General features: G+C 32.3%; 10 protein-coding genes and 1 long non-coding RNA gene across 29 annotated transcripts; 6 read left to right on the top strand and 5 right to left on the bottom strand.

Annotated features, from left to right (window-relative positions):
* Positions 1 to 3,622: 3,622 nt before the first annotated feature.
* LOC134253572 (homeobox even-skipped homolog protein 1-like) lies at positions 3,623 to 9,177 on the bottom strand. Its single transcript, XM_062736099.1, has 3 exons — positions 8,647 to 9,177; positions 4,647 to 4,804; positions 3,623 to 4,530 (listed from the first exon to the last, which is right to left on the bottom strand). Exons 1-3 carry the CDS (start codon positions 8,846 to 8,848, stop codon positions 3,949 to 3,951), a joined length of 942 nt encoding a protein of 313 aa, XP_062592083.1. The 5' UTR covers positions 8,849 to 9,177; the 3' UTR covers positions 3,623 to 3,948.
* Positions 9,178 to 22,620: 13,443 nt separating this feature from the next.
* LOC134253544 (uncharacterized) lies at positions 22,621 to 32,694 on the bottom strand. 3 transcript variants are annotated; one of them, XM_062736067.1, is made up of 8 exons: positions 32,503 to 32,694; positions 32,032 to 32,100; positions 31,908 to 31,922; positions 31,516 to 31,641; positions 31,352 to 31,381; positions 27,249 to 27,406; positions 26,913 to 27,081; positions 22,621 to 26,647 (listed from the first exon to the last, which is right to left on the bottom strand). In XM_062736067.1, the coding sequence occupies exons 1-8, from the start codon at positions 32,669 to 32,671 to the stop codon at positions 22,749 to 22,751; spliced, it is 4,635 nt and encodes a 1,544-aa protein (XP_062592051.1). In that variant the 5' UTR covers positions 32,672 to 32,694; the 3' UTR covers positions 22,621 to 22,748. The 3 variants fall into 3 exon arrangements, with proteins under 3 accessions (XP_062592051.1, XP_062592052.1, XP_062592053.1); XM_062736068.1 differs by having other exon boundaries at positions 26,913 to 27,078; XM_062736069.1 differs by having other exon boundaries at positions 32,032 to 32,091.
* Positions 32,695 to 33,440: 746 nt separating this feature from the next.
* Positions 33,441 to 36,744, bottom strand: LOC134253599 (uncharacterized). 2 transcript variants are annotated; one of them, XM_062736155.1, is made up of 9 exons: positions 36,687 to 36,744; positions 36,476 to 36,569; positions 36,087 to 36,141; positions 35,088 to 35,135; positions 34,701 to 34,787; positions 34,556 to 34,606; positions 33,867 to 33,929; positions 33,662 to 33,751; positions 33,441 to 33,523 (listed from the first exon to the last, which is right to left on the bottom strand). In XM_062736155.1, the coding sequence occupies exons 3-9, from the start codon at positions 36,138 to 36,140 to the stop codon at positions 33,464 to 33,466; spliced, it is 453 nt and encodes a 150-aa protein (XP_062592139.1). In that variant the 5' UTR covers position 36,141; positions 36,476 to 36,569; positions 36,687 to 36,744; the 3' UTR covers positions 33,441 to 33,463. The 2 variants fall into 2 exon arrangements, with proteins under 2 accessions (XP_062592139.1, XP_062592138.1); XM_062736154.1 differs by having other exon boundaries at positions 36,087 to 36,146; positions 36,480 to 36,569.
* A 16,268-nt stretch (positions 36,745 to 53,012) lies between these two features.
* Positions 53,013 to 54,050, top strand: LOC134253605 (protein HEXIM1-like). The gene has a single exon (XM_062736161.1). The coding sequence runs from the start codon at positions 53,119 to 53,121 to the stop codon at positions 53,983 to 53,985; it is 867 nt and encodes a 288-aa protein (XP_062592145.1). The 5' UTR covers positions 53,013 to 53,118; the 3' UTR covers positions 53,986 to 54,050.
* Positions 54,051 to 58,083: 4,033 nt separating this feature from the next.
* LOC134253547 (programmed cell death 6-interacting protein-like) lies at positions 58,084 to 72,335 on the bottom strand. 6 transcript variants are annotated; one of them, XR_009989146.1, is made up of 20 exons: positions 72,111 to 72,334; positions 70,982 to 71,036; positions 70,521 to 70,590; positions 70,196 to 70,323; positions 69,787 to 69,940; positions 69,398 to 69,507; positions 68,981 to 69,097; positions 68,175 to 68,400; positions 67,488 to 67,611; positions 67,074 to 67,251; positions 66,471 to 66,692; positions 65,401 to 65,560; positions 64,786 to 64,934; positions 64,324 to 64,458; positions 63,760 to 63,928; positions 62,568 to 62,771; positions 62,019 to 62,072; positions 59,753 to 59,812; positions 59,065 to 59,398; positions 58,084 to 58,979 (listed from the first exon to the last, which is right to left on the bottom strand). XR_009989146.1 is itself a non-coding variant. In XM_062736073.1 (20 exons), the coding sequence occupies exons 1-19, from the start codon at positions 72,311 to 72,313 to the stop codon at positions 59,139 to 59,141; spliced, it is 2,778 nt and encodes a 925-aa protein (XP_062592057.1). In that variant the 5' UTR covers positions 72,314 to 72,334; the 3' UTR covers positions 58,084 to 59,046; positions 59,111 to 59,138. The 6 variants fall into 6 exon arrangements, 5 of the variants coding, with proteins under 5 accessions (XP_062592057.1, XP_062592055.1, XP_062592059.1 ...); XM_062736073.1 differs by having other exon boundaries at positions 58,084 to 59,046; positions 59,111 to 59,398; XM_062736071.1 differs by having other exon boundaries at positions 58,084 to 59,398.
* Positions 72,336 to 74,807: 2,472 nt separating this feature from the next.
* LOC134253603 (cyclin-dependent kinase 6-like) lies at positions 74,808 to 89,298 on the top strand. 2 transcript variants are annotated; one of them, XM_062736158.1, is made up of 8 exons: positions 74,808 to 74,937; positions 77,245 to 77,552; positions 81,227 to 81,362; positions 83,089 to 83,256; positions 83,522 to 83,631; positions 83,840 to 83,890; positions 85,397 to 85,532; positions 85,762 to 89,298. In XM_062736158.1, exons 2-8 carry the CDS (start codon positions 77,323 to 77,325, stop codon positions 85,924 to 85,926), a joined length of 996 nt encoding a protein of 331 aa, XP_062592142.1. In that variant the 5' UTR covers positions 74,808 to 74,937; positions 77,245 to 77,322; the 3' UTR covers positions 85,927 to 89,298. The 2 variants fall into 2 exon arrangements, with proteins under 2 accessions (XP_062592142.1, XP_062592143.1); XM_062736159.1 differs by lacking the exon at positions 74,808 to 74,937 and adding an exon at positions 75,052 to 75,207.
* Positions 89,299 to 94,079: 4,781 nt separating this feature from the next.
* Positions 94,080 to 99,467, bottom strand: LOC134253581 (monocarboxylate transporter 12-like). Of its 3 annotated transcripts, XM_062736107.1 has the most exons (6): positions 99,341 to 99,467; positions 99,083 to 99,168; positions 96,157 to 96,300; positions 95,797 to 95,943; positions 94,835 to 95,665; positions 94,080 to 94,469 (listed from the first exon to the last, which is right to left on the bottom strand). In XM_062736107.1, the coding sequence occupies exons 2-6, from the start codon at positions 99,129 to 99,131 to the stop codon at positions 94,294 to 94,296; spliced, it is 1,347 nt and encodes a 448-aa protein (XP_062592091.1). In that variant the 5' UTR covers positions 99,132 to 99,168; positions 99,341 to 99,467; the 3' UTR covers positions 94,080 to 94,293. The 3 variants fall into 3 exon arrangements, with proteins under 3 accessions (XP_062592091.1, XP_062592092.1, XP_062592093.1); XM_062736108.1 differs by lacking the exons at positions 99,083 to 99,168; positions 99,341 to 99,467 and adding an exon at positions 97,009 to 97,125; XM_062736109.1 differs by lacking the exons at positions 99,083 to 99,168; positions 99,341 to 99,467 and adding an exon at positions 96,690 to 96,755.
* Positions 99,468 to 99,546: 79 nt separating this feature from the next.
* Positions 99,547 to 108,077, top strand: LOC134253583 (perlucin-like protein). 4 transcript variants are annotated; one of them, XM_062736119.1, is made up of 7 exons: positions 99,547 to 99,634; positions 101,341 to 101,435; positions 101,523 to 101,601; positions 101,843 to 101,922; positions 102,077 to 102,161; positions 102,988 to 103,197; positions 108,007 to 108,077. In XM_062736119.1, exons 2-7 carry the CDS (start codon positions 101,367 to 101,369, stop codon positions 108,069 to 108,071), a joined length of 588 nt encoding a protein of 195 aa, XP_062592103.1. In that variant the 5' UTR covers positions 99,547 to 99,634; positions 101,341 to 101,366; the 3' UTR covers positions 108,072 to 108,077. The 4 variants fall into 4 exon arrangements, with proteins under 4 accessions (XP_062592103.1, XP_062592099.1, XP_062592101.1 ...); XM_062736115.1 differs by lacking the exon at positions 99,547 to 99,634 and having other exon boundaries at positions 101,201 to 101,435; XM_062736117.1 differs by lacking the exons at positions 99,547 to 99,634; positions 108,007 to 108,077 and adding an exon at positions 107,021 to 107,096 and having other exon boundaries at positions 101,202 to 101,435.
* A 421-nt stretch (positions 108,078 to 108,498) lies between these two features.
* On the top strand, positions 108,499 to 116,627 carry LOC134253584 (snaclec 5-like). 2 transcript variants are annotated; one of them, XM_062736121.1, is made up of 6 exons: positions 108,499 to 108,666; positions 108,739 to 108,808; positions 115,378 to 115,457; positions 115,591 to 115,675; positions 115,899 to 116,114; positions 116,542 to 116,615. In XM_062736121.1, the coding sequence occupies exons 1-6, from the start codon at positions 108,499 to 108,501 to the stop codon at positions 116,553 to 116,555; spliced, it is 633 nt and encodes a 210-aa protein (XP_062592105.1). In that variant the 3' UTR covers positions 116,556 to 116,615. The 2 variants fall into 2 exon arrangements, with proteins under 2 accessions (XP_062592105.1, XP_062592104.1); XM_062736120.1 differs by lacking the exons at positions 108,499 to 108,666; positions 108,739 to 108,808 and adding exons at positions 114,760 to 114,983; positions 115,073 to 115,151 and having other exon boundaries at positions 116,542 to 116,627.
* Positions 116,628 to 121,584: 4,957 nt separating this feature from the next.
* LOC134253577 (uncharacterized) lies at positions 121,585 to 123,481 on the top strand. The gene is made up of 5 exons (XR_009989149.1): positions 121,585 to 121,908; positions 121,984 to 122,122; positions 122,257 to 122,336; positions 122,420 to 122,504; positions 122,921 to 123,481. It is a non-coding gene; the product is annotated as an uncharacterized LOC134253577 (long non-coding RNA).
* A 6,451-nt stretch (positions 123,482 to 129,932) lies between these two features.
* Positions 129,933 to 134,923, top strand: LOC134253582 (uncharacterized). Of its 4 annotated transcripts, none has more exons than XM_062736113.1 (5): positions 129,933 to 130,287; positions 130,470 to 130,610; positions 131,526 to 131,675; positions 132,775 to 132,865; positions 133,579 to 134,923. In XM_062736113.1, exons 1-5 carry the CDS (start codon positions 130,215 to 130,217, stop codon positions 134,096 to 134,098), a joined length of 975 nt encoding a protein of 324 aa, XP_062592097.1. In that variant the 5' UTR covers positions 129,933 to 130,214; the 3' UTR covers positions 134,099 to 134,923. The 4 variants fall into 4 exon arrangements, with proteins under 4 accessions (XP_062592097.1, XP_062592096.1, XP_062592095.1 ...); XM_062736112.1 differs by having other exon boundaries at positions 129,934 to 130,287; positions 130,473 to 130,610; positions 131,526 to 131,690; XM_062736111.1 differs by having other exon boundaries at positions 129,934 to 130,287; positions 131,526 to 131,690.
* The last annotated feature ends 9,256 nt before the right edge of the window (positions 134,924 to 144,179 follow it).

The following is a 144,179-nucleotide window of genomic DNA, read 5'->3' as shown; positions in this document are numbered from 1 at the left end:
TTTACATTTTACCACCCAAAACCAAAATTTTTGATTTTAGGCAAGTGTATACATTGAACATTTATATCATATATATTTTATTATATAAAATTTTTTTCATTCTAAGTCTAACGCATATTAATATTTTTAATATAACTGATCATCATTATTTTTCATATGAGTATCACGAGAATCCTATATTTACATGCATAAACCATACACAGTCAGCATTTCGCTTGAAACATGATTAAGAGGTTTAAGTAACCCTACCCCGGTATGTTTGGGGACACTTGATCGGGGGCGTTTTTGTTCTGGGTAATTTGCACCTGATGACAGAATCGATGATTTCTGATGTTTCTCTTCGTTCTCAGTGACCTTTCTTAGGACTTACTACAAAAAAATCCAATTTTTCTGGAATTGAGTTTAAGAAATTTTAAAATTTCAAATTTGAAATGCAATTTTTCTGGGATAAATTTTAAAGAAAATAAAAAATTCAAATTTCAAATGCGCTAAATCAGTGAGCAGTTCTTGTTCTTAGAATATCTTTCCTCCTAAGTTTCGCATTTCCATATCAGACATTTTGCCTCACAAACATTCTTCGCGGAAATAAATGAATTATATAAATGAAGAGAGAATTAACAGAGGTTACTGGGGTGTATTCGCAATATCATCAACGTCATCAAATTTCCAGATATCGGACGAAGATCAAAAATTATCAATCTGATCAGAATTTACCGTCTCTAATTATGAAAAATTATTCACATCTGTGCAGGATTGCAAACAGTCCTCTTTGTATAAATATTACTTTTTTAACTGTTATGTGTATATCACGTTTAAAGACGATTTGACATCCGACGAAGGCGTAGAGGCTTAAATGATATTGTTCACGCAAGCAGTGCTAATCGCTAACTTTTCCTGACAGTATTTGGTTGCCCTTAATGTGTTTTGATATAGGCTCTTCGTGATTTATGGCTTAAAACATACAAACTGGATAGAATTAATACCTTTTTATAAAATAAACTCTGCTGGAGGAAAGAAATGATTTCCAACTCTAAATGTATTTATTTCTTTACGTAAGGTATAAGATACAGTAATTCTCAGTAGATGAAATGGATTCTGCCACGTAAAATTAAAATTCTTTTTCTACGGTTTATCTTTAAAAAAGATTAGTATGCCATACGAACTCGTTAGTTTTTACAAAAGCTCAGATGAACTGGAGATTTAAAACGGGGGATGTGATATCCTTCGCAATTAGACAACAATAAAAAGTAATTATTCAACTAATTATCCATAAAAAGGAATGGACCGAATTTCTTCAGTTACCCCTCACCTGGACAAAGATTTTCGTTGTTTTCGTGGCGTACCAAACTTTTGCTTCGAAACTGAAACCATTTCCTTCAAGAACTCGGTAAATAATCTGATCTCGAATCTGATATCACACCACAGCAAAGGAGAAAAGATGAAAAGACTGGCCAATGATAACTGATAATTTGTTTAATTTCTGATAAATCATTGATTTTTCTTTTGTAATTAGTTCCTTAAATTGTTGTTGCAAAAATGAGTCCTTCCTGACCCTACATTCCTTCTGATAGCTCTGAATTTTCTCTTTAATTTTAAATAAGATATGTGGGTTATAAAATGAAAGTTTAAATTTGATGTACATTTTATTTTTATCAACTTTTTTTTTATTTCAGAAATAACAAGGGCACCGCAAAGTGGGGCATCCCATCGCTAAGAGTATATCTGTATAAATTAAGGAGTATTCGACATCGATTCCGATATAAATTAAATCACTTCCGTTTCACACTGGATTAAATTAACTCACCCACCAACTAACAAACACATGATTGCGTTACTATATCCTCTCTAACTCCATTGCGAGGGGATAATAAAAAAAATTAAATGACATTTGAAAAGTATTGTTGGAAATAAAGGTATCAAATGAGTGCAAGTATACTGGATATTTTTATATTATAAATTATGACATGAGAGACTTTTCTGTTATAAGTACACACGATGAAAATTGATGATTTGAATTTATTTACAAGGTCATTTGAAAATTTTTACTTAAAAGATTTCTATTTAAACAACAGGAACATGATCCCGGATTTTTTCCCATGAAAAAACAAACCACGGATCGATATTTTAAGTTTATCAAAAGTTATAATCACAAACGTTCACAACCATTGGACCTTGATGAAACGAGCGAAGCTTTTTATGGAATAATGGTATACCCAACTAAACATCAAATTAAAAGATCATCATAAGAAAAGTTTCAATTTTTCACAGACTTGTAATAGCCACTAATGGTTATAACTTAATTTCATTCTTGTTCATTTACACGAAACTTTAAACTTTTAAAAGTTTAATGCACTTTCCCTCCGGGGTCCAATCATATCGTTATTATTTTTCTTTGTAAAGCAACAGTGCAGGTAAATCTGCTGTGTGTTACTTAAAAGTTTATTTTGAACTTTTTTATATACTCTTTCATCATTTAAGGAAATATTTTATCTTTTTCATCGTTAATCTTAAAATAACTTTCATGCATGCATTTTCTTTTACTTCTTGCTCATGCAACGGGTTTTACCAGAATTCAAATAAAATTGGTTATATATTATATCTTTATTTTTATTTTTTCCATTTTAAAAAGAAATAAAAAATTCTAAATCTGTCCCTGGCAACTGTTATTGACTATAATTTCTCCTTCCAATGCTTCATTTATTTTTATTTTTAAAACTGATTTGTCGGAATTTTGGCGTTATCTACACGTCTTCTACACTTGGTTCGTTGGTTCATAGTTCATACATGTATGTTGCTGCAGAACTGTAGTGTTATGGTTTTGTATTTGATTCTTTGACCATGGTGAAAGACATATATAAAACTATGACGCTACAGTTCTGGAGCTATAGGTTCCTATAATGCTATAACAGTGTAGAGCTTTCAGGAAAATAAGTCTCATTCCAGTTGCAGGATGCCGTACTCAACAGAAGTATTACTTAGTACTGTCATTTACTGATTTTTATTTGACGTGTACTTAAAATACTTTTCATATAAAAGTCAATAAATGACTGCACCGTCCACCTTATGAATTTTACAGAGATTTTCCTTCCAAATTTAAGAATGGAATAAAATTTTCAGCTTCTTTATCACCGTGTGTAACCCATTATTTTTAATTAAGTGTAAAGTTCAGAAATCAAGTGTTTTGTACTCCGATATAGGAATAAATTCAGAAAATTGTTTTTCTTCCCTACATTACGCATGGCAGTGATGAAATTTAAACACTAATAGAAGAAGCGCATGCGAACAAACAATTTTCTTTTCCTCCAGTTTACATGCACAATCAGACATTCAAGAAAGCGAAATATAATCCTTTCCTGGGTAAAAATGCTGTGGTTGGTTTAAAAACCCTAATAACTCTATATTTTTTTCCTTTGTACTTTTTAAAACAAAAAGATCTTTCAGATTATTTCACTTCATTTTTTTTATCTTATTACGTAATGGGTTATTTATTTGCATAACTATATACATTGTAGTTTGGCATGACAAATTTTTCCGTCAGACAGGATCGCCTGATTTTCTAGTCATTGTTTTTTCCTTTTTTTAAATTTAGCAATATGCATACTTGAATATAACAAATGCAATGTTTTTCATTTAAATCGTTTAATAACAATTTCATCTGTTAAAACAACATTCCAAATATATAAATACAACAAAGCATCACGTGACAAATTCTAATTTTTGTGTCTGCTGCAACGAGGCGTCACCAAGGACTACCTACTAAAGGAAGGTAATATTTACATGGATTTGCTAAAAGATCATTGGCAATATAAAACGTACATTAATCATGAGTATTCAAATTGCTCTCTTTCATTCTTATCATTTATAGACCATTTATTCGTTATTAAGTTTCTCTCATTCTCTCACGCACCCGACATTCAAACTATAAAATGTCCATCAGTTCATGTGACCTCATGACCTTTCTAGGTCAGCCTTTTGTAGAAGAGAATGTTGCGCCGAACTCAGTGGAGAGGTGCGAAGTGGAGATGACGTAAATGGTGGGGGTGGAAAGAGACCCGACATCGGCGAGGAAATGGAGGAGGTGGAGAGTCCAAGAGACACGGGAGGCGTGCACGTGCACGGTTTTCCAGAAGATGCACCACAAACAGCGGGATTGTGTTCCATCCATGGGAAATGCATTCTGGGTGGAATGTGGAGTCCTGTGGGTGGGGATGAGATCTGAGGGAGAGCGTCTAAGCCTGGGAGGCGGTGGAGTGGACTACTGCTGTGTGCGAGGGAGTTCAGCATATCGAGTCGAGACGGCAGAGGGCTGGGGACTGATAGTGGAGTAAAGGCTGAACCAGCGGATGAAGGAAGTCCGTGAAGCCCCAGGGAGGGGTAGGGGAGGGAAGTAGCACTAGGGACTCCATATGGGTAGGAGGCAGCGGCAGCGGCAAGATAAGCGTACAGCTGGGGATCTGGGGGGATTCCATAGGGCCAGGTCAAGGCCATTCTTTGGCGTTTGTCCTTCATACGGCGATTTTGGAACCAGACCTGATAAATAAATAAAAATTAAGTTTCTTTTTCACATATTTTTTTTTTCCAATAAAAAGCGTGCAGTTGTAAACTTTTATTCAGATAAATTATTTGAAATTATGTTAAGTATTTACCTTTATTGTGCTTTCAGAAAGGTTGAGCTGAGCGGCAAGTTCGCATCTCTTTGGGCGAGAGACGTAATTCTCCTTTAAGAATTCCTTCTCTAATCTGTTGAGCTGTTCTTTGGAGAAAGCTGTCCTGTAGCGGCGAATGTCCCTTTCTTGTGCGCTCTCTATAAAAGATAATAACATCTGGTTATTACTTCAATTGATACTTTGGTGGTTAATGCAAGTGCAATTCTAGACACGGATTAATTGTCAATTTAGCCGGCCTAAACAGGGTCTATAAAATCGTTTTCATTCAAACTTAAGTATTATTACCAGAGCAGCATAGAATTTGTGCGCGTGCATTCGCGCGCAATATTTCCCTCATTTGATTTATGACTTGGAACGAATAGAATTATATTATCGATGGAACTCTTTGATTTTCGAAATTGGAAATCGTTTACATCGCTGAGCTATTGATGGTTGCAGGTGTGTTTCAATGGGGTTTCTGAAGCCCGCGGCGTTTATTTTGTTTCATTTTATGTTCCCCTCCCCCAATAAGGTTGATTCGGTTCTCAGATTGTCCCTGTCTTGTATATAAATATCTTTTGAAAGATGACGAACAAATAGATTATTACTGTGTCCGAAAACCCCCTCAAAGTAAATTATCATTTGCTTAGAGAGTTAATGCCATGAAAAAGCTAATGTATGGTTATTGTTCACTTACACGTTTCACTACTTCTCTTCAAGTTTTACTGAAACACATTAAAATTGCACTTCAAAGAAATTGGGAAAGGTTTAACACACACTAGAAATATTTCCTTAAATAAAATTAAATGATTTCCCCCAACAACATCTAAAATGTTTCTCGTTTATTAAAGGTTTTGTTGGAATTTTACCAGTAGCTGAGCTGGGGTCTTTTACGGTCAATTTTAATCCTTAACTTTTGATTTCATCTCAGACCATGTTTTTAGATAACAATGCTTTCTATTTCATTTTTACAAAAAATAATTCCCGAGGTTAAAATACTTTTGATGAGTATTAAAATGTGTTAATTAGCAGACGAGATTAAGTCACGTGTTCGTACCTCAAGGAAGCAGACGTTGCGATCATAAAACAGTACCGCAGAAAATGAAGAAAAGAGCAATTAACAAAACCCCTCGGACATGGAACACAAGTGAACTGCAATAATTGAATTATTCCTATCCTCTTTGATCTGTCTAATTACCTTAGCATAAACAAATAGTTGTAATTCTATTATTGTTTGATAATTATTTGCAATGGAAATGAGATGCAATCCATCATGCACTGATTGGAGTCGATCATAAAAATGTAATATCTACTATTGCGGACTTTTTTATCCGTTTTATTTAAAAATTCAGATTAATGCAAAACGCCAACGATGTTTTGATAAATTTTATTTCGGGTTTATTTATTTTGCCAACGGTTAAAAGAAATTATGTTTTTTGTTTGAAAATATGAAAGTAAATCATGACACAGCAAGATTTTGTGTATATTTCATTTCAGCTCGAAATAGCGCGCGCTTTTTAGATTAGCTACTCGTAATCTTTTCTCGGTCGCGTGCGAATTGCCGTTATTGTAAGAAAAAGCAGTCAATTTATTTGTTTGCAAAGAAAATATTTATACATTTATTGTTCGGAATAATTGTCAAGCCGCGGTTTGTTTACGAATAAAGTCGTTTAAATAACACCTAATAAGACAATTCGAAAAAAACAAATTAGCTCTAAAAACCAATATTTTTCTTAGATAAGACTACTATGGTCTTTAATTTTGGCGATTGGACCTAACAAGAAGACGGCAAAATTAAGACCAGCGCAAAACTCCAAGGGAGATATAATCTACTTTTATAGTGAAAATGGACGTGCGATAATGAAAAGAATTAGTCAAAATAAAACTTATGGCCTCTAGGAGATGAGGAATGAGATTAGATAAATAAAACATACCCCATTTCAATTTGGTTTTAGTAGTTCAACTGGGGTTTGATCTATTTTGTAAAATTACTACCGCTAAATTACCTTTCCAAAGGATGAAAGGAGCGCATGAAAAGATTACCTAAACGAATTATTGCTCCATAAAAGGACTGTATGCGATTAAAGGAGCATTCTGGTAACAAATGAAATGTCCCTGTCTATTTTTCTATGCTGAGAGGAGGGAAAAAAATAACCGATTGATGCGCAAAGTCAACGTCTTGAGAATGTTTATTAACATGTGTAAATTCCCATATAAAACATGCAATTGCAAAGATCCTCTTGATAGGTTAATTCGCAGAGGTTGAAAAAAAAATTAGAGAAAGTTTCATTGTACGAGTTAATTTCTTTTCATCGCTCAACACATCAACTTAGATGAACAGATTAACCCTCGGAATCCCTCGCTTTGCTAGCGACTGATTGCCAAATCATCATACATCAAAGACGGCCATCTAAATGGAATTTCTAAAACCTCAAGTATATTTAGTCAAATGAAAAACATTTTATAGCTTACCGTTTTATACGACATTAAACTTGAAATACTTTATCAGATTTTCAAGGACAAAAAAAACGCCATTACGAGCGGCTATCTTGAAAGTAGAGAGAAATGTTGCAAAACCTGATTGGTAACAATTTTCTGTTTGTCCATTCTAGTTTATACGCAGGTGAAAATGGTGCTAACAAGTCTTATTTGATTTACAAAATAGATAAAGTTGATGTTGTATTTAAAAATGAGATAATACTGTTATTTAAACTTTTCGGGGTTTTTTTATTATTATTATTACCGGTATTATTAGTATTTATAACTGTTACGTATTTTTTTTAATTTCACATTAAATACATTTTCTAACATAGTATTTCTTATTGCTAATATTACTGTTTATGAATTTTAATTTCTTTTCTTTTTTCTAAAATATTAATCATCAGCTTTTAAAAATCAGGCATGTGCAAATTTTATACGCTTATTTTTTTATTTTAAAAAAATGTGTTTATTGAATGTGCATGCATACTACCTGCTTGTGTGAAATAAGCTAAGTGGTTTATTATATTTAAGCGTTCAATTGCATCAACAAATAAGGAACTCTATATACGCGATTGTCTTAAATGTAAAATGTCCATTAGCTAATTGAGCGAGAAATTATTATGTAAAGTAAAAAGGATGTGAAATTAAAAGAAATGGGTAACCAAATACAATGCTTGATTCATGCTAAAATTCATTTTAAGGAAGAAATCACCAACCAGAAAATAATTCACATCCTTCTTCAAGTTAAACAAGGTCGGAATTTTATTTACACAATTTGTCATGACTTAAATATGTATGTAACAAGGAACGATAAATGATTTCTTTTTATTCTTATTTAACATCCCATGAAGTAAAATATCAAATTTTTAATAAAAAGATTGAACTTTGAAATTTGTAATTAAAATAATTTTTAAGCTCATTAAAGATTTATGTTGTACGTGTATATTAAATACAAATGAACAAAAATGCTATAATATATCATAGTTTATGGTTTAGCTTTGTAAATTCTTCTAGTCATAAAGCAACATTAATTTTCAAAAAAAGACATTAAAATGCTTGAAGTAATGAATAGCACCTCTATAATTTGAAAATAATTAGATACAAATCTTAGTTGATAATAATAAGACTTTTTAAATGTGAGACAACTACCAATGTGACCATTTTGTACGAACATTAAAGTATTAATAAGACTATATTTTAAAATAAATAGACCCTGATATATGGCGGCTAGAGACTTAGGTCATGTCATGAATTAATGTACACTAAAATAGATCTACTAATTAATTTTAATAGCTGACTAAATATTAATAATCCAATTTGCATCAAATGGTTATCAATATGTCATTCAAGGTTAAAAATATTTTTTTTTTCAAAGAAATAATGAATGACACATAAGTTTCAAGTAATAAGAATTCACCTTTAAAGGAAGATATAAAATATAATGGAACTGAATGTTCTTATTCGAGATTAAGAAAGTGAAAAACAATGAAGGATAGAGAGAATTTGAGAGAAAACTCACCTTTCCATTTTCCTGAGAATCTTTTGTCAGGTGTGTCAACCCCGGAACTGGAATCGGAGCATTCGGATCGGGGAGATTCCGGGAAATTCTCTAAGGACTTCTCCAGCTTTGTACTGTCGTCCGACATATTCTTCAGGTTTTCCTCTGTTCCCGAGGAATCACTCAGGCTCTGGTTAGGGGATGAAGGCAGTGATCCTTGCATGATGAAATTTTTGGTTTTTGCAATAAAAATTTGTCAAATCTCTCAAAATCTGCTAGTCCACAAATAGAATAATTTCACAAAAACAAGAGTCTCTGATTGCTATTCTCTCGGATTATCAGATACCAGCAGACTATAATATGCACATTAATGTCACCAAAAGAATTGGAGCTAGGAGTTTGGGATAGTTAGTTCCTTTCTCAATGAGGCGAGTCTTGACTCTGATCTTAATGTTCCATGATGACTCTCTTATAGACAGCATTTTCCCAGGTAATCAACCGTGAAAACCTAAACATATTCATTGATAGAGTAATTACCTCCATAAATCAAAGAGAAAACCTGTGAAAAATGGCCCATTTGGACTGTCAATTGCGCATCGATAACAAGATAAAGGCGGAGTCTCGTGCGCGCTTGACTGCGCGGGGCGGAGTTTAGTCAAAACGCCTTCACTGATTGGCTGATATGAAAATCCCGCTATTACACGTCAATGATATGGTTATCAATGAGTTTTTCTTTTATCTCAAAGAAAAACAAATTTGTTATCTAATTCTATAATGCCATAAACCACAATATCAAAAAATAACATTTTATTAAATTAATTTATTACATATGATAAATTATCTACAATTAACAAGAAAAGTGGTCCCCCTACGAAAACCGGAATTTCAAGAATACCATACGCAAAAATCGATGATTAAAGTAAATATTGCCGAATTTACAGACTTTCAGTGCAGTTTATGACTTAAACGCTTTTGAAGTTTTAATCTTCATTTAGAATTTCATCCATTGATAGGCATTTGAATCACACAGGTTTATAAGATCAGTGAAAAGAGGCGATCATTAATACACAGAACAGCAATAAAATTATTACACTTCAAAAGTCTCCCTAAACACTATTATGGTACTGCATACGTTTGATGTTCAATGGTTAAAGCTATAATTCTAAAGAGGCGGAAATTTTTATGAAACTTTGTAGCTCGCGTCCAATTTTCTATCTTTAAAAATTTATTGTCGAAATGTGAAGGCATGCGTAGATTTTTTTCTCTCTCTCTTTTTCTCTAAGTTTTGTTTTCTTGATTTCATCTTTGATAAATAAAAATAAAATGATTCATAAGAATTACCACACAATATTTAATTCTAATAACATTTTAATTTTATTTGAAATAATTAAATTTTACTTCATTTGCATAATGAATGATAAAGAGTGGTTTTAATTCTGAAAATGTTTATCAAGTGTAGGCGAGAATAAAATTCAAGATTTGATTTATCTCATCCAAAAACTATAAAATTCTATCTATCTAAATAGCACTTCTATATATTTTTAGTAAATCTATCATGGCCATACTTTTAAAAGAGATCATATTTATAAGATTCTACAAGACTCTCAATTTTCTTTATATAGGAAAACTACAAGTGCAATACAGGAGGCATGAACTAAAGAATTATATTTTCTTTGAGGAAAAATAAAAATTGCATTCTTTTGGTTAGAAGTTTTTTTTTTTAAATTGCATGGCTTTTGTAAAATTTCCCAGAAATTAATTCTAAAATATGTCAATTTCTATTCTTAAAATAATTCATATGAAAACTTTACTCCAATATCAAAATTGGTTGCTATTTACACGACGTGTGAATTTCGAGGCTCCTCTATTTTTTGAAAAATTCCCACCTTGAATAATTGTTATTGTAACAACTTAGGCTACCCAATTCATAACAATCGGCTAAGGTGCAATTATTTACACTGATTTAGCGGTCTAACTTCAAACAAACTCCCAATATTGCGTGAAATTGTTCAGGTAGATCAAAAATTAGTACTGGTAGGTTAAATTCTTTTTATTTCTTAATTATATATCTACGGGGCTTAGCGCCTTGGTTGATTCCGAGCTTTGGGAATTAATAGAATCTAAATCAACTTTCCCCAACACATTGACGAAGTTTTTATGATAATTAGTAGAAATAACTTGAATGTCTCTTTTAGAAAGCCGATTTACGATGGATATATTTGTAAGCAGAGAAGATGTCCCATTGTGATCATTATTTAAAATAACAGGAAAGTTTTGTACCTAAACTGTTATTTGACTATGTTTATTGAACATAATATTTCAGTAAATGAAGAAATAATCAAATCCAACACCGAAGTTCTTTTAACAATCTAAATACAGTATACACATAGATAGCAAAAAAAAAACTCTCTCTGATAAATCCGTCCACTTTTCATGGATTCATATCTGGATGAAAAACATATTCACATGACTTTTGTGTATTTCATAATTTTATCAATGATGAACAATAAATACTTTCATTTTTTTTTTCAATTCCCACGACAAGGAAAAGGTAATGATAATATAATCTGTGTGATTTATGGGAGACAGTCCGCTAACATAGTACTAATTTTTGACACAATAGCTGCCAATGCAAAGTACACGTGTAGTACATGTATATTACAAGAGTACTACAGACTGACAGTGATTTATACTAAGGACAATAGTGAACATAACTGCACATCGACAGTGGTCAGTTCGATAGTAATTTATTACGGTACTAGTGTGGTACATTTGTATTTTCAGGGTACATTGAAATTTACATTAAAACATTAAAATGTATTAATTTTGTTAAACGGTTTTATTTGGTCATGTAAAGAAAACTGACACGGGTAATAATTTTTGGTTAAATATGACAAATTGTTTGTGGCAGAAATTGTCAGTTTTTATGAAAAGTATATGATTGATGGCCAATGAAAAAGTATTATCAATAAATTGATATAATATATTTTGATTAAGTTCTTGTCCAAGTTTTCTATATAAGTGAGATCAAATTATCGCTTGGCTTAGTAGGCTATATGTCCTAGATCATCATTTCTATAAATCAAATACACAATTCAAGATCAATAACTTAAATGTGATGACCAAATGGACAATTCTTGTTCATTTCTGATTACTTTCTTTTTCTTAAAAGGGGGGGGGTTAAGTTTAAGGTTTAAAATTTCCTGTCAAAATTATTTGTAAATATCTGATGCTCCTTGATCAGTTTATCATAAAAAGTACTTTACAAAGTACAGTACAAAAATGGTAAAAATATTATAAAAATTGAATTTTCCTTATAAGAAGTACAGGTCTTTGTGAATATGTATATTTTATATGTTGTACGAGCAAATTAATTGTGAATGTTGAATCATCAGTGAGTTGAAATTTCGGCATATGTCTTTGACTGGATAAGTGTAAATGGTCTTCGATCATGACATGACATAAAAAGACCAAAATGACCAACAAGGGAATCGACTATGAAGAAAAAAATAAACATATGGGTTCTAACAGCGCAATTACACAACTTTGGATGGTCAATGATTGAATTTTTAATGGGATCCTGATACGAATTCTCTAATCTTGCTTTACATAGGTAACCCCTATATTGTTGATCGTGTGAACTACCGTATTACAAATTCTACCCTAGGTCCCTGGGAGACGAGTCGCCACACTAATTCGATTTGCGGCGATCAAAGCGGTTCGTTTATTTTCGATCTGTTCAATTCTATTGTTATCTATCTTGTAATTACACCATTGCAATCATGAGAGTGTTATCTGTTTCATTGCTAGAAAATTAGGTATAAGTAGAGTCTGCCCTTTGGCTGCCGAGCGGTGTTGGGTGATCGTAAAACTTTTTAAAAGAAACTGTAAAGTTGAAAAATTTTCCCCAGGGGTTCAAGCCTCGTACACTAATTTCGCTAAAGAAAGTGTGAAATGAACCGTTTAAGTTTGAACTTATTACATTTATAGATAATTTGAACTTCAAAGGTCCAGCGAAGATTATCTTTAACACCGAGGGTTATACAAAATACGGTAGAAAATATGTTTACACCTTATAAACAAATTAAAAGATGTAAAAGATTTTTTTTTCGTTTTTCCAACGGAAAATAAGATTTATTACATGGTGCAATAAAAACTATGGTTCAAAGTGTCGATTTGTAATTTTATAACAGTTAAAACCTGCACACTAGAACACTCAATTTCAAACCTGTATTTTTACTGGCAGATCAAAAGGCTGCAATTGGCAAAATTTAATTCAGTTAATCCCCCAAAAGATCTATCGAGACGTTTTAAGTTCTGATTTAGACACCTTAATTTTTGAAAACTTAAATTTTCTGAAATTATACGTTTATTTAAAAAATATCAAACAATTTTATATTCTCGATTTTAAAAAAAGAGAGAGAGAGAAAAAGAAAGAAAACGACTGTTCGTTTTTTTTTATTTGTTTACAGATCTTTCGTAATATCTTAAGATTGAAGAATTAAAGAGACTATCAATATTGTATTAATTGCGTAAAATCTCTTGTGATAGGCAGACTGGAAAATTAAGAACAAATACGAACAATTTGAAGATGAAGTCGAAAACAGATGTCAGTGTCAATTGTCAATATAAAATCAATGTCTCAGAAAATAGAGAGAAAACTTTACGGTCCATTATGGAGACCGCGGAAAATTTGATCGTCTGCAGCAACTTAATCAAACCGTCTCCGCCACAAACAAATGTGATGGGTCTTGTTAAAAATGACAAATTAATCCACAAGTGTCAAAGCTTAATAAGGTTTTACATCTGTCAATACTTCTGTAAAATTAAGTCATTTTTTATTCCAAAAAATATTGTTCATTTTGTAGTAATTAGCACGTTTTAGAGGTTTAGATTAATCAGAATTGCACGGGCCTTTTTCTTTCCAATTATTGGTGATTTATCAAATATTGCTCGAAAAGGTTTGGTTTTTAAATTCCTCGAAGCAAATAGAAGGAATATAAAAACAAAAAAGATGCGGTGAAAGCGATTAAACTGAATAATTAACTTTGAATGGTTTAATTTTTTTCTCGGTTTATACAGTTGATTAGTTTTCCGTGAAACAAAATTGTTTCGTGAAAAACAAGACGAAATTTTATGCAAAATAATTCATCTTACGATTCTCATTTATATATTGGTTATTCTCCGAATATCCTATTTCATTCTAAATAACATTTGATTGCCTGTATTGAAAATTGTCATTTCGGACAAAAATGAAAGTAAACGATCTCTGAAATGTTGCCCATTCTATTACTTCTTTAATAGTATAGCATCATTTATTTTCCCAAAGTGCCATTTGCAGTGACGTTAATTCTTGTTTTTATCTGGCTTTATTTGGGGAAGCAAACTGAAACAACATCTTCTTCCACGCCTAATATGTATCAGAAAAATTACACATCACGTTTCATGATTAAGAAAATAATCTACACAAATAAGGAATCTTGACATCTTGTTCGCCAGTTCTTTTAATTTCTCAATTATGATAAAACACGAGTTAATTTCTGTATCTGCATTAGCTATGGAAGATGACACTGGACAGTTTACACGCTGGTCATTTAGGGACAGCGGACAGCGAACAAGATGGTTGATGTTGTTTTGTCAAATGTCACGCGCGTGAAATGCACGTACATGAGATTGTTTGTCAACAGTTGATATTCAATAAACGTCATTTCTCTTACACCATTTTACTAATGAGATGTCGTGTAAGTACATGAGTAGAACTTTACATCGTCACTCTTGTAAAGATACGTTTCGTATAGAAATTGATACATGAACTTCACGTGTACATGTATTGCTTTTTAATATACATTGTATCTATTTATTTATTTGGGTGGTTATTTTTTTTAAATTAAGTTTATCAGATTACAACCTGAAAATATAAAATAATCCAGCTTAACTATTCACCTGAAAATATAAAATAATCCAGCTTAACTATTCAACATATTCAATCTGAGCTTTAAAAAATATAACTTTAATCGCTGATTTAAAAAAAAATGTAAGCAATGCAGGATTCCGAACACGATCTTTATGGAAGAAATGTGTATTTGTGTAGACCTTTAAATTGATTCTTCTTAATTTAAACTCTCTAAACTCTATTCATATGTCAAATTTTTCAATATATTTGATGTAGAAGTGCTTATATGTAAGATAAAGGACAAGGTATGATAACGACCGCATTGGCCCCTTATTTGATTTTAAAATTCTCAACACTTAAAAAATTATTGGAAAAGTTATACCGGTACTTGTCTCTTTAAATGAAACATATTTTAAAACTAAAATTTTTGATTTGTAGATACAATAAGACTATAACAGGACGACAAAGTAGAATATTTTGCAGAGTTTTTCAAAACTCTGATGAAATTTCGTCTAATATCAGATTTTTCTTCATTTTGGAATACAGAACACAAGATTGGCTACATAGCTATCTGAAATTTTCGTACACAAAATGCATCTGATACATCTGTAATATTGCATGAAATATATTAATTTGGAAAATACGCGGCATTATACTATTTTTTCTGAAGCAAACTGTGTTTTAAAATCTCCAAAATAATTTTAATAAAAATGAGAAAATTCGGAAATTAACATTTTTTGTGACCTCTGTGTACATGTATCTTGTAATTTTGAATACTCATTTTATATCGGGAATAATGACAAGTTTTTTGATGAAGAACTTTTGCAAATGTCCCATAGACATCTAATATCAGGGGCCGAAAATGGGCCTTAGCATATCATGTCCTTCGCTTTTACATGGAAATTTTTCAATTATTTCATAAATATATAGATTCAGATATCAAAAGAAATGTTTTTGTCCTGTTTATACGTATTAACTACATGCAACTGATTCTATAGTTAAAAAAAATGCTAAAATAGACTTTGTGAAAAAGTATATTATAAAATTGTGTATGTCCAAATTCAAAATTCGTACAAAAGCCTAGAGCATTAGTTCTTTTTTCTTTAATGATGTATTTGTATATATATACAAATCGATTAATTTTGAATTGGACAGGTTTTTCTCCAGTGTAAAACAGAAGACAAACAATGTAAGAACATATGTATAACCGACTATGAAAGCGATGATATAAATTGATTGAAAATAATTTTTTGGCATTATTTGATATATGAAAATTACACAATCTTTTATCACATTGACCACAATGTCTTCAGACAATGTTTTGAGACCACTCTATGGATTTAAGTTGTATGGTCAATATTTATGTACTTCGATAATGCAACGAGAAATTTTTCGTTCAACGCAACAAGAAATTAGCAATATGTCTTATGATTATGTATTTTGAATAATGTTTGCTATATAATGTATCAAAAGTAATTTTGTAATAATGATAAAAAAAAATATATGTTTTTTAATTGTGTAGACGATGTCACAAGAAGCATATTTCAGCACCAAAAAAGAAAAAAAAAGAAAACCAACGATTTTTCAATATTTGCAGGGATTTAGCATTTTGGTCATTTCTATATATATTTAAAAAAACATATACACTGCATATCTCTTGATTGTAATACTCGTAAAGTGAACTGAATCTTAGTATTCAAGATTTTCTGTGAATTAAAAAATAAGTTCCAAGACGGTATCAGAAGATTTAAACTTGTTCTACCGATTTCTAATTTTCCTCCCAGAGATAAGATTTTCACACCTGTGTTTCACGAGGTTAATCCAGGGGGGTGTTTTGTTATAATGATACCCCAGTGTAAGAAACCAACAAACTATAATGCTCATAATTACCCTGCAACTGTCGCAGCCAAAGAAAATGTTCAAATATTTGTCTGATTAAAAACAAAAAAGTGCCCAGTCCTTATGCGAGGCGTAGAGCGAAATTTCACGTGCTCCACGGAAGGAGGGGGTAAACATAGAACCCCATCCGCGCGAGAAGTAGGTTGTTTTGGGGGTCTAATCTTTTGATGTGATGAGAGAATTTAATACCGATAAAATGGAATGTTCCCTAAATCTTTTGTATTGTTTTCACGGCGGATAAACAAATGGTCAAACAAGACATAATGGTGTATACACGTATCACTATATCTCACGTCTGCTAATTTGAGTGGTTCATTTATTTTCCCAGTTTGCACGTTGGGTGTTCATAGGTTACTTGTGTCACCCAAACACGATCTAAATGAGAAACTCGCAGGTGCGAATTCGCTATTGTTTTCAGATAATGGTGCATGTTTGGATGGAAAACCGGTGCTTCAGAGAAATTTAGCAAACTTTGGTTCCTCAAATCAAACAAAATTTCAGTTATTTGTTCTCTTTAGTCAGATAACGCGTTCGATATAACGACGTATTTATTTAAGGGGGAAAAAATCCACAAATACAATACTAAAACACGGGAGATTTATACCTGCACAAAATTCAATTTTTTTTTAATATTAAATATGAATATAAAACACATTGAAGCATCTATATAAATTGTATGCATGCCTGCTTGCAAGTACACATATTGATTCCCGTTGGCAAACACAAACCATTAATTTGGTGTTCAAAGAAAGGTAACTCTCATTAAATAATAGAATTTCGAAGATGTTTTAGAGTTATCTTTTCTTGAATCAAATCAGCAAAAAGTTAAGGGTGTCCAGACAAAAACAGAGAGGACTTTGAGTAGCTACATGTACTGTATTTTAAATTTTAAATTAAACCTTCAATTAATTTATTTTTTTAATATTCAACGCCTTTCCCCCATTCATTTAATAAAAGAGTTCAGACTATATTTTCTAGATATTTTAAACAGTTTACAACCATGTTTTTTTTATTATCAAAAAAGTTCTAGATACCGTATTTATCAAAAATATTAAGAAAACGGATTGGTAAGTCTTATTACCTGTTTCTAAACTCTTTTTGATAACACTCTTGTATATAATGTGAGTGTATTTTTACTACATGTATTTATTTTAAAATACACTGTTATGTTTTAACATAAATCTTTAAAAATAAAATGTATTTCTCTCCGTCATTTTTTCACAGCCCATTATATATTTATTTATTCATTCAATTAATATAGTTTTTATTATTGGGGGTGTTGGGTGATGGTGGAAATAAATATTGCTTTGGACTTGGGGGTGGGAGGTCTGTACTTCACATTGCTTTCAAACAGAAAAAACAAATATATTATTTGTAAGGGCAAAAAGGAAATTCGTTACTCAATATTTCACATCTTTATTTTGTTAAGTTTAAAAGTTGGTGGTTCTGATCATTCGCTCTGATTTGAAACTTTGCTTACGAATTCGATGTAACTGAAAATGAAAACCTATTTTAATTTTAAATTAATTTCTTTTAATTTTTACGATAAATTTTGTAAAACAATGTGGCTCTTTTTACAATTTTTTTCCCTGAAAGATTTTGTTCTTTTTTGACGAAAATTCTTTTTTTTTCCTTAAAATTGACATAAGCAAACGCTGCAAGTATGCACTGCTCATATGAAAATTGAAATGAAAATGTTTAAAATCAATGAGTTAAAAAATCCCAAGTACGTTCCGGTATTCCGGTATTCAAATATTGCAAAGAATCATTGACAGACCGGAGTCTCCGATCTGTTTATATATTTTTATTTTTCGGAAAGCTACAGTTCTGCAGCTACATACATGTAGGAATAATTATAACGTAACTACATATGTATATATGGTATGTGTAATCCAACATAACTTCACGATATAACTTTAGCCTTTACTCAATCAAAATTTAAATACATGAACATGTAAATATTCTGTTCTCAGATATAATCATTTTCAAAAAATTAATCAATTTACTATGTGTATAATTGTCGCCCGCTTTCGCGAAAGCGAGGGACATTAAATCTCATTCGTCTGTCCGTCTGTCAGTCAGTCTGTCCGTCCATTACAAAAACTTTAACCTTGATCATAACTTTTCATTTAGTGGAGTATGACTTTCATATTTCACATGTGTATTTCTAGTGACAAGACCTTTCTTTGGGTACCACCAAATTTGACCTTTTGACCTTGACCTTGGAGTTTGACCCACTTTTACACAAAAATTACAAACTTTTACTTTGGCCATAACTTTTGAATGGTATAAAATAGGGTTTTCTTATTTCACATATGTATTTTTTTGTAGCAAGACCTTTCATGGGATACCAATGACTTTGACCTTTTGACCTTGACCTTGGAGATTTCCGTACTTATGAAAAAAAACTTCAACCTTGGCCATAACTTTTGAACAGTAAGGGTTAAGGCTTTCATACTTCATATTTGTAATCCTTGTGTAAAGAACTTTCATTTGATACCAACAATTTTGACCTTTGACCTTGAAGTTTGACCTACTTTTTAAAAACTTTAACCTTGGCCATAACTTTTGAACGGTTCGGACAAGAGCTTACATACTTTACATATGTAATACTTATGGCAAGACCTTTCATTGGATATAAATAACTTTGACCCTTTGACCTTGACCTTGGAGTTTGACTTACTTTTTTGAAACGTTAAACTTGGCCATAATTTTTGAACAGTTTGGGCAAGGGATTTCAAGCTTCAAATATATAATACTTGTGGCAAGACCTTTCATTGGATATAAAGAACTTTGACCCTTTGACCTTCACCATGGAGTTTGACCTACTTTTTAAAAACTTTAGCCTTGTCCATAACGTTTGTACGGTTCGGGCAAGGGCTTTAATACTTCACGTATTTAATAGCCATTCTCTGTAACCACTTAAACTTTGTTGCCACGCATGGTCACCGATTTTGATGAAACTTCACTCATGCTTAGTACTTGACACTAGAAACAAATATCAAACAAAATTTCGTTGCTATGTGTCTCGGTTGCTATGGCAACAGCCGGAAAAGTTTGAAAAATCGAGATTTTCAGCTACTTTAAATCTTGACTGTGGCTTAATAAAAACTAGAAAAAGCAAACAAACCATTCTCACAAAAACATGACACCTTGATGTCTGTTATACTGTAAAGAAACTGTTTAGAATATATCTCTAAGTAAGTGGTAACCAAGGGTACATTTGGAATACGTTTAAAATGGTGAAATATGCTGAAAAACACTCCGTATTCACTAATGGTAGGTGTTACATGCTCAAACTCAATCAAAGACTTTAGAAAAACAATGAAAATTTTTGACCTTAAGTATATAAGTATAAGCAATATTATTCTATAAATAACTTTTATGGTTGCCATGGTAACCAGTGTAACCATGCAAAACAAGTAACTTAGATTGGGTTAATGCTACTGTCTTGAGGAAAAACATGAAAATTCAAGACTGGCAAATATGCATCCTTAGGACCTTGCAACACCAAAACCACAAGAAATATTGTGTATAATTGCTACTTTGCAGTGTTACCATGGAAACAAAGTACCAGTGCTTAAAAGTGAATTATTTTTCGCTGCATTAAGAATTAAATTGCCATTTAATCAAGAAACAAATTAAAGGACTCAGCTTGAATAGTTCTTATCTGTTAGAACTGAAGTTGAATATCATATATTGATAAAATTTGATGAATAAAACAACACTGTTGCTATGGTTACCACGAAGGGAAAATGTTCGATTTTGTGAACTTTATATCAATATTAAACCCTGTGTGCCAACTTCTTGCATCCACTTAGAGATTGGATGATAGTCAAAATTAAAAGTCAAGTTAGCTGTTAATAAATATCAATCATAAAAGTTTTGGGAATCTACATTTAAGGGTACGTATCCAAGGAAAGTAAATATTTTTCAGGTTTTTAAGCATATATTTTCTGCTTATTTCCATAGCAACGCTCTATTTAAAGAATCTAATCTGAATTTTTTCAAATGGGAAAACTTAGAGCACACCAACATCTTGTAAAATTGATCATTAGTTATGAGGAAATGTGCTTTTCTAAAAGATAGGATCAGATTTAAACATACAGAATGTTACTTTGAAGGCTCTCTGTGGTATAAAAACCTTGGCAACCATTGCCAACCAAAATGAAATATCATATTCTGTTCTTGGTATATGTTTCAAGACTCTTTTTTCTATTATTTGGTCACATTTGATCCTATGATTGCTTTTTATTTTTACGTGTATGACTTCATAAAATTCAATGAATATTTTTTTTAACTTTTGAATACTTTGTTACCATAGTAACGTATGTAATAGTTGATTTACCAAACATGTTTACCATGCATTTGAGACATCTGGCCTTCAACTTTTGGAAACAGTCATTACCAATTGTTTGCTTTGCCGCAAATGTTAACTTTGGGACTCTAAACATGTTAAGAAATGCCATTTTTCGAACTTTACGACATGTTGCCATGGTAACTATAAAACATAGCAACCAATTTTTGCCTGATTTCAGTTTAGAGTATCAATGACTTTTATCATAGAGAGTTTGGAGAAATTCTGAGACTATGCGTGCCACAGCTCCTATATAAAATTTCAAATCATTACAGAGAATGGCTCTTAATACTTTTGGCAGGACCTTTCTTAAGAAACACCAATATATATTTAATTTGCATTTAAGAAAAGTTGAATCTTCGCTATTTTGCCATACGGGGTCATCAGGTTCACTTCCTTATAACTTTTGATTGAGAAGAGATAGGGCTTTCATATGTGACATGTGCATTACCTATGGCAAGATTTGACACAATATATCATAAAAATGACATCCCACCCACAAAGACCTGAAAGCAGGGGACCACAATTCTTTGAATTTGCTTGTTTTGATTGAAGTACATGCATATATATTTTTTGACTACCTCCAGGGAGGGGGTTGGGGCTTTCAATGAATTTTTTTGTTGCTATGTGCCCGTTGAAGAGGGAGGGGGATAAACCAACAAGAAAAACTGGGGACTATTCCCCAATGTTTAACTCCTACATTATGTCTATCTTTGCCTATACATGTAAAAGTACAGAATTAATTATCGACATGTTTATTATCCAAATTGTAATTTGAACTAACACAGTTTTCCATGCACAATAGTCTGCAGAACATCATCCGTCATCATGCAAATGAAATCCAACAATTTTTTTTTTTAATTTTTATCTGGAGACTCACTGTTTATTACATCTTCTTCCTAAACTAATACGTTTTTCAACTACTCATTGATTTTCATATCGATTAAGGAATTAACTTCGATTTACAAATAAGCAGTACATGTCATTTTTGTTTCTGTCAATCTCACAAAAAAAAGAATGGATAAATAGTATATATATATACATGAGTTTGAATTTATGATTAACGTAAACGTATCTGAGTTCTTGCATTAGGGGCAAGTTTATGTTAATGATAGATCTGATGCTCATTTACAGCCCACTAATTGTGATTTGTATGCAGTTTAAAAATTTGACCAAAAGTTACGACGGCTACTACATATATATGTATTTTAAAATGCATGCAAATAGTGAATTGGGTGACAATGAATACTTTTTCACAGAAAAGAACTATATGCGGTATTAACCAACATTTGCCCCCCAAAATCAAACTTTGATGGAGTAATATTTAATTAAGTCCTTAAACAGGGGAGTATATGCTGACTTCAAAGCACTGAATAATTTCATAAGTAATGACGTCATATGTACGTAATGACGTCACAAATATGACGTAAATTTCAGTTTTTTATGAATTTTGCAGAAAAATGTACATATTTCGTCGATATTTTAAATAAAAGTCACCGAGCGCATGTGTGTTCAGGATTAATATTTTGATATAATGTGTAGAATGATAATATCAATGAAATATGTCAATATTGTTCCTGAACACACATGCGCTCTATAAATTCTAAAGCTTAAATTGTTGAAATTTTGTCCATTTTGTCCTCTTTCTGAAAAAGGATATAAAATCGGACTAGTTTGTGACGTCATAAAAACAGAAATTGTGAATACACTGCTCTGGAACTGTAATATTTTCTGTTAACTTATATTTCTCGTACAATTTATTGAATTCAGCACATTTCAGGAAGTTTTCAAAATTTGACTTTTGTGGGGGCAAACATATGCAATATACCGCATATAGTTCTTTGCTTTGTTCACATTTGGTCAAATAGTTCTGGCATATTTTGGCAACCATAATTTTGTTTATGTATTTAATGTACAACCTTGAAAAATTTAAAATTCTCAATAATTGGGAAAAATATATCAAAATTCTAAATATTAATAATGCGGAGGGGGTGGTGGAGTTTTTGGAATAGATTCATCAGAGTCAAATGCCTCCTTATTGCTCGGTATTCTTTGTCCACGATTATAATGAACAGGAATATCACGTGACTGATGATAACCAATGAAAGATGGTCTTTGAACCTGATGTCCATCACTCAGTAAGCTTTGTGGCCCCAACAAAGTTTCAGATACCCTACTGTGAAACCTCGATGCAGGTACACCTTGAAAAGAACTCAATGTTTGTAAGTTGGGGATACTTCTGCTGCCGGTTTTTGACACGTCATGCTGAGATTGATTATCCTGAACCAATCCTTGGTTTCGATATATCATTTCTCTACTACGTCTTCTCCTTGTTGGCGATCCAGCATCAGTAGCCCAACCGTCGTTAAATATATGATCGCGTTCAGTTCTTTGGTGACTGATATTATCGGGTTTGGACAAAAATCTATCCTGAATTGTTTGACTATTGCGCATAACTTCCAGGAGTGACCCTGTCTGTTGTTGCTGATTCGTTCGACTCTCCCAGATTCTCTGTAGCTCCGGGTCGACCGGAGAATCTTTTGGAGTACTGTGTTTTGGACTTGGTCTCCTAGCGCATAAACTACTATCGTTACCAAAATGAGAAATGTCTTGCGATCGGTTGAGAGTTAGATCCCTGCCCTCGCCTGTTGAAGTCCTTGGACGTTGGCTTCTGTTCTGATAATTCCAACCTTCTTCGTTGCCTCTCCGTTTTACTTGCTGTAGAAACTGCCTCTGATCAGGGAATGACTCTCCTCTTACAGGTGAGGGCTTGTTGTTGTATTGAATTCCCACTCTTTCATTTTCATGCAGTGGATCGCTTTGGAATCCTTCCGGTGCAAGGTTTAAGTGGGACATTGACCCGATATTATTACTGGTATTATTTCCATAATGCCCCAAGTTTCGCCGGTAAGGGTTTTTCGAGGAAGCTCCCGAAGAGGAAGATGTGTGGTCTTTTGCTTTCTCAGTCGGTGCATTATCTTTATTTAACAACTCTTGCAGTCTGTTACCTTTCAGGGCATCTCTTGAACGACGTATATCAATATCTTTCACGGGAAAACGAATCATGCTTTTCCTCAAGAATTCTTGATACGGTGTAGACTGTTCGTCATTATTTGCTACATGCCTCTGTGGACTTCCTCTATTTGAAGGCGGCGGAGTAAACACGTTTCTGGACATGATAGGCACCTTAATGTCTTTTCTTTCCCCTATCTTTGCAGCTGCTGGCGGATATGCCACAGTATTCTTGGCAAACATTTTCGTATACTTCAATTCCTCGTTGAGGTGCCCCATGGTATTTAAAGCTGGAGGCCCTACATCTTCATAATCCTCCCTCACACTTTGCATGATCCTCTCTCGTTCCTGACTTTCTTCTTCCGATCTACCGCTTACACTTCTTCTTTGCCGCAGATAATACAAAACCTCTTCATCCTCTTCCCGATCTCGTTCACGAGGAGGTATGTTTCTATGTCGGGTTTCCTCATACTGACGAACAAAAGTCCTTGGCATTGTTTCTCGGCTGTTCTCCACTAAAGCACTGACGGTCTTTTTCTGACGAAGATAATCTAGAACATCCTCTTCGTTCTGTGTATTTATTTCGCGTTCCTCCACATCATATGGGACAGCTCCTGTAGGGGCCGATCGACGCCTTTGACCCATGTACTTACTGAAGCGAGACTGCCTGGTATCTTCTGGACTGCTATGAGCTGCTTCAACAAAACTACTAACACTTCTCCTTTCGCTCAAAAAGTTCAGTACCTCTCGATCATCTTCTAAATTACGCCCAACTGACGTTGAAGGTCCCTGACCATAACCACGCTCTCGGCTGGAGGATCGAGATTCAAAATCATATTCCCTTTCTTTTCTCCTTCCTCTGTCTGGTCTATAGTCAGAGCTTTTTGATTTTTCTACTGCTTGTAGATATTGAGAAAGGGGAGATCCGCGAGCCATACGTCGGTATCTTTCACTGGATTCAGTTTCTCTGCTCCCATTCACTTCGATTCCGGAATCTACGAATTGGCGATCCATTCGTGCCCGGTTTCTTGTGTTCTGCACCACCCCAAAATGTTCCCGATACGTTGTCTGGTATGGATTTGAAGAAGGCAGTGTGTTGGGAACTCTGTGAATTGGCATTACAACATGTTCGTTTTCATTATTCATATATTCGGTATATTTTGGTAGGTACTCTTTATCATAGTAAATTTCGTTGTGATTGGAAACATCTCTAGGTTTGTAATACACTTCTGGCTGCGAATAACTGCGCCTTGCGTTCATACGTGATCCTATTGGTTCATAATTTTTTACAAACCATTCCTTTTCATCTTCTCTTGAACGCTTATTCATAGAAACTCTTGAGCCTTGCTGCTCTGGAACGTCACCGTTTGAAAACTGTTGATTGGACCTCCTCCTTTCCCTATTTTCTTGGAGGTACATGTCTCGATAAGAATGAAATGAAGGTTTGGAATAATGTTCCTGTATTCGGTCTTGTAGATACTGACTCGATCTCTCAGGGTGTAATATGAAGTTGCTCCGCAGTTTCTCGCCGCCTTGTTCTGAATAGTTCCTTCCAACATTCTCACGTCTGCGAAGCAAAGATGAAGAAGGCATGGAATTCGTACGATTACTATATTTATTGATACTGTGATGAGAATAAGTAATCCCATCTCCTGCGACTGGTTGATGATTTGGAGTGTTCGAATTGTTTTCCTGCAATTCTTTAGCAATGTAGTCTTCAAAGGAGAAAAGTCTTTTCTGCATCCCCATGGATTCTGTATTATGAACACTCTGCACGGGGCTTAGATTAAGTGGACAAGATGGAAAGTTTTGTGATTTGTCTACACGTACAAATCCAGAGTGCTGTGATGGTTGGTATTGGATGGGTGTCACTGGAGATGGTGAAATAGGCCGTTTGACTGAAGTCGTCTGCATGTGGTTGGAAGACGGCTGGTTCGTTGGTGAAAAGAACTGTGGCGTTGTCTGGGTTTGTGCTGAAATTTTTCTTCCCAACTGTGTGTCTGACTTGAAATTTCCTTGGTGAGAATGATGGATGAAAGAACCATGTTTTGGCTGACAAATACTGCAATGTTCTTGTTCTTCCTTTCTTGTTAACGTCTGAGTAGACTTCTGCAAATCAGGCTGTCGCAATCCCACTGGATATGCTTCATCATCATATTGAACTTCAACGGGTTCCAGTAATGGTTCGCCATTGTCCTTTGTCATACGACTATGTTCACACGACACTCCACTTCGTTTTGATGTTAGGGACTGATGAGACCTTTGCTCGAGTGAACAAACTCTGCTGCCTCTTTGATTTTCCAGATTATCAGCATGTCTACTTGGCTTTGTTTGGTCTATGGCAGATTGATAGGACCCTCCATGAAGTGAACAGACTCTCGTGTGGCTTTTTTGCCGGCCACTTTCTTCATTGTATACTACCTGGTTAGACTTTGATGCATTCAACAGTAGAGATTTGGATCGTTCAGGCTTCGGTCCGCGTGGCTGTGCCCTAGCAGTTATTACTCGGCCACAGCTACATCTTGTTTTACTGATAATCTGTTCATCATCATCTACGGATGCTGGTTGAGATCTCGTTGAAAACTTCAGACTCTCTGGGTAATCGAGGTCAACTTTAGTGTTGTCCATATCTGTTTCTCTGCCCTCAAAATTGATGATGTAAGAATCGTCTTTCTTATCTGCAGTTTGATTAATTTTAGACTCTGGCATTGGTCTTCTCTCTCGATGAATTCTTTGATCAGAGGTTCTTTTACTTCGACTAGATTTTAGCGACTGCTTGCTTCCTCTCTCCTCTGGGATTAATCTGTCAGGTACCTTTGACATTCTGGACATACTTCTCACCAGTTTTAATTCAGAAACCACTGAAATTAAAGTACATTTAAAAATCTAAAACGCAGTTCACTATTTTAATTTTTAATGAAATAAATGGAGCAAATATTTTTTAAAATAATTTTTAGGGACTAAATAAACATACAAGTACAATTTCTGATTCCATCGGTCAAACAATCAGATTACAATATACATGTATTTTAAGATTTACGGAATAGCCCATTTTTGCTAAATAAAAATCAAGAATTAACGGGAGCACTTTAAACTGTTAATTTCAAAACTTTATGTATCACTTACACTGATTGACGTCAACTTCGGCTGTCTCCTTCTTGATGCTTTCTTTGATGGCCCCCAGACAGCACAACGTCTCAAAGAACACTACGTTACTCAGTTCACAGCAGCCCGGGGGTAGGGTCTTAGGAATGTCGCCTGTCTGAAGCCTCTTCAAATATGCAGCATCCTCCTTCTTCCTATTAAGTTAAAATTTTATTGATCTAATCTCATCATTTTTGTTTTTAATTTTAAACAATCGAAATTATAACTTTCAAAGTACCCAGTAACTTTTTAAACTATCCTTTCACTTTTGACTTTTGGCGTTTCTGGCTATAATTCAAAGGATTCATTTGCAGATACTTGCTTTCTACTTAGCACCCTGCAGCAATGGATGATGATGATAAGCACAATCCCAAGTACAGTTGCACCGAAGATGACCGCCATCCGGGTAGCTGTTGGACCATCAATCATTTTTATGACGTTAACAAACGTCATATCCTTTTCTTTGGGGATAGTTTCTATCAAAATGATTGTTAAAAAATGAATTAAGTAGGTAATAAAGGATGAAAATTTTGCACAAACTTTTTTGAATTGTTTATCAATTGAATCTACAGAGAGATGCAGTCTGTATGAGATGATGTAAGTAGAATACACTTGTAATATAGGTACACCGTACAATGTACTCTAAGTTAATGGATTTTACTCAAAAAATGAGAGTATTAACCGGGTCGGTTATTGTATATTTTTGAACTTAATGCATTAAACATCTGTTTTAAAACCTCAATCAACAGTAATTAGGGTTTCCGTGACCGTGAGTTTTAATTTGACCAAGCACCTCTACCCTATCTATATTCATAATCGTCATTAAAAATCCGTTTAGAGATAACTGCAAGGTCAAGCAAATATTTGAAATCTTTAGCATTTTGAAAGAATTTCACAGAAATTTCTATTTTTAGTAACCCCATCTCAAAAACCGATTACTCCTTATACTATCGGAAGGTCATTTAGATTATAACGAAGATGCATTAACAGTAGTTGCTTTCATTTATGAAATGTGGATTCAATGCACCCCAGTGAACTTGAAATAAATTTCTAAGGACACAAAGTTATACATCGGACCAAATCTGTTCATTTTGAAAGAAACTAAAAGAAATTTCTATTTTTAGTAACCATGGCAACACCGTTGCAAAGAATTATGTATTTTAGTGTAGTCCGTAGGAGGAGTAGCATATTGAAAGAATTTCAAAGAAATTTCTATTTTTAGTAACCACGACAACACCGTTCAGTCAAAAACCGATGCACAGAATTATGTATCTTAGTCTAGTCTACTTTTGTGCCAAGTTATATTGAAATCAGGCCAAATCTGTTTCATGTCTTGGAAGTTTTAAATACTGACAATAGACAATAGGGCCAACTAACAACTAGATTGTTTGAAATGATTTTGAAAGAATTTCTTCAACTTCTCAATCAAAAACCGCTTACTTTCCTTTTGCCAAGTAATATTGAAATCAGCAGTAAAACACGAAATTTCATAACGAAGTGCCACGGATCTTAGTGTAGTCTACCTTTGTGCCAAGTTATATTGAAATCAGACCAAAACTGTAGACATTTTGATTTAACTAAATGTTACATTCGTGATTCGCTATATTTATAAGTACAATATATTTACTTCGCTACATATAATCACTTCGCTACATGTATATGTGTCATTTAGTTATAAGCTTGTTCGCTATAATCATGTTTTACTGTAGTATTTCCCACAATCATATGCTGCAGTGCATATGGTGTTTACATCACCGGCCAGCTTATTCGATACTCAAGAGCATGTTCCGTGTATATCAAATTTAAACGGAAGCAGGCTCTGAGGCTATTGACAGGTATTAGTTGATTTTATGTTATGATGGATTTCAACAACGGCATTTCGTAAACTCTATCAAACGTCCTTGTTATGTTAGCAAATGTAACCTATCACTGGGTCGATTATTTCATTCCAGTTGTTTGATCTTCGTTTTTATACCGAATTTGACTATGGAATAATCCGTCCACCTGATCAAAATACTGGTATAAATTTTAGAATGCAATTTAGAAGAGGATACGTTTTCCTCCAATGTTCAACCATTAATCTATGCAGTAATTAGCATTTTTAAATACTGTGTTATAAAAGGGTGTCTTAGTATATAGATTTTAAGTGTCCATCTGCTTTTTTAAAAGTGGGGGATATTAATTTGGGTTTGTCTTTTTGAATGTGTACACGATATCTCGTTTGAGCTTTTGCAATGTTTAGTGCAACTCCCTATGGAAAGGAAGACCCCTATTGATTTTGAGGTCAAAAGGTCTCAAGGTCTGGAAATTATAAAATAAACCATTTGAGCTATTGCGATGAAATTTTACATAACAACTCCCTGTTTTATTGATTTTCAGAAAAGGTCAAAGTTCAAAAATTTATACATTCTGTCTGTGTGTAACACTATCATTTCCGGTATTTAAAGAAGATTTGGAGCTTTGCAATGTAAATATCAAAACTCCCTAGACCTGTGCCCTGCCCCGTTTGTTTTATTAATAATTATAGTATTACATATCGCTTTTTTTAGCACAGGGGCATAAGGAGAGTTATTGCGTATAAAACAGGTTCTCGGCGGACGTTATGTTCTTATCAAATCTATTAGAACCGTTTAATAAAGGCCAAATTAAACAAACACCGTGGATTGTGTAAAATATTGACAATGCCGAACATGAATATATACAAGTATGTGACTTCATTATTGCATATAATTCGCTTATGTACAGAGAGGCGCCGTGGTCTAGTGGTATGTCTCTCGCTTCACATGCGAGAGGTCCCGGGTTCGATTCTCAGACGACTCGTGCTTTTTTTTCCCGAAATACTTTTTTTAACTAAATAATAGTATTCAGCATGTGAAATGAAAAATTTATGAGGTGTGGCTGGTACAAACTCATGAGATCATTACAGTGTGTTAATAAATATTCCATATAAAAAGAATCTTCTATACACATACCGGTAATAAAGAATAAGCAATCAAATCTTTATATCCATATTGCCATATTTTATTTGCCTCAGTATACATGTATACATTTAATATAATTCTAAGAATTCAGTCAGGGGGATCCGACTTCCCCCTCTCCCGAACTCTGCATTGTTTACTTTTTCCCAAAGCGGGGGACACAAATTCTCTGAATTAGCTTGTTTATTATCTTTTTGAATGTGTATGTGCATGTGTGGAATCAAACTTCTGATTAAAAATAAACGCAAATCTAAGTTTTATTTGAAAATTAAACAAGGTGAATTTGTGAAATATCGATGCCCTCATATAACTGATCATTGCTAAGATTAACGTTTCTTAAATATCAATATAACTAGAGGTACTGTGAGCAATGAGCTCACTAAATGATACCCCCCGCCTCCCATATGAATAAAATGGCAGTGTCCATGTTTTGTTCTGGAAAATCCAAAATATATGTCAGATCAAAAAGTAAAATAGGAGGTGCACAATGGCAATATGTAATAAAGATTCTGTGAAAGTTTCATTAAATTTCATTCAGTGGTATGAGAGGAGTTGCGGATAAGAGATGGGTACCCCAAAGCGTAACAGACGGACGGACGGAAGGACGGACGGACGGACGGAATTAACGATTACTATATACCCTCCCGCTTTTCAAGCGGGGGGGGGGGGGGGGGTATAATGAAAGAAAGTATACCAGTTTTAAATTTATTAGTGTGTTTTTTAAAGCTCCAATGAAATTCGGTTGCGTGCACACATGACAGAACTTCCAACTCTGCAGCAAAACTTTGCAGCAAAATCTTTTTTCCCCAGTTAAAATGCCAAGGTTTGTTGTTTTCCAGGAAATAACTTACCTTTTAATTTAGTATAACAAAAAAGTTCTTTCTGACATTTTCCCACCCCTTTCCCAATTTTAAGCCATAGCAATGTCAAATTTCTTTTTCTTTTTTAAGTTTGGTAATGCAGAAAATTTGGAATCCTATTTATACTTATCTTCAATAAATGTCACATTCTAAAGAGTAAACTGTTCTTTTTCCCATAAATTATTGTGTGTGCGAACATCATTTTGACCCTTGTAAAAGACATTTTAATTTTATTATTATTTCATTCTAAACTCGGTAATTTTTTTTTAATTTTATTAGTAACACTTTATCCAAAATCCCCATGGCTGATCTTTCAGACAAAAAAATAAATAAAAGATATAAATTATGTATATATATTGTATAATTATGCAAAAAAAAAAAAAAAAGAAGCGAATATAAATGCATGTAATGAATGTACATGAGGCGTACTTATCATCTTTAATACATGTATATTCGTTATGATTAATCTAATCAATTTTGTAGCGCTTCTGATTTTGGAGAAATTAAAAAATAAAAAAAAAACTGGTTAATTTAAAATCATTAATGTACCGGTATATGAACACTAAGTTTAAAATATACTAACCTCCACCTTCTGGCTTGATACCGCCTGATTCTGAAAAAAAAATCAATTTAAATGTTACAACTTACATTAATAATCAACATATTTTCATTAACTTTTGCTTTTTGCTGGTAGGAAGCAGTAATGAAGCATTTTGCTTGCATGGTATGAAGTACACTGTACGTTACCCTTTTCGCACGACTTCCCCACGTAACCCACGGGACAGTGGCAGATAAATGGAGGGGTACTCCTGGGGGTCCATTCACACAGTGCTTTGTGTAGGCAGGGGTTGGGCAAACAAGGATTTGTGTCATCTAGAGAAAGAAGATAAAATTTAAAATTTATATCGAAATTATGCATATCGGTTTATTAATGCAGCATAGCTAGGAAACATTACTTACTTTTCCCAAATGAACGTTAGTACTCGTATAACATTATGCGCGTTACTGTATTCATGTTGATACCGAAATAAGTGAAAGATAAAAGGAAAAAGATCAAAATTTACAGATATGGTAAAAAGTATTTGATATTAACATCAAATCACTTTTTTGCATTATGGTAATAATGATGAAAGTCTTACCTAACACTTCTGACGCTGAAAAAATGAACATAATTTTAAACTGACGTAGCCTACATTTTTAAAAAATATGTAATTAATAAAAATAAAGGAAAAATTCTTTAAAAAATCAATCTCGTTTACTTACTTTTTAGTGGCCTAATTGGTTTTCTATTGTCTACAGATCGTTTTTCAACTTTCCCTGAACCTCCATTCCCTGCAAAAAGTACATGACAGCAATATTAAGAGTTATCGCTCTTTACACACACATCGAGATGACCAAGGCATGTTCATGTATGCAATGCCTATCTGAATAAACTGAGATTTTCCCCATAAAACATTGGTGAAAAATATTTCACGTTAATGCAATCACCTACAGCAGTACAAGACCCATATGATGGTGTAATTTTTTTTTATTTGGAAAGGGGTGGGGGTAAACAGAATTGTTCATCAAAATGAAAAATTTAAAAGACGACATTGATTTACCATTCTCTATATATTATTCACTACGTTATAATTTTTATCGTCCATCCATTTTCATGCCATCAATATGTTTTATAAACATCACACAGACAGAAAATATTTGCTCTAACGAACTTCCCAAACTTCTCTGACCTACCAGCTGTAATAACAATTTCTTTGCAACAGGTATTCAGTTCAATTTTGCCTCTTTCACCATAGGCAGAAGCTGCAGTATTATTTGAAGTGCTGAAGGCATCTGTGGTGTTGATAAATCCATATGTCAATCCATATGTCAATAGCACAAAAAAGATCAACTTCAAAAACATGTCTGTTTGTTCACTTATATGTTGACGTCATCACTATCTGTTGTAAACGTCACAGATAAATTTTCCCGATATGCATGTGTCTCATAAAAGCAAATTGGCAAAGAGAGAAAAAAGCACAAATGTGACAATTTTAATAAGTTAAAAATAGTCGTTCTAAATCTTGTAGTTACTGTGGGATTAAAATGACTCTTTTAATACTTTCTGTTTTATTCTTCTGTACTTTGTCGCACAGACACTTTCTTTTATAATTCAAACCCATATTTATAACAATTTTTTATAACATGTTTTATATTTAGAATTATGAGTACTATGGACTAAAAATTTATTACCGTAACAATTTAGTCCCCGTCACACGTACTTGTGGACAGGAACCCCCCCCCCCCCTCCGATATTCAACCGGCCCGGAGTTCATTGGACATTTTTTTCCACAAATTAGGCCTATATTTATTACACTTACTCATCATGTGTACAATTGGAAAAAATCGTAAAAACACAAATAATCACTCCACAAAAATACCCCACTATACTCTCTTATAATGTATAGTGGGATATTTTTTGTGGAGCGGTTATTTGGGGTTTTTCACGATTTTTCCCTACTGTACACGGTTGGGGGGGGGGGGGGGCTCCATGTGGTCCCCATGTATTCTAGCTAGGATTATTGAACTAAATTCCACATTTGTGATTTTACGTAGTCTTTTTATCTTTTTAATTCTGAAATTTTCAAAATAATTATAACATGGTCTCGTCAGTGAAAAAAAAGAACACCGAATTTTCAGAAAAATATATAGTTTATTAATTTCTTCTACGAATACAGGAAAAACAGCAGGAGAAAAATCTTCGGAAGATGTTTGGCTGAAAAGATAGCCGAGAAAAAAGTTATTAGCTATTATTATGAAAATTCGTATAAAACCTCCGATGTTACATATTAAAGTAGATTACGAAAAAAACAACTACTGTATATAACATTACAGTATATTAGTCCAATCTCACCTTGCGTTTCTTTGGCCGATTCTCGTCGGACTGATACATCACAGCAGCTGAAAAGGCTGAATGAATGGCAATGAGGGACATTCGCCGAATCTGTAAATGAAGTATACAGTTCAATTAAACTTTTCAATACAAATTAATAATTAATTAAATTAATAAATTGATAATCTATAGTTTTTGATACAGTTGACAATGATTTCATATTTACCTCATTTTCAAATAATTCTTCTGCAAGGGCTTCCTTCATACTAATTTCTGATAGCTGTCTAGCCTGAAACAATAGATCAATAGGAATATATTATTATAGCACTAAATAAGAAACATGACTTTTTTTTTCAAAGTGGAGGGGTAAGGGGGGGGGGGGTAATTGAGGACAAATTTTAACAATAAACCCACAAATACAAACAATTAAAAAAATATCTACCGGGTATTTTCTTTGGGAGTGAAGTGGAGTTTAAAAGAATAACAAGAGGGGATGATAAAGTCCAAAGACTTTTCAAATGGAGGGACCACCCTCTGTGCCTCTGATATACTACTAGTATATGGCAAGACTTCTTGAAACTCTTTTCGACAAATAACAAGAATGGGTCAACAGATTTTTTTGAAAGAAAAGTTTCAATCCTAAGACTATTCTAGTAAAAAGTGTATAGGGCACAGACACACCTCTTCCGGGCATCCCTAAAACTACGTATCTATATGTACAATGTATATATAATTCTTATATCTAAAGTTTCTTTCATATAGTTTTAAGAACATTATGTAGCTACAATAATTTAGCCCTCTCCGATTTTTTTTTAATCTGACCCCCCCCCCCCCACACACACACACAAAATAATTGGGGAGGGTCACATGATTGCAGCTAACATGTATGTTGCAAACTTTAAGAGATTTGTTTACCTGTTGAGTCAAGGCAATCTCTCTAGGCAAGCTGCACAGGCTCGACACCGTCTGTAGAAAAAAAAACGAGTTCATGAACAAACAATTTGTAAGAAAAGTGTATATCGATCTTCAAAAACGTGACAAATTCAATAAATAATCCTACCTCCTCGTCAAGCTCTTCCGGGCCTTCATCTTCATCGTCGGATTCATTGTGCTCGACCATTATAATCATCATGGACGCCTTATTGCCCTAAACGAGAATTTTTTGTGGAAATACTTTAATACCAAATTTCTATCCTCTATGAGTTTTACTTTTTAATTCTTTTTTTTATTTTTTTTAAATTGGTAAATTAAATAATAATATAAAATTTAATTAATATATTTTTTTTATGAAGTGTATTGTCTTTCCACTTTATTAAGAAATAAACTTTGTTGTTACTTCTAATGTAGTCATTACAACAAAGTTTAATTTTGAAAGAATTTTGTGAAAAGACAGTATGTTTTTAACTATTTGGACCATATTCATTTTTTTTTAAAGATTGATACACACCAGTTCTTTCTTCTGAGGAAGGTGACCATTCATTTCGTTTTCATCATTCTGTTAAACAAAGTACCAAAAAAAATGATTTTAAAGTCGCAGTCATACAAAAATACATGTACTCAATGGCTGAATACTAAGATAATTTACATGAATTTGCATTAAAACACATACCCTAGCTTATACAAATACTAATCAATCTTGACAAACTAAGGAGGGAAATGTTCAAATAATTTTATTTCTTAACCCAAAATTTTCAGCTTTTAAATTCTTACAAGTTTCTTCATAAACAGATTATTACCAGCCCCATGCAACCTAAGATCAAAATGCCAAAAATAGCCTTTGCAACTTCGAGCTTATGCAAGAGAATCTTCAAGCAAAATTTGGTTAAGAAATTCTAACTGGCCCGAAAATTCTTAGTCTATCTATCTTTTCTTTTTCTTTTTATTTTTTTTTCTTCAGTTTACTATTTCTTCCCAAAACCTGAATAAGTATTTAAAAGAAAACAAGGCTTCGAACTTTTACACGCTTACCATAAAGCCTTATTAGCATTGATGAAAATTAAGCTTTGTTATAATCAACAAATGACACGAGATAATTGCCCAGGAGGCGTTAGCCTCCGAGTTTGCAATAACCCCCCTTCCCCCTAATTTCTATTTGGTATTTTCTTTACATCAACTAATAAAGATATATAGAATTTTTGGTACTTTACAAATTTGGTAATTTTCATAGAAAACTTAGCTGCTATATGCTTGTACCCCCTCCATAAAAACGTCTGATGACTCCTTTTTTAGGGTACAAAGAGAAACAACATTAAATGATCAAAACAATGGACATACTACACTTTATTAAAATAGAAGTAAGTAAAGACCCCAAAGAAGAAGATATGAGAAGGGGAGGGAGAGGTTGGGTAGAAAAAGAGAGATTATATAATTGTATTATAGATTTAATAAGTCAAATATTACTTTAAAAAAAAATTCAAAATATGTTCAAAGAATTAATTATAAATACCTCGTTGTTTCCCGGATAGGACCTCTCCATTGATGGACCCGCGTTTTGATCCATTCTAAACTATAAAATTTATAAAGACAGAAACTAGAAAAAAGAAAGACTATATCGTGGTAAAAATTAATTAACGGAAATTCTTGTATATCATTATACAATATTTCCATGAGCAGATAAAGATACACTCGTTGAAATGATTTTTTCTAACAGAAATATTCTTAGAACTCAAGGCATAAAGATGTTGTATACTTTATAAATCGGACGTGGCGACTTCGATGAATTTTATAGTGTTGAAAACCAAACATGTCAGAATCAATGAAAAACTAATTTATCGTTTACATGCTTAAGAAAAAATTCAAAATATGCCTCCTTATGCAAACAATTTAGTTTTTAACTTACTTTACTCCAAAGACAACTACTTCTTCGGGCAGCAAATATTACTGTATCCAAAAATCAGAAATATGAATTTTGGGAAAATGCTTCTCAAATCTGTCTATTAAAAACATTAAAAATTTATTGAAGAATGAAGTACATTGTCTAATGCTGCAACTTTAAATTTATTTATTGTATACATTTTAGTTTAAGCAGGTATAACTTTTTTCTTACCACAATTTTTTTTGCGATCGAAGAGCTAGAAACCGCCGTCTCTATTATGACGTCACAGCTAAGTAACACGTCACGTGGTTAGTATACTAGGAACGGTTACTCTAATTTAGTTCTTTGAATAGTGTTTAATCTGGGAAAAAATTAAATCAGTCAGAAGTTCTTTACTTTATTGTGGAAAAATTTTTAGATTTAAAAAAGGTACAATGTTGACAAAGAATAAATTCATAGCAATATATATTGCATATAAATACCAGTTTCCTTATATGAAATGTCAAAAACCTTGAACATAACTTTAATGGCTATAGTTTGACATTAACTAATAAACTAAAAACCAGAGATTCGCTGGATTTCAGGAAGGGTTTTCATTCTTTTTACATATACACATGTATTACGTATTCTCTCTCCCTCTCTCTCTCTCTCTCTCTCTCTCTCTCTCATGAATGCACACTTCATGGTTCGTGAAATCGCTAAACACAGTTCGTGGTGATATGCCTAAATAAATGAAACAATGGCATATTTGTACCCTTTCTAATTCTGATTTTTAGGTTTCATCTACTGAAATTACTTGATCTGCTGCATGTGTACGTGTGTAAATATAAATGACAGTAAAATAAACCTTGTGGTGTATACGGATCATCTTTAATGAAGTTCATGGGATTGTTCATTCGTTAATACTGTAACCTGCATATGAACGCCTGCATGTCTGACAATATCGATAAACCTTGATGTTGCAAACGATGAATAAAAACCCTGTGACATGACAATAAACAGACTGTAATTACAAATATATATCATTATAGTTTTTATATCCCAACAATTTAACATTGATTCAAATAGAAGTATGAAGCGAGCTATAGATATACAATAGATTGGCCGATATCAGCTTTACCACTAGAGGTTCTTGGGGGGATCATTTCAATATCTTTTGTATTAGAAAAAAATACTATTCGGGTTAAATGGCTTTAAATAATCTTACAAATGCAAGTATAGAGAAATAATGCTGCATTTAAAAGATAACACACAGAAAGTGTCTTTCTGAGTCGCAAGAAAAATAAACCATATATCACAGAATTATTGGATCTTATCCTCTGAGGGGCCCCATACTTTTGTGGACAGTGTTTATTTTGTATTTCATGGCAGCAAAACAGTCGGTAGTATTTCTTAGGTCGGAATTTTTTATCGGGAAAAAAGTTCTGATTTTAGAAATGTCCTTATGATGAAAACATTTTTATAACTCGGGGCAATAATTGTACAATTTGTGAACTGGAAAATTAATTAATCAATTTTATCTAATTTGATACTATTGTTCACGTTGCACAGGAGCGGATCTAAGGCACATCTCATTGATATGGGTGGATATACATATGTATTTTTTTTTTCATGCAAATTAATGTACCCATCATGTAATCAAGGAATGTACGATTCGATATGCTTTATGTATTATAAATTAAATCATGTTGAGAAAATAATGAGGAAATAGGATTTATTACATGTATATTAATATTATTATTTAAATCTATTACAATTTATTACATCTATTTTGTATTGTTTTATGGACTTTTGGTCTGGAATACTGTTCGTTATCTCCATATGTTTCATGTATATAATAATTACTGATTTCAATGGATTTTTTTTTTAATCTGAGTTTTTATTAATTTTGATATTTGACAAATCATTTTTCTAATGGCTAAAATGTAACTTCGCAAAAATATTTTTTTTTTCGATTTCATTCATTTATAATTTTCAGCTGCAATTGCGATTATCTGAGCGAAAGACAATATATCATGATCATAATCTACAAAGAGAGATTTTCTTGCTAAAACCGACAGGGTCAAGGTGAAAGCTAGCCGTGTGTAAATATTAGTAAACAAACACGCCTTGGTGTGCATTTACTGTTTGCTTGCGTTTACATGTGCCATGTTTACAAACAGGGGCTGACACACATATAAATAGTTCTTTTCTGACGATATACAATGTTTACCTTGTTTCCTTGAAAAAAAAAAACTTTCATTTTATGCAGTATATTATAGGACCATGAATCACAATTAAATTAAGCATCGTTTTAAAAATGAAGTTTACTATTAATTAATATCTACACGTATTATTTTCTGAACATCTAGTGATCTACATGTATGGATTAGTTTTACTTGTAGCGATACAGTGCATGTAAAAATATCGATTTGATATACAAAGTGTGTAACGGAATTCTGACCATTACTGTATGTACTCAGGCATTAATAATTTTATGGTCCGTACATACGTGCATGTATGCAGCAACATGAAGCTAGTATACTGCTTTAAATGAACCCGTTCGCATAAATTCCTGTTGATTGTTAGTTATCTTTTGGACCTGAACTCCTATCCTCACCCCCGGGCCACCACTACCCCAAAAGAAATTAGCATACACATTGTGTATAACATTTATCTTTTATATATCCATCGTAAACGAATATAGATCAAGTTAAACGTATTATAGACACATGCATATCATTATCGAAATAAATTCTTTCACATATTTTAATATATAGTTAGTAACCTTTTTCGTATGTAACCTGTTTTCAACTATTTTATTATCGTCTGAATTACGTACTGTATGTTTCTGCTACGCACTTCTTCCATTTAAATTTGCAAAGGTATTTTAAAGTATATTTAGAACAGATTCAACTATTCTTAAAATCCTTCTCAAAAATAGGTCAAAAGCAAGTTGTTCAACAAAAAGGGCCTGGTAGAGCGATGGGTTTCCTGTGGTAATCTCACGTGAACTGACGTAAATTATCAACACCTGATTAAACACCTAGACTTATATACAGATCAGTCTTATAGCTGACTTGTAACATCAATCTTACAGCATTCGTTTATTAACACATTCCTACAGGTCCCCCTGCCCTACCTATCTTAATTGATTGATCTCTATATATATTTTTGCTATACTTTATTGTGATAGTGAACATATACGAATGTGGCTGCACGTACATGTACATAGGGAAAGCCTAGAAAACGAAGTGAAGTTGAACACCCCCAATTTCATCGACATCTTTACATGTACTTGATCAAAATGATTTATGATTTTCCGTATATTGTCTAAAAAAAATTGATCTATATATATGACATATTCAGTTTGTAACCTCCAATTCAAAGTGTTAAATCTAGGAGCTGGTGTTCAACTTTTAGGTAGGTGTAAATGTATTATAGATATCTAAACACCCATTCTCAATATAAGGGCACAAATGCCACTTTGATTTTTAAAAAAATGAAGTTCACGCTAACAATTTTTCTATCAATTACCTTTGAAAGAAAGTATGTGAAGATTTTGTTTCCAGATGTTTTTTCATCAAATTTTAATACATGGAATAATGACAAGACGGTAAAGTAGAGGGTGATTTTATTCAGAAATGTAGCTTGAAATGTACGTTACTCTTTCTTCAATGTCCAAAAAAATATGTTTAAAAAAATGTAGTCATTAAAATCACAATTGGAATATCTCATCTTAACACCAGCACATCCTACCAACTCTGTCAGCAACATATTTTCTCGGCATACGAACGTGCGTTTGATTTTTCCTTTCAAAAAACAAAGGTTACTTTTTGATCCAGATATATAAAACATTTTTTTAAATATATGCTTTAAATTCTTCTCTCTGTTTTGTTTAGAGCGATCAGTTTGGAATCTTTTTATTTTCTATAGATACTGGAACTTAACATGTACATGTAGTAAAGTTCTATTTTGTAGTTACTGTCTTTTTTAATATATATCCAAGCCGATTTAGTAAACTACGTAAATGTAACGTACATTTCAAGATATATTTCTGTTTAATAAAAAGCTTAAAATTCATCTAAAAATTCATCGTTTTGTTTCAGTTTATTCCAAAAAAGATTCTCTATGTAATCACATTGTGTTATATGTCACAATCACCACTATAAAGACACGATTGCCTCAGAATATGAGTAGGTAACGTACATTTCAAGCTTGTAATAATATGTAAATTAGTAATAAGAAAATAATGAAAAAAAGCAATTATTGACATAAAAATCATTTCAATGAAGCGTTTTAACGCAGTAATATAAGAAATCATAATGTAACAAACGAGGTTATTTGTCATCAACTACATGAATGTCACGTCACATCGGTAACGTTCATTTCACATATTATTGGGGAGTCCCCTCCACCTCAGTTCATTACCATTCTTTTATGCCGTTTCGCTGAAATTGACACCAGTCGTAGCCTAGTTACTTCTACCTGTGTGCAAGGGTACAGACAAAAAAAAATAAGTGTCAGACGTATTTTGCTATGATCTAACAAATGCTCGTGTTTGGCCATTGAAACTAAACATAAATCTATTCCGAATATGTCCATCGACAGTCTTGTTAACAATTTCATTTAGTATGTTGCAACATCGTTTGTCAAAACACAAACATACGTGCTTTTCAGCAGATCTGGAAAAATATAACCAAAAATGCAATGATTCAAACAAAACTGAGTATTGTGTGCCTTTCAGTATTTGAAATGTACGTGACCGTCTTGTGTTCTGGGTTTATTTGTTTTGTTTCTTTTGTTTTGTTTTTTTCTACCAATTATAAGCCTATGCATACCTTGTTTTAAATTATCAACAACAATTAAATTTATATTGATGAAAAGTCGCATATTAAAAGTAAACAAACTGCAAAAAGGTTGCCAAAGATGAATTTAAGACACTTAGTAATAAATTTTCTAGCATGGGGTAACAGTCTACCACATTTAGGAGGATAGGGGGTGCATTTAGATGGATTTATGTGGTCAGTTGTCAAATGGATTGTAACGATAATTTTGTTTCGCTTGTGTAAACGCAATTCATTGACTAAATAAAAAAAAATGTCAGTTAGAAAACCGCAAAATGTACGTTACCATACGTAACGTACATTTCAAATATAAAAATAAATTCTCCTCCACAAGCGTACGTTAGACACGCAATATATTGATACTATTTGAACTTGCATATCATAAGAAATGCATCATACAGGTTTCGTACTCAGAAATATATACCAGATCTCATATTATATTACATATAATTGACCTTAATATATTTTTTTTCCTCAGCAGAAACGTTTCTTTTCATTAATTTTGGGATTTAGCCGACCTCCAACCTTTGAAATTTTCCTTTGTGTACACATTCGAATGTGTGAAAGTATGAGAATACATGAAAATTCGTGCAAGATTCACTTAATTCGAATTTCATGGTAACGTACATTTCAGTAACGTACATTTCAAATGATCACTTTTATTGTAAAAAGTAATTTTTAATTGTGTTTAGCAAAACGTCTTTGCCAGTTTACACGATACAAGGGGTTGCTTATTCAGAGTCGTCTCATATTTTCTACTTAATGTATATTCTTAATGGAAGAATATAGGTAACGTACATTTCTTTCTTATCTCTACGATTGAACGAAATCCAGTCAAACCGTTCCCCATGAAAACCGCCCCGGTCAAAGCGTTCCCTGATTTTGGTCAAAGCGTTCCATGATTTTGGTCAAAATGTCCCCAGATTTTGGTCAAAGCGCCCCCTGACATATTTTATAGAAATATGATACTACAAAACCGCCCCCTGATTTTGGTCAAAGCGTTCCCTGATTTTGGTCAAACCGTCCCCTGATTTTGGTCAAAGTGCCCCCTGACATATTTTGATAGGAAAACATAGTTTCTAAACCGCCCCCTGATTTTGGTCAATGCGTCCCCTGATTTTGGTCAAAGCGCCCCCTGATTTTGGTCAAACCGTCCCCTGATTTTGGTCAAAGCGCCCCCTGACATATTTTGATAGGAAAACGTATTTTCTAAACCGCCCCCTGATTTTGGTCAATGCGCCCCCTGATTTTGGTCAAAGCCCCCTGACATATTTTGATAGGAAAACGTAGTTTCTAAAGCACCCCCTGATTTTGGTCAAAGCGCCCACTGATTTTTTTTTTTTTTTTTTTTTTTTAGAAAAACAAAGTTTCCAACTTGTCCGTTAATTTATAGTTTTAAAAATTATGGGATGATTTTATGGGAAACATTGAGAATGTTCGCCAGTATCATTTAATATAACCCCCCCCCCCCAAAAAATGATACTGATACCGTTTCCCAGCTCTTGCCACGTGAAGGCCTTCTCAAAAAGAGCCATAATTTTGAAGAAAAAATTTAAACACAAATAAATATAACTGCTGAACTCCCAAATCCATGTACAAAAACGGTTCTAACTAAAAGATTTTTGTTTAAATTCTTATATTTTGTTTGATTCTTAAATTTTGTTTGATTCTTATTCTAATAAGGATAAATATATTTATTATATTTTTTTAAAACTGAGAATGTTTGCCGGTATCATAAAATAACGGATTTAAGGGGGCATGAGGGGCGCAAACTCTTAAAATTTCAAGAGTGAAGTAATGGGGGGGGTTTAAGTCCCGATCTCTTTTCCTGCAATAACAGATTTTAAAAAATATTCTGATGCGTATTTACTGCCTTCTGGGGGCAGGTACACGACACCAATTATTGCATATCTTGAATTTTGAGATTAGTGAGGAAGAAATTTTATGTGCAGTTAAAAAATAAAAAAAAAATAATAAGGCCGCAGGCTACGACCAGTTGTTAAACGAACATATTTCATAAAAAATAGCATGAATAGTTACATTGTACTTTTTTGCCTGTATATAAAAAATTGTACAACTTAATTTTTGATAGTGGAATAATATCAGACGAATGACTCACGGGTATTGTCAAACCGATTTTTAACAATAAAGGTGACCCAACAAATCCAGAAAATTATCGTCCAATAACACTTTTAAGTAGCATCGGTAAGCTTTTTACCTCCATTTTATATATAAACGCTTGGAAGTTATGTAGAAAGCTTAAATCATATATAAGCGAAAGTCAAACTGGCTTACGGAAAGGTTATTCTACCTTGGACAAATTACTTAGTTTATATTTTCTTACAAACATACTTAGAAGTATTTTCTTTATAATAGTAGTGTGTATATATAAGTTGATATTTTCGGGTCGATTTTTTTCAATAATTTACGTCGAACCTCACTAACGTACGGGCACCTGTCTTCAGTGAAGTTCACGTGCCAGTTGCCACAGGTGGGGACACGTGTCGCGAGGTCAGGTGTATTTTTTGTATATTCTGTGTGATTTACCTAGGAGGAAATAATGCCTATGACCAAGTGTATATATATACATGCAGTATATGTGGTATACACAGTACTCTTTACTAATGGCCCCAAGGGTTTCTGAACGTTCGAATTAAGAAAAAAAATCACACTCATATTTTCAAAAACTTTACCTAAAATCGGATATAACATACATATAATTGTTTTTTAAAAAGTTTTCTATGAAATGTTTCCTGAAAGCATATTAAGAAATCGAGCATATTTGTTTTTTGATTTATAGGAAACAAAATTTAAAAACCCCTCATATACCGGTATTTATTTATGAATGTAGTATATATAAATTTAGGATAAATAAAGGCGAATGTGTATTTGTCCATAAGAATGATAGACTATTTCTAAAGAAGATTTTATAAAATAAAAAATTAATTAATTTTAAATTCTCCAAAAAGTTGTTAGGTTTAGAAAATGTAATGTAACACAATATAAAATGGAACAGAAATAGGTTTTACCAAAAACTTTATTGTAGTGCGAAGTGTTTAATTATGCTCTTAAATAACATATATTTAGATGGGCTATTTGTTTCCGCAAGGAGATTTTGTATACATGCAGGTTTCAGAAAAGGGTACTCTACTTTAGATCATATACATTTTGATTTCTCTCCATAAAATGTTTTGACCTCTTTTTTGAATTTTGCTTTACTTGTTGATGCTTTAATATGGTCAGGTAGAGATTCCAGTCTTTGATTCCATTATTAAAAAAATGTTTGACTCTCCATTTTTTGAACCCTTGGCACAAAAGAATTAAACTTGACCTTGTACACTTTTTTTGAATCATTTCGATTAAAATTGCAGTGCATATAAGTAGGACCTTTATTATGAAAAATATTGTAAACCTGACACTCTACTTTTAATGTTCAAAAACCCCAATTTTTCAAATTCAGTAACACTTAATTACTTTTGATCTAGGTGAAACATCAAGAATAAATCTAATAATCTTGTTCTGTATAACCTGTAGTCAATTTTTTAAATTTTCAGATAGTCCTTCATACCAACTAGTAATTAGCATTATCAATGTGACATTAAATTAAAGCTGTACACAATGATTTTCTTGGTTGCATTGACAAATATGATTTTTGTCTATATAAAAATTTAAGTCGCTGGTTTGTCTAGGGTGTCCAAATAAATAATTTTCCAAATAAATAATTTTTGGATTGCGTTAACGTTATTTAAATCCAATAAACAAGCATGTAACAGTCTGTCATAAATGCACTGAAACTTTTGTTTCATATATACTGGAGGGCTGATATTTAAAAACTTTCATAAGGAGTCTCCATTCTTTATGTACTACGAAGGTCAAGGTCATATCAAGAGGTCAAATATCAATATTGACATTCTGTTGATATTTGGTAAAAAAAAAAGAAAGAAAGAAAAGTTTTATACCTTCTCTACTTAAGAAAATTAAACTGTCGGATATGTATATGTCAATTTTCAATTCTGACGCTATGTATGTTCTATTTTTACATAATATTTTACTCTAATTTTCCAGTAGCAATATGACTTACTGCTTTAAAGTAATAAAAAGTTTATCTTTATTAAAAGTATTACACAAATTTGCAATAAATCAATTGATAATTCTAAAGTAAAGCCTATTGAAGTTGAATGTCTGATTTTACGATCTTCTTACCGGAGTCTGATAGGCCATATTTCAGACTATGTGATCCAAAAATGTTTGGTTGAATTTCTTTTATATCATATATAGAGATTTTATTTCTTAGAACAAAATATCAAAGTTTCAGAAAAAATTGAATTTTGACCTATCTATTGCGTCCATTTTTTACCGTACGGTTACCTGAGGCGGGGGAGTGGTCTAGGTAACAGTGGTGTTATTTACCTGGAGACCCCAAATACCCAAGATGTCAAAAGTCTGTGTATACTTTTATATTACACAGAAAGTCTGCGTTTGGTAATCGGGGTCAACCTTGCGTATTTCGTTTCTAATTTTGAGTGAAACTACTTCAAATAATGAATGTATTTCCATATGAAATTTATTAAAAATCATCATATTATTTTAATCATATATTCCAAACCCCCCGACTGGTCACATGATTAAGTATATAACAGCATACTATTTATAGAATCTGGAATGCATATCGACTTGATATTTCTTAAAATGGAGGTAATTTTCTATAAAACAACAAATTAATAGTAGTGATTACACAATTATAAAAATTGATACAAAACATTATCAAAAAGATGTACATGTGTAGTATATTTAATTAGTAAATCCTCTAAGTTACTCAAAAAATGTAAAGGAAACACATTTGTATGAAACATCTAAATTTATTTTGATTTCTAGTCTCGAAGTGTTTAAGAGAGAAAACTTTTTTAGTTTGTTCCCATTTTTTCAAATTGTTTTTGTCAACCTCTGTAAAAAATAATATAACAAATGTTGCCCTTAAATTCAGTCAATCCATAGATATGTCGACTTCACAGTAAAGCATATTGACCGAGCACGAAGTGCGAGGATCGACCATATTAATATAATATTTTGAAGGATTAAATATTATGAAGAATTGTCTCTTTTTATTATTTTTTATTATTATTCTATGGGAAAAAGCGAATAAACACAACAAAGCAACTAAACCTTAGCATTTTTGTTAAAACGTCAATAAAATATATCACTATGGTTTTAGAAAGTGTGAAAAAAATCAAGTTATCTGTTGTGTGAATATATGTTACCGCGATCGGAAGATTTTTTTATTTTATTTTCTGGTCAACACTGTTACAAGTCCATAATATTCAATATTTCAGAGTGTTCCCGTGTTAACAAAATTTTACTGTTAGGATCGATCATTATTCGTTATCTTTACCTTTACGAATACATATAGACGATAGAGGAAATTCGAGCAATAATTCTCACATTTCTTTACAACCACGTCTCTCGTCTCTGTATCATGTCGTAAATTTTGAATTTACTAGGGGGAGGTAAATGCAAAATTAACAACATGATAACAATTTTGCATGTATCCCCCCCTCCCCCAATAAATTCAACATTTACAATGTAACATCGTATAGATTGATTCCATAATACCAAGATAAAACATTTTTTTATAAACCATATCGGAATTAGTGCTGAATATCTTCTTATCATAATTTTAATTGGTTGACTTCCAATACTGCGGCGAATAGAAAGGTTCTGTAGACGACCTAAATTCCTCAAATATATTGCTTACAAGTAACAGCTGCGAGGAACCCAGAAACGAATGTTTCATAAAATCAGTGTTTTGTTTATCTTCTCAATTATTTATATTTTTTGAAATAAAATTACCAACATTATAGCTTACGAGTACTGGACACAGTACTTTTGTAACTTTTGTAACCCGCGTGTATCAGCAAGATAACTCAATTCTTATTAAATTTTGATAACAATAAACGAGTTAACGTTGCTGCATATCTGTAGCTTTATGGTTTTTATATATTTGTCTTTTACCAAAATCCCTTTTACCATAACGTTACACATCCCGTAATGCAAAAAAGGTGCAATTTTCAGCGCAATATTTTTTGCGCACTTTTTGGGAGAAATTTACGATTTTACAACTTCGGTCAATTAACTTCCTTTCACTCCCTAATTCTAGGCACATTATTTAACTTATCCTTATATTTTATCCATCAACCTACCCATTATCGTCGTCTTTACAAGTGATAAACTCGCTTGATTAAAGTTGTACGTTATATTGCTGAAATTTCACCTCTAGCGAAAATACATAGACGTCGCGCATAGTATTGGGGTTTGAAATTGCGTAACTTGTAACACTGTAAACGACGGGTGTTAATACTTTTGGTCATTTCATCATTTTGGCGGTATGGATTTTTCTGGCAATTTGTATCAAGCTTCTATAACTTCCCGTGATGATGTCACACAAAATTCATTAATAAATTTCTAATTTACTGACTGTTCCGATTGTTTGTAAAATAGGAATATTTTCTACATCATTCAATTAAGGTTTTTTTCCATCCTCGAAATTTTAATGGTTCAAAGCAAAAACTGGATACTACTAAACGGAGTACGCTAGAGTACGTCAGAGTACTTTAGAGTATGCTACGAAAATTATGTTATTTAATGCAATAAAATTGTTTATTTATGTATGTACAACTTGATTGAACATTATTATAAACTTGTATTGCAATATTTGTTTCTAATATTTGTTTTTTGCTATACTTTGAGAAGAAACTAGTTAACATCAATAATTCAACGCATTAAAGATTACTAATTAATACCCCAATCTCGATTACTACTAAAGACATGTAAATTTATCAAATATTAGATTATTTGCATGTGTAATTATTTTGCACACTCACATATGCCCTTATCAACATTTTTGACAGATTGAAAATTGTTTGAAAATTGAAAGTAAACATTTTTAAAAATTATTTTACTGAACAATATTTATCATTACACCTATTGAAAAGCATTCTTATAGTAAAAACTTTTGTTCTATACTTGGCATGAATTTATAAATTCATAAGTTTTTTTGCAAAAAAAAAAAAATGCCATCATAGAAGGATGGAAATAATTTAAAACAAAGTACGGGAAAATGAAAGTTGAAGTTGGTGATGAGTTCATAATAGATATAGCACCAAAAGGTTAGTCTAAAGTCATTAACTAGATCTTAACCATAAAACCACACTTAAGTCCCTGTAATTAACGCACATGCTTTTTTGGCAATATCGCAAAGATATTCTATTCTATTGGACCTAAATGTAAACTAAGTAAACCCAAAAAATTTATTTTAGGGTGCGCTTTGACCAATTTAACTATAGATTTTAGTGTAAGAAACTTCGTTTTTCTATATTAGAAAAAAAATTCTGGGGGCGCTTTGACCAAAATCAGGGGACATTTTGACCAAAATTTGGGGGCGGTTTGGAAACTTCGTTTTTCAATAAAATATGTCAGGGGGCGCTTTGACCAAAATCAGGGGACATTTTGACCAAAATTTGGGGGCGGTTTGGAAACTTCGTTTTTCAATAAAATATGTCAGGGGGCGCTTTGACCAAAATCAGGGGACATTTTGACCAAAATGTGGGGGCGGTTTGGAAACTTCGTTTTTCTATAAAATATGTCAGGGGGCGCTTTGACCAAAATCAGGGGACATTTTGACCAAAATGTGGGGGCGGTTTGGAAACTTCGTTTTTCTATAAAATATGTCAGGGGGCGCTTTGACCAAAATCAGGGGACATTTTGACCAAAATGTGGGGGCGGTTTGGAAACTTCGTTTTTCAATAAAATATGTCAGGGGGCGCTTTGACCAAAATCAGGGGACATTTTGACCAAAATTTGGGGGCGGTTTGGAAACTTCGTTTTTTTATAAAATATGTCAGGGGGCGCTTTGACCAAAATCAGGGGACATTTTGACCAAAATGTGGGGGCGGTTTGGAAACTTCGTTTTTCAATAAAATATGTCAGGGGGCGCTTTGACCAAAATCAGGGGACATTTTGACCAAAATTTGGGGGCGGTTTGGAAACTTCGTTTTTCTATAAAATATGTCAGGGGGCGCTTTGACCAAAATCAGGGGACATTTTGACCAAAATCATGGTACGCATTGACCAAAATCTGGGAACGCTTTGACCGGGACGGTTTTCGTGGGGAACGGTTTGACTGGTTCCCGATTGAACATGTCTTTCATTCCGTAAACATATTGATAAAAGTTGCTCAAATTGTTCAATTTCATGTTACATTATCTAAGTAGGAGTAATTAATCCTTTGAAATTTCAAATTTAGCCCATCAATATATAAAGGAGAACAAAACTATCAGGTGTATAATCTTTGTGTTTGATTGTAATGTGGTTGAAATGGAATTAAGCGACAGGGACATTGCACAATAAAAAATATTTATTATCACAAAGAAAATGTATTTATTGTTATGAAAAGAAATATATATGATACAAGGTTTAACTTATCAGAAAATTTTTACTTGAGAATCAAAACTATATATTAAACAGAGGGGATTCAGCATGATATTTGCCTCGGCGACAGTAACGTACATTTCAAATAGGCTACTATATTTGAATTTGGAACTCCTTAAATACCCTTTCAGATCGATAATTATATGAATTCTTATTCATTGTTATATGACCATTTATAATGTTGATTTAAAAATTGTATCAGTGGTATTTCTTCTAAATGAAAATGAGGCGACAGTATTTGAGCCCTTATATTGAGAATGGGTGTAAAGTGGGAAAATATGCAATACCTGTATAGAGCTCTGAATGACGTCTCTTTGCAATAATAGGACGACAGCATGATCAGAGAAAATATATCATAACATCAGCAATGTCCTTTTCAATGTAATTTTTACATTTCCAGATATCATGTGAATTGAATTTGTTTGCGAAGGCTATAGGGGGAGGGGGAAGGTGGAGGAGGAGGAGGCATGCGATTTTTGGTCTTTAATTTGGATTGTGAAAAAAAAAATAACTGATTCCACACCATAGGTACTTGTTTCGGTAATAATATTTTAACCTTTAGTTATCATTTTTAATCTATAGCTAGTAATATACTATGGGTTAATTTTTTTTTTTTTACCGAAACAAGTATTATTCCTATCCAAAAACAGAAAAATAATTGTTCTTCTAAAAGGAATATTTCTATTATAGTGCCTAAATCAGTATATAATATTTGCCATGAGACAAAACTTCACACAATGCACATTTTTAATATTTTAATAAAATAATTTATTTTAAACTCATTTAAAGGCAGAGATTTTTTACCGGGTGGTAAATTCCAGGTGAGGGAGGGGCTTATTTTGTAAAGGTGTGAATGCCTTGGGGGCTAGCAGTCTACCTGTGGTCATCTGTCTCCTAATCCCTATACACAGGAAGTGGTTTAATACACAGTGAAATACCCAGATGTCAAACCTTACCTGTGTTGGGGATTTTAAGACAATTCTAAATTAGAAGTAAAACGTTTTCTCGATAATCTATATTGAATTATTTTTGAATGTTTGAAAACACTCCTATACATATTTAAAAAAATATTTTGATATTGTATAATGAATTCAATTAAAAAAATAAAATAAAATAAATAAAAATTCAAATATGAAAACAAAAAATGTCTAATTTATTCTGAATTTCTATAATTTATTTTAAACAGGATGTCATGATAATGGGATGTATAATATACAATAGCACAGTAGGGAGCGTTTTATTTATAATATAAGTACGTGATATTGTACAATAACACTAACTCTTTAGGCCCAAAGGTCCTATCTTTTAAAATATGGAGATTCTAGATAAATTTCGATCGAAAGCAGACACATGTATACATGTCCCCAAAAAGAATGCTAGTAAACGAAGCTTGATAATCGATCCATAAGAATCAGAGACTGATATTTTCTTAAAAGGGCATTATTAATTTGTTATGTATTTCTGTCCTTTTATTGGGTGATGAAGACTGCATTTATTCAAAAATCATGGTTCCATGGCATCAGTGTGATTTTAAAAATTTCTGACTCAAGTAGTAATCTATTAATAAATCTTACGTCACATTAAGGTGGTTGAATTTCATTTAAATTGGAAAATGTTTGGCAGATGAGGTAAGAATGCCATTGAGGGAACAGAATAACTAACAGCCTCTTCAAAATTCACATTGTGTTATCCTCAGAGATTCTATAGATCTTATTTTTAAAGTATATTTTTATACCATATACGAAATCAAGAGAAGTTAGACATTTTCCCTTTGGTGCCCCTTGTCTGTAAGTCCAAACTACTGTCTTTTCTAAATAAAGGAGAAAATACATTTCATTCTTTCGTAAGCAGTAAATAGAAGCTTTCAATGGAGTATGAAATTGTCTTAAATAATATAATACTGTACATAAATGAGTAAAACTGAATAAGACAAAGTGACAAATACTACTAAAAAATTGTATGAGCTTTTTAACCTTAAAAAATCGACGTTTCAAGGTACGTTGAATTCTAAATATAATTAAACTGAACATATAATTTAATGAATCTTTCAGGTTGTCATTTAAATAATACATTTTAAGGAAAAATGTATAATAAAAGTTAAGTGATTTAATTAATGGTGTGGATCAGTTACAAGGTCGTCAAATGGAGGTGTGTTGGATATGCAATCGTTTCTACCCTTTCTGGTCAACAAATTAAATACATTTATAGAAAACAAATTAAAACCTTATTTTCAGTAAAAAATGTTTCTTTCCAAAAAATCAGTTTTAATATTTTCATCACATGTGTTTGAATTTAATGTTATACAAATATCCAAAAATTGCAATTTTTTAAGCAAATAAATAAAACTTGAGACATTTCACTTCAATTTAAAAAGTCCATTTTTATTTTATGGTCCTGGCGGCTGATATCGGCCTTGGATCATGCTGCTGCTGATACGTATGGCACGCCAAATTCACAAAAATGAGATAATCTTTCACAGAAAAATGGTTTATCAAAGACCATAAAATGAAATCAAACAATATTTTCATCACATGTGTTTGCATTGAATGTTATACATGTACAAATATCAAAATTGCAAGTTTTAAGCAGATAAATAAAACTAGAGACATATTTCACTTCAATTTAAAAAGTCTATTCTTATTTTATGGTCCTGGGGGCTGATATCGGCCTTGGATCATGCTGCTGCTGATATGTAAATACATGGACCTACTATCTTCAGGGGAGTGGGTGTTTAACAGATTTTTTAGACATGCAAGATTTTGTAAAGTTCTCTTCTATTTAGCGGCGAAGTCAAGTATCTGTGCGATTTGAAAACTATTAAACGAGTTGTGCCTCCAGCCTTCAAGCCTTATTTAGAGTCCATTGATAGAAACAAATGTACGTGTCATTTTCAGCTTGCATTCGTCTATTTGATCCACCCCTTACGATATTGCAAAATTATTTAGGAGAAATTAGAGTGGTGGGCCTTTAGATATTCCTCCGAGGTAAAAATAAAGTGGAACTACTTTCTTTCAATGATAAATAGCACAACCTCTGAAATCTCACAGTTGAGGTTTGAAATGTTTTGTTTTAATGTGTCATTTGTTTTGCCCATGAGATTTTGTTTAAATAAACACAATTAACATAGATACAACAGACGATTACCTCTAGTTTTTAACTTATTCGATGAAGTATTTGCCTTTGGATCTATATTTTGATGCGTAGAAATACAATGCAGTTCTACTATATATATCGAGGTTGTCGATTTGCTATTAGTTGTCATACGGACAACGAAATCTAGCAGATCTACGTTAGTATAATGTTTGATATTTTCTATTCTATATTTAGAACCGACATATATAGGATTGCAGATTATGTCAATGAAAGGTATTGCAAGTATGATAGTGGGCCAAGTGCAGGGTGACAATTTCAATATTAGCCCAGATGAAATTATTTTCCATAATACGTCGGACTCGGCCTCCGTTTTGAGGGAAAATGGCAGCCCCCGTGAATGTCAACAAAGAAAAGACACTCGTGTGGAGCCCTTAGGGGTAGAAAACAACAGTGAGGCACTCGAAGGGAGCGAGTCTGACAACCATTGTGATTCAGCAGAGAAAAAGAAAAGAAGGAGGCGATTAAAGGGTGGAAAACATCACCGAAAATGGAAGCCGTACGAAAAATTAAGCTGGAACGAGCGCCGTGAACTGGAAGAAAGGGAAACGCAGCGTGCAAACCAGAAACGTGAGGAGGCGTTTGCCAGTGGCCACCCGGTGGCGCCTTATAATACGACCCAGTTTCTAATGGACGACCACGGAAAGGGGGATCCAAATGATGGATTACTCGATCGGAATAATTCTCGGGAATCGATCGATGGGAGCGGATCCACCAGTGAATCTTCGGAAGAAATGTTATCCGAGGAGGAAGAATTTTTGGAGAAAGAATTTGAGGAGACCTACGATAATATGCACGCAGAGAGGCTGCAGAAAATGAGCAAGGACGAATTAATTAAGGATTACATCGAGATGGAAACGAAGTTGGACAGACTACAGAGGCGGTTGGAGCGACGCACCAGACGCAACAATGATACAGCTGACGATAGTTCCGGTTCATTGAGCAGCGGCGGCGAGGAGTTTGTTGATATGGACGTGGTGCGAAAACTAGAGGCGGAACAAGAAAAACTGAAAAAGGAAAACGAACATTTGAAAAAAGAAGTGTTGAAAATGACAAAGAAATCCAGCTGATAGCTCTTTCAATTTTTTGTTACACTTTTATAGGAATCAATTTGAAGGCGAGTTATGCATTTTTTTTTTTATTAAAATTGAAAAACGTATTAAAAATATTATTATTATTAAATGCATTTTTAACAGAAAATGGGATGGATTTTTTTCTCCCTCTTGATAAAAAATTAACAAAATTTTAATGCAGTATATGATCAATACTTTATATTTTTTGATTTCCTTGAATAAAGCTAGAGGTTCAATTTTGTTATTGAAAGAGATCAGGGAATAAGTAGTTATAATTTTTAACAGGACTTTTAAACAAATGGAAAAAGTCCTCTTCCAGTCTGAATTTCTTAAGAATTTTGCATTGAAAAGGGAAAGAGTGGATCAAGTCACTTCTATGTGCAGCAAATATGTGCCATTTACTTTGTGTTCATAAAATCATGGCATTATTATTTTTTCTTCAAAATCATATATTTTTTTATGATTTTTTTTATTAGAAAAAAATTGAAAATATGAAAAAAAAAATTCAATTTGATCTCATAACTTTTTAGTTCTTGAAAATATTAGGTTATTTTTAAATGTTTTTGTTATATTATTATACACTTATTGTTGATATCTATTGAAGCACGATATTTGTGAAAACATGGTGTACCACAATGTCTTTCCTTTTTCAATAACATTTATGCATTAAATGTTAAATCATGTATCCTGTAAAAGTGTTGATGGTATGCTTGATATAGAAGAGGAATGGTAGGGGGCATGAATTTTTTTTTGGGGGGGGGGGGGGGAGACACTGCCATTATTAAATTGAATATATGGAATATATAAAATATCTTTCAAATCACTCAAAATAAAATGACAAGGATTTTATTTTTGCATTCATTTGGATAAAAAAAATTATAATAATGAGTTTTAAAGTTAATAGCAGCTGTCTCATGAAATATCTGTTTTGGTCAATGGCCATTGTTATGCAAAGATTTGTATAGCCATCAATGGCTTTTTTTCTATTTACAAAGGTATTCGTTTCTTTATAGCTGATGAATGACTGAATGTGTACATGCTTCAACTTTTAATATTTTGGTCTTGATCAATCAACTACTACTAAATATGGTTGAAAAGTCCCATTATCTAATATGTGAAGGATTATTCTAGTGTCCTTGACTTTATAGACATACAAATTATTAAAATAAAACTTGTGAAATAAAATATGGGACCAACTATGGTAAAATTTATTGAAATATTTGAAATGTGGTGCATGAAAAGATGTATACTTTGTATAGTGTAGACTTATTTTACATGCATTTTGGGCATTGAAGAAATGTTTTGGATTTCTTGATAATGTTATATGTTTTAATAAAAAGGAACATGAAATTATATTGTTGTTTCTATCCTATAATGTCTTTCAGATGGTAAAAAGGTAATAACCAGTGATGCTAATAGTCTTTCAAGTACTGACTTGAGTATTTATACACAAGATATAAAAAAAGGCATTTCAAAAAAGGAGAAAGAATTGATCTGAAAGTTGAATAACTATAAAGCCACTGTTGGAGTAAAGCTTATTAGAAAATACCCCCCCCCCCAAAAAAAAAATACCAGAAGCTTTAGAGGTTTGTATTTGGGGGGGATTGCACATTGATAGGAACTTCCTTTCTGTTTGACAGAATTTTGTTTGGATGATTCCACACTTGTGCAAGTTTTATTGAAATCAAATTGAAATTGAGTTGCATTTTGAAAGATTAAAAAAAAAGTTATTTATATTTTTTATAACTATTGCAACATCAATAAATTCTTTAACCAATAAAGAGAGCTACAAGACAGTATAGTATAGGAATTTAGGGGAAATGGATAGAAGTTATGAAAAAATTAAATACTGTCTTGAATGCTGTGTGAAGCTCCCATTTGTAACTGAATTTCTGAAGCATATGGAATGCTAGGGCGACCTTTAAAATGTTTTGCTGTAAAGGACCATTAAATATGAACAAGGTTGCATTGTCATACTGCGTCTTGATCTTAAATGGTGGTATATATATATAAATAGATATATATTGCTAATCTTTTGCAAGCATTATGGAACCTAGCAAAATAATGATTCAGTTTAAATTTCTACTGTTGGCTCTCTTCAGAATAAATTTTCAGCAATTTAATGTGTGTGCAATAGATGCCTCTTACATGTGCAGCCATGATCTACTTGAAGTTTAAGATGCTTGTAAAACAATATAAATAGTCAAACTTGGCACTTCACTTTCTCAAGAAAATTGCAGGGCCTTGTATCAAATTACTTCCCTCCACATACATGAGATGCACGTAGCATATGGTATTTATTCTTGAAAGCTACATGTACTTGCACATTTTCTTCTCAATTATTTCATCATTAAAAAAAGTATAGATCTGTATTCAGGGACAAATCAATTCATCTGCATGCTGATTTAGCTGTAATAGAATATGAAAAGTTCCATTCTACACTCCCAATATCACAAGGAGACAACACAAAATAACAGCTAGTGTTCCCAGAGTATACCCTCATGATGGTCTTTAATTAATATTTAATGTACATATTAAGTTAATTATTCTTTGTTTCTTATTTATTTACCTATCAATTGCATTTATTTAAAGTGATTAATTAAAATGGGACAAAGGGGAACAACTTCTCTAACGATATAAGAATTTCAATACATGGTTATGATAGAGCCCCTTTAGAACTCCAGAAACCTATCTCAGGGGCTATTAATTTCACATGAATGGAAGCTCAAGATACCCTTGTTCATTTAATACCATATAAACTTTTAAAAGGTTATTGCTGTTTAAATTTTTGGAAGAAATATGTATTTTCAACTATATATATAATGAGCTGTAGAGCCCTTACCAACACTGTTACTCTGACCCTTCCCTGAATTTCACAATCACTGGGTAAGTAGAGGGCTAAATGATTAAGATAGTCAAGTTACCAGTTTCACTGCTTAATGTCCAGAGGTACATACAGACTTAAGTCAAATTTCAACAAATTTTGGAACATAAGGAGACAATGTACCAATTAAAACTGATGGGCTTAACAGCCATGATGATTGTTTACATGAGGTAAGATCGAGTTACTGTTTTATTTACGTTAAAGGTACATTTATGAAATCTGGAATTTTCCATGAATCCCGAGGACTGGAAAGGAGAGAACTGCATGGATACAAATGATTCAACTGGTTGTCAAGGTGTGTGTCCCCATACCAAACCAGGTTATACAGAAATAATTTGTGTTCCTTTTTAGGATATTAACCAATCAGAGGCTAGAATACAAACTAAATTATATCAAAATAATTTTGTAGCAGTAGGAAGCTTAGGCATTTCTTCAAAACATCAAAATACAGGTATTTTTAAATCATTCTCCAGTCAATATTGCTGAAAAAAAAGGATTTTTGATAAGAACTATAGCTTTCTGATAAGTTTTAGGATACAAAATTTTAATGAAGCATCACGTCTTTAGAAATTATTATAGACACCAGTTATAATATATAATATATAACAGAATATTTTAAATAACCCATGTGTAATCCTTAATCTCTAAATTGCACATATTGACATTTGTACTTGCTACAAAATATTAAAGGAAATCACAGCAAACACAGTAAACCCAGCAACACCTATTTCTAAAAGGAGGGAAAAATAGAAAATGACATTTGGCTAAAAATGAAGATTTGATACAATTTCTAATACATATTGGCCCTAAAGTTCGTTAAAAAAATGATTTTTTTTTTTCCTTTTTGCCTATGAAATGACACATGGTGAAAACTGTCTGATCCAAAACCTGTTAAATCCATAACACTGTGAATTCTGACATTAAATTTTGATATCATTTTACTATATTCCATAATTTTTCACACTGTGAAACCCAATACTCTGTCTAGTCTGACACAAATTTTGTCACCTAGTGCATGTCGGATTAGACAGGTTTCAAGGTACACAGAGTTCTATTTTAGAAATTCATTGTTTTCAATGATATATATCATTGAATCTGAGAGTGGTCATAGAGATAATTTTTTCTATTTTAGAAATTCATTGTTTTCAATGATATATATCATTGAATCTGAGAGTGGTAATAGAGATAATTTTTTCCCCAAGAGTTGAAGCAAGTTTTAAAAATGTTTTATTTTATCATAAATGTGTTTTCAACTTGCACATTTGTAAATGTAGCTGTCTGTTCTACATCTTTTAAGGTTGAACGGTACACATAACAGTACATTTACATGCCAAACATGAAGAAAAAAGTTAAAACAAATAACTTTTAATTAAGTAAAAGAAGCATTATGGTTGAAATAATTAATTTTTTACCACGTTTCAGAATCTAATTTAACATTGAACACAGATGTGTAAATCAAAATGTAAAAACATTTATAATAATTGTAGTTTCCTCTATGACAAGTACATATTATTGAGTATGTAGGTAATTTTTATCTGTTCTCTTCCAGTGCTGGTAAGATATGTTAAAATGACTATTCCTCAACACATGATATTTAACTACATTACTTTTGAAAAAAAAATTCATCCACTGGAAATTCTTACCTACAAATCATTTATACATACTGGTATTATCTCACTTAGTTTGCAAAATGAAGCTTAAAAGTCATTTTAAATACATGTACATGTATATAACACATGTGTTTCATTTCCATTTCTTTAGCAAACTTCTGCTCTACTGTTGTAAAACAAGACTCAGAAAAGTAAAGAGAGACATGTACAATTGCAGTAAGAAAATCTGAATTCACTCTCAAAATCAATCAGTAAAACGTTGCTTGACACATCACTCTTCTTCATTGGATTCACAGTACATGTATCGTAATCACATTATTATGACATAAAAAATCAAATTAATAATCAATATATATATAATTGAAAATAATTATCACATTGGTCTAATGAAACACAAAAAGAAGCACAGTACACTGTATGACCAAAAAAAAGTTTTTCTTTTCCCAGAAAAATCTCTTTTTGTGTCTTGCTTGATAACTTTAAATAAGAGAATATCCCTAAAGTATTTGTCTTTCTCCACTGGTTTTGTTGTGGATATTGTTATTTCCAATATATTTGAAATATGTGTCCACGCATATCCACCTTAATTGTTTGTCTATCTCCACTGGTTTTGATGTGGATATGATATTTCTCCACTATCCACCTAAATTGTCTGTCTATCTCCACTGGTTTTGTTGAGGATATTGTTGATTCCCACCCGGATAGCCTTGTTGTGGATACTGTTGCTGTGGATAGCCCTGGCCTGGATACTGTTGTGGATAGCCTTGTTGAGGATGTCCTTGCATGGGGTACCCCTGGGGCTGGGAATATGTGTAAGGGTTGTAGGGGTTGAAGCCTGAGGGCATGGCTGGCATAGGCATCCCCTGGTACCCTCCTCCGGCCTGGGGGTATGGAGCATTACCCCAGGACTGCTGACCTATAACGTCAAGAAAACACTCAAAAAACATGAAAAAAGAAAATATTTTGTATGGGAAAATTTTTGTGGATGACCTTATTTTAAAACTGAATCAATGTATTGTAATAAAAATATGATTTACAAGCAACAACTTATTTTTGTTCATAGTGATGCTATTTTGTATCAAGGACTAGTTGTTAAGAAAGCACCAATGAAAAACACAACAAAGAAGATGCACAAGAACATGCTTATTTTTACTGATCAAGTACTTTCCCATACTATCATACAAAATCTTCCTCTTCCCTGTCACGCAGAGAGAGGTGCTTTATATACAAATGACAGACTTTTAAAACAGAAATTCAGCTGACTACTTACCTGGCCCTGCATAGTTTTGTGCTGGGGGCTGGGAAGAGGGCGGAGCAGAAGGATGATTGGCTGATGACGAGAAAAAAAGAAAGCAATCAATCATACGTTGTCATTATACGGGTATATATATGGTTATCATTGTACAGAATAATACAGGGTGAAGCAGTCTTAAAGCATTATTTCATTTTTATTGCTAGTATATTTACAGAAAGTATTACAATAACATGTACTATGCTAAAAAATGTTGACGATTTTCATCTACATATCATATTTAAAATACCTCATAGCTATATATTCAAAATGTGTTAAAATTATTACATTATTTTTGGAATACCATATAGAGATAGAAATATAACTGCATGAGTTGCTGTTTTAGAATAATTGGAATGTCCAAATTGAAACAAAGGATTTCAGAAAGATATGATACTCCATCAAAGTAGTGAATTCATTTTTAAAATGATATCCAAAAATAATTTATGATCCATTCAAAAATAAAGATTGCATGCAATAAAAAGAAATGGGAAGTTTTATATATCACAGATGTGACATACATGTTTATTTACAAATCATGTTTTCTTTCAACTGTAAGTGTATAAAAACTTCCTGCTAGTTCATGAAGAGACTGTTTTTAACTTCCTAAAGTTTGGAACAGGGATATGAAACAAACATTTTTTTTTTATCTACTAGCAATCAGCACATTTTCCCCTCTTTATATATTATATATGAATTCAGGTTGTCATTTACAAGGTTTTATTCACAGACTTCTCCTTCAAGTGAAAATGTAAACACAGCCTAGTCATCACTATTTAAATGTCAAGTTTTTAGCAATTTAAATGCAGGGAAATTCTAAATGTTAACTTTCAACCTTTTGTGTATAATTCAAAAAAATCTACATATTACATGTAAATTTTCTAAAATAACCTTCAATTATCATTTCACTGACAGATCTTAAAAGTGCTTATACATACATGTATATACCAGGTATTTTCCTCAAATATATTTTTTTCTATGTAAAATATGTTATATTTTTAAAGATTTATTATCTAATTATCATAGTTATCAAATTTTTATCTCTTAAAAAAATTATAACCTTCCTTCAAAAGCTTTAAAAATATATATAGAACAATATTTTTAAAACACTGAATACAGAAAAAAAATCCTGACATTTGACTAAAAATCACAAGGGGTCATATTAAACATATTCATTTTAAAACTTATGCATATAAAAGTTTGATGACTATCTTCCTAGACAGATTTTTTAAGATATTGATTTGAAGAGCGTGGATTGTTTAAAAGTTTACATCCAAAAATATTGCTATAGGGACAATTTTTAATAGAGAAACAAATTTTTGATTTGAATAGAAAACAAAAATAAGTGTCTTTTGACTTCTTAATGGTCTGATGGTGAGATATCATTCCTCAAGATATGGGTTAGAAAGCATTTGATAAGGCGTATACATAACGGGGTATAACAAAAAATCCTAATAATCTTTTGTAAACCTTTTTTAATCTAAAAATCTGTTTCATAGCTAATCCATGTACAAAGTTTGATGAAATCTAGAAAACATTTTTGAGGATATTGGCAGATATCATTTACATGTAGATATCATTTAATATGGGTACACATGTACAAAAGAAAACCACTCGATCTTTGACCTAACCATCAAAATCTTCCTCTAGAGGGAGCAAATAAAGCATCATTTAGATAACAAATAGTTTTTTTAATTTTAAACAGATTGATGTTAAATTAATATGTCTTAATCAGGTTGAAGTATATTGCAAACAAAGTTAATTTTCCCCATATTACAATGACGTCCTTACCACACTTGTAAACAATCAGAACAAAGTCAAGTTAAAAATAGATACTTCTGTCTCGTTTGAATTCTACTCAGTTTCAATTTGGCAAATGATTCAAGGTTGACATTTTGCCTATATACAATACAGTGTATTTTTTCTGTTAAGTTTCAAACTCAACATTGTTTAATTCTTATCATTTTTGAATGACTGACTATACATGAAAATTTTCATTTCATAAAATTGTACTTGTTGGCTCAAATACAAGTAAAAGTTATTCATTTTGAACATAAGGTATCAATGTTAATTTTGCAAAATCTTTGACAATAATGCAATACTTGGAGAGAGCTGATATTTTGAAGGCAATGACAAAAGACAAAAGCATTACAGGCATGCAAATGATGCAATGAAGGAAGATGAGTGCTTATTGGATAGTGACTTGTGATGTATGTTAGTACATTTGAGGACTCTATACTAGTACCTTCTGTTCTACTTGTATTAGTAGTAGTGCTACTAGTTGTGCCACTTATTTTTCCTACAACAAGGATGATATTCCATAAACAGCAAAATGCTGTGTTATTTAAATGTGATGATGAAAATGTCAAAGCATCAAAAAACTCATGTGCTAAAACAATCATAAATTAGTAAAGGACATAAAAAAATAAACACCTTTATATCTAATCTAGTGGAAATTATGAAAATATCAAAGCAATACAATTTTAATATGCCATACACACATAAATTAGTAAAGGTCATTAAAAAATAAACACCTATATGTTTCACTGATTTGAAAATAATTTGTACATGGTTTTTAAAATGTCTAAGTATTTCAGCATATTTGTAGCTTGAGATAAAATGAACTTTGGGATCATGTTCATGCAACATGCTAGCACCTATTTCATAACCAACTTGAGCATGAAATCAAAATGCTGCTAAAGCTCAAAATTTCTTTATTAGCCAATCAATCTACTTCAAAATAATGACCCATGCACTTTCAACCTCTGCTAAGGACAGTAATTAAGATATTTACCAGGCATGTATTGAGGCGGGGGGCCACTTGGGTAGGAGTAAGCACCTATAGGAGGCCCTGACGGGGCACTGGAGTATGAAGGAGGCCCCGATTGTGTATTTGGTGGCCCACTCTGAGAACTGGAGGAGGAGGAGGGTGAAGGCCCTGCAGAAGAGAACTGGGGTGGTGGTGGTCGAGCAGGTGGTGCCCGACTCTCAGTGGTAGCTACAACAACCCATGGGACGAATTGTAAAACAAAATGAAAACTTCAGAAATTTGTGAATTACTGTAAATCAATTTCATTTTTTGAGAAATTTATTTTCGCATAATTTTGCCAATTTTTTCTCTCAAAAATTTGTTCTCAATTATTATATTGTCATGATTAAAGATTACACAAATATCTACTAAATTAAAATTCATAAAATTTCTTCTTGCTTATAGATACCAAACATCTATCTAGCGAAAATAAGGAGTCTCAAAAATTTAGTGATTTACAGAAGCAATGAACTGCACAACAAACAATGAAGGTCTGTGCAAAAATAAAATCTGTGTTGGTAACTGAAGAACATACTGGTATATGTATGGTATATGTATCTCAGCTTGATAAAAAACACAAAAACAGGACATAACCAGTCTTAAAATAGGCCTTGAATTATTTAGTCTATGTCTCTAATAAAATTCATGTAAATTACAAAAAAATATTTACATTACCAATGTCTTTGTTAGAGATAAAATTACAAATAGTTAAAGTACTTTATTATTCCATCAATGTACTGGTTCATCGATAGGCGCGGTTAAAAAAAATCACGTGCAGGGTGGGACAAATAGAGACAAGAAGCGGGGCTTGTAACACGTGGACTGGCAGAATCAATAGAATGTAAATAAAAGGAATGATTGTCAGATCTTTTGATTTCATGATGATGATCAATCAATTGGCTTGTGTGATAATTTTATCACGCAAGCCAATCGATTGATCACATCATGAAATCGAAAAATTAGACAGTTATTCCTTAAATAAATCTGCATGTACTTGTACACTATCCATGAACTATCATGGCTGGCATTTCACTTCAAAGAAATTAAAAGTGCTCTTCAATTATCAACCAGAATGAAAGATGAAAACTACTTTTAATAAGAAAAATATAATAAAAAACTGTATATAGAGAAGTGGAAACAACCAATCTAGATATGGAATACTATTATACAATCATACCTGAGGGATTCTGGTAGCTGGGTGGGGGTGGGGCTGGTCCTGTTGGCTGACTGGCAATAGATTTCTGTAGATCTGACATCAATTCATCTTTCTCTGTCTTTCGCGCAAAACAGAAGTCAGAAATTTTGTTCTGAAGACGGACTAGTAGGGGTGTCAAATCATTGTAGAACTGAAAGTATTATACAGTATTTTTTGTAACAAATAATCCACATATTTTTTTAAATGTTTCAGTGTACAAATTTACTAATAATCAATTTTATAAAACATTTTTTTCTCACTCTTTCAAAACTTTTTCTTTAAATATGTCACTGATATCTTATTAGTGATAAGCTCAGATAAATGCCCTGTGTTCATACTCATAATGGCAAAGTAAAAACATGTAATCTCTGAACTAAATCAGACTAATCTTGCAATCTAAATCCTTTAGCACCGATGCTTTCCAGGATTATTTTTGCATCAATATGACACAAATTAACAAAATATTTCCCTCCCTCATATTAAATATTTTTTTCTCCATAGTTTTAATATTCAAAATAGTGTTGGTCTTATTTGTACAATACAAACCTTAGTTCCCTCTTCTAAGTTGCTTTTCAGCTCCATATACATATCAAACCCAGCAGCCAGGTCTTTCAGCATTGCCTCCCTTTGTGCTCCACTTTGATCAGAAGCCTTAGCTTGACAAAATTCCAAGTTTGCTGGCTGCATAGTAAAAAAAATCATCCTTTTAAAATTTTAATCATGCCATTACTATTGCAAGAAATGATTTTCCAGGGAAAATCTTTTGTGCTTGGTAGCTATGAAACAAGAGTTTTGGAAAAGTAGTGGAAATGTGTTACCCTTGCAATGCTAAATGAATCAAATATGGTACACATTTACAAAAATGTTGCACTGGCATAAACAAATATTTCAACAAAAGACTGTAGAGTTTAACCAGACTAAAAAGAGGCCAAGAATGCAGCTCGCTCATATATAACTTTAATTTTCTGGTGTATTGTATTAATAAATCTCTTATTCTGAGACGTATACCTGAACTTGGGCCATGACAGAATCTTGTTTTCTAAGACTCTCATTGACTTGCTCTCGTAAAGGTCCGTAAATTCTGTCTAATTCACCCATTGATAACATTTCTTCATTGATTGCACCATCTGAAGCCAGGGCCGAGAAAAACTTGCTAGCTGTAGAAGACATCAGAATATGTATCATATGAAGAATAAATTTCTTGCCGTAGAAGTGGAAATTTTCGCGAGACGCAAATTTAGCAATTTGTCCTTAAAATTGGGCATTTTGTTTTTAGCGAGAAGTAATTTTAGCGATTTTAAACTGCTCACTAAATAAGCTATTACAACTAAAACACAATTAATTTTTAGCGATGTTCAATTTTAGCGATCTCAGCACCCTCGCTAATAATGCCAAAATTAAATCCTCACTAAAATTCTGCTTATACGGTATATAATTGTAAATTGGGACTTATTGTCACATTCAATAGCTTCATTTTTATCTTCATCAGAATTTCAATGTAACTAATACTAATTAGTTTATGGATAAAATAACATTTGTCTACATTCAACAAAGGTGAAGCTACATTACGTTTTTTTAAAGACAATCTTTATCAAAGACCAATATACATTTTTCTTGACTTACTCATGTCAAACTTGGCCTCTTTCAGTTCATTTTCTATGACTTCTCTCTCAGCTTTAATGGTTTCTACATCATCCATGAGTTTCCGTAGTTTCTTTACCACCCCGGTACTCTCAGACGCCTGGGCCCCACCTCCAGAGGGTAGAGCTTTGTCTATTTCTGCCTAAAAAATGAATGGTGTGCATTAGAATTTACAGCCACATGTCGGTCGGAACGACGGCGATCGGTAGAAAATCTGTAATTGGTTAGTTGGAAAAAATATTTAAAATATGTTAAATGAAACAAATTTCTTTAAAATTCAATCAAAAAAAAAAAGATGTCTGCACGAAGGTTATTAATTTAGCCTTAAACAAATCTATTTCAGCCGTTAAAGAGGTAATTATGACTCTCCAAATTGAGACCATTTGTCAGTGTTTTAATCATTGTTTTATTATTTATAGTGTTTATTATTGTGAAAACACTAGGTTGTTACCCGACTGTCCTGTATTAATTGAATACTTCTAAGCACTGTGAATTGGTATGTTAGTCATTTTCAGTCATCTATTTATCAACTTAAATTAATATTAAACAAACATGGTAAAATAATGGCTACAGTTCAGATTTTGTTTTGATTTTGGTGACAATGCAGAATGAACTTAAGTGATATCTGCTCTGAAAAATTATCAATGATTTCTTAGGCTTGTGTCATGGTGTTCATTTCATTTTGTCCCCTTGTCCATTGAAATAGAATTTAAAAATATATACCTGTAGTTTTCTGATCTTGATTCAAGACAAATAGAATTTAAAATACTTAAGAAAATATGTATTTTGTTACGATTACGATTGGTCAGAACGTCTTGCGGTTAACCGATTAGCAATTCTAATCAATTCTAATAAAAACACAACTTGATGGATAAAAATCATATCCAACTACAAACCACGGGAGATCCCATATATCATCCATCCTTCTTTTTAAGTGTGTAACAATATTTGAATCTATAGCCTTTAACATATACAGGAAAATATAAAAACAATGCATTATGAACAAAAGCAAGCACTGCAGCATAACTTTAAATGCATCCCTCCCCACTTACTGGTGATTTAGACAGTAGTTCTATGGCCTGTTTATGTTTCTGGTATTTTTCCTGGACTATGCGGTCAGCGTTTATGGCCGTGTCCAGTATCTGTTTATACTTCATGCTCTCATCCCTCATGGGTTGGGTCAGTTTGTCCGAGGGTGTGCGCGTCCACCTCTCCTTGAACTGTTCTCTCAGCTGTTTGTCTGATGCTTCCTCCTCTTCTAGCATTCTAATCGACTGAAAGGAAAATCATTTTTATATCTATTATTTATCCCATTTATGAAACTTAGTTACTGTACAACAGTTGTTCTTGTTTCAAATGTTTAATTCCTACGCATCTAATGACAAATGTATGTACAAGTATTAGACATTCCTCTGTTTTCTTTGAAAGATAAACTGGCAAAATAACGAAACAGAGAATCTTTGCACTTCTGTATTATTCAAGATATGAAATGCAGGTTAATTTCAATTTCAAATACAATTATTTTTCTATATTTTTTAAATGGAATGCAGTTAAATATATGGCACACAACATTTTATTCTTTCTAGCTGATCCATTCGGATGCATGCACATAATTTTTTTTAATTAATCATTTTAATCATCAGTATATTATTTACCTCATTAAGAATTTCTCTATTCCTCTGCAGTAATTCTGGTAATTCATTCATTAGTTTATCTAAATACTGTATTCCTCCTATGTCCTTTATTTGCTGGGCTTTCTCTATCACAGACTGGGGGACCTTCTTACCAGACAAATCCTCCAAAGCTGCAGGCAGGTTCAGGGAGGCTAATATACTGAAACAGAGACACAACAACAATGAACAAATTACACGTTCTTCTTAAATTGTGAGAAGATCGGTCAATATTGATATTTTTCTGGTCAATAACAAAGCATATCCACCATCGAAAGAGTCCATAATTGTATATTATTTCTGTTTGATCTTTATATTTAAATTAATTTTCAGGTAATTTCACTTTTATCTATGGAGATTCAGCAGTCTAAGGGAGAGAACTTTAAATAATATTTGTACCTGTTCATCAGCTGTGTCTGCTCTCGTAATCTACCAATCTCTGTGTTCATAATTTGTGTCTTCCTGTTTTCAAAAGCTGTTAGAGCTTCATAAACTGGTATAGGAACAAGCTTTTCAAACAAATCTACAATACATTGAAAATGAAATATTAAGTTGAAATATCTCTGTAGGAAAGCAATTTATTAAAATAGTGGTATTTTCCTACTGAAATCCAGTAAAACTGGTAATCAGTAAATTTCAAAATACATGTATTCTAAATAATCCATAACTTCACAAAAACTTTTGAAACAAAATGGGTGCTTATTTAGTTTAGGAAAAAGATATCTTGAATAAATCAAAAATGAATTTTATATACTAGAAAAAAAAATAATGAAAGTGAAAGTTTTTCACTGTGACGTCATAATGAAGCGACTCAAAAACACAATGCTCCATGACGTAATTGATATAAGCACAACTCAACGATATGATAAGACGTAAACAACAAACAAATGCATAGATTGCATTAGAATGTGTTGCAAGCACCCTTTGCCTTACCAGCTCCGCCAGTAAAACTCAGTTTGCGACCGTTACATAAACATTAACGGTCGCAAATACCAGATTAGAAGATAGTTATTCCTTAAGTGTATGTTCTATACTGTTAATTCAGAAGCTTTGGCCCAAAAATCTATTAAAGAAGCAAAATCTAACCTGTAAAGTTTTCACTCATTGGTTTGCTTGGGAAAGGTGCTGGTTTGGCAATGGCAGCCTTGCCTATAGTCGGAAGGCTCTTCAGATCGGGGATTTTGTCGTGATAAATAAAATCGTTGTCCTTCTTGGCTGCCTGCAGCTCTCTCTGGACACGACCCTGTTCTGTTTTGAAGGCAAAGGCTGCACCTCCTCTACTCTGGGCAGCTGTCAGGAGCTCATTGGCTTTCTAAAATGTACAGAGGAAACACATTTACAATAACTTTTTTACCATAGTAAGAAACTGCACTTCTGCTATGATAATTTATCAAACATAAAAACAAAGTAAACAATGTTTAGAATCAAGAATATAATATAAAGGTGAAGTGCATGTGTAAGAGAGGCAACGTTCAAGACTAAATGAACATTTATTAATTTATTTAATGTTACCGAGTTATATTTATGCATTGTTTTTTATCCCCATTTATAAGTTTTATAAACTGAATTATATTATTTGCACATACTCAAGCATAGAAGGTTTTGACAATGTTGATGGAATTTGTGAGACTGACAACATAAAGGCTTCATTTCTAAATGTACCTCAAAGATTGTGATTTTGATATGCATGTTTGTCATGCTGTTTTGTCGACCTTCATTTATAATTTAAACACTTGCTCCCATTCTTTTATGTAACTGTTGGTCAAAATTACTTCAAATTTTCTTCAAGCAAAAATAGTGCAAAATACATGTACTTCACGATGACAAAATCATTCATCATGTATGAAAAATCCTTACACAGTTCACTGCTTATATATAAGTAGTTGAAGTACCTGTAAGCGCGCAATTTGTTCACCATAAGACTTGCTCTGTTGGGCCACACAGCTCTGGTAGAACTCAGCCATCCCGTGAAAGCCAGCTTGTTTGCAGGCCACCAATGGAATCCAATCCTGTGAATTCATATACATTGAGCTTTAATATGGAACAATAAATTTCTGTGTTAATTTCAGGGTTTTTTTTGGTAAACTTTGTTAAGAACTGATGAATAATTTATTACCTAAATAAATATACATTGTATATGTATACAATTTAAATGGATACAACATGCATAAACTAAGGAAAACAAAATGATGATTTTTTTTTAAATGTATGTTTCTTCATGTTTGTACATCTTCAATAACTTCCTGCTATACAGAAATATACTTGTATCCTATCTGTATCTTAATATCCCCTTTTACTGTGATACTAACCTTTGGCCAGAGTTCCTTTAGGGAGGCGAGCTGCATCAGCTTCATGGCGTCGCTGTAGAGGTCTGAACACTGGTAGGCTATCTTAGCTACCATGGCCTCCTTCATCCGGTCTGTAAGGCACAAAACATTCAGATGATGTAATGTTCAAAATGATACAGAGTAGAAACATTTTCTTTTTATCCAACTGATTGAGTTCAACTTCATTTACCTCTGTGTCTTGCAAATATTTATAGATATGATTTCTTATGTTGTCAACTATCATTTGACAAAGAAAAATTTCATAAATTTCAGTTTTAAAATTTGATCATTTTTGTATATCTTTATATAATTTTTTTAAAGAAGATAAATAATGGCCACAACTACTCATGCAGCCCTCTCAAAAAGTGTACCTGCAGCAGCTTTTCTGTAAATGGCCTCTTGAGCCTGGGCCACCATGAGTGCACTCAGGGCATTGAGTGTGTCTGGACTCAGGTCAGGGGTGGGTTCTTGTTGGACATGTGAAAGTACAATGTCTTTGAGATGTCCATAGATTCCTGAAGCATTCTGTCAAAATAATGTTTTTAAATCAGCACTACTTCTTGTGTGAAATTATTCTGCCTTTTTCAATCATTTTAACTTTTTTTCTTTTGTACATTAAGAATTTGTTTTACCCTTTATTTTCTTTTCAAAGTTCATACTTGTATGATTTCCAAAATATTTGTGTTGGTACACAGAATCAAAGTTTTTTTTATGATTTCCTAACTTTGTATCTTTTACTTCAGATTTTCAATTTGAAAATGCTTGATTTTGATTGGTCACCTGGAAATACTTGGCGGAGGTTTTGAGTCCTTCATCACTATCATGGTTCTGAACTTCAGCAATCTGGCTCTGCAGGGCTGCGATGTTAAAAAGCATGCACACCTTCTCATAAGCACCAGAGGCAATACCTGTAAAGATAAAACATTAAAAACAATAACCATTATACTGGAGTGCAGATAATCAGAGCAGGAAGTGTATTTATTGATAAAATATGTTGATTTATCATAATTATTACATACTATGATAATTAAAGTAAACAATGACATATAATGCTGATCAGTTTCCGTTTTTGTCCTCATTCAGAAATAAAATTTTTATTACAAACCCAAGATTTGTTTTCCACCAAATAAAGATTCCTTATCAAAGGCATTTCTCCATTTGAAGTTCACTCGAATCTAGAAAACAATCAAAATTTGCAACATTTAGTACATATTTTTCCTCCACATATTTAATTCTTATGTGCGATGAATGTCTTGAAAATGTTGTTTATTTTTATCAGAATTGTTTCAGATATAATAAATTTCATATATAATCCTGCATGTCAGTAGAATTACAGTATACAGGCGATTATCATATTACACAACCAATCAATACTGCATGAATAAAGCTTTAATGTGCTGCAGATATTTTTTTAATCTATCCAAGCAAAAGGATACTGCTGACTCAAAAGTGAAGACTTCTCCAAAAATCTACCCACATCATTGGATACAATGGTATCATTGATTTTTTAATCCCATTTAACAGAGCTATTCTTTGTTTAAATTTCTTTGAAATAATTTTGCATACCTGATTTTCTGCTATGGGTAGCTTGTTCTCTATTGCACAAAGCTGGTCATAATACCTGTTTGAAAATAAATTAAGAAAGTTAGTTTGCATGGACACATGTAAAACTCGATCAATAAACATATTTAATGTTTTGATGATTAATTAAATATAGTAGTCTTATACTGTTTTATCCAGCTATTATTAATCTGCATTCAATGACTCAACTAAACATTTTGTATAATATGTATGTGATGCATATATTGTAAAAACTTCTACTTGGTAATTTAAAAAAAATCTAACTATTAATAAAGCTAAGGAATAGTGCGCTGTAAAGAAATAAAGTCAGTGTGTTCTTGTATTCTCTGTTACATTAATATTAATAATAAACAGTTCATCTTTCTTTTATTCTTCCACACATAGGTGATTTTGTTCAATTAATAGTTTTTCCCTTCCTTTTTCAGAATAACGAATGTCTTATGACAGTCAAGCATTGCATAATATCATGAATATTGCAATGTAGGAAACAGTTCTTAAGTTTTAGCTGTTGAATTACATCAACAATGGTGGCTGATAATTCTACTGGAAAGGTAAGGAAAAGAAAAGTAAAATTAAGTCTGCAAGGTGGAACAATTTGTCAAATAATTTTTAAGAGTCTTATGACTTGCTCCAGTGACCGTGACGTTTCGGTCCATTGATAACTTCATATTCATGTGTAGTTCTTATTTAAATTCAAACAATTCATAAGATGTTAAAATATATGTTTACTCCATCAAATAATTTACATGTATTTCGAGAATATGCAGTCTACCCTAATATGAAAATAAAATTGACAGAAATGATGAAAGGCCAACCATTGGTGAGTAATATTTTTACAGGTCTCTCTTCAACATTTCAATGATATTGTTATTCTGAAGGTAAAACAGACCTGGGTCCTAGGGCCTAAGGGACATGTGACTCATTTATTGCGAAAGGGTAAAAATATAATTTACACACTTTGTACACATAGGCCTCTCTATATTACTATACTGTGAAAACAATGCGTAATAATTTTTCAAATGATATACTAATTTGTACAGCATTTTTTTCTTATAAAAAATACCCTATTCTTATTTTACTTGTATAATGAGAATTCGACTAAAGAAACACAAACCGGTACAAGACTTCTAATGCTGATTCATGTTTGTCAACAGATTTGGCGATCATTAAATTCCTCAATTTGCTGAACTCGTTGATTGCATGGTTGTAATCGTCTGGTTCCACCTGCGTAAAGGTATTTTGGATGAAACTTCTCAATGGTTTAGTCAGTTCAACTTCCTGAGTTTGTTTCAGAGGAACTGCAAGGAACGTCGCCATCTTGGTAAATAATGTTTGGTCACATGGTTCCGCATTTAAAAATAGCTATTTCAGTGACGTCAAAATCTGAGTCAGGTTCTCCCGGGTTTTACTCATCCTGGGTGGCGGATCATATAAAAACTTTGGTGTCTTGCTAAGATCCGATCAATGAAACCCCTTTTTCTTAATAAATAAACTTATGATTCATTTACTCCTCTTTGTTATTTAGTTTTTCACGAAGATTATAAAATACACAAAGAAGGAAGTTTTAATGTGTATTTTTTAAGCTGGGGGGAATCTTCTCTTAGGGGGATAACTCTGGCTGATTGTCTTGTAAGCAACAACACGCTCATTTATATTGTGAATTTTATAGGAGGAATTATATATGTATATGACATAATAAAAAAAAAATGCAAATGATTTTGTTGAGTTTTTCAATTATGAAACTTTAGGTCAAATTAAAAATTAATATTCTAATTGAAATCTATAGTTAATATTTAATAAACAAACAATATGATTTATTAATAGAATTATATTCTATTATGTCAATTTATAGCTGCAATAATGTAGCAATTATCCACACCCCACTCTCTGATGAATGTTAATTTGCGATTTTTTTTTTAATTTGGATGTGCATTTATTCAGAATATAACTTACCGTTTTGAATTTTTTTTTAAATATTCAAAATGGTCATCTTTTTTCAATATAACCATTTATATGACATTCACGAGAAATATTTAATAACTTAATTAAATGTATATTTCCCATGCTGTATGCCAAAAAATAGGCACTATAATATGAAACATAAGGTTTTATTTCTTTTACATTTTGAGCTATACATATTATATCAATCTTGCAGCTAGTCAAAATTAAAAGAAAATACACACTTTTTAAAATTGAATAAAATAATAAACACGTTTCACTTTGGCTGAAATAGGCTGTGTCTGCAATTTTAAAATTTTCCCCATAAATGCAAATCTTATAAAAATTTCCAGATGTTATATTTCTTTTTTAATAACTCATTTTTTTTTATAATGATCAACAATTCAAACCTGAAATTATACGATCTAAAAATATAAAATACTAAATATAACGTATATACAAGTGTATGTATTGATTTATAATAATATATAATGTTAAAAATTTGTAAATTTTACTGATTTTAATAACTAATTTTTTTTTTTTAAACAACCTTATTGCAGATCCTTTTTTCAACATTATTTTTTAAGCTTTTCTTGATATGTTTTGGTGAACAGCTAAAAGTTGTTACTTCTGAAGAGAGAGAGAGTGTATTTTATATATTTAGAGCATGCTTAATCAGAATATTATATCAGTTTTGCTGTATATATCCCCCATTTTTGTAGGTCTTCCTAGGTCTTCTGTATCTTCAATTACTGTAGGTCTCATTCCCTCACTTTGGTCAAAGATTGCCAAATAAATTGTGTGATTCTCATTTTACATCTCTTTCGTTTTACAATATAGCTACACATAGATTTTTTCCATATCATTAAATATTATGCGCGTTTTTTTTTTTTTTTTTTGTTTTTTTTTTTTTGAATAAGTGTAATAAATACGATTTGGAAAAAAGTTGCAACATAAGTTATTGGATATATGGATTATTTAACTATCAGACCAAAGTTTGCCAATAATTCTCATTTTACAATAGCTACATACATGTAATGATTTTTTTCCATATCATTTAAATATTATGCATGTGTTTTTGGTTTTGGATTGCAATCATGCAGTTCTTGGATATCTATGTATAATCAATCTGATTAAAATACAGGATCTCTAAATAGCGCAAACTTTGCGCTATGTAGAGATCTATTTTAATTAGATTGAATTACATATTTTCAGAAAAGAGTGCCAAGATGTTAAGATTTTAGAGAAATCATACCGAACTGTTTCTTCAAAGTTATTTCTTTTTCTTTAACCTCTTTTTTGGAAGTGTTTAAAATACCTATAAAAAGTATTTCAAAAAGTTTCTAATAATTTCCGTAACCGTAAAATGCTTCTAAAAGCTATTTGAAGTTTAAAACGCCTACATTTTGCACAAGAAAACGTTTTAAAGAGAAACTGAGCAGAATAAATTAAGATTAAATGTTGATTTGTTTCAGCAATTTTTTTTTAAATGAAATGTTTCCGAGAACATATGCTGCAAGTCAATGCGTCCTGTTTTACAAAAGAACTAACGACTAAGCTGATTGTAAAATTTGCATAATTGATGATTCTGTTTAAAATGGACACTGTATTTTTTTTTTCATCCCTAAATTAAAAAGAAATATTAATTAAAACAATTTTCAATAATGTAATATGTAAATTAGATATAAACGGAATCAATTTTCGGTCTTTTGTTTCACGGACACCAGCATATTTATCTTTACATATTTCCCCCCTAATTTTTGTTTTGTCTTAAATTGATGATTTTGCGAACTGACAATCCCCTCGATGAAAATGAACTCGTCCGAAACAAGCTTGACCTTTAAACTAACAAAGGAATGCATTTATTCTCCGTCGGCCAATCACATTTCGCCATTTCTACGGCTTTCAGCTGTTCGATACGCGGAATATTTCATAGTTTTTCCCTGGAGTAACATAGCGAAAGAAAGAAAAATTCGGGAAAAATCAAATGGAGGTTTGACAAAGTAAGTAATGCAAGCATTCGATAGATATCAACCTAAGGAAAGATTATGCACAATGATCTTTTGTTTTTGATGTTGATTTCATGCAATAAAATGCGTGTGAGTGTTAGTTGTCAATGAACACGTTAAACAAACAAAGGGCAAATACTGATGCCATCCGAAGGGAACTCCATTCATTCATACGTTCACATGTACACAAAATATGTAATGCCATCTCTTTGTGTCTCAAATATGATTTAATCTTGCCAAAATATTCGAAAAAGGCTTTCAAAGGTAAGCTTAAACATTTTTACAAGAATGACATTCTAATTTGATTACAAATGAAGTGTTTCAGCGATCTTTTGAACAAGGTGATCTTGGGTATTGAATAAAACAAAGTACATTTTACTACCACGTGCCATAGATGTGAACTATAAAATGAAAAGGAAAAAATAAATTAAAATAGATTTTTAAGTTTTTTCACTGTTTGTATATCTTTAAATTTTCCTTGAAGATGTAGATTTTTTTTATTTTCATAAATTAATAATTAAAAAATCATGTTCATATCGTGACTTGCATGTAAAGACATTTATTTTGGTAATAATTTTTTAATAACTGACAGTTAAACTGATGAAGAATAATTTTCTTTTACAGAAGAATTTGACACTGGCATTTTATCTGTTGTGTTAGTGCTGAGTGCTTTTAAAAATTAATAATTTGTATTTAATATCATGATTTATGAATTGAATATGAATATGCAAAATATGCAAATATATATATATAAATTGTTAAAATAAAATTAATAAATTTTTAAATAAATAAAATTAAATTAAATTTTTCAAATAAAAAACTCTCTAGCATATGCTCTTTATGTCAAATTGTTTGAGTATTGCATAACAATTGCGAGGTTAGTAATGCGAATTATTTTTGGTTAATTATCATCGTGATTTCCATGTCATGATGATGTGTTCTACTTGAGAAAAGTATTGGCTAATTAAGATATTTCTTATATAAAGGTCTAGGAAATTAGATTTAGTTGACATGAATTTATCATGCACATATATGTCATTAGGTAATTGATTTGAATGATATATGGTATATACAACATTCAATTACTTTTTTCTAGTGTTGTACAAATAAATATATAAATATATATTATATTAAACACAATAAAATATTTAAAAATAATATGATGGGGATAAATTTATTAGATTCATTGATCTGCACATGTCAAATTTTAATTTTAATTAATCTTAATTAACCTATATTTAGTACGAAGTATACAAGTAAGTAATATTGTTAATTGCCTCAATGTTTTATGTAAACCGTGACGTAATGTGTATTGCAGAATGTTTTGAATCAATTTCACATGGCCCATTATCTAGAGAAATGTATGCCAGAAATGTACAGGCAAGAAACTATGTGCAAGTCAAAAAGCCAGTGTAGGAGTTGACCTGAATCAGATTTGTGGGAGGGGGAGTAAGAAAACCCCACTTTCGTTGAATCATATACAGAGGTCTATAGAAACACTTGTTTTCTCTCACCTGCATTTGATTTTCTCTCCCCACTCAAATTTTTTCGGAATTACAAATCTGAATTTGCAATAATAAAAAAAATCTTTTGATCTCATTGTGGTACTAGTCAAGTTTTCGTTGGTATTTCATGGCGCAACATGCATTTATATCCGCAAAATTTATTTCGACTGAAATACTTCTAAATAATTTGCATAATTATGCATAAAAAGGGCAGAGATTTGTATTCATTCATTGAATAAGCATAATGTTCACTGAGGTACCAATATATGACATGACGTATATTTGGCAATTGCGTATCTTCATGTTAAATGAATTTTTTTACTACACGCCCATCTATAATTGTGTATGTTGACGTAATGAAGATGTAGTTTCTGAAATTGTGGTTCAAGGGAAGTGATACAGAAATCTCCTCATAATTTGGAAAAATTTTTATAATATGATTATATTATTTAAAATCAGAAATAATTGTCATATCCTTTGAAAGTAATCAACGATCAACAAAATGCTTTAAAGACTAGATTTTGAGCTGTACAACAGATTGACTTTTATATATGTAATTAGCTTTATCTGACCTAATCAATTAATCTTAGTTTCTCCTTGCAATATGTATTTACAAACAATAATTAATTAAATCCGTAATCAATGAGTAAAAAAAATATTTAACAAGGTTCAAGTCCTGGTCGGTATGCAAGACATTCCTTTTTGGCCTTCACATCTTTTTGATATAATTTGTATGAACAGATGATAAGACATCTGCTAACATTACATAATAATTATCTTTTTATCCTTAAAACAGATTTGACACCATGTGAAGCAGACATGTACAATCAACCCACAACAAGTGGTAGAATTCCGTTATGAGCTGCAGCAAATCATGACATCACACAAAGAAAAGTACGACCACAACTACGAAGAAATTGACGAAATTGGCAATGGAGCTTACGGCACGGTTTTCAAGGCCAAGGACACCCGCAACGAGGGGGGCTGGGTGGCCATCAAACGCATTAAGATTCAGAATACAGAGGAGGGAATGCCCATGAGTGCCATTCGCGAGATCGCACTACTCAAACAGTTGGAAAATTATGAACACCCGAATATTGTCAGGTATACGCTCTTATCTATTATGACAGTATGCCTCAACGTTTGAATGAAATAACCAATCATCTAAAAGTGGGGCCTCTGTTTACATCCTCTGCCCACCAAATTTTACACCCCCACCCACCCCCTCAGTTCCTATATACCCAAACAAAAACACAGAAATTCCCACCCACACAACAAGACACAAAAATGGTTGCAAATATTGATCAATCTTATTGAACATTGCAAGCTAGCTAGTACATGGTTTCTGAAAGTGTTGAATGTTTACTATTTCTACTCTCACTTTCATCTATATATCTAAAAGGTTTTAGTTTTCTGTTTGCAAACAAGTTCATCTTTTGTTTTATCTTCAAGTTTAACCTTGATGTGGTTAGATTGGAGAAATACAGTTTAACCCCTCTCTTCCATATATTGTGTTTTCTGAAATCTTGGTTAATACGATCTAAACATAAAATGCAATTGTTTTAAAAATGTCTATAACGAATCAGTGGGATCCAGATTACACAAGATCTACTGTAACTTTATCTTGGCCCAAACAATTCTAATGTTATTGCTGCATTGATTTTTGTTGAACAAGTTTAACCTAGATTTTAAAAAAGTTATAAAGGAACCTTAGTCTACATTGAAGGCAGATGAACAAAGCAGACTGTTATATTTATTTACATGTATTTATATCTAAAACTGTACCACAAAAGGATGTGTCATCATTTGTCCTAGCCTTCATCCCAACGATTTGCTCACAATTATGTTACAGTAGTTATCAGGTAGCACATTACATCACATAATGACACATTGTAGAATATGTTATTTTCACCCAAATTTTTCCTATTTTAGTACAAATTGTTTCAAATTATGAATAATTTTTGCTTGTCTCTGTTAGTGCATAAGAACTAGCTAAATATTCTTGTCTGTCTGTTAATAATAATAGTAATATCGGACTATAGGTAAAAGTTACGTAATGATTGAACTTTGGTCAAGGGAAGATGTAAAGAGGGGGAGGGGAGGGTCTTCTTATTGTAATTACGGAGTGCCGCATAAGTAATGTATATTACGTGTACGTATTGTAGTCGCAGGATAAGTGGGGAGCAAAGTGATACAATTATAAGTGTCAATAAATCGCTAAGCCTGTTACAAATAGATAAGGAAGCTGCCATCATAGGTTTGGAATTCTGCTGAATCTTAAGTTTTTAATGACATAAATTATATAATAGGTGTCTTAGCTAATGGGAACTTAAGGCTTCAGTTGGAAAAAGAATTCGTTGGTGGAGATTAATTTGAAATTGAGGGGGATCCCTTCCAGAAGAAATGGACAAAAAAATGAATGACAGTGAAAGATTTTGCCAAAATATTTTATTCCTTAGTACAAAAAATCCCCACAGAAATCTTTTTAAAGAAAATCTATGTATCATTTCATCTAGCAGTGCACAGAGAAGGACAAGATCTTTGATGAAATAAGTCACCATTTGAAACTCTTCCAAAATAAAATCACTTGATAATCAACAATCTTTAAAGAGTACTTGTTTGTAAAATCACTTATGTGTATAATGAATTTCCTCCTCTTTAACTTGACCTGTTTGTGTACTAAGTAACAAATCATTTTCTTGTCATCTCGCAAAAATCTTTTTTGATCAAAGAGGCGGTAGTGCGTCAGCACTCAGAGAAAAGAAAAAAACTTGACATTTCTTCATCAATTAGTCTATAATTAGCACTTATATGTATACGCAACTTCGCAAAATATCTGAATTAGATCAAACACCCTTAAACTTATCTGTTTAAACACTTGCATATATTTTTTTTTGTATTTTTTATGCAGAATCACGAAACTGAAAAAGGGCATGCAACTCTTTACTCTTTTCTACTGAAGGGCTTTAATATCTTGACATTTAGTGCTTTTGAGGACACACTGCTTTTGTTGTCAAAGTATGAAATCTATACATATTTCATAGATAATAAGTGAAAAATTTCATTCTACTGGGGGTGGGTGGGTGTTGATCACTTCCACATATTGCAGAAATTTTTGTTTTTCCATCCTTGCTGCACATGATTTCAATCTTTGTATTAGTTTTCAAAATGACTATTTTATTCCTTTTGCCATGTAATAATAATATAAACCATCTTGTATTTATCTTCTTGTAGATACATGTAATTACTTTTAAGCAAGTGGATTAAGTACGTATAGGAAAAAATGAATTTGACAAGAATTTGGAATTGGAATTTTAAACTGTAGGTGTATATTTTTCAATTAAAATTTTTAAATGTGCTGGCATAATACCCACGCATAAACCAATTCATACAAGAATGTGTTTTACAAAACGGGGGCTATCAAAGCAATGCTTAGACAGAACCCAGTGTTCAATATATGCTGGTAGACATTTAAAAACCTGATCGATTGTGAGCTATTCAGAGCAGTGATAATCTATGTAACAAGTATGCGAGATATGCCAAACTTTACCTATATAAGTAGGGTAGACCTGTTGACATTAATGCCTAGATATACAGTTATGTTCATGGACTGTGACTATATTTAAAGGCCTTTGCTTGCGTACAGTCCTTTTAGTATGCAAAACAGTATTGAACAATGTACTACTAGCTGGGGATCATAAGCTATAGGACTGATCCAAGTTTACATTGTGGGGGACAGATTGTTTTCAAAAACAAATAAAATTCTGTTTGAAATTTAGAATATGGGTAGGTGTGACTGGGTTATGTACACAAAGTAAAGTTCCCAGAGGGCAGCCATATGGTTGTAGGATACAGAATTAACATTTTTCTTCTTTAGATGCCCATTAAGTGGACACATAAATTCAGCCTTGTTTATGAGAGTTTGAAATGTCATGCAAATGTAAAGAATTATAATGCTGATTCTGCAAAATAAAAAAAAGAACATTTTCTTATTCATATACAGTGTATAACAAAAATGTCATGATCGTTAAGTGTATTACATATGCTAATTATGCAAAGTACATATTCTAATGCATGTGAAAGAATTGACAAATTCTTGATACTACTAATACATAAACAACAGGTATATGTACTAACAGTTGCTATTACTTTGCACTGATTGACTGTCCCTGATATAGGTATGTAGGTATATCTTTCAATGTCACCTTATTCTCTAGTGGTCCTATATAAATGTCAATCGTTGTCAGTAATATGTCACATTCTACTTATAGTGATCGGGCCATATGTCTTTGTAGAATACACTTGCTACTTACTGTACACTTAGTTATTGGGGCAGAATACATGTGAAATTCTGCACTAGGGTATTTTTTGCAGAACTGCTAAAACTGAAATGAAAGAGACATAATAGCAAGGATTAATAAAATAAATTGCTAAAACATTTCTACATTTTCCAACAACAATAATGCATTGTATCCATGCATGCATTTTTTCCCAGGATTACAAAAATTATTTTACAGTTATTTTTTCTGTCTAGATCTCTTTCTATTTCACAACTTTTTTCTCCCTTAAAAATTAATTTACTAGTTAAGACTTAATTAACTAACATTTTTTGTAATAAACTTAGTCTAATAAAATTGTTATAATAAATGTTACTCTTGACGTAGGAGTATTTTTTTCTTTTTTTTTTATTCCAATGGCTATGCAAGGAATAACAAATGTCATAATCCATAACCCTTGTACACATTTTGTAAACTATCTGATCCAAACTTATTTTGTAGGCTGTTGGATGTGCGTCATGCCCAGCAGAGTCCTACTGAAATCCAGCTCATGTTGGTGTTTGAATACATTGACCAGGATCTGTCCACTTACCTCCAGCGATGCCCAAGTCCAGGACTGGGGCCAGAGAGAATCAAGGTAGGTAGTCCAGGACTGGGGCCAGAGAGGATCAGGGTAGGTAGTCCAGGACTGGGGCCAGAGAGAATCAAGGTAGGTAGTCCAGGACTGGGGCCAGAGAGGATCAGGGTAGGTAGTCCAGGACTGGGGCCAGAGAAGATCAGGGTAGGTAGTCCAGGACTGGGGCCAGAGAGGATCAGGGTAGATAGTCCAGGTCTGGGACCAGAGGGGGTCAGGTTAGGTATAAGTCCAGGACTGGGGCCAGAGAGGGTCAGGGTAGGTATAAGTCCAGGACTGGGGCCAGGGATGATCAGGATAGGTAGTCCAGGTCTGGGACCAGAGAGGGTCAGGGTAGGTAGTCCAGGACTGGGGCCAGAGAGGGTCAGGGTAGGTAGTCCAGGACTGGGGCCAGAGAGGATTAGGGTAGATAGTCCAGGGCTGGGGCCAGAGAGAATCAGGGTAGGTAGTCCAGGACTGGGGCCAGAGAGGATCAGGGTAGGTAGTCCAGGACTGGGGCCAGAGAGGATCAGGGTAGGTAGTCCAGGACCGGGGCCAGAGAGGATCAGGGTAGGTAGTGCAGGACTGGGGCCAGAGAGGATCAGGGTAGGTAGTACTACCTCAATACAAAAACAATATATTTCTAAATAACATGCATAATTAATTGATATGTTGACAGGATGCAAATTTTTAAAATAAAATTTCAAATAAACATGCAATAATTTGTCAAAAGAAATCAATGCCTGCAAATATTATGTATACTTTTAAATCTATAATGAATGTGTAAGCCTTAAAGATTTAATTCTGTTTTAAAAGTAACCAAAAAAAAAAAAAAAGATCAAAGGAAAGGGCGTATTGAATTGCAGTAATTGACATGCAGTATTTTAACTTCATTCATAAAACTTTGCTATAAATGGCACAGAAATGGAAAAACCCAAATAGGATAAAATAGATGAATTCCATTCATTCCAGTCCTAATGCTTTCTATACATTAATCAGCCCCTCCTTACAAGTGATATTTCTCTATATTTTATGTATTATTATTATTGTGCGGTGAGAACATGTCCTAGGGATATGCATTAACCTTTAAACCTAAGAGCTTCGATAGGTGATGTGTTCAAGGCTGCATAAAGGCTGAAGTTTTATTCAGTATGAAAAAACATCAATGAAAATTTGTGAGAGAAACTTTGTAACTTAAGATTTAAAAAGCTTCTAGCTGTCATGTTCATTCATGAAGACTGCAATCTCTTGGCTTTTTCTTCATTGAAGAAACTTGATCTAATTCCTTTATATCCGTAAAACCCTATCTGCACCTCAAAGTTTTTAATTTGAATTAACAGTGACTTGGAGAAGTGGTCTTTTTCTGAGAAACTTTGCCGCATTTAAGAGATTTAAATGAAAAAATACTGTTTGCGCATGTTTAAAAAATACATGCGCAATAAATAAAACTGCAATTTCATGCATGCCCATCCATTTACCTGTATGTCTGTGTTTTGTAGAAAACTAATCTTGAGTGAATTAGAGCAAAAATTGACATAATTTATATAACTGTGAAAAATTTCTATTATTCTTTTTTCTTCCAAGAAAATTGTGATTTCAAATTAAAATTACAAATGTGTATCTCAAATATTGAAGTTTGTTCTTCTTTAACAATACTGACTTTAAATTTTTTCAACACCCCCTTTTTGGCAATTCATGGTAATAAAATTCCCAAAGTGCGGTATTTATATAATCTTTGCATTCATTGTAGGATCTGATGTTACAGTTGTTAAATGGAGTGGACTTCCTGCATGCTCATCGAATCGTACATCGAGATCTGAAACCCCAGAACATCCTAGTAACCAGTCAGGGACAGCTCAAACTTGCCGACTTCGGGCTCGCCAGAGTCTATGCATTTCAGATGGCCTTAACCTCTGTTGTTAGTTTTCTATTTCTTTGATGAAAAAAAATCATCATTTACTTTTCTTTTATAAATAATTTTTTTTATAAATGCACATTATACAAGTAGAATAAAATGGAAAAAATAACTTTCAAAATTTAAATATGAGAGTAATGCAAATAATTGGGTTTTTATGTTGATCGTGAAATTAAGCTAAAAGTAAACTGTTTTGAGCTAATTGGATTTTTCAATTCCTCCTGTGACCTTTTTATTTTTTTACCATATCCTCTTTGATATCCTACAGGTAGTGACTCTGTGGTACCGCGCCCCCGAGGTCATTTTACAGGACACCTACGCCACCCCTGTAGACATGTGGAGCTGTGGGTGTATATTTGCTGAGCTCTTCAACAGGAGGTGAATTGTTATTCCAAGCATTTTAAGACATCTTAGATTGAGCATCCTTCATTTTAAATTATGTCTGTTTTCTTTTCAAACTTTGCAAGTAAGAATCAATTTGAGCCTTAATGTGCTCAAAAAGAAATGTTAATGAGAATTGCATTTGAAATATTTGGAAAAGAGCCCTCATATTTTCCCTGATGAATATGTATTCCTTTCTTTGTAGACCTCTGTTTTGTGGACAATCTGATATTGACCAGCTAACAAAGATATTTGAGTAAGTAGTATTATGTTCATAGAAAAAAAATCATCTTATAATTCTTGCATTCCCCAACCCAACTCCACCTTTTTTTAGCTCACCTGAGCCGAAGGCTCAAGTGAGCTTTTCTGTTCGAAATTTGTCAGTTGTTGGCATTTTAAAATGTCATAAACTTTTCACATCTTCATCTTCTTCTTCAGAACTACTGGGCCAATTTCAACCAAACTTGACACAAAGTATTCTTGGGTAATTCAAGTTCAAAGGGCTGTGTCTACTTCCCAGAGTAGATGATAATCAATTACTGAAAATTTAATGGCATCTTTTAAAAATCTTCTTCTCAAGAACCACTAAGCCAGGAAAGATTTCACTCATGTGGATTCATCTTCAGGTAGCGCTGGTTCAAGTTTGTTCATTTCTTGAACCCTTGGGGTGGGGTGGGGCAAAAGTAGTTGATCTAAGTTTTATATAGGAATATATAGGAAATATCTTTAAAAATCTTCTCAAGAACCACTAGGCTAGAAAGATGGAACTCGTGTAATCATCCTCAGGTAATGTAGATTCAAATTTGTTCAAAACATGACCCCTCAGAGGTAGGGTGGGACCACAGTGGGCGATCAAAGTTAACATAGGAGTAAAAAGGAAAAAATGTTCAAAAATCTTCATCTCAAGAACAGCAAAACTATGATTGGTCATATTTATATGGAAGCATCTTCAGGTGGTTTAGATACAAGTTTGTTCAAATCATGACCCTGGAGGGGGATGGGGGGGTGGGGGGGGGGGGCCACAATGGACGATCAAATTTAAACATATGAGTATTATGGGAAAATGTTAGAAAATCTTCTTCTCAAGAACAGAAAGGGCATTATTGGTCATATTTATATGGAATCATCTGCAGGTGGTGTAGAATCAAGTTTGATTAAATCAATGGATGATCAAATTTTTACATAGGAATATATAGGTAAATCTTCTCAATAATAACAAAGCCATGATTTTCATAATTATACAGAAGCATCTGCAGGTGGTGTAGTTTCAAGTTTGTTCAAATCAGGACCCCCAGGGTAGTGTTGAGCCACAATGAAAGGTTTAAACTTGTAGGGAAAAGTCACAGTTAGTCAAAAAAATATTTCAGCATCCTTAGTGTAGATTCAATTTCGTTCAAATAATAATCCCCCCCCCTTCTCTCTGCGTTTTAGGTTTTAGGGATAGGTCGGGACCACTTATGCAAAGCTTTTCAAAACTGATTTTGCTTTTTTCCTAGCCACAATGCTCAGGTGAGCAATGTGGCACCTGGGCCTCTTGTTTTTTTAAAATATGATGATTTCTGAATTTATACATGTAAAAGACCATTCTGATTAAAATCAAACCTTCCACTAGCTCCTTTTTTATGCTTCCACATGACCACCAAAATAAGGTAACTAGTGGAAGGTTTGATTTTAATCAGACCGATACAAGGCAATCTAAAATTTAAATATAAGCTGAAAATAGGGAGTGTTTGGATATAACCATGTGACTTGTCTTTTTCAGTGCCTTGGGTCTTCCTAACGAGAGAGACTGGCCAGAAAATGTTACACTGCCGTACAATTCATTTAAATCTAAACCTCCTCAACCCATAAGTCACCTTATACCAGAGATAGATTCTGATGCCAGGGATCTACTTGAGGTAAGATGATATCATTATTAGAAAAGACTGGCCAATACATGTACATGTCGAAAGGGGAAACTGTCCCCTCCTTTCCTTTCCTTTCCTTGCCCCAGAGAATCCAGAAGCCAGGGATCTCCTATTGAAAAGGAATGGCTAATGCCGATGTCTAATTTACATGTAAGTTTATAATACAATGTCATAAAATTATTTTATTTTAAAGATAAAGGGTTTTTGATTTGTCTTGTAGAAACTGTTGATATTCAATCCACACAATCGCATCACCGCTCACGAATCCTTGCAGCATCCGTACTTCAAAGACGAGCTGGACGGAATCCGAACGTCCAGTTCTCTCTCCGAGAGTGAATCTCTGGACACTTCAGACTGCCGCTCCGACACACCCGTCAGCAAGTGAAAAACTGGTTCTCCATTAAACTAGTGTTCTCTTTTCCAGACGTCCACGATTTCCCTTCATTGAACAAATGGTCGTTTTTGGAAGGATGTAAAAATTGTTATCTTGTTTTACTATGGCATCTCAAAGTCCGAAATTTATGCTTTTATAGATCTTGAAATATGAAATGTTGTTATTCAATTTATATGCATTCAATTTGTAATAATATGGTTTGTTGACAATTCCTATGGCAATACTGTGAAAGATCTGTGATATTGTTATACCTTATACACAGTAATGAATTCAAAATGAAAAAGAGATACATGGGTATAAAATGCATATGTTTTTTGCTTTCACACATTTTTAAGGACATATTTTTAATGTCTTGATCTCTTAAAATTTTGTTCAAAGTTTCCTTGGAGAAAAATATAACATCTCATTGTGTGGCAGTACCCAAACAAAAATTTACTTTTATAGTTAACTACTGGTAATTGTAAATACTTTGATTTACTATGGCATAGAAAAAAATAATTTGAAATCCAAAGTAAAAATACTTTAACTATACTACTCGAGTTAAAAACTTTGATGTACTATATTTACTGTGGTGAAAACCTTGATACACTTGTAAACTAAGATAACTTAAGTACAAGTGTATTTTTTTGTTAGGGTATCTGCATTAAAAATATGTAATCATGAACGTTTTGAATATGTACATATGTTAAGTGTAGATGGTGCAAAATGCAAACTTTATTTAGTTCAATAATAATACATTATTAACAAAGTCTGTCTTTTATTAAATATTAATAATATAGAACAGAAAGTAATTAAATAAAGTCTGCATGAATTCTGTAAATAGAAATTGGAACTTGTACAATGAAATGATTTGAATGAAAATTTGGAGGAAGTATAGAGCAACTCAAATTTTGATACTGTGTTTATTTATTATGAGTGGTTTGCATTTTATTTATTGTATGTTGTTGATTTTGAAATGCAAAACTTGATTTAGAATTTTTACTTTGAAGAATGTTTGCTTGCACATCTAAATAAACCAAGTATTTATGTTTATACCCCAAGACTGAAACCTGTTTGCAATTATGAAATTTCTTTTGAGATATATTTGAATTTGATTTATTTTTCCTGTAAGTGCAGGTATAATATGGCCTTGAATTTGATATATTTCTATATGTTTTTCTTTGTATATGTTGATAATCATAATCTTTGAAGGTTGTTAATTTGGAATGGCATAACAATACATTCAAACTTTATTTTCCAGAGGCATATGAACATTTTTGGTCTAGTTTTTTGAAAGAATAATTTATATGGTTTTTTTTTTTTTTTTCATCAATTTATACTTTTTTTTAGATAAACTCATATCTCATTTCTTTATGCATTTAAATTTATCATATGAATGAAATTTAAATGGTCTCTAACTCTAAATGCAATAAAATGCAATTTTTACTCTTGCCAAAAATATATGCGAAGATCATGCATATTAAAATATTAATGTTACTTTTATGTATTACAATCGTGCTCTGTGAAACTCCTATAAAAAAATAATTGGCTCTCACTTATATGGATTTTTGCAAATTTTATATAAATATGCTGCATATTTTTCAGCCTAAAAGAAGGGGAAATAACTAGCTGTTGATTTTTAAATTTTATTTAGAAAGTTTCAGCCATCCCATCATTAATTCACTTCAAGCTGTTCATTGGCTTACTAATATTACTCCGAGTAGCCCCCAAAGTAGTTTGTCTAAATTGAATTCATTATAATCAAATGCTTTTGTTTATCTTACAAGGTAGATATTCACATTTTATATTAAAAACTTTATTAAATTGATTCTTTAAGTATTACTTTTACTATGCGTACATTGTTTGAGGAATGATTAACATAAAATAATCTCAATATTCAAGAAAATTTTAAAATTTTAGACAGAATTGTGACTAACTTTGAAGGCAATTACATTTTGCATTCATCAGAGATAAAATAATTTTGACCTGTCTTTCTTTGAATTGCGACTTCTCAGGTGAACAAAGAAGGCAAATTCTGTGCCTTTTGTTGTTATTTCTTTTTTGTTTCTTGTTGAAACGGACTACAGTAGTCAGTTATTACTTCAGTGAAATGAGAAAATGCAATGTACAAAAATGTAAATACATATTACATGTTGTTTTTTATTTAGTTCTTTATTTACTCATTTTTATTATGCCACTTGCATGTATGTAGATAAACTTTTGTACAGAATGAAAAGTTGAAAATTTACATTTGTTTGAATGTAAGATGAAGTTAAATTCTAAGTTACGTTTATCTTTCTGTGAAAAAAGTCATACAATAGCAATGAACAAATATTCATTTTTGATGCCCTACATCTGTGGGTGTCAAAGTTTGACGTTCAAAAAGTCATTTATTTGTTACTATACTCTAACTTACCATTCCAGCATCATAAATCTGTTTAAAATTCAAAGAGTTCTCAGCAAACATTTGTATCTCATATATATTTTTTTGTAATAATTACTTCTGTCTCTCATAGTTTTGCTAAAAAATTTCATTATAAAATGATATTTCTTGATATTTTTGTTTCATCTCGGTACATCTATAAAAGCAGATCTCATTTCTATGCTATTGATGATACATTGCCTACAAGACAGCTACTATTTAAAATATTGATCTGATTTTTTTTTTATTCTTATTAAAGAAAAAATAAAATTGTTCAATCCAGTAGACAAATAGATAATAGTTCATTCTCAGTGACAACTTTTTTTCTTTGTTACGATATGTTTTGTTTCTAATTATAGTCTCAAAGATTAGAACTAAAATACTTTTTCTTTTCATGCAATTAACCCATCTTTGAACAAAATTAGACCAGAATATATAGAATTTTTTTTAATTCCCTGTTTCTTCCAATAATCGATGTGTTACAGTAGTTATTTTCAAATCATCAGCAACATTTTTAGTTATTCAATGTTGTAATGTTGTTCTAAAGGGTATAGTTGTGGGTAATTTCCCTTTGTTTATGACTGTTCAACATCTACCATAAGATTAAGGGACCAACGCTTACTTTGATACTGCGATTTTCCATTTAAAAAAATTAATTTCTTTAAATGTTTGAATGATTCATTAATTATTGTTAATTTAATTTTATTTGTGTGAATTGATTTATGTTTGGAGTTCTAAATGTTAGCACATAAGGCATTCACAATTTGCTCATATCTTAATCACAAAATTACACAACGTCATGTAAAAAAATGTATATATATGTTTTGTCTATTGATATGCAAGCATGCCTATATTTTTATGTTTTAAGGTATTTTTATACAAATTGTGGCATTTTTGTATGATATAAACAATAAATATAAAAAGCACACAAATGCTATGTACTTCTCTAATTAGAAAGTATTTCAGAAAAGTCTATACATTTTAAGTCTATGAACCCCAAGAAAGGAAATGGGAATTGGATTGATTGAAGCAGATGAAAAAATAAGATGATATGTACTATACTCAGAGCGAATTGCTAATAAGTAAATATAGAAAATATATATATTTAATTGAAAAGAGTGAAGAAATTGAACAGTAATCGATCGCATGAAAACTAAAAACAAATCTTCCAACATTGCAAAAACATGGATCCCAGTGGTGGGATCAGGTGCCTAGAAAGAGTAAACATCCTGAACGGTCCTACCCGCCGTGAGCCAAATGTTTTGATCAAGTGTAGATGAAACATAACATATTCATTTTTGGTATCAAAACAAAGGTCAACAATTGGTTTGAAACAAGCAGTACGCCAAAATACAGACCCAAAGATAGGATATATTTGCCAACAAGATCATTACAACCACTATAAAATTTACGTAATTCTGAATTATGACGAGGCTGTTGAATTCCCTGAAGCGTCAACTTATCTTCGAGTAGCTTGCCTCGGTAAGCATTGATCGTACACTACTCAGAACATGCTCTTGAGTTGCGGAAAAGTCAAGAAACATAAACATTATATGTAGATGATAGAGGAAAGAAACTGACAATGGAAAAGTCATCTCGTTTGTCATAAATTTAGTTGTTAGTTAGCATTTATCGTCTGTATTCAGTAAAACACCCAAATACTAGTATGAAATGTAACCAAGATATATCGAGTCAGCAGATGAATGAAAATAATTATTGATATTTGATTTAAAGAATAATTCGATGTATCTAAATGTCGTGTTGAAGGCCATGACAAGTGTTTTCTTCTTATTATTACATGAAGTTTTTTTAAAATACATTCTGCTTCAAACAGTCATCTAGAAAGGCTCGAGTACAGTTTGTGACTTTTGGAATTCAAACAGTTTGTTGGAAGTCTCCAAAGACTATTTAGATTTCATCAAATGAGAACTCCAGCATCTTTTTCATATTAAGTAAAGAGTACTCATGTGTAAATTAGATAGATTACACAAGCAGTATAACTGGTCCCCGCTGACAAAGCAGGTGATAACAATTCTTTGTTTGTAAAGCCAATTACATGTATTTATAAACTGTATTTTTAAGTAGTACAGCATGCTTACTTATGACTCGGAGCTGCGAGGCAGGGAAGTTAACAGAAGTTCTTACTTGTAGAAGATTTATTATAGAGGAACTGGGGTTAAATTCTACCAGCGGTAATCCAACTTATACCCATCGCTCCCTTTCTAAAGAGGAAAATTCTTCAAAATCTTTTGTCAGTATTTAATATTTTTAATATTCCCAGGAACCAGAATGAATTTGAATTTTTTATATATCTATATTGGATTCCAAAACTTCACAAAAACCTCACAAAAATACGCAGCGACTTCCAGAAAATGTTCTATCAAGCCTCTTTCTTTACTCCTCCCTAAAATATTAACAGTATTAATTATTTATTATTAACAGGAGAAACTTCAGGAGTACTGTGCAACAATATGTTCAGGAAATAGTGTAAATCAGATGTAGATACTTAAAAATTCCAGTAAACTTTTTGACAATTTTTTAATCACAAAAATTTAGCAAAACTAACACCATTTAAAATATTGAACTTTTCAACTTTACATGCAGCCATTCCCCAAGACATAAAGTCCAGGCTTTTTTATATCACTGACAACTGCTTTATCAATAAAAATGGAACTCGTAAATAACCTTGTCACTGGTCATTTGCAAACTTGTTTAAAAACACACAATCTGATTGCACACACGAGTACATATGTACTCTGTAGTTGATATTACAAAAAGATGCTTGAGTGACAATATCTATGTGGTTTTTGGAGACACGGTCTTCCAACAATATATTGGAATTCCCATGGGTACCATTTGCGCCAGTTATTAGTTAGTTGCAGAACCAAATTTTCTCAAGCAGAGAGCTACAGTTCTGCAGCTAGTTATTAACATATTTATTTTTGTAGTCATTTGAAGCAAAATTTGTCCAAAATCTTTGTGAAAGAAGAAAACACATGTTATGGCCTTCAATTCGAAATTTAGATATATTGTCAATTAACAATGGTTATTGCCGTTCTTGTGTCGATAACGACATATTTCGTTGAGCTTGAAATAAAAGATACCACAGAATCTGACACATCTGTTTTTTATCGGTATTTGGATATTTTAGTTGAAAAAAACATTAATGGTAATCCAACAATCAAGCTTTATGACGAACGTGATAACTTTAACTTTTTCAATCGTCAACTTTCCTTACTTAAGCGTATGCAGCAATATACCTTTGTCATCCGCACACGGAGTTTATATTTCTCTGTTGATTCGATACAGAAGATCGGCATCTTCTACGTATGCACAATTTCTAAAACGAGGTAAGTTATTGAAAAAGAAGTTGACGAAACAAGAATATCAGCGTTGACAGGCCATTGTATACAGAATTGTCGACGGTTAGGGTTAAGTTAGGGTTAAGATAAGAGTTAGGGTTCAGCTACAAGGGTTAGGGTGCTAGGGACTAGGGTTATTCTGCAAGGGTTAGGGTTAGAGCTAGGGACTAGGGTTAGGCTGCAAGGGTTAGGGTTAGAGCTAGGGACTAGGATTAGGCTGCAAGGGTTAGGATTAGACCGGTCGGCAAGGGATGCTCACTCCTCCAAGGCATCTGATCCCACCTCTAATGTTTAATATTGATTTGATCTTGAATACTTTTCGTTTTCTCCAAAAATTTCATTACAAAAGACACAAAGCGGCTTGCAGTTAATGCTCTTCCAACTTAATTCTTTACTCCTTACTAAAATATTTACAGCAGTACTAGTGAGGGGAGAAACTTCAGGACTTGAACTGTACAAAGGTATACTAGCATTTGAATACAACAGACAATCAATCTAATCAATCCAAGGAATATATAGAAAAATTGAAATTAAAAAAAATTTAACATGATTTATAACATCGAAAAGAACTACCTTTCTACACTTTACACAACCACTCCCCACGATAAATTTAAGTCCAAGCTTTTTGTCATCATGGACAGCTGCTTTTTCGAAAAAAATAGAACTTGTAAATACTTACCTTGTCTTGTCATTTGCAAAATTATCTTATTAATACATTAGTACTCTGAAATTGATATTAAAATACACCTGAGTCTCTGATTGACATTTTCTATTTAGTTTTCGGAAATCAGATCCTCCAACACTATTTTGAAATTCCTATTGGTACCAGTTGCGCACCGTTACTAGAAGGCCTATTTTTGTATTCACGTTAAGCCGCGAGTCTTTTATATTTATTAGGTCGACTCCTTAGTACGCTTCTTAGTCAAATTCAGTATAAACAAGAGGCCCAGGGGCCACAGTGCTCACTTGAGCACACAGGCTAGGAAAAAGCAAATATCAGATCAGAAATGAAAGTTTACCGAGTTTGGAGGGGGGCTTAAATCTTAACTCCCCAGGGGGTCATGATTTGAATAAACTAGAATCTACACTACCTGAGGATGATTTCATATAAATATCACTAATTATGGCTTTGAAGTACTTGAGAAGGAGATTTTAAAAGATTTCCCTATATATTCTTATGAAAAACTTTGATCGACCATTTTGGACTCTACCTTCCCCCGGGGGTCATGATTTGAACAAACTTGAATCTACACTACCTGAGATGATTCCACATTACCCGTAGTTTCATCTTTTCTGGTCCAGTGGTTCTTGAGAAGAAGATTTTTAAACTTTGATCGGCCTTTTTGGCCCCATCCAAATCCCGGGGGTCATGATTTAAACAAACTTGAATCTACACTACCTGAGGATGATTTCACATGAGTTTTATCTTTCCTGTTTTAATGGTTCTTGAGAAGAAGATTTTTAAAGATTTTTCCTATATATTCCTATGCAAAACTTTGATCGGCCATTTTGGCCCCACCCTACCCCAGGGGGTCATGATTTGAACAAACTTGAATCTACACTACCTGAGGATGATTACACATGAGTTTCATCTTTCCTGGCCCAGTGGTTCTTGAGAAGAAGATTTTTAAAGATTTTTCCTATATATTCCTATGTAAAACTTTGATCGGCCATTTTGGTCCCACCCTACCCCTGGGGGTCATGATTTGAACAAACTTGAATCTACACTACCTGAGGATGATTCCACATGAGCATCTTTCCTGGCCCAGTGGTTATTGAGAAGAAGATTTTTTTAAAATGCCATTTATGTATTACCTGCTTGTTTACATATTATTGAGATCTAAATAACCTTCCACTTTCTTCCTGGATAAAAATCACAACTCCATATTTGTGTGAATTGTCATTTATTGAAAATGACAATGAGTATTAAAGAATACAATAAATTAATTTTTCTCTAATTCATAGTTATCTCCCCTTGGAAAAAGGCGTGGCCCTTCATTTGAAGAAACATGAATCCCCTTTACCCAAGGATACTTTGTGCCAAGTTTGCTTGAAATTGGCCCAGTGGTTCTTGAGAAGAAGATGAAAATGTAAAAAGTTTACGACGACAACGACGACGACAAAAACAACGACGACAGACGACGGACAAATTTTGATCAGAAGAGCTCACTTGAGCCTTCGGCTCAGGTGAGCTAAAATGCCTAATAAGTAGTACAATCAGTGGTAAAACTCTTACAGGCAACTGACAGATCTAAATAAGTACATGTTGCAGGGATATCAATAAGTCAGCATTTAGAAATATTTATGATTGTTATAATGACCGTTTGAGCATATACATGCATAGCCTTTTCAACGTCATGTACAGATTACAACAAAACAACTTTGAATCAGAGAATTCTGAAAATTCATATAAGCTCTAATTATGCTATGAGCTGTAGAATGCAAAATATTATCCTCTTGCACATGTACAGTATAAGATCCAGGATCTCAATATTACATTGAACAATCTGATAACATGAGTCTTTGACGGACGGAACGAAATTAAGAAACAGTCCTTTCAAGTTTCACTGGTTTATGATTACTATGATACATGTTTCACAAATTTTGATTTCCATTCGTCTCGTCACTCTGATTGGCATTGTGAGCTTTCTGTTTTCGATTACATTTACGTAAGATTGGTTCTGACATGTACAGTACACCAGCAAGAATACTTATGGCACCAGAAACATGAAAAGAGGCGTCCCAATCACCAGTTAAATCCTTTATCCAACCTACAAATGGAGAAATTTATTTAGATGCATAAAAGTTACCTGCACAGGCAATATGGTGACATTTTCATGATATGATACTTGTATTTTATAGAAATTTTTGCAAAGTAAACAAGACTTACTTCAGGTATATGTTGAATTGAATTTATAAATCATACAATATATTCAATATTAAACTTGAAGCCATTTGGTTTTTATTTAGATACTACAAGGATAAATTTCATTGCCAGAAAGTTCATCTAGATTGAGATACTAGTACTTGAAAGTTTTTGAATCGATCAAGTAGTGAAATGAACATGATGAATATCTTAGATATTATTAAAAGAAATGAAGAGTGTATTCATTCTCGTAGGCTTTCACAAACTTACCTGCAGCCGGTTGCGATAAACCTGCAGAAACAGACAGACAAAGGTATAACAGTCCCTGAGCTTGTGGAAGATTCTCCAGAGTAACTATCTCTAATAAAAGCAGAGGAATAAACATGAAGAAAGAACTAGGAAAAATCCCGAAGGATACCGAGTACACTATCATCCAACGATATCCTTGTATCCAAGGTAACACAAGAGAAAATATCCCTCCGAGAATAGCACATGTACCTATAATGTTTCTTTTCTGGACGAGTTTAGAGTCTGCAAGCCATCCTATACTTGGACGAGCAAAAATCATTGATCCACCAATCGTTGATAAAAATACAGCAATATCCGAATTGGTCATTCCTTGTATCCTCGCATGACCGGGTATCATGACAAAATTAGATAAATATGCAAAAATATTACACATAAAAGCTAAATTGTAAATTACAAAGGAAGCATTATGGAATAAATAAAAATTAAACAGAGGTCGTTTAGGGTGATTATCTGTTTGATTATGAACAGATTCTTTGAGTACAGCAACTTCCTCTTGAGATGCAATATGGTCAGTTTTAGTTCGAAGATGTAAGAGCGCAATTTTCTTTGTAAGCTCTTCCGGTTGCCTAATGAGGGCTGCGCAAACGCATAAATTCAACGTTAAACCACTTATCACAATAACTGCACCACGTAATCCGTAAGTGTGTATCAGAAACTTGTACAAGATTGGAAACAGAACAGAACCTATTCCCGTTCCAAGTAACACTATGCCGATTGCAAGAGCACGACGTCTCTTGAAGTAAAAGTTCACTACAGTAAAACATGGACTGTATACCAGACCAAAACCGAAACCTGCAATATAATGCAAAACATTAAACAAACTGTTGAAAAAAGGTTTAGAATTTTAAAATTGATTTTGTTGAAATAAAGCAAAAGGCAAGACTTTATCGTTAGTTTAGTACAACAACAATGTTTTAAGAAACCTGATAGTATTCCATAGGTGATGATCCAATACTCCATTCTTGGAACAAATGCACTGAGGAATATTCCTAGAGAAGCCAGGAGTCCACCAGTCATCATCACAGATCGAAAGGAGAAGTAGACTTCAGAGATATAATTAGCGAACGGAGCTATTGAGAATGAAAATAACAAAATTGAGAGAAAAAAACTATAGACAATCACAAGACAGCGTTTCGTCAATATCACATTATATATACATGGAAAAATAACACAGGCAAAATACAAAGTGAACGGACAATTTGTATCTACTTCAATTACCTTCAAATTTAATTAATATTAGTTTTCATATCTCATATTTTGTAAGTGTAAGAATTTTTACGCACCTACTGCAAAATTAAGAAAGTTAGAAAGACTTGAAATCATGGCGGTGTCTCCGGATCTTGTGTGGTAGAAGTCCAGCAGCTCCTTGTATATAATGCCGAAAGAAGTCACTCCTCCAATGTATATTGTTGCCGTTATCGTTGTGGCTGTAATAAAGAATAAACCATTTTAAATATCAAGACATCCTGACAACAGAAACATTGATGCCAATTTCTGGAAATTAAAACTTTAATGACGACAACTAAGTAAGATTCTTTTGACTATTTGATTCTAGTTGTTTTAGACACATGGCAATGATGACATGTACCAAATTAATTCAGATAACGGTCTCCAGGATATCATTCTATAAAAGTAAAAAAAAAAAAAATCATGGTAATTGAAATGAAGATGGAGAATTTCAATGACTAAAAATTGCATGCAATTCTTCAAAATCATATGTCAGTTTTGAATATTTTTAATATCCCAAATAATCAAAATGAATTTGATCGAACTACCATATTTATATTGGATTCTGAAACTTCATAAAAATCCTTACAAATAGAGATACACGCGGGTTGCAGTTAATGTTCATCCAAGCATCTTTCTTTACTCCTCACTGAAATATTAACAGAAGTGAAGGAGAAACTTCAAGAGTAATGTGCAACAATATATTCGAGAAGTGGTGTAAATCAGATGTGGATACCTAAAAATTCCAAGGAACATGGCAAATTTGAAATCGCAAGATTTTACCAAAAATCAATTGCGACTTTTTAACTTGATATACAACCATTTACCACGATAAATTAAAGTCCAGGCTTTTTTATATCATCGACAACTGCTTTTTGAATAAAAATGGACCTCGTAAATCTACTTACCTTGTCACTGGCCATTAGCAGACCTTTTTTGTATTCGTATGAAGCCGAATTTTTCCAAAATCTTAGACGTGAAAAGAAGAAAACATTTGTTGTTGCTTCAGTTCAACATTTAGATGTATCCACTACGTATAATCAACTTACAATGGTTATTTCCATTCTTGTGTCGATACAATATTTCCCAGTGAGCGTGAGATAAGAGATATCACAGAGTCTGACACATCTGTTTCATATTTGGATATTTTAGTTGAAAAAAAAGTTATAGTGGTAATCTAAACACCAAGCTTAAGGGACTCCGACCCTCAGCCAGGAAGGACAACTCTTTAATTTATAATTGAATTCAAAAAGTCTTTAAATTTAGCTTGAAAATTAAATATTTTCATGCAACAATTTTCATTATATGCCTCTAAATGTGCTTCAAGGTTCTTTGCAAAGCTCCATAAATCACTTCTAATTTCATATCTTGTTAATAAACATTGGTATCTAAAAATGCTTTTTCTACTTTTAGTTAGACCTTTCTGAGAAGTTCAGAGAACCTTGAAGCACATTGAGAGGTATATTATGAAAATTGTTGCATGAAAAGATTTAATTTTCAAGCTTCATTTAAAGACTTTCTGAATTAAATTATAAATTAAAGAGCTGTCCTTCCTGGCTGAGGGTCGGAGTCCCTTAATGAAAAAAACGTGCTGACTTTAACTTTTCACTCGTTAACTTCCCTTACTTATGCAGCAATATACCTTCATCACCTGCATACGGGGTCTATATCTCTCAGTTGATTCCTTATGCAAGAGCATACTCTACGTATGGAGATTTTCTAAAACGAGGAAAATTATTGACAAACAAGTTGATGATCAAGAATATCAACAACCTCTTTAAGAACAGATGATACAAACAATTTTTTTCTTTGGAGGATACTTAATATCATGTCACAGGTGAATTTCATGCGGAAAAACAAAATGATAAAAATCAGAAAAATCACAGAGGCTGATTTTTACCATTTTGCTTTTCCCCCCAAAAAAACTCACTTGGCTTGGTATATTTTTCAAAAGTTTATATTACACTTTTAGCATCAAGCTAACACATTCTGAAATTTGTTTTGATCTGTAAACCTATACTGAGTTTGATTTGTCCTTATTTGTAATTTGATTGAAGTATTACTAATATTTTCCAAGTCTTTTTCATTTTCCAAGCATATAGAGAAAAAATTCTAAGAATTATCCACTTTTCTAAACCTGTGACATGATATTAAGTCTCCCCCAAAGACTTAAGAGTCATCATTTCGCAAGTTTTATGGTCGACGCAATGATCTTGTAAGCAATTAAATACAATTTATCATTGAGTCAAATGGCACTGATGTTTTTCATACTAATTGTAAGGCCATTATTGACACTTTTAAATTGTCGACGGATTTTTTCGTTCTTTCCCGATCATGACAAGGAGCAAATAGTGGGTGTGACCGGTCGGCAGAGGATGATCACTCCTCCATGGCACCTGATCCCACTTCTGATGTTTTGGACGCCCGTGTTTGCTTCGCTCTTATTTTGTAATTTTTAATGGACTTTTGTGATTTAAAACTATCTCCATATATTTCATGCAATAACAAACTTACACTTTAAAGCACTGTTAGGTGACAGCAAGTAATAAAATAATGGATAAAAAAGTGAAAATATATTGAAGATAGTGAGCTAGCTTAAGGATAGTAATATAACACTTAAAATCATATGCGTTTTATTATTGCGAAAGTGAGTTTAAAGAACAGTAAAGGTGTGGTACCTGTGCTAGATATTTGATCAAGCACATGCTGGAAGGGGTCCAGAAAGTTTAACATTGTTTGAAACTTCTCTGTCTTATATTAATTTTACTTTAAGTCGAAACATGATTTAGCCGCTCCCATAATAAGGATCATGACACCTATAGAAGCTTTGATGAAGAAATTTCGTTGATTACTCTTTGAGATACAATCTACGGAATGTATATTATGAAAAAAACAAGAGTTATGTAATGCATGAACGACAAATGATATCTTGAAAGCAGAGCCGTCTTTCCAAATTAACGCTCCAAGTTTTAACATAATTACCTAGCAACACAACGTATGTGTAACAGCTACTTCTATCATTCATCAACATTATTCTGTTTCTGAATTTTCTTTAAGCACCGTACAGACTGAAATAAAAATAAATATAAACAAAAGCAGATTTTTTTTTCTAAACCCCCACCCCCACCCCCTCATCACAATATAACTATTATTTCATTTGATGATTTTCACATTTTTAAGTTATTGTTGGAAGATCTTCAATAACATGTTTAAAATAATTCACAATTGTTTCATACGCACCTCTGTGATTTATCGTTGTCTGCTACTTTGGTTCCACAAAGTACAACGCCTGGGTTACAAATAGGTAAACATTCTATATTTCCAGACTCTGTGTCGTTCAAGTTCATTCTGAAACTGGCTACAGGCACTACTTTGTTTCTCGAATGTATACGGCGGGATAAGGAAGCAAACCTAATGGAACCTTAACCTTGTTATGCTTCATTGAGCATTGTTCGTTATAATAGTAATACCTATCCAGTTTCACTTTAATGCTTTTATCATGTTCATTTTAAAAAGGACTTGTATTTTACCAAGGTAAGAGATATACAATTTACTGCCTTTAGGTGCAGAGATATTGATTTCGTCTGCGGTTAACATAAACAAGAAGGTTTATGGTCAGAACAGGTGCAGTTTGTGGATGAGTTTAGCTTACGGAATACATGGGTACATGTTCTGATCGACCAATCTTGGCATGATTTATGTTAATGTTATTGTTCTGTTTGCCTGTATGTCTATCTGTATACTAGTATTATGACAAATTTGAAAAAAAAAATAAATGGGTTACTTACAAGCATGAATAAAAACTACAAGGTAGAAGGAGAGTGACCAAAAATTACACTCCTTATATTAAACAAAGATAAAAAAAAATAGCCAAATTCCTCGCTTGTAATTTTTGTTCGAATAATACCTTAAAAATTCAAATCACACTTTTTTAAATCAAAATTCGTAAAAAAATTACAGTAGTAAAATTTACCAGTTATACGGTACTTTGATAATGTTTACATAGATATTGGGGTTTCTCTAATTAGTAATTACTTTCTCAGAGTACAATTTCTAATATAATTTATTCTCGTGAATGAAAAATAAATTAATATTATGAATTAGGACAGAGTGTCTTAACTGGAGGAAATCAGAATGACACATCATGTAGAATAATAAATCATCATTTGATGTACATGCTCTTCTCTTCTGAAGACTAATATACATACATGTACTCTTGAGATAAGAGAATTGAGATTAGGATAATGTGACACGAAAACAGTCAAAATTTCTGCAAACTCTCATACTAAGGTTTCCTTTTAAATTACTTTAAGAATAGGTCGGAAACCAAATAATTTAATTTCAAATTGGGCTATACATGAACAAGCACATTTTAACATATATTTCAGTTAATAAAATTTCTTTTTGCTATCTAGCACGAAATGCTTTTATTTTTACATAGTCAAACCTTTTTTTTTCCATTTGAAGCATATATGGTGCATTTGAGAATAACAATGATCGATCTATAATTTTTTTTTAAACAATACAAATTTGTGAAGAGGGACCTTCGGAAATTCCATAGGTGGGATCAGGTATGCAGGAGCAGCCTTATGTATAGCTCAGGTAGACAGCACATTCAGTAGTCAAATTCAGTATAAAAACAAAGTACTAGTAGTCAAAATGATGCAATCAAAATCTTCTTGGCAAGAGTAAAATGAACATTCAACTGCAGCTTTTAATTGGAAAACTCTGAGAGATGGTCATTTTATTGCAGCTTTCATGAGAAAGAGAATAAAGAATTGTTAGTGATGCAAAACGGTAGAAAATACAAACAAACAGATGAAAAACTTAATATAAGGATCATTACTATGAAATACTAAACATAAAGAGATGAAAAAAAATATATTGCAAGTTGATATGAAGTTCAACTAAGCAATCATCAGATTGATGGATTCAATACAAGCTTGTTAAAATATATATATTTAATAGCAATCAAATCAGCATAAAATAATGCGACTTTCGCCCACTTATAACTACTTAAAATGAAATTTGATCTACAAAGACATATATTTCGAGAGGTAATGAATGGCTACATCAGTTACCTTTTGGAATAAAATACTTCGATATCATACATAAATACTCAGTTGTTGCGTTGTTGATAGTTAGACTGTATGTAATGCTATAAACAATGCAATCACTGGTAATCTGTATTTTGTCTTGGTTCGTTGTACTTGCAATAAGTAAAACGATTTCAACTCAAGCACAACAAAGCAAGGATGATGCTCTTATGAGAAATATATCAGATCTACATTTTCAACTTTTCTCTTCCATTCAAGGAAGAGCAAAAATTATAAAGGTAAGGATCTGATAAAATTAATAAGTATTAAGAAATAAATTGAAAAGTGAACTTTTTAAAAGCAATTTATGCATTTATTTTTCTTAGACGGCTGTGTTTCAAACGAAATGCTCGGAGTCAGGTTGTACTTTTAATGATTGCGACAAAAGAAAGCTATTAAAACCAGGTAAATACACATCTTATATTACTTACATACTTAGTATAAGGTGTAACACTCTTGCTCTATCTAATTTTTTTTTTTAGGTTTTTGAGTGTTAAAGACAGAAAATAAGTTAAAGTTAAATTCTTTTGTTTAATAATCATATTTTAATAAATGAAAACATATTGTTTAAGGAAAAAAATGGATAAATTGATAGCTAAAATACTAATATCCATATTTAGTGAAACATTTGTTTTTAAACTTTTAGTTTGCAAGCAAGGATGGAAGCGGTACAACGGACATTGCTATCGTCTGTTCAGTACAAAGATGAACTGGTTTGAAGCTCAGGTAGTCTTCAATGTAGAGATTAGCATTTTACACGCAGATTGTATGTTCATGCATTTTGCCTTTCAAGTACCGAATTCTCAACTATTTATGTTATAATCTCCCTTTCTTTCCATGTTGCTCTTTCCACATTCTCTTTGCCATATTCTCTTTTCAGTTCTTCTGTAGAAAACAAGGCACCACACTTCTTCAAATCAACGATGCAAGAGAGAACAAATGGCTTTCAACGCATTATCCAAAAGGTAGGGAAGAATAAAAGAAAAAAATATATATTTGTGAAACACTGATGCCCCCGTATTGCAGCTTATTGCGGAGGTTAAAGTTTCTCAAATGTAAGTCAAACTCCAAGGTAAAAGTCAAAAGGACAACATTGTTGGTATCAAGAGGAAAGTTTTTTCACAAGGAATATTTATTTGAAATGTGAAGCCCTCATCGATACTGTTCAAAAGTTATGGCCAAGATTTAAGTTTTTTTTACAAAGTGGGTCAAACTCTAAGGTCAAGTTAAAAAGTGAAATTTCTATACCGATTGAAAGGTATTTACATAATAAATACACGTGAAGAATGAAATTCCTAGCACCAACTGTTCAAAAGTTATGGCCAAGGTTAAAATTTGGAATTTTTATTTAAAAGTGGATCATCCCTAAGGCCAAGGTCAAGAGGTCAAATATGTTGGTACCATAAAGAAAGGTCTTGCCACAAGAATTACTCCCGTAAAATAAGAAAGCAATAGCCCCAGCCACACAAAAGTTATGGGCAAGATTAAAGTTTTTGCGGACAGATACAACTGTAAATAGGCAGACAGACAGACATACAGCTAGACTGACGGGAAAACAGGGCCAAAACTGCATAACCCTTATTTCCAATTACGGGGGCATAAAAATATAAACATTTCTAAGTCTTTAAGAAGAATTTCTAAAATTTTGTATGCAGATTTTTTTCTATCATACGTAACAATCATCAACCTCAGTATATTTTAGCTTTTAAGCTACCGTAACATTATTACTTTCACAATACATTATCTTATATATAAAAGTTTTTTTTACCATTTAAAAAATATAAAACGCAGTTTATTACTGGATTGATCTGACTGACGCTGGAAAGGAAGGCGAATGGATGATGTTTTCCACGGGGAAACGACCTACATTTACGAGTTGGGGTAAAGGACAACCAGACAACTCCGGAAATGAAGACTGTGCCCATGATAACTCTCCAAGGAATGGTGAATGGAACGATGGACAATGCAGTAATAAAATTCAAGTGATGTGTGAATCATCAGGTTCTTATGTTTTGCTATATGTTTCTTTTTAACCCATGCAAAGGATAGAGTTATAAAACTATTTGCCTTTTGTAAACATGTGCTCCAGTCCATTTTTCCATTCATGTTTAATTACGGGTACCTTAATTCTTCAAAGCCATTGTGTAGTGCTATGTAAATATTTTAAGGTTTCATCAAAGGTGAATATGTCCGAAAATAATTACTCCAAATCAATGTGAGGTATAAAGTTAAAATTTTACAGTTTATAAACATATTATTGTTTAACAGATAAAAAGTAGAATCGGACAAAAAGTATTAAAATATTTATCGAGAAAGTACGGAATTAATAAGGTGTATTTAAAAAAAATATTTAGACATTTTTTAAAAGAATATTTTTCGATAAATATTTTATTCAGTATTTGTTATTAAGTGGTACTTTCTATCTGTTAATGATATATTTATAAAATGTGAAAGTTTCAACTTTATAAACCACATAGTTTTGCAGCTAAATAAATTTTGGACATGTTGTTGAACTTTGATAAAACCTGAACTTAATACGTATTTAAACATATACATACTAGTATTAGGAATAATAGCGGTATGTCTTTGAATGCTCCTTCGAAAAATTTTCACTCATTTTTAAACGCTACCACTTGTCAGTATATGACTGCAAATTAAGAGCTGTACTCGGCCTTTTTGCGTTTTTATCAGAATGACCAGTCTCCACTTTCCGTTGTGGAATTCGAACCCGCGATGTTAGGATCAACTTCTTTTCTGTGACTTAAAACTGATTTATAGATAAAGATTTATAGTCAAAATAATTAAAATATGTTGTACATTTCATCCACAAATTCATGAACACTTACACGAAAATTACAAATATAGATAAGTTTTCTAAAAGTTACCATTTTGCACCCATATTTTTACATTGTAGTTGATGAAAAGAAAATAATTAAGGATGTTCAGATTGAGGGTATTCACTCATATTTTGTGGCGTTAGTTGTAATATGCACCCCAATTTGTTATCCATCTACCTAATATTGTAGATAGGGTTGGTGAAATCTTTGTAGAAAGTGCTAAAGAAGTATTTGGCACAAAACAAATTTACACAAACTGTAACAAAGAAATCAAAAATTGTAAAGTTAATAAACCTTGGTTTACGGCTGATTGTAAATGTGCCAGGCAAAACTATAGAAAAGCAAAGAGACTGTATAAAAAATTTGGTGGTTCTATTTTCAAAACAAACTTGTATGAAAAAGAAAAGCTGTATAATCAGAAACTAAAACTTGCTAATAGTAAACATAGAACAGAAATGAAAAGGAAACTAAGATACCTACGCACTTCAAACCCTAAAGAATATTGGAAAATTTTAAATACAAACATAAATAAACAAAGATGTATGGCTGACCTAAACGATCTTTATAATTTTTATAAAGACTGTAGCAATATGCAATTCAATGAATCAAATGATAACTATGTTTTGAATGAGGAAGAACTGCTTCTGGTATCTGATATGCAGTTGAATCACTATATTAATCAACCAATCACACATGATGAAGTTCTTAAAAGTATTAAATTATTGAAAAATAATAAATCTAGTGGTGATGACAGAATCATAAATGAGTACATCAAGAGTACATCTGACTGTTTACTGACCTTGTATGTTGAGCTATTTAATAGAATATTTGATTCTGGAATAATCCCCTCACAGTGGACTAATGGCAATATAATACCAATATATAAAAACAAAGGTGATAAATCTGATCCTAAAAACTACAGACCAATTACATTAATAAGTTGTTTGGGTAAATTGTTCACTTCCATTATGAATAATACATTTTATCCACAGAGACTAAATAACTATGCTGACAGAGCTCAACTTATCTTGGAGAACCAAGCCGGTTTTCGAAAAGATTTTTCTACTCTGGATCAATTTTTTCATTATACTCACTTATTGAACTGTTTAAATTATATAAAAAGAAACTATACTGTGTTTTTATAGATTTCGAGAAAGCCTTTGACTCAGTCTGGCGATTAGGTCTTTGGAATAAAATTTTATTGAACAATATAGATGGCAAATGTTTTAAAATTATAACTAATATGTATAAGGATATTAAATCTAGAGTAGTAGTTAATTGAGTATCATCAGAAATGTTTTCATGTACTGTTGGAGTAAGACAAGGTGAAAATCTATCACCATTTTTATTTGCACTGTATTTAAATGATCTTGAAGGTTTTTTGTTTGACAAAAATGTAAAAGGTTTGAAAAATCTGTCTGAGAAAATTGAAGATGAACTTAATATATATCTGCGGCTTTATGTTTTACTTTATGCAGATGATACTATTCTATTATCAGAATCCCCTGAAGATCTCCAGTACCAACTTGAGATGTTTGCTGAATACTGTAAAAAATGGCATTTGAAGGTTAATAGTGCTAAAACAAAAATTGTTCTATTTGGTAAAGGTAAAAGATGTAATAATAATACATTTAAGTTTGAAGGTGTTCCATTGGAAATTGTTGAAAATTTTAAATACTTAGGAGTAACATTTAGTAAAAGTGGATCTTTTAATTTGAATATTAAGGATATGTATGAAAAAGCTACAAAAGCAATGTATGGTGTTCTTGGAAAATGTAGAAAACATAATCTTTCAATTGACTGCAAACTAGATATGTTTGACAAAATAGTGAAACCAATTTTGTCATATGGTTGTGAAATATGGGGATTTTGTAATGTTGCTCTTATAGAGAGACTTCATCTAAAATTTTGTAAGCATGTATTAAATCTTAGGTCTTCCACGCCTAATTTTATGGTGTATGGAGAACTTGGTAGATATCCTCTATCTATTAATGTTACTCGTATGATTTCTTTCTGGGCAAAACTTGTGGTATCACAAGGCACTAAAATGTCATCAAAACTATTATTTGTGTTAAAAAATTATGATATACCATGGTGTAATCTGTTAAAAATATTTTGAATGAGTGTGGATTGGCTTATGTATGGCAACAATATATATTACATGGTTAAAGAATAAGGTGCAAAATATTCTTGTAGATCAATTTAAACAATTGTGGTATAGTGATATGTATAATTCACCAAAAAGCCTTAATTATAGACTGTTTAAAAAGTCAATAACATTTGAGAAATACTTGTTGAATTTACCTCCTAAACTTTCTATGAAATATTGTATTTTTAGAACTGGTAATGCTGGCTTCCAATTGAAACAGGCAGATGGTATAATATTTTAAGAGAAAACAGAATTTGTCACTTGTGTTTATGCAAGGAAATAGGAGATGAATTTCATTATTTATTTAAATGCACTGACCCATACATTAAGAATTCTAGATTAAATCTATTGCCCAAGTATTATTACACAAATCCTAATGTTTTTAAGTTTGACCAACTATTTAATTTGAACAGCAGGGAAAAATTAATTAAGTTATGTAAATTTATTGGAACTATTGTGAGAGTCAAGTCTTGGTCTATGACATTGTCATTTTTTTCTCTTTTTTTTCTTTGTCTCACGCATGCTTAATTAATTAATTGTAAATATTTTGTGTTATATCCTCTCTATACTGTTTTGTACAGTTTATGAGAATAAAGTCTTGTCTTGTCTTGTCTTGCGATGTATCTCTTAAAATAATGAATTTAATTGCTATACAGTTTTACTCAAAGAAGTGTACTGATTACTTTAAATTTGATCAAATTAAAATCGTCCACTCGCGGTTAGGGCAAACATAATACGGAAATAAGACGAAGAACATCTTGAACTTGACCGATCGGCAATTATTTATATTTGATTTTCATATCTTAATTGTATCTACATTTATTGCTTTATTTTTTAGGATCTGGATTTTGAACCTGTGGGAAAACTGGAAAATAATTAAAAAATAAACACATTCTTTTATTTTTGTGTTGCATTATTATATATTTTCATTTTTGATTGTCTTTTTGATTTTTATTTTGTTAGTAAAACGGACAAATGTTGATACAAATAAATCGAAAGTTAACCAGCCATGATTGAGGAACGAGATTTAGAATGGGCGTTTTTGAGAGTGAGTGGCTGCCTCGGAAATTTCCCTGTACATTTTCTAAGGCCAATGTCAAGAGTTATCATGCAAAGGAAGAAGTGCCAAAACTACTTTCTGCACCCCCATTTTTTAACGACGAATTATGTTTTTTTTTGCTACGGCGATTTTGAGTTTTCCAGCAAAAGTGAATATATATGACGCCTTTTGAATGGATCCAATAGTAATCCGACACATTTTAATCGTTAGGTACATTTTAACCAATGAATGTATGATAAATCTCCTAGCTTAGTGAGGAAACATGGGTGCACTGTTGTCTAACTTAAATGTTAAAATGGACAGAGAGATATATATATATATATATATATATATATATATATATATATATATATATATATATATATATATATATATATATATATATATATATATATATATATATATATATATATATATATATATATATTCATGCAGAGAGAAGTGTCCATGAATTTTTACAGTTATAAGAGATTTTTCTAGTTTCTAAAATTAAGCTAATGTTTTAGGTTTTAAAAACAATTCTTTCTAAATTTTTGAGCTTTCAAATTACATGCAATCTTTAGTGAATATACGACTAAATTGTCATATACAAATTTTAATTGAAAAATTCAAATTTTTGTAAAGGACAGAAGCCATAGCTCAAAAATGGCCTTCTTTGCTTCAGAAATTCAGTAATTCATATACCTACACCTTTAGGAAGGACCATCAATGGTAGCTTGAAAGATAAGGTAGTTTTTTTGTAGGTGAAGTTCAAATACTTGTAGGTGACAATGCTGCTGTAAATAGGCATAGTGGTGTAAAAAAAAAATTTGAAGACAAGAACAAATAAAGAACTTATTCTCCGTGATTTTATTTCTTGCTAGATATTAGTCATTTTGGCATATCTTTATTTCAAAAATCAAATCAATGGAAGTCGCCACTGTTATAAGCATCGGTATTTTTGGGTTAACTCCCTTTCCCCCAAAAAGAGTATATAGTTGATTTGAAGACCGGAATATTTTTTTGATATTATTAAGCAATCGTCGAAATGTTATATGCATTACAAGCTTATGAAAGTTATATACCAAAACAAGAACAAATTATCGTAGTATGACTTTCGCCCACTTATGGCTACTTAAAATGAAATTTGATCATCAAAGATATACATGTATTCCGTGCGGTGATGAATAACTTGCATCTGGTACCTTTTGGAATATTACATATAAATACTCACTTATTGCCTTTGATAACAGTTAGACTGAATGGATTCCTAAACAATGCGATCACTTGTAATCTGTATTTTGTCCTGGTTTGTTTTACTTGCAATAAGTAAAGGGATCTCAGTTCGAGCACTCCAAAGCAAGGATGATGTTCTCATGAAAAAAATATCTGATCTACAATTTCAACTTTTTACTTCCATTCAAGAGAGAGAAAAAATCATAAAGGTAAGGATATTTTTGCATGGCTATTAAATCTAATAATCCTATACCTATTTATTATGCATTTCTCTTGCATAGACGGCTGTATTCGAAACTCAATGCTCGGTGTCTGGCTGTGCGTTTGATGTTTGTGACAAAAGAAAATCGGGTAGATATTTGTCTACTTATATCTGCATACTATATGATACACTCCTGCGCAATGTTATCTTGAGATTTATGTATAAATTTGATGACAAAATTTTCGAAAGATTTCTATTTTTGTAAAGGATTTTTTTTTAAATTTAAATTGCAAGCAGGGATAGAAGCGATACAACGGCCATTGCTATTATCTGTTTAGTGCAAAAATGAATTGGTTTGAAGCCCAGGTATAAATTTTTAAAGAGACTAGCATTTTACTCACAGATAGAATACTTTCCTATTAAGTCATTGGATTTTTCATTACAAAGTTTTTTTCATTAAAATAAATTAGATTAGGCTTAATTCATAATGATCTCAACAGGCCCTCTGCAGGAAACAAGGGGCAACACTTTTGCAAATCAGTACCGAGGGGGAAAGCAAGTGGCTTTCAAAGAATTATCCAAAAGGTATTTAAAGTGATACAGCCAAAATAGAAATTTACTAGGATTAAAAGTGTTTTATTAAATAATTCTCAAGTTACAAAACAAAATCTTATACCGTAAAGTGTGTTATTTAAGCGGGATGCTAATTTTAGCTAATTTTGGCGTTTTGGTAGTAGCCCGCTAAAATTATAATTGTTAATTAAAAATATTCAGTATTCTTCCTAGTGTTCTTTTGCAATGAGTTGGATCCCTGTCTTCGCTAAATTATATTACGACAAAATTTTTAGCATATCTTTGAGTAAGCAAATCGCAAAATTTTACACCCACCAAGAAACCTGTCATACTGTATTTAGACATTATCGTGTACATTTATTTTGAAAAACATGTAAATTTTAAACGTTGCAAAAATATTATTCAGTTCATTACTGGATTGATCTGACTGACATTGGCAAGGAAGGAAAATGGATTGCATTTGCAACTGGGAAAGGACCAGCTTATACCGCGTGGGGTAGGAGACAACCAGATAATTCTGGGGGAAATCAAGACTGTGCCAATAATAACTGGTCAAAACTTGGCGACTGGGACGATGAAAACTGCATGAAAAGACTGCAAGTGATGTGTGAAGCATCAAGTTGTTTTACTTATTTTGTATACCTCTTATTATTTTATCCTTATGAAAAGAAAAAGTCTTAAACAATTTAACGAACGATTACTAGTGTATTAAAATTGTTGCCCCCTTTCTTTTAATTTAGAAAATAATTTTGTTTGCTTTAAATAAAAGTATACCAAATTTGAATACTACTACATCTATCGACATTTAACAAATAACTAAAATAATTATATCATAAGATAGTAGAATATTTAATGAATATAAAAACATATTTGATTCCACACAAATAATTATTTATTTAACAAATAACTAAAATAATTATATCATAAGATAGTAGAATATTTAATGAATATAAAAACATATTTGATTCCATTGAAGAGTCAAATATTTTTTACTTATATTTTTTGTTACTCTTAAAGACTGTCTGAATGTGATGCCATAAAACTTATCAATTACTACACTTTACATTAAAAAAATATTCAAGTCATTCATTTAATTCATCATGATATCTCCTTATTAATTTGAGTCAATGTTTATTTCAGGATCTAGATTTTAATTCTACAGAAAAAGGAAAAATAATGATAATAAAATATTAAATGCAATCAAAATCGCCCTGGCAAGAGTATAATATCAGAAGTTTTATTTCTTATGTGTGTTTGTTATTTTTGCAGTCATATGACATGATTGTCTCATTTTGTAAAGTTTATCAGAGTGACAAATAATGAATCAATAAAATCGAAAATGAATGCCTCAATGTTTTAATATAAAGAAAGTTTTGTTAAATATATTCCGCAGTTTATTTTATCATGTGACTTTTGGAATTAAATTCTTCATTATATATAAATACTCAGGATTTACATTAATTCTTCACTTGTTTTCTTGCATAGATTTCCGTAAAACTGATGACAACAAGCAATTCTTATATATCAAATCTACATTTTCAACTTTTTACTTCGATTCAAGAGAGAACAAAAATTTTAGAGTGATATATGGACAAAAATTTAATTCATGTTTGTTTTTTAAGATGGCTGCACGAGTATTTGATTGAAAATACACTACATCCTTTAAAAATTCTTTTCTATACTAATGGCTATTAAGGTGAAATGTCCCTCTGATGAGAGAGAGGCCTTTATTTCTAAGGAAACCATTACAAGTAATTCAATGAATTGTCTTACACCATTTAATTACGAGGTTTTTTATACAGTCAAAATATTCAAATATGAAATGTTTCAATTTTTTCTAAAACACTTGTAACTATAGTCAGATTATTTATCATCATTTTACAACTGTTGATGAAAATTTTGTGTGCTGGTTATCATTTTACGATATTCATTTTTCATGATTAATTTGATGCCTCGAGAATTTTTACATAACATGTATAAGAAAATTTAAAGAATGGAATTAGTAAGGCTACTATGCTACTGTTGTACTATGTAGCTATCAATATCATCATTATAGGAAGTAAAACTTGCTTTGTCCGTTCACATGTAATTGTTGTTTATTCCATGCGACTGGTCAGTATTGTCAGTGGTATTGCTGGGTTCTGTGTTTCATGTGCAAAGTATTATTGATTCCATTGAAATCAAACATCCAATCTAGGAGTAAAATGATAATCAGCATACGAAATTTTAGCACGCCCCATCAAGCAAACTGTCACGCTGTTAGTAAAACGATAATACCATTATAATGCGTGATCTTGTTTTAAAACTTGTTTCAAACACAGCTCCTGCTTTTTTTTGATACATTTTATATGTTGAATGAGCTTTAATGATTTAGAAAATATAAAATGCAGCTTTTTACTGGATTGATCTGACTGACGCCGAAAAAGAAGGTGAATGGATTGCTTTTTCTACGGGAAAACGGCCTACATTTCAGAGATGGGGTAAGGGACAACCGGACAACTCTGGAAATCAGGACAATGCCTATAATAACTGGACACGGCTTGGCAACCATTGGGACGATTACAGCTGTAGTTATAAATTCCAGCTATGTGTGAATCGTCAGGTTCTATTTTTGGTTTAATTACTTATTTGCAGTGAATAGTTATAAAACTATTTAGGTTGTTTATTCTTATATAAAACAACAATATTGTACTCCTTGCAAATTTCAAGACAAATTTTGATCGCTTGCAATTTAAAGGCTTTATATTTCAAAACATATTTATGCGTATACACATGCATAATAACCACAGTAACTGTTATTTTGGTTTGAATAATGCAAATACATCATTCAATATGATGGGCATAAATTGTTGAAATACTAATACCTGTATGTTTACAAAAAGACAATAAAGCTTCCTACTAAACAAAAAAGTTAATGGATATCTATTAGGGATGGCAAAAAGTAAATTGTTACTCGGTCGAAGCAATAGTTATTAGGTAGTAAACCAGCCAGCCCTGTATCTCTTGAAATAATATTTTTTGAATTATTAATACAATTGATGAAGAATAGTTCAATCCACACTTTTCAAAAGTTATGTCTCTTTGCCTCCATCTTAGGGGATAAATTCATAGAATCCTCACAGTAGCCTTTGTACTTTTCAGGTTTCTAACTTTGTCATCTGACTAGCAAAAACAGTTGTATAGTGTATACTGATTGCCCCATGTTGGGGCTACCCACACATCCAAAGAAAACCATTTATACACAGTGGATTCATCATAGCCCGCCCAAATGTTTAGTAGCATAAAGAGGAGAAATGTTGTTTCTTTCCCCTTTGACCTTTTGGTTGACCCCACAAAGGGACACAACTTTTGTAAAGTTTGGATTGGACTATTCAGCACTATTAGAATTCACCCACTTATGACGAGGACAAGAGGGAGGGGAAAAATTAAATGCTTGTTGAAAAGTGTAAACTAATTTCATTGTAGACTTTATCTCTTTTATCCTTTAAAGATATCTTTTAAATTATATAAATTAACCATTTTTCAATAATCATTCTAAATTCTACATAAAGCATTGGTTCGGTTCTGGTTATGGAGACAATACGAACATGTCTGTGACATCTAGTCTGAAAAGAAAAATAATATGACATAGTGAATTCCATATTAATTTATTTTCATTACTTTCTGTTTCATTAATTATAGCTAAATTATAAATGTAATAAAGGTTACATGAAAATGTCTAGATTTATTTTACGATTACCCAGTGAATAGGTCATAACATCCTGCGTTTGGGTTCTACATGTATGTTATTCGATTTCTTAATCTAATATTTATCTGTATACTTATTTTTATTAATATCAGTTGTAACATACATATTTATAATATGGTATTACAACAATATATCATTAATTAAAATAATAAACACTACAACAAAACGATAATTTCTAAACATGTTTTATTGCTTTTTTTCAGAATCTGGAATCTGATAATGCACGAACGCTTGAAAATAAAAGGAAATAAAACACTTTTTATACATCATTTTTATTTTGTTCAATTGTTTGCCGATTTATGCTGCTGAATTACATTATTGAAGGCCTCATTGCTTTGGTTTGGTCATATTAGTTGACAAGTGCTGATACATATCTATTAAAAAAATCTATAGCTTAAACAGGCATGTATAACTGGGTGGGGTAAAGGCGGGTGTGAGGAGCTGCACTGTACTTTTACTTGTCCTTTTCCAGAGACTTGGCTTTTGCTGTTTGATATAAAAATGGTATGTTCCTTGGCTTAACGATCAATATAATGTAATTTTTTTTTCTAGACATTTTCCTTATGTTTTTCTATGTCAAACATAAAAAGAGGTCTTATGTATTTCAACTTTTCAAAAAGGAAAATGATTTAACCAAATTCAAATACATGTATTAACTTTTTGGTATATCAGAGTTTTACAACAATCATTTGAAAATTATTATCAAATTATTCAGATAAAAGAAATGTGCTGAATATGAAGAATTCAAGCCCTGAATTTTTTTTTTAGAAAAATGATTGTGAATTATTGTTCCTTTATTATTTTTCCCATGTTTTTTGTGTCCTCAATCCTGGCCGAAGGGCTTTGTCTGTAGCCTTGTACCGGGTATTTTTTAGTTTTAATTACTATGCGAAACCTTGGCCCATCTGTAATTTTAACTCTGCTCCGAGGACGTCCAATGAATAAATTCTTAATGAGGACGATCATGAAGAAAATTTGATATTTTTTAAAGCTTTTAAGCAGTAATTTCTATATACCTTTTCTATAATATATTTTGGATTCTCTTACTGAAAAACTTTTATACTAAGTGTTCAAATAGTCAATACTTTTAAAAATTCAACTTAAATTGAACTATCAGTTGTAAATCTACTGACTTGAGTGAAAGTAAAACAACAAAGTAGATACTCATAAGTGGTGTACCGGTATCACATTTCTGTATCCTGGCTGCTGTAGCATTGCCTTGGAATATCAAAAAATTGATAAGAGGGGTAAAAAAGCCTGATTACTAATATATCAACTGGGCTAAACTATTCTTCAATGCGTTTATTCGCTAAACATGTTTAAATAATTTCTTAACATTTATTTGTGATTTAAGTAAGAAACAAATGAAAATCCAAATGACACATGTACATTGTAGTAAATTTTAAAAATGCAAACTGATTGAATGGGATTAAAATAAATCAAATGTATTGTACATATAAAATATGCAGAAAATTCTGAGCAATCTTTTATTAAACCGTTAAAAGAAATTTATAATCTAAGACACGGAATGGAATTTTTAAAGAGAAAATACCTTTTCTTTTTTAGGTTTGTGTAATATTTGATATTTCTCTCTGTATTATGTCATCTTAAACTGTTAGAGGCTGTGTAAGGTCTTTTGCAATTTTGGGATCATGCGATTCGCCCACTTGTAACCACTTAAATTGAAATTTGATACCCGAAGCTTTGTTCGAGCTGTCGTGACCACATGTAACCTCCATCTGTTAATTCATATATATTAAATAAATACTAAGGTATATAAATAAAATTGGATACTTAGAAGTTTGGGACAAATTAGCTCTGGGGAAACCTGAACAATGCAGCTACTGATTTTAAGTATTTTGTTTGGGTTAATTATACTTGCTCTAGGTGAAAAAATTTCGATTCGCTCACTACAAGATAAGGATGAGATTCTTATGAAAAATATATCAGACCTCCATTTCCAACTTTTTTCCTCCCTTCAAGAGAGAGCAAAAATTTTAAAGGTAAAGAATTTAATAATGCATTTTTAATAAAAATTATATACTCATATATTTTTTGGAAAAGCTTCATAATATCATTAATGTACTTATAGACGGCTGTATTCAAAACTCAGTGCTCTGAATCAGGTTGTACATTTAATGTCTGCAACTCCAAAAAGCCGATACAACCAGGTATGTGTGCAATCTGTACATTTCCTAAGTATTTACATGTTTCATGTATAAAGTACTGTTCAATGTTTATTACATTTTTTTTAATATTAAATGATGTTTACAATAGAAATAATACTGAATAAAATAATTTAAGATTTGAACTTTGGTAATGGAACATTTTTATAAATAAATGAAAGAAAAAACTAACTAAAATCTGTTTTCAAATGTAATAAGTTTTTACTTTCAGTTTGCAGTTCGGGATGGAAGCGGTACAACAAACATTGCTATCGTCTGTTCAGTACAAAGATGAATTGGTTTCAAGCACAGGTAACTTTCTAAAGTACATGTAGATATTTATTCTTTTATTAAAACTTAATTGATGTTTCTTTCCAAATTCATTTTCATTCAAAATTGATAATTTCAGTTAAACTTTTGTTTTAAAAAAAATAAATCCTTACAGATGTTTTGCAGAAAGCAAGGGACCACTCTTCTGCAAATAAATGATGCAAGAGAAAGCATGTGGCTTTTAAAGAATTTCCCAAAAGGTATTACAGTACTAGTATATATGACCAAAATGAAAATTAAAAGAAAATGCTACAAATATCCAATGTCTGTTAATGCTTTGGGGTAGAAATTAAAAATAGCCTGTGAAATTCTTCAAAACAAACTTAATCTTTTTGTCTTGTTGCAACCACCCCCCCCCCCTTTTTATTTTAGATATATTCATGTTTTGTAGTCATTTTGTAAAATGATTTTTAAAAAAAATAGTTCGATACTGGATTGATCTGACCGACATTGGCAAGGAACGGACATGGATGTCATTGTCTACTGGAAAAGGGCCAACATTTACTAATTGGGCCAAAGGACAACCAGATTACGGGAAATTAAAACAACACTGTGCTTATTGTGCCAATTGGTCAGGGCGTGGTGAATGGGACAATGGGGAATGTGACTATAAAACTCAAGTGATATGTGAATTATCAGGTCTTTTATATTCCTAATGCTTCCATATATTTCTCTGAATTGTCTAACCTAAAAGAAACATCGTTTTAAAAGTATTATGGTCAAAGTCATATTCGTTATTTGATTTTTCTTTTATTTAAATTTAATTTTCTTTTTTTTTTTATTCAATCAAATAAAATGCAGTTAAATTTATAATAACAACAACAACTTGAAATAATGATTTGGTTTGACTTCATTAATAACATATTAGTGTTTCATATGAATAATAATACACAAAAAATACAAATAAAATGAATAGAAAAAAACCTTTCAACTTTTCGTAATTTTGATTTAAAATGATCAGAAACAGATATCATTATAACTTTTAAGTAAGTTACAGGTTCAATATTATAATTAGCTTCAAATAGATTTAAAGAGAATCTTAATCTATTGTGTTTGTTTTTTGTAGGATCTGGATTCTGATATTTTATGAAGGCGGGAAAATAAAAATGAAATTACAATCACACATATTTCATTACTTTATTTTTGCTTACCAGGGTCATCTGTTTGCCGATTTCAATCGCTATAGTATATATACTGTGTTCCTTTGTCTCCTTCATTTATGCTAATCAGAATGACAAGTATTTGAACACATAAAAAGGAATTAATAAAGCTATTAGTCAATTTACTGGTCATTGGAGTGACACATTTTTTCTTCAATGTCCTGTTCTGTGATATGTTCGTTTGTTCCGCACTTCTTTTCTCGAAAATCTGATAGATGAATGCACCTTGGAGCTATTACTAAGGTCAAAACTTTACAATAAATAAGGAATTTTTAATATAACAGTTAAACAACTACAATATTCATTTTAAAAAAAATGATTAAAATAAAACAGAGTGAAAGCACTAAATAAGAATTTGAAAGTACTTGTCCTACATTCCCCAGAAAAACAAGATGTGTTTGTGAAACACTATGCGCCCGGCGGCAACAAAGTTCGGAAAAGGCTATTTTTAGCATTAAGGTCACAGTCAAGGTCACAAGGTCATTGACCTTGGTGTCATTTGAAAGAGCTTGGTTAGTGGAGTATGCGTACCAAATATGAAATCTCAATCTCTCATGGTTAAAAAGTTATAGTGAGGGTTTGCAGAAAAAAACTAATTTTAGCATATAGGCCACATGCAGTTAAGGACACAAGGTCATTGACCTTGGTATCATTTGAAAGAAGTTAATTAGTGGAGTATGCATACCAAATATGAAGTCTCTATCTTTCATGGTTCAAAAGTTATGGTGAAGGTTAGAGTTCGAGACAAACAGACAGACGGACAGGACAAAAACAATGTTCGCCCTGGATCATTCGATCCTGGCGCATAAAAATGGTTTTAGAAATTCAGATCAATTTTGAGATCATATTCTTGCTCCGGGGAATGATTCTAGATTGAATAATCCTTTATTTAATTTAATCAATATTTTATTATGTAAAGTAAGATTACATAATTGGATTGGACATCAGGCATGGCCTATATAAGTCCTCTCCAAGGTCAAGGTTACAAATGTTAAGTACTGACAATAAATTACAATGATGAAAATATTCCTTATGAGTTACATTAAATTCTTTTGTTAACTAACAGTGGGAAAAAAGGAAATAAATTGAATTAAATTATACAGAAGAATTATTACTAAGCTTATGCATATTCGCTATACAATATAATGACAAAAAAATAAAAAATTAAATAAATAATAAAAAAAATAAAGAAAGAAGTGCAAACAAAACAACAAAACAGAATACGTAAAGTGCAAAGAACTAATATTTAAGAAAATACAAAATAGAAAGAAATAGTAACATTTAAAAGTAAATAAATTCAAGCAATGACACTGAGTGAAGAGAAAAATAATAAAGTGCAAAGACAAATTACCAAGGAAAATACAACATATGCATAGAAAATGGAAATGCTGAGACTTGAAATAAGTAGAAAAAATAGGAAATATCTGGATTTATTTTTTTTTTAAATTACAAAATACTATCAAAATCTTTTTGAAGACTTGATGTACAGTTGGACTGCTTCAAAAATTGAACAGTTAATTTTATAAGGTAGTTGCCTATCGCCAATTAGCAAAATATTCAAAATTTGATCAGGAGACATTGTTTCTAATTCTATTAAACTCTGAAGACTTTCAAAAAGTATCATTCTCTGATTATAATAGGCAGGACATCTTAAGAAAAAAATCCTTTATCTAGAAGCCTTTCAGACATTGATTTTGCAAACCAATAAATAGGCTGAATAGGGATAGAATTAAATTACTGTAGACGTACTTTTTTCCACTGGATCATAATTTCGCGGAATCTCAATTTCCATTTAATCCGCGGGTTGAAAATTACGCGGATTTCGCAGACAGTCATTTTATGCCTTGTATTTACATTCAGTACGCTTGGAAAAATTTCCGCGGAAAATTTGTGACCGCGTACATAGTGTAAATTAATACCACGCGGAGTAAAGTACTTCTACAGTATATCAACAATTATGATTATAAATAAGATAAAAGAATAATTAAGCATTAAAAATAACAGATATTACACATATGGTTAACGCATTTCAGAAATAAAATTACTAATATTTGTCATTTTTACTTGTAAAACTATTAAAATCTTTAATATTTATATCTCTTTGCCAAATCAGTCGATTTTAGACTATTTAATTGAAGTCGTAGTGTTTTAAAGGCATTAGCTTATTGTAACAAAATTATCGATTTTAGTGTGAATAAGTATATCATTCTAGTGTTTTGATTTCCCTTGAAGAGTTTCATGACATCTTAAACTAGTGCTAATTGTAACGGGGACCGTTACAGATGTTCCCCAAACGCTCCCCAACTCCTTTTTATAGTGTAAGCGTAATTAATGACAAACTCTATGCATTTGAGACTTAAACAACGTTTACCCAGAAGTGTACCATGTTCATTCAAATTTTATCATTGCACTATTGCGCATGTGAATGCATGTGCGTAATGACCATATCATATTGTCTACACAATCTATATATTTTAATATGCTAAATATGAAAGTATTTAATTCAAAAGTATATAAAAAAAACGCTCATTCCAGTGTATTTTTTATTTTACCCATTTCACGTGCACGCACGTGCATACATGAGCATGGTGACCATACTTTCTTGTTGAAGTCCATTACATCTATCTATGTTCTAAATCCCACCCCGTTTGGTTGAAAACCAAGGGAGTTATAGCTGTTTTAAGTTTCAGCCAATCAGATTGCAGCGCACGTACACGCACATGTATGCATGTGCATGGTGACCATACCTTCTTCTAGAAGTCCATTATATATATCTATGTTTCAAATCCCATCCTGTTTGGTTGAAAACCAAGGGAGTTATAGCTGTTTAAAGTTTCAGCCAATCAGATTGCAGCACACGCACACCCACGTGTATGCATGTGCATGGTGACCATACCTTCTTGTAGAAGTTCATTATATATATCTATGTTCCAAATCCCATTCTGTTTGGTTGAAAACCAAGGGAGTTATAGCTGTTTAAATTTTCAGCCAATCAGATTGAAGCACACGTGCATGCACGCGTTTTCACGATGATTGCTATATATCATGTTGTAGGATATCCTAAAGCGTGGCTATGTTCAAAATTTCAAAAGATTTCGTTAAAAAACAAGAAAGATATTGAGACTTTAGTTTCAGCCAATCAGAGCGAAGCGCACGTGCATGCGCGTGAGATCTTGCTATTTACACCATGTCATATTGTCTATGGTACTAATATATCCTTATATTATGAGTTTCAAAGCATTTCATCAAAAATGTAAAAAGTTTCGCCCATATCAATTAAATCGGTCATTTCACGTGTTGCACGTGCACGCTCTTGCAAGCACGTGCGCGCAAAATGACCTTCGTTCCGCAAATCTACATAACATGCCTACTGACCCTAAAAAGGTTTTACCTAAGTCGGATGTGTAGTTTACAAGATCACTCCCGGACAAAAAAGTACCCAGGAAGAAGAAGAAAAATAATAATAATAATAAGAAACAGAGTAAAAACAATATGTTCCCCAACTTCGTTTGGGGAACATAACAAGCATATTGGAATCTTATATCGTTTAATTGATCAAATATTACAAACAGCTTAACCATCCCATTCAGTGCAATTATAATTGAAGACTTTTTGTATTACCATGTCGTTCAATTTTGTAGGAACTGGATTCTGATATTGTCTTATTTCATTAATATTCTGATATTGTATCTAGGCAGGGAAAAAATAAAAAAAAAATACATTATTCAATTAATCTATTTTCTAAAAATGTTAGCTGATTTTGCAACTATGCCATATTTGATTGTTAACCAAGAATTATTTTCTCAGAGATAAGGGGGTGGGGGGGGGCATAGAGAAAATTATTCACATTTTCTGTAGTAATCTGTAACCAGTTACTTAGACGAAAAAAGATATTGGTGAGAAAAATCTTGATAATTTAATAGAAAATAAATTAAAATTGTGTCAATTTAAACGCAATTTTATAAACTGTGAACGTTGATAAATTAGCGTCTGTGCATCTCTAATCTAGCTAATTTTAAGACCATTTAAGTCTCCTGTTTTTAGATCGTTGTGGGTTGGGGGTCAATTTTTGAAGTGTTATTTACTATTCAGACATCAAGCCATTACCCAGATTGGATTGTACTGTATTCCACTGATGATATAATTCATCAAAGAGTACAAGGAACTGGTTGTACTATAATGTGTATCTTACCCCATCTATCCAGGATATGAACTTTCATATGGGGTAATGGTATCCCAGTTGATTCGATGCAGATCAGGCTCTATGCATGATAAAGTTTCAAAACAAGGAAAACTAATAAGCAGCAAATCGATGAAATAAGGATATCAACAGTCTCGTTTGCAGTCATCATTTCGCAGGTTCTATATTAGATACAATGTTCTTGTCTGCTAATATAACCTGTCATCAGGGCAAATGCTGACTGACGTTTTTCATATTATTGTTAGGCTATTACTAGTCCCCTACCGGTGAAACCGGAGGGGACTATAGGTTTCCTCTGAGTCTGTCCGTCCGTCTGTTTGTCTGTCTGTTCGTCCGTCCGTCTGTTCCTCTGTCTGTCCCACTTGGTTTTCCGCATTTTTTTTTCTAAACGCTTGCAGATATTGCGCTTATTTTTGGTATGTAAGTGTATCTTGATGATTTGCGGATCAAGTTTGAATTTCGTTTTGAGACATTAATGTTTTTGCTTACTCCTCCATGGAACCTGATTCCGCTTCTGATATTCTTTCAGGTTTGTTCTGCTCCCGATTTAATTGTTTGAAGTGCATGGACTTTTTGAGCTTGTCTTTATATATTTCATTTTAAAAAAAAGTTGTCTATTATCTAACTTTAATTCAAAAGACAGAATAAAGAGAGAAACCACGGACACCATCACTTATTATTTCAACATCTTTGATACCCATATGAATTATATATTTTTATATTCATGTTTTACATTTGTTACTTTTAAATTGAATGTTCATTCTTTCATGCAAACACGCGATGTAGCTCATCTGTAACAGGTGTTATATCTATATTTATATAAATATACCTATATGTACATGTACTTTGCATAAGAATTAGATTCATTTTAACAGGGTGGATATCATTTTGCTTCAAAAATATAACCATGGAATCTTCGTGTCTTTTTATTTTGTTTTTCATTTCATTTTCTTTCAATTCCGAGAGATCTGTTCACACACTAAAAACCAGAGAGGACATCCTAATGAAAAACATTTCAGATCTGCATTTCCAGTTGTTTACTTCAATCCAAAAGAAAACAAAGTTGATTTAGGTATTAAAATTTATCAATTGTTTATCATAATTGTAAGGTTAAGCTGGAATCTATTGATGACAAAATATATCATAGGCTGCAGTGTTTGAAACTCAGTGCACCGGAGGAGGGTGTAAAATAAGTGACTGCGAGTCTGGTGGAAGCACAGCATGTGAAGGAAAAATGATGACAAAGCTGAACCAAATTCAGTCGAGAATCAATCATCTCTTCAAACGTAAGTGATTTCAAACACTTTTGAGAATTATTTTTAATAGTATTACAAAACATAAAGCCCCAAGGACACACTTACTTTATAGTGCAAAAGTACATACAAATACATCAGGTAATTGTCTCTGAATTTTGTTGCAGCTTGTAAGTCTGAATGGAAAAGGTACAACGGTCATTGCTATTACCTATTTAACCAGCGAAAAAATTGGTTTGAAGCACAGGTAATGCTTTGCAAGCTTCCTAGGCTGAATATACATATAAATGAATTAATTAATTTTAATTGATCAAATTCTTTTTCAGATAGATATATTGTAGAAATCAAGGGGCGACACTTTTGCAAATTCATGATTCAAGTGAAAAGAAGTGGCTATCAAAGAATTTTCCAAATGGTAAAACATTTTGTTTTCATTTTATATGAATCAAGCCTATATACAATTCATAGTACATATCCGAAAATAAAGATGCCGCTACTGATGCTCTGATTTAAGATCAAGATCGATTTAATTCGTCAATTGCGAGGAATGCGTATAAAATTCGACACATACACATTGGCACAAAGTAGGAGATAGTGTTATCTATCTTTAATAAGCGGCATTTTTGTTCGATATTCTCTCTCTCTATCTTTTTCTTATATTTTCAATTCTTCTGTGAAAATTATTTTTTGCAACGGAGACAACATTTTACTTAATTGAAACTGCGACAAAACATATTCATGAGTAAAAGAAATTCTCTAACTCGGATATTAATCGCGAATACAAGTTGCTTTACAGTATATGTAAAGTAAAAGAGCTAAATTTTAAACCAGTTCCTTACTGGATTGATCTTACCGATACTGGAGTCGAAGGGAAATGAATGATGTTCTCCAAAGGAAAGCCTATTCAGTTTAAAAGCTGGAGCAAGGGTCAGTCTGATGACTATAAAAATGGCCAGGATTGTGCCTATAATAACTTTGCAAGACAGCTCGGACTCTGGGATGACGGCAGCTGCTATAGTGCCTTCTATGTCGTTTGTGAATCGTAAGGCAAGCAAAGTTCAATTTCTGTGTTTTACCTTTACTTTTCCTTTAAATCAATAAAATTCTACGTTTCAAAGGAATTTTCAGAGATAAAATTTTAAAATTCTTGAATTACTCATTTGTTTCTGGTTTTTTTAGGTCTTGAATGATCTTGAATGTCCAAATTGTTTTGCATTTGAAATTGTAAATAAAGCAGCTTAATAAATCACGATTGCTTTCTTTTGTGGAAAACGTTGTGTGATTAGTAAGTGCAAGAGCATGTTGTGAGTATAAAATTAGGAGGTTTTTTTGTACCTATATGAGAAGTAATGAAAATTCTTGTAAAAAAGTAAGAATATGACAAAAAAAAATCAACGACACTAGAGTCAGGAACAAGTGCCTATGACGAGACATTTTTCGCTGATGACCTGCCACATCCGCCGTTAGCCACTGTACTGATAAGTTTGTCTGTGGTCAAAATATGTGTCAAAACAATGACCTAAATTTTGGTTTGAAACATGTCAGTCAAAATGCTGTAAAGCAATCGTTTGTATTTGCTAACAAGAGCAAATATATTGACCATAGACACGGCAAAATATTTTTTAAGTGGAATGAAGGTAGTAATGTAACTTCATTTTAATTGTCAGTAGCCTATCACCGACACGGTAGCTCAGTCGGTAAAGCGCTCGCTCCGTGTTCGGTAGGTCATGACTGACCTAACTTGATAAAAAAAAAAATCTAAAAAATTCAGAGTAAAATTTTTCGAAATGAAACAGTATATTGTCAGTCCGTGCTCAGTGGTACGTGTGTACAAACTCTGATAATTGAACACAACCGGTGAATCGTTAACATTTACAATAACACAGCTCGTGCCCTGTTTACAAAACCAGTTTATGTTTCACAGGTGTATTCAATTTGTTAAGCTTTGTACAGAACACTGAGCACAGACAGACGATACGACTAAGGGGGTTTTAATTAAAAAAAAATTCTACTCTGAATTTTGATGGACGTCAATTAAGCATTTAAATGTAGAATAGATCAATAGAATATATTCTATTCTTTTGCAGAATATTTGCTCAATATCTACATAAGAAAGAATTTTGGTACATGTAAGAGTTATGCAATGAAAATGAGACATAGATATTTTTGAGTTCTTAGATTGAAATTATTCTAGATTTTTGGCAGGATTTTGCTGAATACTTAGTCATTTCATTTCTCATCTTGTTGCTTTGTTGATCTTTCCATCTTTCCAAATGTTTGGCATCCGTACCTTAAATTATCATTAAAAACAATGTTTTGAAGTCAACTGAGAAATCAATAGAAGTCAAAAGTGTTCATTTAATTAAATAAAAACAAATCAGAGGCATACCTGGCTCATCGTGGTATGTACTGTTAAAAATTAATATAAATGCCATATATACATTTTTAAATTTTTAATTCATATGATTTTACTTGATTGTTGTCTGAATTTTTTCTGTGCTTATATTTTTTCCTAATGGAGAGAACTTTTTTTTACTTTAGTTCTCTAGTCTTCTATTGATTTGTTTCATTGAAATTTATGTTCAAAAGAGAAGGTATTGTGTAACATTAATGTGGTCATTAGAGACGTTCCAAATAATAATGAAAATGTATAATGAATTTGTAGAATAATATCTAAATGAAGACCATTTTTTCCTGATGTGTTGCATTATTTTGTAATATCTTGTCTTTGTGTGTTTCTAAGGAGAATCCTCATTTTAGATATTGGAACCCCTCATTTTTTAGCTCTACTGGTCAGAGACTATAGCAATGCGTCCGTCCGTCCGTCTGTCTGTCTGTTAACATTCCTTTTTACAAAATGCTACTCCTCCTACAGTTTTGGTCTGATTTCAATATAACTTGGCACACAAGTAGATTATACTAAGAGGAATAATTCTGTTTATCGGCTTTTAATTTCAATGAATGATGTTGCCGTTGTTACTAAAAATAAAACAAATCACTGTATAACACTATCAAAATGCTACTCCTCCTACAGTTCCAGTCTTATTTCAGTATAACTTTTCACACAAGTAGATTACACTAAAATACATAATTCTGTATATCGGTTTTTTGATTTCGATGAATGGTGTTGCCGTGGTTACTAAGAATAGACAATCCTGTTAAATACTCTCAAAATGCTACTCCTTCTACAGTTTAAGTTTGATTTCAGTATAACTTGGTACACAAGTAGACTATACTAAGATACATGTCTGTATATCTGTTTTTGATTTCGATGAAGATTGTTGCTGTGGTTACTTAGAATAGAAATTTCTGTGAAGTGCTTTCATGGTCATTTTCCCAATTTTTTTGGTTAATTTCACCATTATCTAGCGCACAAGTAGACAACACTAAGATACACAATTCTCTATATAAGTTTTTGATTTTAATGAATGGTGTTGCCATGGTTACTTAAAATAGAAAATTTTATGAAATACTTTAAAAATGCTACTCCTAATACAGTTTAAGTCTGATCATGATATGTGGCATGCAAGTAGACTAAAAAGAGATCTCAATTGTCTTTTATTCTTGATGAATTTGATTTAAACAATATTTTATTATGTATAAACATAACAGGATTGGACAGCAGGCACGGCCTGTATAAGTCCTCTCAATGATACAAAGATCAAGGTCATACATGCACAAGTAAATATTAGCTAAATAACATTGAAAAATATAAATATACACATGCATATATTCAATAGAAGTGTATATAAAAAACAAATTAAGAAGAAAAATATTATAAATGAATTGGTGATATAATTTAAATTTGCATTCTAATATATATGACTGACAATTATATTAATAAGTTTATAAAAATGATGTTGTCAGTCAGTGGTAACTAAAACTGAAAAATCTGTAAAATTTTATTAAAAGCTACTCCTACAGTTGTAGTTTTTTCGCAATCTACACAAAAAGAGACTTAATCAAGGATCTTTTTTCTGTTGTAAAGTTTCTAGTCCAAACTGCTACTTTTCTCTTCCGTTGTTGTAAGTACAAACCAGGAGTATCGACAGAGACTTTTGGTTAAAAGTATTTTCATACATACGTAAACGTTCTAAAAATACGTTTAAAAGCATTTAAGTACCCTCTTTTCACTAAAGCTTCTTGATATTGAGAAAAATTTTATTGTATTATAATGTAAATATTGACATGAGCTTGTCTATTTCATTTATATACGGTTCCCAGCATGAGAATTTCCGGCAAGAGAAATTCCAAGAAAAATGTTTATAAACAACGAAGTAAAAAATATACAGAAAACAATACTGAGCGTTGAAGTGGAGAAAATATATGCAAAAAAAGTTCAACTGATTTATTGTGATTAAATGTGAGGTTGCTAGCATGACTTGATCACAAATTGCACGACTTTAATTAAAAAAACGAACTCCTGGTTACTATTGGTGTTATTTTGTCTATGTGCTTGACAAGACCTCTAAATAATAAATAATTTTCATTGAGTGAAACCCTTGAGAAGCAGAAAAATTTCATTTATCTATTTTTCTGGTTATCAATTAATCAAAGAATAAAAAATGAAATGTATCATGATCGATGCATGTAGAAAACTTTGTCATGGGGTTAATTAATATTAATTCTTGATGTTCTAATGATGGGAGTTAAAAAGAATTCCTTTGGTCAATTACCACATACAATGGGAATTCAACTTGTAATCAAGATGCACATGAAAAATATTGTAAAATACACCCATGTGTAGGAATATTAAAACATCGATATAGAATTCAAAACCCATCTGTTGTTCAACAGGTCATGAAATTTGAAAACTGATATTAAATCAATCATGCATGGTTCTGGAGTATGCAATGAAGTTTAAATTGAGCACATTGATTTAAATCTGAAATATGATTATTTTTTTAATATCATGAAAACCCGAAGGAGTATTGCAATAGAAATGTAATATTTTTAGATCTTTAAAAAATAAGAATTACTTTGACTTCCTGGTAGGTTTTTGTTGAGAAGTCGTTTCATTTCTAAAGATGTTGCTTTGTCAATCTGTTTTGCATTAATTTCCCTCCGACCTCGGAGTCTCAACACCTTCCGTCCTTAAAAGTTCAAGTCCGTCTTGGCTTCCTAAAAAAACCAAAACAGATTGTCTCAATCTATGAATTTGTTATAAATAATTGTATATAGGTCAATATATTTTGATGCAAGCTGACACCAAAAAAAAAAATCATATTTCATCAAATCACAATTTAAAAAGGCATCTGCCAATTTATCGACCTATAAATTAAATTTCTTAATTTTGTAAATCCACTAAAAATTTCTTTGAAGGTATTGCTGTATCTATAGAATATGCATTACTTTCTATCATGTAACAAACCCTATTCGTGAGTATATTCATGAGAATCTCCCCCCCCTCTCTCTCTCTCTCTCTCTCTCTCTCAAACGAACAAACAAAAGATAATTGTTTCCATGCAATAAACTATACAAGTGTCAATGACTAGATTGAAGATACTAGTACTCTACATGAAAATGTTAGGAATAAACACACGTATCATCATATCTCCTACTGTACTTTTTATCTCCTGAATAAAAATCATTATCATGATTGAAGTATCGTGATTTGCATGTTTTTTTTTTAAAAATATCATGTTTAAGTTTTTTTTTTAATTTATATTTTTTGTAATTGATTATGATTTAGTTCAGAAATATGATAATTCTGTAATGGAGATGATTAAATAATTTGTAAACTTTTGTCATTTTTGCAATTCTTCCGTGCCTTTGAAACCTATGACAATGAGAAGGTATGAGGTAACATCAAGATCGTAATCAAAGACATTCAAAATCATAACAATGTATTTGCTATTCAGTTGGTAGTATTATCTAAATGAAGATCATTTAACTTGATATACTACATGTATAATTGTGACCTTGTCTTTGCCGATTTTTAAGAGAGAATTCTCATTTTAACGACAGATTTTTTAGATAACATTTTTCTAAAAAGTAAACCATCTAAAAAGAACACTATATTGAGGAAAATTCATTTATGGACCCTCTTTACATTGAAGCAAAATGTTTTTTTTTCTATCATTCTTCCTTTTTTGGACCTAGAGAAAAAAGATTTTGTCTACATTTGTGAATATGGGGCTTGTCTATTTCATATTCAACACAGAGTATTTGGCATTTAGCACCAAAACATTTTTATTTCAAAGACACTGAAGCATCAATATACAGAAATCACTGTGTTCTTATATAGGGAAAATAGATACAGATAAAGTGTTCAATTGTTTTATCTTGACTTACAATTGAAATTGTAGCTGTGTTAAAATACCACAAAATTAGAACTTATGGGAAAAGTTGGGAAAAATTTGGGAAAGACGTTAATGGTAATTTAACAACCAAGCTCCACGATAAACGTGATGACTTTAACTTTACAATCGTCAACTTCTCTTTCTTATGCAGCATTATTATACTTCTGTTAAAATGTTTCCTATATAAAGGAAAATATATACAGATTCAAAGTGTAGTCAATTTTTGCCTCCAATTTTGATGTCCAGCGATAAAGGTTGTTAATCTTGTAGGATTTACAATTGAAATTGTAGCTGTTAAAATACTAAAAAATTAGAACTTATGGGAAAAGTTGGGAAAAACTGACAGTTGATTCAACACGTAAGAACATGCTCTGCGTATCAACAATTTCTAAAACGAGGTAAATTATTGACAAAAAAGTTGATGAAGCAAAAATATCAACAGTGTCGTTTAAAGTCATCATATCGTAAGTTCTATGGACGATACGATGGCCTTGTCAGCAAATACAAATTATCATTGAGTCTAATGCTGACTGCCGTTTTTCATACTAATTGTAAGTCCATTACTTGTACACTGAATTGACGACGAAATTTTCCGCTATAAACCGATCATGACAAGGAGCACACGGCGGATGTGACCGGACAACAGGGGATGCTCATTCCTCCATGGCACCTGATCCCACCTCTGATGTTTTGAAGGTCTGTGTTTGCTCAAATCCTATTTTGTATTATTTTATGGACTTTTGATCTTGAATACTGTTCGTTATCACCATAGTTTCATCGAACAGTGAATAGAAGTTTCTTAAGGATTCTTCTCTCTTTTTAGGGTCGTTGCAATTAGATTTCTCCTTTCAAAGCTACAAAATACATACATTGTACTGGCGCACTTTTTCCCAAAATAATATTTTGATAATTTTTATTGCAAACTGTGCTAACAATTCATCTTGTTGGCTTTTAAAATTTACTACCTGTTCTACCCACTGGTATTGTTTACCGATCGATGTGAGTAGCATTACGCAACATTTCAGTTTACGGAAAATAGATGTACATTATGTTCAGTATTTCGGATTACTTTAGATTAATATTAGTGTGGATTCCAGGTTGCCATCTGGGACGACAAATAACTATTTTAAATCAACGAACGGGAAAAGCAATAGGAAATACATGTATTGTACAATTTTCAGGCATTTACCCAAAGCGCGGTGTTCAGTTGTAAATGCGTTATTTTATGCTTTATAAAAGATTTTGTTTTAATGTGTACATTGAGAGTTAAATAGCGAAATCTAATGACAAGGAGGAAGATAAATCTCATTATAAACGCTCATAAACAATTACATATGATGGGCGTTACCAGTTAATTTTTTAAAAGGATGTATGTAGAATGATTATCTCAAGAATATATGTAGATTGAGAGCTAATATAGCGCCCTAATGACAAGAAGTTAAATCTCATATAATATTATACACTTTACATATTATGAATAATCAGTTAATTTTTTGAAACTGTAAGACTAATTAAACTAATATATGTAGATGATTATCTTAAGATTTTAAGCGTGTTTGTAAAGGACTCTCGTAATAATTTAACAAACGACGAATTCAAATCTTCATGCTTAAGATCTTTTATTACGATTTTAACGCGGAAGGAAAATTAATTTGGAGTCCATACTGAGTCGGATGAAGACGATTCTGTCTAACACGCGACGTAATATAAAACATTTTCCCACTTATACATGAAATAAAACGCGTTCTGTTGACAGGGAAATACAAATGCCTACTTCCTGGTGGAGTAAAAGGGACAGTGGCTAGATGTGTTATTAATTTAGAATGACTAAAGTAAAGGTTATGATATGGATGTTACTCGTGGCACAGTTAAACGTGAATGTTGGTGCCTCAACAGGTTTGTGTCTTTTCAAAACCTTCAAAAATAATTTTCGTTTAAATCGGATGCCCTCTTCACATATCATGTTTGTATTTTGTTTATAGACTTTTTAAGCTTACTCATCGTTCGTTATCTTCAACTTTTACTTTACTTGACCTTTGTTTGACTCTTTATGCTTAATCTTAACTAATTTGCTTTAGAAGGAACCACCACTACTTTAAATCTAACAATCTCCGATGTGAATGTAACACCGCCGAATGGGATGACCCAAGGAACGGTTCAAGTAACGGCGACTGACATTTCTTCTTCTAATAACAATGTATCAGAGACAACGAGTACTGGTAAGTTTTTTTTTTTAAAGGGATGTCTTTGTCAGTAATATAACTGTGTTCAATTTGTTTTAATTTGTGGGTGCAACATACAACATTGAAACATATAAGGTTACAATTGTATACTCCTTAAACTTAGATTTTTTTTATACATGTAACTAAAGCAGTATTTATTCATCTTTACATGCATCGTACTAACGTCAAAACAGATGGCGATTTCTAGTGATATAAGAGTAGGATGAAACTATATTTTGTATTGAATTTTCTCTTTTACAAATCATTGTTTTAAGGCAACTAATGTATTATTTAAAAGATTTCTATGTGTGCAATGCAAAGGTAACGGTTTTTTAAAAAAATAAATAAATGCATAGTACTCACAACATAAAGATTTTATTTAGGAGTTTGAGTTTTTTAAAGATGAAACAACATCTTGTAACGAATTCTCCCTTAAATAGTATTCCATTTTTTGACGAAAAAAAAAACAAATTGATGCTGCAGTTACTTATCCTATGGAATTAGATAGAAACTTGATTTTCAAAAAAGATTATATCAGTGAAAAAAAGAGTTTTCAAAATGAAAAAGAAGATCACTGATCAGTCATGTGAATTTGAATGTCGTTATGTTCCCTATGGAAAAAAAAACTCTTGTTAAGAAGATTATACGATTTTCTAAAAATAAATACACTTACGGACAGGCCTAGATTAGAGATGTGCATAAGTACTTCTAATTGCAGTACTTATTGATGTGTTCATTTTACAAGTTTAACAAACGCCATTGTTTTTGGGTTTTTTTTTCGCTATACATTATCTAAATTTAAGCAATTATTTGAAGAAAAATATCAATTTTTATTGCTTGAACTATTCCAATAAGATAAAGCATAATACTGTCATTTGTACAATACCTAACGAATGGTGTTTTTTATCAAAGATTCAACTGAACTTGGGAATACAACAATTACTACGACTACTACAGAAACAATGAGTACAACAAAAGCAATAGAAGAAACGTCTACACAATCTTTACAGCAGAGCACAACAACAATCAAAAATGCATGTTCAACGTCATCTTTTGGACCTAGTAAAATGAATTTTGGTAAATTTTATTTTATTTTTTCCTTCTATATAACAATATTAGTTTCTATACATACATACATGTATATCTTTTTTTTTATTTTTTTTGGAGCAGAGCAAACCCAGGCCTCTAAACGTTTTAATTTTCAAGTTTCCATTATCTAATTTTTTCAGTATTTTATTATTGTGATATAAAGGGTGTTAAGAAAGTTCGTTCCCCATTTTTCTTTCATTTTCGACAAGAAATACGATGAAAAGATATTTACAATTTGTGATATTTCATGTTTAAAGAGTCCATTCTTGCTATATGGTAAGGTTTTAACTGTCTTTTGTTGAATCAATAAGGGTAGGGAAGGTATTAAAACAGATGATGTATGTTCAGAAAAATTAGGGATAAAGCATATTTGTGACATATATTAAGCGCAAAGGTCTAAACATCTTTTTAAATATTATGCAAAAATTATCAAATCTGTTAAAAATTTCAAAATGACAGACTATTTTTTTTTTAAACGTGATCTATTGTTCTTATACATATGCTCATCAGCTTGTCTGATGCAAGATAATCTATGAAGAAACAAAAGTAAATTATCTGTTATTTTCACTCAAAATAACCAGCATTTCTATCATTCGGCTGTTGTAAAGATGTCATATATATTTCCATATGGAAGAAAAATCCAATATCTTCCTGCTAGGAATGAATTGCTATAAATCCAAAGCACACTCCTGTAATTTTATCAGACTTGAAAATTCATCTCTTTACTTAAGCACTACTTTGATATTTTTGAAAATATTTCATCATGGAACGAACTTTCTTAACACCCCTTAGTTATAAAATTGTAAAGATCCAATTTAAAATAGGAAATGATTCCTCTCAATCATCTGACTTTTTAAACTTTTAAATGATTATAATAACTTCATTAGATTAATTCACGTTTTAAATTGTGTTGAAAATGGAATCAAATATATTCTACGCAGCACAAACAAATTCAAACCACATGCATTGGTGGGTCTTTGAGACTATACACGCAATTTTTCTTTCTCTAGTTTGTTAAAACAATTTGTTCGAACTGATATAGGGAAAAAATATTTTTGATGGATATTTCCAGCGTCCTTGATTGCGATGTCAGCGGCCGGAGGTGTCATAGTGCTAAGTGTTATATGGAGTATTTGTATCTGCTGTTGGTACAGGCGCAAGTTGTAAGCAGTTTATATAACATTCATTGATTTGCATGGAACATAATTTTTTTCATGAAAAAGGTCTGTTTTTATATGTATAAATTGTTGGTCAAAATGAGTCCTATACCAACACTGGTAAAATCATGGTAAAATCATGTCCATTCTCGCAAGGGTGCAAGGCTTAGAGCGAATCCATTTGAATTTTATACGTTGAAAAGTCTGCAATAATTTTCTTTACTCTGAATAGGAAAAACGTATTCTAATGCAATTGTTTTGTAAAACACTTTTTCATTGGCTAATGCACTGATGTTTGAAGCAGTAAAACGAGCATTAACGAGCGTGAAAGCTTTTTCATTGTGACGTCATAATAGAGCGACGCAAAAACACAATGCTCCATGACGTATTTCATGTAACAAATTCATCAAAATAAGACGTAAACAACAAACAAATGCATGGATTGCATTAGATTGGGAATAACTAATCTTCTAATTTGGTATTTGCGACTGTTAATGCTGATTTAACGGTCATTGATTTGCATGGAACATAATTTTTTTCGAAAAAGCTCTGTTTTTACGCGTCGCCGGTAAAACTCCTACTCCAAAATTGGTAAAATCGTTAAATCAGCATTAACAAGGCTTAGCGAATCCAAATTTTATACGAAGATAGTTATTCCCTAATTGGTGAGTTGAGATCCATTGAATAAATGAGCTAATTACAATGTAAATCTTTTTTAGTAATCGTTTGTTATCTGAAAAGAAGTCTGAAAATGATGCTGAAAAAAGTGTATTGCTACATGAAATGAATGGCAGGAAAGCGTCTGCAGTTACGTACAGAGGGGATAATGTTGATAAAGACTTCAGCTCTGGCGTATTGAGTACCCATAGTAAAGTGGACGAAAGCGATGAACGAATGAGCGATTTGTATGACGTCACGGATCCAGACTATGAAGACGCAGACAAAGAAATGAAAGTAAAAGTATCTGAAAAATCAAGAAAAGTCAATGACGATGATGAAGTTGAAGATGGCGAATACGACATTCTTAATATTGAAGACAAGAAGGAGAAACGTGAGAGTGATTACGCATGCGCAGAGTTTAAAAAATCAAAAGATGACGTCGATTGCGATACATACGATACAACAGAAACGTGTAAGAGAATAGTCTGCAATGGTAACCATAAACATGGAAACGGTGAAACGGACGAGAGGCAACAAAACATAAAAACGCTGATTCGTCGGAATCAAATGGACAAATAGATCTAGTTAGTGCAAATTCCGAAAACAAGACGGTCGTGTCGAAGGACACAAATGAAGAAATAAAATTCCTAGAAAACCCAAATTTGAATAATATTGAAGAGGGAAAATGTATTAAATCATATGAAAAAGATGTGAAAAAAGAAACTGGTACTGAGAACAAACCTGCATTCAATGGATATGAGCTTGTGAAGGTTGTCGACGAAAAAGATGACTCCGTGAAAAGTGATGTCAGAAATTCAAAGGGAGACACCAAGAAAGATGAAACTTTGGAAAAAACAAATACTAGTTTGGAAACCATCGAAGTTTGAAAAACACTGAATAGATTGAGCCTTGCGGAACAAAAAATATTTAAAAATAATTTGGTATTCCTAATACCAGTAGCATTCTTCGATGTTTTGGTGTTATCAAAATTTCTTTTAAGAATACTTTGATGTATTGGTTGACAAAATTTAAGGTCAGATAACACATTCCTCAATAATATATTTTCCTAATAAATGTAGTCTGTCAATATTTTAAACATATTTTATTGAATAACTCAAAAAGGATATATAATAGGTCAAGATACAGATATTAAACTATAATACTTGTACATGATAAACAATAAGCTTATAATGAAAAATAAAGACTTACTATCAATTATTATTCATCGGTATTAATAGAAAAGATGACAACAATATATTGTATAAAAATTATTTACATACTGTTCCAGTTTAAATACAGTGTTGTAGAAAAATATGTACATTTTTGAGTATTTGAAACGTGTCTCACAATGTTCTTAATTACTCTCTCTAAGTAGATTTTAATAAATTCATGTACATTTGAAAATATTTACAGTGTGTCATTGAAATACTGTACCAGGCAATCCTGCAATATACCTGAGAATGGGAATCACAAGCATTGCCAAATCGCCCAATACCACAATTTTTATGGTTTTTAAATATTCAGACATTTTGAAAACAATTTAAAAATACGTAAAAATAATAATTAAGAAAGACAAAAGAGAGGTCAATTCTTTAACCTAAAATTCAAGAGAGTGCCTGCCTATTTTACCTATAGTCAGAATAAACTTAATTAATCTAATGAGTACTTTTCTTTAAGGCTCGTTTTTCAAATGTGCATTTTTTAATTTTGAATAATAAAAGAATGATATTTCACCTTAAACTTTAATAATTTTGATGACCAAAAGTTTTGAGAACCATTGGCAGATAATTCTTTTTTTTTTTTTTTTTTATCAAATCCTTTAATTGCAAAAACGGGAAAGCTATGAATTATTTTACGTGTCAGTATTCTTTTTTCTTAGAAAATGCATTTAATTAAATATGAAATTTGGTGAATAAATGCGGATAATGTCTTAAAACATTTATCCATTACAAACATACTTTTCTTTTGACTACTAAGGAAACTTAAAATTTATATACTTATTATTTTAGTACATGTACGTGCTCATCAGCTGGTTCGTATGGGTATCAATCTTTCCTATTAAGAAATGGTGTTTATCTGTATAAGGAAGGAAGGTCAAAAATATATTTAAATGCACATTCTGGAGGAAGTTCGAAGATATTGTTTATCATGATCCTTCTGTTATTAAATATATTCTTCCTCAAACATCTCTTACATCCTGAGTAGTAGCCAATGCAACTTTTGGAGTATGATAGGGTGTGCCCTGTAGAAGTGCAAAAATGTTTGAAAACAGACGTCAAAATCAGCAGGTTTGATAAAATACCATTTAGGAGCAAAATATCCTGTCTCTCGGGTAACATCCACCCTGTGCTCCTTGTCATGATTGGATAAACGAACAAACCAGTCTGTAAATAATGGTCTAACAACTGGTTTCAAAAATGACAGTGGACATTCCTTTGACATAATGATAGGTTGAATTTGCTGATAAGGTCAATGTATCTAATGTAGAATTTGCAAAATGTTAATCTTAAAGCAGACAATTGATATCCTTATATCGTCAACTCATTTGCAAGTAGCTTGTCTTGTTTAAAGATACACCCTATTGGACCATTTTGTTGTCGAAAACGCTACTGTCTTTTATGAACTAAAACGAAATAGTATTAAATATATGATTCCAAGAAAGAAAGGGACATAAATCTAGACTATTCCTCTTGTTCTTCCTCGACCTTCTCGTTTTGCACTTTTCAACCTGTTTATGTACATCGTAAGTTTGCATCAAGGCATGATTTTATTTAAATAAAAAACATCAATTCAATTTTGAATTGCATATTTCTTTCAAGCAGAAAAAACGGGAGAAGTGATAAGAAGATTTGAGCTTCTGTGATGTAGTTTATACTGGATAATTTTGCCTTGTACCAGACAAATTAAAGCTAGTATACTCATGATACTCGTACACATGCAACGACAGGAGATGGACAGGGAGATCAGAGATTGTCAGGGGACGACTGGGAGTAGACAGGGTAGATAGGAACAACGACAAGGGATCATAGGAGAAAGTCAGGGAGCAGGAAAACGTCAGGGGCTGACAGGGGAACGGCAGGAATCTACGGGGAAATTTAATTCAGTAGTGATGGTTTGTCCAAAAGTTAAAATTATTTGATTCAATTTAATTTTGTTTATATAAATCACTCAATCTGATACATCGAGAATAAATTTTTAAAAGATTCAATAAAGAAAATGTATGGGCCAGGGGGCCAATTTAGATCTAGCAACTGCTTGGGTATTGCGCAAATATGTAAGGAATCACTGTGTATTTTTGGTCATGACAGGGTATCAACTCTGGTTGGAAACGTGGCGACAGGCGTTACGTGACATACACAATAGACTAGACACATAACATTTTTCCTCTTTTTACTTCTTTTGGAACATGCCTCGAACATAACTTTTACTGATAAATATGGTCATTGAAATGCTGGTTGCCCCCCCCCCCTCGCCAAACTTTTTGCTACATTGAATTGAAGATAATATAATATTTTATGCAAAAACGTTGGTACTGGAAAAAGTTGGTATTGAAAAAGTTGGCATCAACACCCATCCTACCCCAACTCCCACCACCCCGACCCCCGCAATAGGTTTTTGAAGTGTGTATGATATCCTTTTTTCCTTGTCAACCCCTTCAGGGTAAGTAAAAAAGATATTTTCTCTGACTGGCTCCCTCCCCCCCCCCACTTTCAAAAACAATGCTACCTCACTGCTTCAGCAACTCAACGTACAACATAGTTATCCAGGTAAAAGCAAAGATCAGTTCAGTATTGAAAAGTTTAAATATAAAAGTGGGATCAGGGGAGGGAGGGAGGTATTTGAACAAACTCAAATCTACACTTCCTAAGGATGCTTTTAAATTAATATGCCATGCCACATAATACCTTTGCTTTCATATGATAAAAACTTCTATTGATATATAGCCTTAATATCCCATACCTTTGCATAACTTTGATCCACTTCAATGGCTCCTCTATCCTCCTGGTTGGTCAAGATTTTCCCACTCCCCCTCCCTCTCTTCCATTCCCTGTCTCTCACCCACTCTCCCCACTACATCTCTTACATTCTCCCTTCTCACGCCCATTCCCTTCACTCCCTCTCTCCAAAATTCTTCCCACTCCCTCTCTTTCCCATTCCTTCTCTCCCCCACTCTCTCTCCTATTCTCTCTACTCCCTCTCCCACTTCCAATCTCTCTCTCTCTCTCCCGTTCTCCCAACTTCCTCTCTCTCCTATTCTCTCTACTCCCTCTCCCACTTCCAATCTCTCTCTCTCTCTCCCGTTCTCCCAACTTCCTCTCTCTCCCACTCCCTCTCCCACCCCTTTCTCTCTTTCTTCCACTCCCTTTCTCTCTCCCACACTCCTTTCCTCTCTCCCACACCCTCTCTCCCATTCTCCCCACACACTCTCTCTCTCCCATTCTCGCCACTATTTCTCACCCATTCTCCCCACTCCCTCTCTCTCTCCCATTCTCCCTGCTCCCGCTCTCTCTCTCCCATTCTCCCCACTCCTTCTCTCTCCCATTCTCCCCACTCCCTCTCTCTCTCCCATTCTCCCCACTCCCTCTCTCTCTCCCTTTCTCCCCACTCCCTCTCTCTCTCCCATTCTCCCCAATCCCTCTCTCTCCCTTTCTCCCCACTCTCTCTCTCCCATTCTCCCCACTCCCTTTCTCTCCCATTCTCCCCACTCCCTCTCTCCCATTCTCCCCACTCCCTCTCTCTCCCTTTCTCCCCACTCTCTCTCTCCCATTCTCCCCAATCCCTCTCTCTCCCTTTCTCTCTCCCACTCTCTCTCTCCCATCTCCCTCACTCCCTCTCTCTCTCTCTCCATTCTCCCCACTCTCCTCTCCCATTCTCTCCTCTCCCATTTTCCTCTCTCCCATTCTCCCCACTCCCTCTCTCTCTTTCTCCCCACTCCCTCTCGCCACACTCTCTCTCTCTCTCCATTCTCTCTCCTACTCCCTCTCTCCATCTCTCCCATTCTCCCCACACACTCTCTCTCTCCCATTCTCCTCACTCCCTCTCTCTCTCCCATTCTCCCCACTCCCTCTCTCTCTCTCCCATTCTCCCCACTCCCTCTCTCCCTTTCTCCCCACTCCCTCTCTCTCTCTCCCATTCTCCCCACTCCCTCTCTCCTATTCTCCCCACTCCCTCTCTCCAATTCTCCACACTTCCTCTCTCTCCCATTCCCTCTCTCCCTTTCATCCTCCCCACTCTCTCTCCCTCTCTCCCTTTCATCCTCCCCACTCCCCCTCTCTCTCTCCCTTTCTCCCCACTCTCTCTCTCTCCCATTCTCCCCACTCCCTCACACTCCCTTTCTCCCCACTCCCTCTCTCTCCCTTTCTCACATATTAAAACATATTCACAAAAACTTGAAAATAAATCACTAATCAGTAATCAATATCTAGTTTTACTTAATTAGTCCAAATACCAGTTAATATAAATCTGATTCAGAACAATAAAATTTAAATTAATGAAATCAAAGTAATTGCAATTCAACTAATTTTATTTTTTAAGAAAACAAATTTATGTAGCTCAGAAAGAAACAAAATCAAAGAATGTCAATTTTTTTTTTAATTTAAGGAGGAATGCCATTTTAACATTTTATTTCATAGATCTTTCATCTTTAATTAATAATCAATTCAATTCTTTTCTTCCTTGTATCAACAGATACATCAGATTAACATATCAATTACATATAATATACATAATTGCCATGTAAACATATATTACAATGTATTTACACAAGCATTGATAAATGTGCATATCTATCCATACATATTATTGTGATATCATAATAATTAATCAATATTAATCATTTTTATTACAAATTTATTTTACTTTCCCGCAAATGATATGCTTCTATGCTTCTCTTTAAAAAAATTCCCCAGACCTCTTAATTCCCTTACATTTTGAACACTAAGTAATTTTATTAATTTATATACCGTAAATCTGGAAATTTTTACGTCGATTTTATTTTGCGAATTCGGGTCAAAATGGTGTTGATTAATTTTTACGTTTCAAAATTTTGCGAATTACCACTGATTTGTTTACAATTTCTTATTGGTGATTTATTTTTAAGAAAAATATTTTTGCGAATGCAATGAACTCGCAAATTTGCTAAAAATTTATCTACAGCAAAAATTTCCAGATTTATGGTATACACTATTATTTTGATGATAATATTTTTAAATATATTTCTTCCTTAAATTCTCATATGTTGGACATTGTAAAATGAAATGAAATTCATCTTCTATTTCATTTAGAGTACACAAAATGCATTTTCTATCATTTCTATTGGTATTCGTGTATCTACCCCTTTCAATACATAAGTTGTGATCAGACATCCTACACTTTGAAATTATTTCTCGATTTTTAACACTTAAAGATTTGTTAAGGTAATAAGTTGAAGGCAATCATATGTATCTGTAAGATATTTGTACAAATTAGCTTTTGGCATATTGTCGATTTCTGCTCTTAATTCCTGAATGAAAATATCTTTCATGCCCTGTTCAATAATTAGTTTAATAACATATTCATCAACATAATTTGTGTGCATCAAGAAACTAAATCCTAATGTATCCAGTTCTGTTTTAATATTTACAGTACATTCATCATTTTTCTGTACCATTTCTTTGTAACATGTCTTAATCAAGTATGGTTTCAGCATTGAAAGGCTGATACAATGTAATAGCTCTTTTATTATGTAAAATGATTTTTTTGCATTTTTTCAAAGAAGATGAAAAAAACAAGAGGCCCATGGGCCACATCGCTCACCTTAGCACTGTGGCTAGGGAAAAAATTGGGTGTATGATTTGAACAAACTTCTATCTATGAAAGCTTGATTCTACAATAACTAAGGATGCTTACATATTTTTTAGACTAACTACAGTGGTTTTTTTCCCTATAAGTTTGAACTTTTATTGTGGTCCCACTCAACCCTGGGGGGAATGATTTAACAAACCTGTATCTAAACTACCTGAGGATGCTTCCATATAAATATGACCAATCATTGCTTTGCTGTTCTCAAGAAGATTTTTAAAGATTTTTTGTATATATTCCTATGTAAAACTTTGATCGTCCATTGTGGCCCGCCCTACCCCCGGGGGTCATGATTAGAACAAACTTGAATTTACACTACCTGTGAATGCTTCCATATAAATATGATCAATCATGGCTTTGCTGTTCTCAAGAAAAAGATTTTTAAAGATTTTTTTTTCTATATATTCCTATGTAAAACTTTGATCGTCCATTCTGGCCCCACCCTACCCCCAGGGGGTCATGATTTGAACAAACTTGAATCTACACTACCTGAGGATGCTTCCATATAAATTTTGACCAATCATTGCTTTGCTGTTCTTAAGGAGAAAATTTTTAAAGATTTTTTCCTATATATTCCTTTGTAAAACTTTGGTCGTCCATTGTGGCCCCGTTCTACCCCCGGGGGTCATGATTTGAACAAACTTGAATCTACACTACCTGAGGATGCTTCCATATAAATATGACCAATCATAGTTTTGCTGATTTTTAAAGATTTTTTCCTATATATTCCTATATAAAACTTTTGTCAGCCATTGTGGCCCCGCCCTACCCCCGGGGGTCATGATTTGAACAATCTTGAATCTACACTACCTGAGGATGTTTCCACATAAGTTTCATCTTTCCTGGCCTAGTGGTTCTTGAGAAGAAGATTTTTGAAAATTGCCATTAATTTTCAGTAATTATTAATTATCTCCCCTTGGGATGGGGCACAGCCCTTCATTTGAACAAAATTGAATCCCCTTCACCCAAGGATACTTTGTGGCAAGTTTGGTTGAAATTGGTCCAGTGGTTCTTGAGAAGAAGTCGAAAATGTGAAAAGTTTACAGACGGACGACGGACAAAATCTGATCAGAAAAGCTCACTTGAGCCTTCAGCTCAGGTGAGCTAAAAATTATATCCAAATACCATGCTCCAGACTTAAAATTTTACTGTAAATGAATGCGACATATGAATCTATATACATATATATACAGCAAAACTCGTTTAGTACGAACATGGATATAGCGAATTTATGGATATAGCGAAGTTATTTTACATCCCCAGCTATATAAATTTAACGAATTCCTTATACGGATATAACAAATTACGGATATAGCGAAGTAATTTTATTGGTCCCTGTGACTTCGTTATAACCGAGTTTTACTGTAATTATTAAACAAGTTTTGAATAAACTCTGAAATGGCTGCACAAGAGTTCTTACTTAAGCCTGTAGGAATACACTAGGTATAAGGTGATGTCCGTAAACTATATTCAGATTTCACTCACATAGTAATTATCGTACATTTAATTAAAAGTCTACAATCATTTTCGGTAAATTAAAAAAGCCTAAAAATATCATAAAAGATCTAAGGTGTTAGTCGCATTTAATTATAAAACTGACAACAAGCAAACGCTTACTTATTTCACAAAATGTCATTAATGCAAACCAAAAAAAAATTAAGTTCTGGTCATTGATTAAAAATACAAAAGGTTCTCTTCAGTTGTGACTATAGTGATGTGTACGTATTTTTAACCATATTAAGTTTGAAAAAATGATGTGGTTTATTTTCATAAATGATTTTTTATTTTAAAAAAATTAAAAAGTTTATCTATAGCCTTTCTTTACCTATTTTATTAGATATTCATATAATGCATCCAATTACAGCAAACTTTCAAATCAAAATCATCTATAGCTAATTCGGATATAAATATTTTTTTATTAATTTTCTTTGAAAAAAATGCAAAAAAAAAATTCATATAAAATAATTAAGAGCTTATATTGGTCTTTCAAATTGAAGCCATTGTTTAAAAAGGATGACTCATAGATCTATAAAATAAAAAGTTGGCATTCCTCCTTAATTACTGATTACTCTCAATAAAGGGCAATAACTCTAGTTGATCTATATTTTGTATACACAATAGAGAGAAACAAAAATTCAAAGATGTTCAAAAGGCAATGACAACAAAATGAATATAACATATATACACAATAAAATTAAATACAGTGAGTGAAATGAAAATTAAATATGAGCTTATAAAAGTTATTAAATGATAAAATAGTGACAGTCTTATTCAAATCTACTCCCTTAGTGAGTATGCAAGTATTATGGAAGATAGTCTCTACTCAGTACCAGTATACATGTACTTTGATATTCACTGCAAATATAAACTACGACAGACAGACAGACAGACATGTACCGGTAATCTATAGCTACCCTTACTGTTGTCACACACCTACTATATTTCACTTGATCAACATATATATGCAAACATATATATTAATAGTCCTATCATATACATGTGAATGTACATGTGACTTAAGAAGGGCAAGGGGTGGGGTGGGGGGACATTACCTGTACCTATTATGTACATTCTCCCACAGCTGCCACAGCTCTGTCAACATCTGTTCAGTCCAGTCAACAGTAATGTCAAATGATATACATATGTATCATGCAGTGCAGTGCAAAGGTATTCGTATAAGAATCTGAATTTTATAACTGATCAATTACCAGTGCAATAAGGACAGGGCACAAATGATTGGTTTTCAATTTACATGTACGACTATGTAGAGTAGATAATAATACAAAACAGACAGATGGACGAACGTACAAACAGACATCTGAATCGCTATTAGCTAAATATACCCTCCCATTTTTCAAGCAGGGGGTATAAAATTCTTAACTACATACTGGTTTAAGTTAAACAAGTGCTGTATAGTAGACTTTCTTACCAATCGCTGATGGAATAATTCCGATTGAATCACCACAGAGTCAATGCACACAGAAGTCAAAATATAAAATCACAGTTCACAGTGTTGATCACTTTTGTACTATTTGTCTAAGGCTAAAGTCAACCAGCACAAAATCCTCACTGTTGACAGTTAAAACAGTCGCTCTCACAAGGAGGAAGGTAGATGTTGACCATCATTTATCAGCTAACTGCTTTATCCTGTATTAAGGCACCATCCATCATCAGCAACCAACTAGAGCACCAAATGTAGTATAGGTCTTATGTGAAGAATACAACACACGCATAATTATGGATCCATTATTCTTTTAAAATTGCAGTGTTGATGGATTCAGATGTAGTGGTCACAATAGCCCTATAATAAGAATAAACAATATTAAGCATGTTTGTGAAACAACTGATGCTCCCACATGGTAAATAATGGTAAGGGTTGATATTTCTCAGATGCAAGCTAAACTCCAAAGGTCAAGGTCAAAAGATTACAATTGTTGATATCCAAAAAGGTCTTGTCAATATACTAGTATATAAGAATACACCTGTAAAATATGAAAGCCCTAAGTACTAACTGTTCAAAAGTTATAACCAAGCTAGGTTAATGTTTTCAAAACTCAGGGTCAAACTCTTAGGTCAAAGTCAAAAATTATCTACACCCATTGAAGAATTAGTCAAATATTAATACACATGTTACCCTTAGAGCCCCAACTCAGGACTGGATATTCCTTACATCCTGGTCTTATAAAAGCTAAAAGAACCCTGTCCCAATTGAACAATAACTCTTTTTCCCAAAATTTCAGCAAAAAAACACCACATTTATAGGCAAATTGAAATGTTCTGTGCTTTTTATCATTTTATCATACCAAAAACTTGAATTTTA

Source organism: Saccostrea cucullata, unplaced genomic scaffold (assembly GCF_032062105.1).
Source record: "Saccostrea cucullata isolate Sc308-1 unplaced genomic scaffold, CSIRO_AGI_Scuc_v1 ctg110, whole genome shotgun sequence".
In the NCBI taxonomy this organism is placed as follows: domain Eukaryota; kingdom Metazoa; phylum Mollusca; class Bivalvia; order Ostreida; family Ostreidae; genus Saccostrea; species Saccostrea cuccullata.
The sequence above is the reverse complement of the archived record's forward strand: the minus strand, read 5'-3'. Positions and strand labels throughout refer to the sequence as shown.

Bases quoted from the DNA above. Each gene is read 5' to 3' on its own strand.
- LOC134253544 (XM_062736067.1), bottom strand. From the start codon at position 32,671: ATGTTTTTGAAGTTGATCTTTTTTGTGCTATTGACATATGGATTGACA. The intron at 27,407-31,351 runs GTTAGTATATTT...TCATTTTGATAG, and splicing joins TATCAAGCCAGAAGGTGGAG to AAACTATCCCCAAAGAAAAG. The intron at 26,648-26,912 runs GTAAGTGATACA...CTTTAATTTCAG, and splicing joins CGAAGTTGACGTCAATCAGT to TGGTTTCTGAATTAAAACTG.
- LOC134253605 (XM_062736161.1), top strand. From the start codon at position 53,119: ATGTCAATGAAAGGTATTGCAAGTATGATAGTGGGCCAAGTGCAGGGT.
- LOC134253582 (XM_062736111.1), top strand. From the start codon at position 130,215: ATGACTAAAGTAAAGGTTATGATATGGATGTTACTCGTGGCACAGTTA. The intron at 130,288-130,469 runs GTTTGTGTCTTT...AATTTGCTTTAG, and splicing joins GAATGTTGGTGCCTCAACAG to AAGGAACCACCACTACTTTA. The intron at 131,691-132,774 runs GTAAATTTTATT...GGATATTTCCAG, and splicing joins ACCTAGTAAAATGAATTTTG to CGTCCTTGATTGCGATGTCA.
- LOC134253572 (XM_062736099.1), bottom strand. From the start codon at position 8,848: ATGCAAGGATCACTGCCTTCATCCCCTAACCAGAGCCTGAGTGATTCC. The intron at 4,805-8,646 runs GTGAGTTTTCTC...TATCTTTTATAG, and splicing joins ATTCTCAGGAAAATGGAAAG to AGAGCGCACAAGAAAGGGAC. The intron at 4,531-4,646 runs GTAAATACTTAA...TTTATTTATCAG, and splicing joins TTTCTGAAAGCACAATAAAG to GTCTGGTTCCAAAATCGCCG.
- LOC134253581 (XM_062736107.1), bottom strand. From the start codon at position 99,131: ATGTTGATGAATGATAGAAGTAGCTGTTACACATACGTTGTGTTGCTA. The intron at 95,944-96,156 runs GTGCGTAAAAAT...CATTCTCAATAG, and splicing joins CTTTCTTAATTTTGCAGTAG to CTCCGTTCGCTAATTATATC. The intron at 94,470-94,834 runs GTAAGTTTGTGA...CTCCATTTGTAG, and splicing joins TTTATCGCAACCGGCTGCAG to GTTGGATAAAGGATTTAACT.
- LOC134253599 (XM_062736155.1), bottom strand. From the start codon at position 36,140: ATGGATCAAAACGCGGGTCCATCAATGGAGAGGTCCTATCCGGGAAAC. The intron at 34,607-34,700 runs GTAGGATTATTT...TTTTTTCTACAG, and splicing joins CGGAAGAGCTTGACGAGGAG to ACGGTGTCGAGCCTGTGCAG. The intron at 33,524-33,661 runs GTGAGATTGGAC...CTATCTTTTCAG, and splicing joins ATCGGCCAAAGAAACGCAAG to CCAAACATCTTCCGAAGATT.
- LOC134253584 (XM_062736120.1), top strand. From the start codon at position 114,816: ATGCAGCTACTGATTTTAAGTATTTTGTTTGGGTTAATTATACTTGCT. The intron at 114,984-115,072 runs GTAAAGAATTTA...ATGTACTTATAG, and splicing joins AGAGAGCAAAAATTTTAAAG to ACGGCTGTATTCAAAACTCA. The intron at 115,676-115,898 runs GTATTACAGTAC...TAAAAAAAATAG, and splicing joins TTTAAAGAATTTCCCAAAAG to TTCGATACTGGATTGATCTG.
- LOC134253583 (XM_062736115.1), top strand. From the start codon at position 101,268: ATGCAATCACTGGTAATCTGTATTTTGTCTTGGTTCGTTGTACTTGCA. The intron at 101,602-101,842 runs GTAAATACACAT...TTAAACTTTTAG, and splicing joins AAGAAAGCTATTAAAACCAG to TTTGCAAGCAAGGATGGAAG. The intron at 102,162-102,987 runs GTAGGGAAGAAT...TATAAAACGCAG, and splicing joins TTCAACGCATTATCCAAAAG to TTTATTACTGGATTGATCTG.
- LOC134253603 (XM_062736158.1), top strand. From the start codon at position 77,323: ATGACATCACACAAAGAAAAGTACGACCACAACTACGAAGAAATTGAC. The intron at 83,891-85,396 runs GTAAGTAGTATT...TGTCTTTTTCAG, and splicing joins CAGCTAACAAAGATATTTGA to TGCCTTGGGTCTTCCTAACG. The intron at 85,533-85,761 runs GTAAGATGATAT...TTTGTCTTGTAG, and splicing joins ATGCCAGGGATCTACTTGAG to AAACTGTTGATATTCAATCC.
- LOC134253547 (XM_062736071.1), bottom strand. From the start codon at position 72,313: ATGGCGACGTTCCTTGCAGTTCCTCTGAAACAAACTCAGGAAGTTGAA. The intron at 69,098-69,397 runs GTTAGTATCACA...ATGAATTCACAG, and splicing joins TAAAGGAACTCTGGCCAAAG to GATTGGATTCCATTGGTGGC. The intron at 68,401-68,980 runs GTACTTCAACTA...TGTACATTTTAG, and splicing joins AACAAATTGCGCGCTTACAG to AAAGCCAATGAGCTCCTGAC.